The following is a 144,179-nucleotide window of genomic DNA, read 5'->3' as shown; positions in this document are numbered from 1 at the left end:
ACAAAATAGAAGTTTAGGAGTTAAATGAAAAATTCTCACTGGAGATATGGAATGTGACACCATCAATATATGGGGGATATTTGAAACAGAACAGCATAGATCACTCAAAGGAACATTTAAAGTGACATAAGAAAATTCAATAAAACACAGGGTAAAACACTGAGAAGTGGTAGAATAGAAAGGCAGAATAGTACAGGAGGAAGGAGAGGAACAGGGAGATAATTGTATAATAGCACCAAGGGAAGGTTGTATTTCCAAAATTAAAAAATAGTCATAGGCTTAAATATTCCCAAAAAATCCAGAGCCAAGATAAGAATAGGAAAAAATGGCCACAGAGTTTTGAAATTAGGAGGAGTCCTTGTCACTTGGGAAATTCGTGAAATAATTGCTTCACATTATTGATACTGTCTGTTAATAAATATTAAATAAATATGTTCTTACATAGTTGCTGAGAACTTAATAACAATTATATGTGACTTATGAGACTATTTCAAGCCTGACAGTTTTAAAAATCTTAGTCACCACAGTTGCAGAAATTTAGACTGCCAAAGCTCTGGAAAGTTTGGTTACATTGGGATATTACTGAAAGACATATTTACAGTTTTCTGTTTCTTGTTTTTTGGGTTTTTTTTTTTGTTTTTTTGTTTTTTTTGGAAAATTAAGCTGTTACCTCAAGTGAATACTACGTTGTACATTGTTGTTGAATTGGCAGTGTGAATAATTCTTTCCTTGTTAACTAGAGTCAATCTGATGTAATGTTAAAGTGTTCATAATTGTTATTTCACCATTTAAATTTTTTCTTAAAATATTACATGACTCAATGTAAAGAAGGCACATCTAAAACAACCTGAAACGTTGTAAACGTATGTAGAGTACAAGCTAATCATCTTAACAAACTATCCTGCATTCCGTTCTCTGTACCCCGTCACTGGCTAACAGCAGATATGACTGGTTGTTTGTTCCTACAGATCTTTAAGAACATATCTATTATCACTACCCAATAGAATTTTCTGAGGTGATAGAAATATTCTATCCAATACAATTGACAATACAAGAGACAATAGCCACATGTACCTCGTAAGCACTTGAAATGTGACTCACGTGACATTTTAAATTTTATTTAATTTGAATTAATTTGAATCTGAATGGCTGCATATGGCTAGTGGGTAGCAATGATTAATTTGCTAACACTTTGAGGTTTTATTATATATCAGGCACTAAGAAATGTAGGTTTATTAATCCATTTAGTTTTCACAACAAATATATCAGATAGATATTGTTATTATCTCCACTTTAGAGATGAGGAATGGATATAAAAGATTACGTAAGTGATTTAATAACAGCACCGGTAATAAATTCTGCAGTGTGCATCCCACACTCACTAGTACCAGTCACCAGGCTACGTGATTGGTGCTAGCCCACCAGTCTAGTGCTGGTACTAATGATTTATACTGGTTATAGTCAGCAGTCACAGCTGCCCAACAGGCACCAATACACCAATAGGGTGTATTGTTACCACCCCCAGTTTTCAGGTTAAAAAAATAGGCTTGGAGGAGATTAAGTAACTTGCTGAAAGTCATAGTACATTGTGGACACCAGACAGAATAGCCTGTCTGACCTCCATATTTGTTCTTTCACTTACCAAAAAATTGATGCTTTCCTGACAAGAAGCAAAAGGAGAGTCAGTTTCTGGCTGGGTCAGGATAATCACAAACACGTTTTCTTGGACGGCCTTTCATCATTTCCCTATCCCCAACAATGAGGAAAACACCTTGGCTTTCAAAAAACTTCCCTCTGCTCCCTTTTCCCCCTCCTACCAAACAAAGTGAGAAAATTTTGCCTTTTAATAAATTCCATAAATAGCCTTAATATTTTAAAGGGTGTATCCTTTTACACAACAAAGAACTCCTAGAAAAGTGAAAGAAAGGCTTTTGAGTTGGTTAAGTGACTGATCAGAGCTCAGTCCTTGTATCTATTAGAGCAGCTTTGCCTCACCTGCTTCTCCTTTGTTTATCACCACACCTGCCTTCAGCTGGTAGAGCAGATTAATTCTACTTTAGAAGAGATGTCTCCACTTTGCACTGAGAAGGGAAATGTTTCATAATCTATGTAAGAGATTTGGCCATATTACTCCACTGACATTCTCAGTCTTCCTGACTAAATATCGCTCTTATCATAACTTTTGGCAGAGCTGTGAGTTACAGACTTGGTATTTTAATGTGAAGTTTTCTTCAATGGCTTAATAGATGACATTTTATAAACTTAAAAAAAAAATTGCCTTCACGCGCTAATCTTGAATCACTAAAAATATGTAATCATTCCACTTAAAATCTAAATGTAGTGCCTTAAAAATTCCATATATTGTGATTTGTTGTCATAATTCTAAAATTCACTGAGATCAAGTCATGATTTATTACAGCTGAACTCATTTCTTCTCTTAGTTATCATTTTTTAAAAAAATATTTGATTGATTGACCATATTGTTATTTAGGCTCTGACTAAGCATGGGGGAATATTGTGTATGAGACATTAATCAGGAAATTATGCATTGCTTTCACAACTGGACTTTACTTTGTAATATTGTATTAGCTCTTCTCATGCAAATTATTTTAGGTAATTACCTCATTTTTCAGTGGCCATTTGATGGATAGAAGTTTCATCCAGATTCTTTTGTGTAATTTAAAATCTTGTGACGATTTGTTTTTCTCGTTCATAAAAAGTCCAGTTTCAATAGTTATACATCAGACTCATGAGGCCAGTTGGAGAAAGCCCTAGTTGTAGATCTCATTCTCCCAGATTCTTTCAACCCTCACTCAACCTAGCAATTTGAGCAAGTGTTACAAAAAAAAAAAAAATTAAAATGGTGTATCTCTCTATATCTAAAACTAAAACTGTGCCCATGATTTGTATTTTTGTATCAGTGAAGTAAAAGCTGAGATTAGGTTTTAGCCCATGGATAGAGCACATTGCATGATTAGGATTCTTTGTCTTTCTAACCAGTTCAATTAGCAAAGTTTCTGTTATTTTCTATAAAGAAAAATGTAGGCTTCAAGCATCTGAATTTTCCACTTTACAAATGCATGTCTCTTTTCAGTAGTCTTAATATTAAGTAGTTTAGCTGATACGAAGAAGAGTATAGCTTTAATTAATATTGTAATATGGCAAAAAATATGTGGATAGACTACTCTTATGCATGTCATAATTGTAGTTGTCAAGCACATACAATGTATTAGCAGACCTCTCACCCAGCATTTTATTATATATATTTATGTATATGAACTGCCTACTATATTCAGACCATTCTTTCCCCATATTTTTAATCTAGGATGTCATATAATCATGACTGTTTGTTGTGATCTTGTCTATTCAGAAACATGCTGCTGTAAAATAGCTTCTCCATAAATGTCAAGTAATGTAAAATTGAATGCCTATATTTAAATAGATTTTAACAGATAATAAAACTCTTGAGATTAAAATGGTTTCATTCAGGAAGGTAGAAAATTCTTTCCACAGTGTGCAATTTATGTGTCATGTTATGTAAAATACAATTTTAAAAATACTTTTTTAAAAAGCACAAATGAAAAGTATCTATTGAATAAAAAAAGGGAAGGCAGTGTTCTCATTGCAGGTCTAGTTGAAAATGTGAAATATAATGACAAGGTATAAACTTCTATTTTCTAAACATTGCTTTGACTAAATTTTCTTCTTGCTAATTCCTTTGGGGGTTATTCCAGAGATTCAAGCTATCAAAACAGATTTTTTACTCACAACCTAACCTTTCTTTATTTAAGACAAAACAAAGGAATTAGAGAATTTTGACACACTATTAGATGAAGCGTAAGAGAAAATTGCTTTTCCATTTACAGGTATGCATTTGGCACTTTATCTCTGAACACCCTGTATATCACAGCTTACAATTGGTTAACCAGCACAAAAGACGTATCTTGTCTCTTGAAAGACCTGTTACTGACAGCCTTTCACTCACTAAATATTAAAATGGACATGTAAAATTAGATGTCTGATAAATAGTGTATTCTTAGGAAGATGATTTTTTGGACTAATAAATATTCAGCAGTCTGTAGAATGGGTTGGAGGTAGAAAAGGGAGAGGTACAAATCCCAATTAGGTTGCCAAAATAGTTTATGCATGAAGGAAAACAGATCTCACAAGGAGAGGAGTGTCAGATGGATTCCAAACCAGGAGCCATATATGAGCAATGACAACCCTCAACCAAATCAAATCACAGCTAACCAAGGGCATATCTAAGTCAAAGATGGGTTTACTGAAATGTTGCAAAGAGGAATATTGTACACAGTGGGCTGTGGGATACCTGATAAAAGGGTGTTAGAAGGATTTTATGTGAAGATTTGAGCTTATTTTAGGTGATTTGGGGAAGGGTTCAAGGAGATGGAGATAATTCCTAGTAAATCTTATTTTAAAAGCAGGAGATACGAAGCAATCCTAAAAGTATAATTGGTACAGAAGCAGCACAATCACTAATATAAGCATGGGTAAGGAGATAGTAGGTTATTTTTGTTGAACACTGTTCTACTTTTATCTGTTTTAGACATGATTATGGAGGTTTTCTGTTTTGTTTTGTTTTTCTTGATTCATCATAGTAAGCCAGTGCCTGGTCTGAACTTCAGTGGAACACCCAGCCTCATTGACAGCACCAAAATAGCCTCTGAGCCATCAGGGCTGCCTTTCCTTTCTCAAACACGGTACAGGGACACAGTTGATGTTAGAAAAGTTCTGTTTGTATATGCGGGGCTGGGGGATTGTATTCAGAGAAAATAGGAGTCAACATTTTAAAAATATGTACAGTGGGATAAATTTTTATGTTTGTTATTTTCTGAATTCTAAGAGATTGTAGCATTTGTGTCCATTTACCAGATGCAGCAGCTAGTGGTGGGAATCAATTTGGAAATCTGCTTGAGGCACAGAGATTATAAAAGGAAAGGCTGGGTTTTGCACTATGATCCTTCAGCTGCTGAAATATATAGTTTTTCTGTTTCAACAATATAAGGAACATGTATTTCAAGTTAGAATTGGAAGTAAGTGGTGATGTCATGGGCAGAATTTGGCAGTGCAGTATGTAAATTGATTTGGAAGTAAAAGAAGCTGAGTTTCTTTTTAAATATGTTAAGTTTGAAGCCATGCTGGAATATCATGTAAGTATCCACTTATCCACGGTTAACTTTATTTTTATGTTTTTTTGTGTGTGTGAGAAAAAAGGAGCAAGTATCAAAAATATACAACTCAGTAACTTATGACAAAGTTGCCGCTTGGTAACCACCAAGGAAGTTAAAGAACTGAAGCATTGCCCACATCCCCAAATTTCCCTTCAAAGCCCCTCCTAATTGTGACCTGCTTTCTCGCAAACAACTGTAGCTGATATTTTGATACTAATGATGATAATTTCCTTGCTTTTCTTTGTATTTTACCACTTGAACTTGTGTCCATATATGTTAGTTTTTTCTTTGTGTTTTATATAAATGAAAGCAAAGAGACTTTAACTTTAGTCTTCTTGTCTATTTTGTTCAAAATTATGATTGTGAGAGTCACCATATTTGATTTGTGTAGCTGTGATTTGCTCAGTTTCATTGTTGTGTGGTAAATGATTTTATAATTTTTCCTTCTTTTTTAACATTCTTAATATTTGTTTTAACATTGTTCTGTTGATAGACTTTTGAGTTATTTACAGATTTGGGCTTTACACATGTTTGTTCGTATTTTTTTGACATATATATACTATCTGTTCAGTAGGAATGCAGTTGCTGAATCCAATGATGTATCTATCTTCAAACTTAGTAAATGATACCCATCTGTTTTCCAAAGTAGGTTGTACCAGTTTATACTCTCAATGTATGAGAGATTCCTTTCTTCAGATACTTGGCATCATTGACTTTTAAAATTTGGTATTTCTGGGGAGTTATATTAATAAAACTGTCATGGGTTTTAGCAATAGTAGTGTTTTTATACTTTACATGCCTTTGTTACGACAGTTTAATACCTTTTGAATGTTTATTGGCCATTTGAATACTGCCTTTTGTTAATTATCTTGACAATTTGTGGGTTGGTGGGGCTTCGTTTCCTTATGATATATAGGATTTATTTGTCTATTCTGGATATGAGCCTTTTGGGGGTAATATGTGTTGTAATTACCTTTTCCCACAGTGTAGCTTCTTTTTCACATCTTTAATGAGATCTTTTGATGAATGGAAAGTCATTATTTTAATATAGTCCTTTATAACTCTTTCTTGGATTAGAACTTTTTGGGTCCTATTTAAGAAATTTTACTAGTTTGAGTTCATGAAAATATTTTCCTAGATTATCATCCAAATGAACTTATTATTATTATTTTTTACATTTCAGTATTTAATTAATCTAGAATTGGCTGTTGTATACAGTAGGAAATAAGTGTTGTTTTTTCTCTTCTTCCATTGTGATATCCAGGTGTCCCTTCCTATCACTTGAAAACATCTTTGTTATCCACTGCTCTGCTGTGTTATTTTGGCATAAGCTAAGGATCTATATATGTGTGGATCTCTTTCAGGGTTCTCTGTTCTATATCTGTGGTTTAAAATTGGGTTATTTTTCTAGCTTTAGACAGCTATGAATAAAGCTTATAGGAACATTCTTGTTCCAGTCTTTGAGGATATATGTTTTCTTTTCCCTAGGTAAATAAATACCTTCCTTAATTTCTCTCAGCAATGATTTCTAGATTTCATTGGACAGGTTTTGAACATTTTTGTTAATGTATCTCTAATATTTCTTCTTTCTGGTACTATTGTAAATGGTATATTTTAATAGCAATTTTTATTTGTTATAATTATTGTAAAATAATTTTTGGCTTGTTATTTTCTTTTATTAAGTTGTATATTTATTTTCGTTAAAATTCACCCATTTAGGGGCACCTAGGTCGCTCATTGGCTGAGTCTGACTCTTGATCTTAGCTCAGGTCTTGATCCCAGGGTCATGAGTTCAGGCCCCATACTTAAAAAAAAAAAAAAAAAAAAAATCACCACTTTTAGAGTTTTATGATGTTAACAAGGGCATACAGCTGTGTAATCCACACCAAAATCAAATGAAACAGTCCCCCATCAGTCCAAAACTTCTCTTGTGCCCCTTTGTAATGAAACAATTTCTCCAAACTTAGTCCCTGGAACATACAACTTTGCCTTTTTTTCAGAATGCCATGTATATAGAATCATTTAGTGTGTGGTCTTTGACACTTAATGCCTTCATTTGGCATAATGTATTTGAGATTCATCCATGTTATTTCATGTATTAGTGATGCATTCTTTATTATTGCCATCTCGTGTTATTTTATAGATCCATTCACATGTTGAAAAACATTTGGTTTGTTTATAATTGCTATAAACATTATTTCAGGTAAATTCCTAGTGGTGGAACTGAGGAATAAATGGTACACATAGAACACATTTTATTTGTTTGTTTGTTTGTTTATTAAATGTCTATTTTTGAGAGAGAGTGCAGAGAACATGTGCGCAGGTGCGAGCAGGAGAGGGGCAGAGATTGGGGGACAGAGGATCTGAGGTGTGCTCTGTGCTGACGGTGGACAGCCAGACACAAGGCTCGAACTCATGAACCGCAAGATTATGACCTAAGCCAAAGTCAGATGCTTAACCGGCTGAGACACCCAGGCACCCCCTAGAACATGTTTTATAAGAAAACACCAAACTTTTCCCAAGTGCCTGTAACATTTTGTATTTTCACAAGTAGTGTATTAGAATTCTAGTTCCTCCATATCCTCAATGTGGTAAAGTCAGTGTACTTGTATATGTGCTTCATTTCTGTCTTAGTTTTACCCATTTCCAATATGTAGTGATCTCTCATCATGGTTTTAATTGACATTTCCCATATAACTCATAATGTTGAACGTGACTTTATGTGCTTATTTGCCATCCAACTATATTCCTTTTTAAAAAATTTTTTTTAATGTTTATTTATTTTTTAGAGACACAGATATAGAATGTGAGTTGGGGAGGGGCAGAGAGAGAAAGTGAGACACAGAATCTGAAGCAGGCTTCAGGCTCTGAGCTGTCTCCACAGGACCCAATGTGGGACTCAAACTCATAAACTGTGAGATTGTGACCAGAACCGAAGTCAGCCGCTTAACTGACTGAGCCATCCAGGTGCCTTTGCCATCCAAATATATTCCTTAGTGAAGTGTCTGTTCAAATTTTTCATTAAATTTTTAAATTTAATTTCTTTTTTAATGTTGAATTTGGACATTTCTTGACATATTTTGGATACAAGTCCTCTCTCAGATATGTGCTTGCAAATATTGTTTCCTAAACTACATTTATCTTTTACTGTCTATATAGTCTCTTTCAAAGAGCAGAAGTTCATAATTTTGATCAAGCCCAAATTATAAATTTTCATTTATGGATACTACTTTTTGAGTAGTGTCAAAACAATCTTTGCCTAACTCATGGTCACAAAAATTATATCATATATTGTCTTCTAGAAATTTTATAATTTTGAACTTTATATTAAGGTCTATGTTCATTTTGAGGTAATTTTTGCACTTAATATGAGGCATGAATTGATGTATTTTTTGTCATATTTCCAATTTTTTAAAAGCTCTTTTCTCCATTGCTTTGACTTGGCACCTTTGTTGAAAAATCAATTAATCACTTATGTGGGAGTATATTTTTGGTGAGTTTGATTAGAGGTATATCAATTTAATTGATATTTTTTAAAAAAATACTTTTTGAAATTACAGAAAAGTAAATAATGGGGTAGATATTTCATAATATCTAAATATTGTCAAGACTCAGTTGTCAAGATGTCAGTTTTTCTTAATCTATAGATTCAGTGCAATCCCAATTAAATTCTCAGCAAGTTATTTTATGAGAATTGATTTTAAAGATCATATGGAGAGGAAAAAGACCTACAATAGCCAAGAAAATATTGAAGGAGAAGAACAAAGTTGGAGGACTGACACTACCTAACCTTAAGACTTATTATAAAGCTGCAGGAATCAAGAAAGTGTGATGTTGGCAAAAGAATAGACAAATTGTTCAGTAGAGGACAATAGAGAACCCAGAAATTGGCCCACATAAATGTAATCAATTGATTTTTGACAAAGGAGAAAAGGAAACATGAAGGAGCAAAGAAAGTGTTTTCAACAAATGGTGCTGCAACACCTCCATATCCACATGCAAAAAATAAAGATAAAAAAGAATCTAGACATAGACTTTACACTCTTTACAAAACACAACACTGTAAAACTCCTAAAAGATAGCATAAGAGAAAATCTAAATGGTCTTGTGTGTGGTGATGCCTTTTTAGATACAACACGGAAAGGATGATCCATGAAAGATATATTGATAATTTGGACTTTGTTAAAATTAAAAACTTCTCAGTGAAAAACAGTATCAAGAGAATCAGAAGACAAGACTGGGAGAAAACATGTCCAAAAGACACACCTGATAAAAACTGTTTTGCAAAATATACAAAAACTCTTAAAACTCATCAATATGAAAACAATGAGCCAAAAATCATAAAACACTTCACCAAAGAAGATACTCAGATTGAAAATAAACATGTAAACATATGTCTCACATAATATGTCATCATGGAAGTGCAAATTAAAACAATGTGAAATCACTGAATACTCACTGTAATTCCCAAAATCCAGGCCACTGACAATAGTAAATGCTGGGGAGAATGTGGAGCATTAAGACCTCTCATACATTACTGGTGGTAATGCAAAACGGTATAGTCACTTTGGAAGAGAGTTTGGCAGTTTCTTAACAAAACTAAACATACTCTTACCGTATAATCCAGCACTTGCCCTCCTTGGAATTTACCCAAAGGATTTGAAAACTAATGTTTACACAGAAACCTACATACAGATGTTTGTAGCAACTTTATTTATGATTTCCAAAACTTAGAAGCAACCAACATGTTCTTCAGTAGGTGAATGGATAAATAAACTGTTGGTACATCTAGACAATGGAATATTCATTAATGTTAAAAAGAAATGAGCTATCAAGCCATGAAAAGACACGAGGAAACTTCAATATATATCACTCAGTGAAAGAAGATAATCTGAAAAGGCTATGTGTACTATATGATTCCAATCATATGACAATCTGGAAAGGTAAATCTGGAGACAATGAAAAGATCAGTGGTTGTTGAGGTTGGGCAGAAGAGAGGATGAATTGGAGCAGCGAAGGTTTTTAGGGCAGTGAAAATACTCTGTGTGCTGTCATAAGAATGGATATATGTCATTATAAATTTGTCCAAATTCATGGGACAACACCAAGAGTAAACCCTAAAGTAAACTGTGGGTGATTATGATGTATCAGGGTAGTTCATACTTGGAAAAAAAAATGTACCATTAATGAGTAATATTAATAATGGGTAGGCTCTGCCTGTTTTGGGGTAGAGATTATATTGGAAACTCTTTACCTTCCAGCCAATTTTGTTAAAATTGCTCTAAAATAATAAAGAAAAGAAAGAGATAGCTTCTGTTCACATTGAGTGTCCTGCACAGCTTTCTGGTTTTACTGACTTTTGCACATATCTTTATTGTTTCCTTTTGGTTATTTGCTTTGGTGTTGGTTTTCTATTTTTTTTCTTTCTAATTTCATAAAGTGGAAGCACAGGTAATTAATTTGAAACTTCTGTTATTCGCTGATATAATCATTTAATGTGACAGTTCCTCTAAGGAATGCTTTAGCTGCATGCCATAACTTTTGATATATTGTGGTTCTATTTTTAATTGAATTTAAAATATTTTCTGGTATTCTTTGTATTTACTTTTGTGACTCATGGACTTATTTTTTACAAGTATGTTATACTATAAATTGTGCAATAAGGATGCATTTATTTGATGTAGTATAAACAATAGGATGCTTGAACTACATAGAGGAGGACATTAACTATTATTAGTCTGTTGAGTTAATCACAGAACCAACACTAAAAGTTACTTGTGTTAGTCACCTGAATCCTGGTACAATAGATTAGGAAGTTGTCTAAGAATTATGTAAATGTTAAATTTATGATGCCTAGTACCATTCTTTATAAATTTTAAGTCCTTAAGTGCTTTTCTGTTTGGCCATCTCTTCCTCTCTTCTTCTTCTTCTCCTTCTCCTTTTTCTCCTTCTACTTCTTCTTCCTTCTTCCTTATTCCTTCCTCTTCCTTTTTCATCTTTCTACCTCTTCCTCCTCCTCCTCCTCCTCCCCCCTCCTCCTCCTCTTCTTCTTCTTCTTCTTCTTCTTCTTCTTCTTCTTCTTCTTCTTCTTCTTCTTCTTCCCCAATTGCCAGAATTATGTACCACACGTTGATGCAGGGAGATAGGTTTCAAATATTTCATAAAAAGTAATATGTTCTTAAATAAATGCTTAAAAATGAAATTGACCTGTTTGGGTTATTTAAATCACACAAACAGGGACCCCTGGGTGGCTCAGTTGGTTAAGCTTCCAACTTCGGGTCAGGTCATGATCTCACGGCTTGTGGGTTCTGTGCTGATAGCTCAGAGCCTGGAGCCTACTTCACATTCTGTGTTTCCCTCAGTCTCTGCCCCTCCCCTGCTCATGCTTGATCTCTCCTTCAAAAATAAATAAGCATTAAAATTCTTGAAAAAAAAATCACACAAACAAAATTTAGAGGGAAAAATAATACTACTAGGAAATATTTTTCTTGAAATAGTTTCTTAGTGTGTTATTTTACAAAGCCTTTAAACGTGGTGAGTTGCACAATAAGAGTGAGAATCACTTTTTTTTCTTTTTTTAATGATTAGATGGAATTACTTGTGAACCCCTTTGATCTTTCATACTTGATCAAGAGATTGACAAACTTCTTGGTTGCTGTATAATTTTACATCCTATATAAATTCCTGTAAATGTCCTTGAGCTTTGTTGAGGACATGGTTAAGTTAGTTGGAAACAACTTGATCCTTTGGGGTCTTATTTTTCAACTTTGTTAGATGGGATAAGAACTACATTTCTTTTAGGATTAATCTTCTTTTCTACTGAGGCAAGACCCTTCATAATATTCTAATCAACATCCTCAGATTGTGAGGTTTTCCACCGTAGCTGGATGGGAACAGCCACTATTCTTAATCCTAATGAATGTTGGGCATGGTTCCCTTTTTTTTTTTTTTTTCCTGGCTGTGGGTAATATCTTGACAGGCATACACTGATCACCTGATTACTCCTAGGGGACACTAAAAACATCTTCAGAGTTCTATCTCTGTATATCTCTCTCCTCTCTACTCTGCCCTGCAAACTCTAGCCACCTTGGCTTCCCTAAATTTGTGATTCTGTTTCCTCAACTCAGGGAGACTTGACCATGATCTCACTGGGTTTCCTTTTTGTGCATCCCAGCCTAGTAATTTTCTCCACTTGAGGCAATCTTATGGACTATCACATTTGTCTCTTCTCGGGAATCACTATCATTTTTTGTCAAATTGTTTTCCTAAGTGTCTGTGCCTCTCAATGTGTTTTTTAATAAAATTCATAAAATGTATGAAAATGCTCTACAAGGTACAAAGTTCTATGTAATCATTATATTTTGCTGTTATAGGAGATCAGTTAAAAGTTAGTAACTAAATGCTATACAGTATCTTAAATATTCCAACATTAGCATTGTAAATTATACATAAAAATTATATTTTAAAATAAAGAAATAATGGTGAATCCCAACTAATGAGATGGGTATACAGAAAATGAGGTTAATCTTGATGGTAAGAAAAATTACTTTGTGCTATGGATTATTGTATACCACCTATTTGAAAATCATCTTAGAAGCTCGGGTTAGTTTATGCTGCATAAACTATGTCATAACTACCCTATTTCTTTTCACCAACTTATTATTTTTCTGTTTATTTTATTGTTATATGGACAACTGTGATGGTATCTTTTCTGTTTTTTTTTTTTCCCATTAGAAATAGATACCTGCTGAGAAAAAAGTGCCATGTCTCAGTTTTTGCTTACTTGAAGAATACTGTTGTTTTTTTGTTTTGTTTTGTTTTGTTTTTAACATAATGTAAAGAGCTCTTGAATGTCTTTCTTCTTATCTTGCAGGTATATGAAGTCTGGCAGTAAGACCCACAGTGATTTTCCTTAAGGTAGGGACACGTTCATTCTTTGTATTTCCATTTGTTCAGCATTACCTATACAAAGCACAATGAAGAGCTTCTGAGAAAGTTGACCTTATCAAAATGTAAATTATAGGGAAAAAAACCCACTCACTTTGAGACAAGCTTTTCAAAGACAATTAGATGTATATCCTCTCCAACACTTTCTTTGGTGTCCTCTTAAATCATAAAGTACTAAGATTTTTGAATAAGTGAAAGTTCATTCTTTCATCTTTCCATATTTAGGTGCTTAATGAGTAGATGTTAATACAAAAAAATAAAAAATTGATTTTAATAGAAAAATAGTGCAAATTATATGGTATACTTGCTTAATGTTAGATGGTTCATAAAGATATTCTTAATAAAGCCCATGAAAACAATAATAGAAAGAATAGCATTCTAAGACAGTTTTGAACAGCCTCATATTATTCATCTTGGGGCATGTAATAAGTGAGAATGTGAGTAGGAAGTAGAGTAAATATAAGGAGTCCTAATTCAAAATATAGATAGATGAATTGAAATTGAAGAGGAAGGTGGTTTTAGGTAGACATGTTTTTATGTTTTATGCCAGAGCTGTGCGTCTCTCATTCAGATTTGGATAGGTAAGGGCTAATGGGTACAAATAATGAGACATGCTGAGTGCACAGAACTGGAAGTTGATATTGAATGAGCACATCCAAATCATGTGCGTTGTTTCTATTCAAGTCCAGAGCAATTGGTTATTCTGTTTATTCATGAAATTAAACTATATAGGGTGTGGGGCTGTTAGTTTTTTGACTATGTTGACTAGATTTTTTAAACTGATTAAGATAGTCCTGGTAGATGATACAACACACTAAGTTGCTATAGTATTTGCATAATGGTAAAATATTTCCTTTTTGTATTTTTTTATATGTAGCTAATTAAATTCCAAGTCAATCAAGTAAAATAATCACCCTTTAGAAAATTGAAAATAAAATTTGAAGAGCTCTCAAAGCATTAAACTAAATATCCAAGGGCTATGGTGAGAAGCTGCATGAAACAGCATATTTAAATAGGTACAGATTGTCCTATCAATGTCTCTTATAAACCATATACCTCAGTATAGTGGGTATTATACATCTGTGCAATAATAGGTAAATGGTAGAAATGGATTACAAAAATTGTAGCACCTCTTTATTTAAATTGGCAAACTTTTTTATTTCTTTATAATCCTCTTGGATAAGTTATTAAAATTTGTTCTTAAGATAGATGGATTAAAAATATGTGACTAGGAGATGAAGATTTCAATCTAAATTATAATTATTTCCTACATCTGTTCTGATACATTTAGAATGGTTTGTGCTTGTAAATTAGGTGTTAATGAAATAAAAATGTTGTAACCATGTGGAACATCAGAATTGCAATTGACTGAAGAAGATTCTGTAAATTCTCCAAGGATGTTCTCCTGCAATGAAAGCTCTCGTGAGCAACCCACTATACACAAATTATGCCTTTATACACTTAACTATTAAATTTAAAGTAGATACCTAAAAATTGCCAAAGGGAAGCATTAGTAAGAACTGTCTTTTAAAGACAGGCATTCTACTTTTATTTGTGTTTACTTTGTTTCTAAGCCAGTCAGCTGCACATTGTATAGAAGGCATAGGGTTTTACAACCTTCTAATCCAAGAGAAATGTGCTGAGCCACCCTTAGAAGATGAGCTAGTAGTGGTCATGGTCAGTCTTCCTTGCCTGTCATTCTTCTTACTTCCCTAACCACACTCTCTGGACTGTTTTCATGCAATAAATTCTAGTTATGCTGACTAGACGATATTGCAGTTACATTTTTGTTCATCCAGATACCTAATTCAATAAAATGTATATCTAAATGAGCTATATTTTCATCACATAGATGAAATTAATTAAACCCGTATTGACATCATCCCAGAGAAAGTCTTCCCACACAGTCATTTTGGTGTTAGTTTTATTAAATTAGTGGGAAATATTAGTAATCAGATTCTTTGTAAGTTTATTTATGTATTTTGAGAGAGAGAAAAACGTGCATGTGAATATACGAGTGGGGGAGGGCAGAGAGAGGGAGAGAGAGAATTCCAAGCAGGCTCCGTGCTGTTAGCATGGAGTCCAACAGGGGGCTTGATCTCACAAACCATGAGATCATGACCTGAGCGGAAATCAAGAGTTGGACACTTGACTGACTGAACCACCCAGTCACCCTTTGAAATCAGAATTTAAAGGAATATGCATTCATAATACTTGGAAAATTGTAATTAAATATTATAAAATTATTTTATAAATCCCTAAAGTTTAATTCCAATTTTGTTTTCATTATATTCAAAAACATCGAACAGTGTTATGTGGATTTTTTTAATGCTCTAATCTTTTTAACTGAAGGTTGCTTATTAAAATCAGAAGACTAAACTTGGGGAAAAAAAAGAAAAAACTTATAAAAGAGTTTACACTTACAAGATAATTTATTTTACCAAAGACAATTTATTTTCAAAATTATGCTTATAGTCAAAATTCCAAAATTATGTGTTTAGATTTATTTAGATGCAGCACCAATATAATTTGGGATTATTAGAAATTTTGAATAGTCTTTCTTGAACTTTACTCCAAGTTGTGATGTGTGCAGCTTTGCAAACAAAACATCCTGTATAACCGGTTTAAATGAAAATAAAATGTTTTCAGAGATGCATCCATTGAGACAGAATTGTAACTAATACTCATCGTGATTCATGAGTTATTTTATAAGCAGTTTTCTCCAGTGGAGTGAACATTTCCAAGTGCATCTGAGTTTACTGCTGGACTTGTCTTTGTTCTTATGTTCTTATTTTCTTATGTGCTTTATATATCATTTGTTTCTTTTTTTTTTCTTTAATTTTTCAACGTTTATTCATTTTTGAGAGACAGAGAGAGCATGAGCGGGGAGGGGCGGAGAGAGAAGGAGACACAGAATCTGAAGCAGGCTCCAGGCTCTGAGCTGTCAGCACAGAGCCCGACATGGGGATCCAACCCACTAACCTGAGTCCAAGTCAAACACTTAACAGACTGAGCCACTAAGGCACCCTTCATTTGTTTCTCTTTTTGAAGAGAGCAAACATGTATTAATATTTTCAAAAGTATGTCTCCAAATAACTCTTTGTTAGATGGACACATTTTTTTTTAAATGTTACATGTTTCAATTTATCTGTATTCTATTGAAAAAAAAAATGAAAAAAAAAAGTAAAAAAGAAAAAGAGTTCAAAAGTAATTATTGAATAATAAATTAAATATTGATGTGTGGAAAGTTATCCAAATGGGAAAAAGAAATAAAGACAACACTTATGGCAATGTTTGCTTAATTGATTGTTACTTTTTTTCTTCTGAAATATAGAAACTCATTTGGTGATTGGTGATCTTTGTCAAACCCTTAAAGTTAAATGGTAGGATTTCAAATTATATTTTCCAACCTTAAAGTAATTTTAAAAGTGTTAATTTACACGTTTTTTTGTTTTTCTTTAAGCTTATTCAAGGCATACTTTATATATCAAGTATATGTAAAAATCAATGATCACTTGGGACACCTGGGTGGCTCAGTGGGTGAAGCCTCCAACTTCGGCTCAGTTCATGATCTTGCAGTTTGCGAATTTGAGCCTTAAGTCTGGCTCTGTGCTGACAGTTTGAAGTCTGGAGCCTGCTTTGGATTCTGTGTCTCCCTTTCTGACTGCCCCTCTTCTGCTCCTTCTCTGTCTCTCTCAGTCTCTCAAAAATAAATAAACGTTTTAAAAAAAAAAAGTCTGTTAAGAAATTAATAATAGCTAGAATAAAGGATATTTATTTTGTCCCTTCTTTTTAAGAATTGTTAACAAAAAATTTACATTGCAAACTAAGAATTGGCACAAATATTTATTTTCTGACCACTTTGGGCCCTACCAAACAACAAAAATGCATTTATTGGCTTAGTTGAGGGTTCTACATATGTAGCTCAATATTCAAATTGCCTTTTACTGTAAGGATAAACCTTATTTCTCCCTTTCATATTTTATTGTTGTTGTTTTGTTTTGTTTTGTTTTTGTTTTAGAATATGAATCTAAAGTTGAGTAGCTATAGTAAGAACAATTCATCACTTTCGAGAAGTTCTTGCCCTAAATCTTGGAAACCATACTTCATGATCAATTTATCAAAGCCACTAAAAACAAATTTATTTCACCCTAAAGTATTTAGTCATTATATTTTATTAAATATATTAGAGCATGAGAGATAATAAAAGCTATAAGTTTTGAAGCATATAGACCAACTAATCCCCATTGGCTTTCTTTCTCATCAATAATTGCTAACCTGACATGTAATTCGGGTTTTGTTATTTGGTACACATTTCTTTTATCTGGCCAATTCTTCCAGGTATTACCGATGGCTAATAGATAGTTTTCAGAAATTTTTGCATGCAAATAAAATCAGTCATTTAATCCAAAAAATGACTAACATGCTTTTGCTTTTAAATTGTTTGGTTAAAATATATTTGAGCTTAGACTCAATCATTTGCCCTTAAAATTGAAAATGATTCCAATTGAACAGATAACTGGAAAATTCTGGGCACTATAGCCACATCATTCACATATATGCTTCTCCAAAAAATAACTCAGTAAAAGAAAAAGTAAAAGACCTTATCTTTGAAGATTTACTGTTTCAATTTATGCTTCTTTACCATATATGAAATTATCATATCCTTTCATTTTTCATTAAAATTCAGGATTCTTATTACTTAAGAGTTTTACTGTGTTTTCAAGGTTGATTTGAACAAAATGCAGTTTTTGTGGTTCATCTACATGTAGCATTTCCAAAGAGCCATCTGAGATTTACTTCTTCAAGAAAGTTTAACAATGGTAATATAAAAAGAAGGACACTCAAACAACAAAAAACGAACAAAAAATGCTTTAAACCAGTACAGAAATACCTTATCAAGTGTGCTATCAGTATCCCAAGTATTATTATGAAAATGGCTCTTAAAAATGTATTAGATTAACAATTCACTGTGAAAGGTTCTTGAAAGACTCTTTTAATTTAGTATGCCACAACGATGAAATTTATACTTAATCATTTTTATAAGTATATATTAAACAATGATTTAACTGGCTGATTCCAAGCAAATCATTTAGTATATCTTACATTATTATTATTTATTTTTGTCAGAGTAATGGGAGTTTTTGTATAAAATTAATCTTTGAAAAACTGTGTTCTGCAACATTTAAGAAACATTGTCTTCTCTATGTGTGTTTTAATTTTACAGAGAGTGAACAACAACTAATAGGCATTAGTCAAAACAAGTGAAAGTTATGAGTACTGAAGCAGAAATTACCAAAATCTCATGATGCAAATATAAGGGCATCTAGATTTGAAAGGGAAGTTAAATTAATAGTAGTAGTTGTAGTAATAGTAGTAACAAAAAGTAGAACTGAAAGAAAAGAATTTGTCTGGATCCAGCATTAACTTCCAATTTGAGATGACTGTCTATAATTTCTTAAAGTCTTCCAAAGAGATTTTGTACGTGCCCCTATATCTTGTTGTAATCTTTCATGATAAAAATTTCCTCAAAAATTTAATCTGAGTTTCTTTTTTTTTCTCAATGTAGATTCACCTTTTTTTTTTTTTGCTTGTTTTTTCTTCCATATGGCTGAGAAACTGTCTTTGATATAGTAGAGAAACATTCATGTTCTTGCAGATGGATTTCTGCTGTTCTTCCGAACTATTTAAATGGGCATTATAGTATTTTCCTCTTCTATCTTATTTTTTTTCAGTTAATTACCACTTTTTCTCTAGATAGTTACTTTTTAAAATAAATACATGTAAACATATATATAATTTTAGAAAATTCTAATAGCATCCAAATTACAAGCAATTTATATTTCCACTGTGTATTTATTAGATTGATATTTGGACCTTAGAATATATTGATTATAAAATCAGTGTTATGAATGGGTTATTTTTCCAGATTATATTGCAAAATGAAAGAGTTCATATTCATATTTTTAAAAATGTAGATAAAACGTTTTATTTTTCTTCCAAGCAGTAAATGGAATGTTTAGATTCAGTTATAAAAATATATCATTAATGTTAAATTGAGCTTAGAGTCAATCATTTACCCTTAAAATGGAAAATGATTCTAATTGAACAGATGACTGGAAAATTCTGAGCACTATAGCCACATCATTCACATATATGTTTCTCCAACAAACAATTCATTAAAAAAAAAATGAGTTAACAAAATTTCCTAAGATTTTAGTGAATGAAGTAAGAATGTAAACATGTACAATCCGGATACTTTTCACTTTGCACGGCTGCCCTGCCATTGACTACTCTGGGGGTTTTCCTACCTTGGGTCCTATTAAGACATTTGAAAACTTTGAAAAACAAAATCATGATTTCAGGCCTTTGATTTGTCTTCATGTTTATAATTTGTTATCTGAGAGAGAAACTTTGATGAATGTACTATAGATTCTCCAATGGTAGACCATTAAAAATTCTCAGTACTCATAATTTCATTCCACACATGTACAGAAGAAGGATCTCTTTGCAAAGACATTTAGTTTTGCTCTGTTGAAAGACTACGATGATTCTTTCATTTTGTTCATTTCCTTAAGGGAAGATGAGTGTCAGACATAGTATCCTATGGTGAAATCAGCATCTGTTGTTTTTTCTCTTTCTTTGTGAAGTACTTTGTCCAGGTTCCAAAACTCTTGTATCATTTATAAGATCCACACTGAGCCCATGTGAGAAGTTTTTTTAAAAAGGGATAGTAATTGGGGCGCCTGGGTGGCGTAGTCGGTTAAGCGTCCGACTTCAGCCAGGTCACGATCTTGCGGTCCGTGAGTTCGAGCCCCGCGTCGGGCTCTGGGCTGATGGCTCAGAGCCTGGAGCCTGTTTCCGATTCTGTGTCTCCCTCTCTCTCTGCCCCTCCCCCGTTCATGTTCTGTCTCTCTCTGTCCCAAAAATAAATAAATGTTGAAAAAAAAAAAAATTAAAAAAAAAAAAAAAAAGGGATAGTAATTTCATTCCTGTAATATAAATGTATTTGTCAAACAAAAGAAGTCATGGAATCAGGCCAGATAATTTTGCCATATATTATTATTGTTGTTATTGCTTTTGTTTCTATTATTTTAATTGTATAATCCACAATAAGTCTTTTGTATTCCTGATATTAGATTTGGGATATCATACATTGTGGATGAAAGTATTTTTCTTCAAACCACACTCATAATAATAGCTCATCCTTCAGTGAAACCTCTCTGAACATTTGGTATTCTGGGTTGTTGTTTGATCATTTGTAGTCACTTTTAGGTTATTTTTTCCTCTTATAATATTACTAATATTCCTAAAATGGTTTGGCTGACAGTTTTAGGTGATGAGAATTTCAGTACAGGCTACAGTCTTTTTTCTGCATGTTCTATAGCCATGAGCACTCTGTTTCTGTCTATTCTTATTTGGGCAATAGCTTTTCTTCCTGCTCCTTGACACTGTTTCACACTTCTTCATCATTTACAACTTTACCATGGAAATTCTCCCTTTCATAGGCAATGTTTATTACGTTTCTTCTTGTGGGATTGCATTTTTGTCTGATATAAAATTAAACAAATAAAAATAAATAAATAAAAATAAATAAGTACAAATTCAAGAAACTTAAAAATTAGTGACCAAATAAAGCTAAATATGCTATTTAATAGAAATTAATGTAATATAAAATTAAATGTATATTTAATATTTACATATTATAGAAAGAAAAATAAAACAAAGAAATATTTGAAATATTTTTTTATTCATGCATTGCTGTCAGAAAAATTCTAGTTTAGTCTTGTAAATGTATTACTCTTAAAGAAATCATTGCCAATATATGATTTATGAAGTAATATCTAAGCAACAAGGTATACAGCTATAATGTCATAAATGGCATATACAAACTGAAATGCAAACTATACAAACTAAAATGTACAAACACATATTTTAGGAGAAAAAACTTTACAAATATTTTAATGGTAAGACTCTATTACTTATTTCAAGTTTTGAAAATGATTAAATGATTATAAATTCTACTGTTTAACTAAAAAGAATCTATGTTATTATATAAATGGCCAAGAAAATAAAGTCCTTTTCTAGTTTCTCTTCTACTTTGCCTCAAACTTTTGGAGTAATTCAGTGCTTATTTCTGTGTTTCTGGTTATGGTTTTGTTTTAGCCAATCTCTTTTACTCAGTGCCTCATCATGACTTCTGAACAAGGCCTGTTTATTACATTGCCAGACTTGACCTGTCTCATGATTTTAAGATTGTGTCTTCAACTCACCACGTCTTCATGGGTGCCATCTTCATTCATGTGTCTTGGAAGTTCTATTTGAAGAATACAGCTGCCTATTTTGATCCATATCCATGGCTCTCATCCTGGTCCAAATGAGCGCCCTCTTTCTTCTGGCAAGAGCCCTTTGACCTGCTTGCTTCTACTGTTACCCCTTTACATCTTTGTACTTGTTCTTCTTTTTGCAAGAACGTTCTTACACTGCCTCTGCCCTTCAATCTCACCCTTAAGTGGGATGATGGTAGAAACTGATGAGGTTTTGGGGGTGATGGGGGTTTTTTGTGGAGTCCGGAGCTGACAGCCAAGAAAGAATTCTAGAAGACATCTTTGGTGCAAAAAGGTGATTTTATTAAAGTAAGAGTACAGGACTGGCAGGCACGAAGAGCTACCCAGGGCCATGAGGAGAGACTGGTTATATAGTATGGAGTTGGGGGAAGTAAAGTCCAGGGGAAGTTTCCAATGAGATTTTCATGTGTGAAGAAGACTCACAGGATCCTGGAGGCCTAGCTATTGTCAAGCTAAGGTTGTTTTTCTCTCTAGCAAAGCATTAGCATTAAGACAGAGGGAGTTCCTGGAGAAATGTTTTACTCTGCCTGCCTCAAGTCTTTGCCAATGGCCTGCAGGCTATACAGAAATTTAAATTTATCTGCCATTTCCTTCTGCCTTTGTTTCCCATATCAGAAACAAGTAAAATAATATGTGGGAAAACACTTTTTTGAACAGTAAAATCCTCTAAATATTAGGTATTAATTTTCTTAACATGACATTTTTTTACATGCCCAGTATGGTCTATAAGATCTGTTCCTTCTGCAGAATTCTCTGTCAGTGATGACAGTATCATTTGGTGGGGAAGAAACCTTTGGAGCCATCCGTAACTCCTCATTCAGCCTCATCCTTCATTGGCTGGCCAATCCCCAAGTCCTGAAATTAACTTCCTTAATACATTTCAAGCCAGTAATTTACACTAATAATCCTTTAGTCCACAGTAATATTATATTCCAAAAAACTGAACATTAATTGGCTTTTCTGAATACACTCTTTTTACCTACTCATTACCAAACCTGGAGTTCATATAGCCTTGATGTTACAATATCTAAATTAGTTGATGTTATTCCTGCTTACATCTTTATAGTATTCCTTAAACTTTAGAGTGCACTTAAATCACTGGAAGATTTGTAAAATGATTTTGATTAGTTACTCTGGGTGGAGTCAGAGAGTCTGTATTTCTAACAAGTTCTCATTGATACCAGGGCTTCATGGATGACACTTTGACTTGCAAGGGTTAGATGATTCCTAGCTATACTTGGAAGAAAAACTAAATGGTATTTTTATTCATACATGATCTATTTCCTTTTTGCCTGTTTTAACAGCCTTAATAATTATTTATTTTATTTATATATATATTACATTATATCTTTATAATTATAATTATATATATAATTATATAATATATATAATATATTATATATATAATATATATAATTATAATTATATAAATATATAATATAATTTATATATAATATATTATATATATTATATAATATATAATATATAAATGAATTATAAATATATAATTTTTAATTATATATTTATAATTCATTTATATATTATATAATATATAATATATATAATATATTATATATATAAATTATAAATATGTAATTATAAATTATATATTTATAATTATAATTATACATATTATATAATATATTATATAATATATATTATATTATATTATATATATAATATAATAATATATATATAAATATATTATTTAACAGCCTTAATAATTTGTTGCAACAGGAAGACTGTTCCTCAGTCTCTACATTCTGTGCTTTCTCTTCTTTGAAAGCATGATGTAAATATTTTGCCTGAACATATTTATATAAACTCTGGATTGCCACACCTCTTACCCAATATTCAGCTTTTTGTAGATAATTCTTATTTATTTTAGATGTCTTTGCTTAAATCCAATTCTTCAAGGAAATGTTACTGGACCCCTAAATAAGCTTCAGTCTTAAAAATGTTTTTTTTCTATTATATCCTATGTGTCCCCCTTACAGTAGCTGTGATTAAATAATTTGTATTATGATTTTATTAGTATTTGTAACCTTCCAAAGATGTAAATTCATGAGTGCATTTTCTCCCTCTGCTTCAGTGCTATATCTCTTGTAAGTAGCATAGTAGGACTGTATTTCCTGCATCTAGTTATATAGTTGATGATCTACAACTATCTATCCTTTTTCTTTATAGAAGGAGCATAGAATTTACCAAATTTAGAAATTGGAGCCTACTGAAGGTCTAAATACAGAGGCTAATGGTTTTGGGTGCTCTCTGTAAAGAAAACAAAGTACTCTGATAGTCACATCTGTCAGTGGAGACCACAAGGATAGATGGGAGAAATATCAGCTAATTCTTGTGAAAATGAGTTGGCCCTTGGTCTAGTGATAAACTAGTCACTAAAAGTAGTGTGATGATGTTGCAGGATTTACCAAGAGGACACAAAATGAGCAGCAGGCAAAAGTTAATTAGAATATGAGATTAGAAAGTAAGAATAGTATGAAAGCTATCTTTACAAAGAGGGGACATTCAAAAATGAATTCCCAAGGACAATGGGAATTAGCTTCTGGTCAGTCTTCTCCCTTCTCTTCCCCCTTTTTCCTTCTCAGGTTCTATCCTTATTGGCTTGATAGCTCTAGGTACTGGGTCGCCCATTCCAGATTGGCTCCTTTCCATTGTATGAGGGGTGGTCTAGGCCATACTTAGGTCTTTTGTCAAATTCCTGAGGGGAACCTTAGTGGGAGTAGGTGGGGTCTTTTATATTTTTAAGAGGAACCTTATGCCTGAGGGAGCTTGCTGTGGTCAGACACTCCCAGCATTGTTCCAAAATAGGTGTTTTTCCCCACCCAGAGACCTCAGGCCCTAGTCTTTCTCTGCCTACTGAATCCTGTCTTCTCCTGTCACACTGGGAATAGATAGGATTAGAAAGGTTGGGGAAGCTAGAGTTAAAAACTAAGTAGAGACATGGGGAGGGTGACATTTGGGCTGTGCTTGGTTGACTGCAATGGGGTCAAGTCAAGTTATTATAGTTCAGAAAAAGGAAATTATCATAGCTCAGAGGATCAAGGGGCAGAGTGAAAGCCTCAGTTATACATGAGCTAAAGGGAGAAGAAGAAGGAATACTTGAGTTTAAGTTCAGAGTCGAACCAGGAGAGAATTGCTGCTGAATGCCAAGTGAAGACACATTGAGGATAGAAGCATAATAGTCTTGAGGTAGAATAGTCGTTAAAATCTGAAGATGGGATGGCAGACCAGGGATTGAGGTACACAAGACCAGGCCTCTGATGCCCTAAGACACTGCAGGACCGTAGTTGGGTGCTATAATGACCACATCACATCTCTTTGGCAAGCTCACTGTACCTCACATGTGATTTTTCTTGTGGAGGGCAGTGTAATATGAACGAGACAAGCTGGAAGAGGCACAAAGCACCTACACTCAGTGTTCAGAAGCAGAGATGGTTAGGATATCAGAGCCCGTTATTTGCCTCAGTTAATCTTCTTTCCTCCTAGACTGATCTCAAAGGAGAACATTGCCTGGTATGCTGAGATATCCCAATGCCCAATAAATCCTTGGAAATTTTTTGAAATAAGGAAAGTTGTCCTGCTCTCTGTGTTTATTACCTACCTCCTAATGGTTTTCTTCTCAAGTCCCCTGGGTCTCTCCCATTGCCCTAAACTGGTGCTTTCCAGAAATAATCATGTGTTGATATCATCTGGAAGTCTTGTTAAACTCAGATCTCTGCTCCCCACCCCCTTAGAATTTCTGGTTCACCAGGAAATTTGCATTTCTAACAAGTTCCCAGTGGATGTTGATGTTATTGGCCCAGCGCCACACTTTGAAAACAATTGCCTTAAGACTTCCACCCTGCTGCTTTGCCCAAATTTGTCCTTCCCTGAGGCAAGAAGCCTATTTAACTAAAATCACATGATTCCTCAGATCTGAAACATGTAAACTAAAATCAAAGCTATTTTAGGGCATATAAACTTAGCAAAATTCAGTCATCTGATGAAATTTTGTATACAAGTATATGAATAACTAATAGTGACAACAATTTCTCCGGCTTCAATGGATTTTTTGTTAATTGAGATGTGTCTCTTATGAGAAGAACCTTAAGCAATGTGACCAAATGAAGAGGAAACCTTCTAAATTGTAAGGAAGGGTGTTCCTGGACAGAATGTTCATATATTTCATGTAGTCAAATTGCTTTTTCATTTCTAAATCCACATGCTACACAAATGTACAAGTTCTTTTATTTTTTTCTAGTTTTACCATTTAATTTTCAGCAAATTAGTATAGGTGGTAGAATGAAAATGGTGTGTCCAAAGTAAAGGAAGGTGGAGTTGATGAGCGACCATAAGGCAAGCTGAGGGCCACACACAAGGTAGCACTGCCACTCTCACCTGCCCCCACCCCCCATCTAAGGTGAGATGTGTAATATTCTTCAGGAGCCCTTGGCTGACCAAGAACAAAGGAAAGGACAGAAACCAAATGGTTAAACTGATAGAGTCTCCATCAGTTTACCAATATCTTAGTACAATAAAAAGAGAAGGACCATCTTATCTATAGGCTAATGTCCAGAAATTGCCTTAATGTTAATGCTTTGCTGGAAGGAGAAACATCCTTAGCTTGACAATATAGGCCTCCAGTAATCTGTGAGTCTTTAGCAATGGAAATCCCTTTAAGAAATTTCCTCTTGACTTTACCTCCCCCAAATCCATAGTATATAACCAGTCACTCTTCACAATCCCAGTGCAGCTCTTTCTGCTCACAGGTCCTGTCCCTGTGCTTTAATAAAGTCGCCTTTTTGCATCAAAGACATTTTGAAGAATCCTTTGTTAGCCTGAACTCCCATCATGCCCACATTTTATCAGGGTGACATGCAAGTGACTCCTTTATATGTTAAAAACCACCTGTCCCATATATTTTGGCCATCACCCAAAATATTTCAATGTCAAGATATATCTTTCTTTAAACATTTTCCACAAGTTTGAGTATATTGCCTTGTTTGAAAGTGTCTGTGAAAGAACCATTTATTTTTGTCAAGGAACATTGTTCAGCATGGCACTTGTTAAAAAAGTAAATTAGACTCTAGAGTACTGCAAAATTACTTTCTCTTATATCACATGGCATTTCAATGAAAACATAAGAAAATACTGTGATTTGCAGGGGTTATATTTTTAGTGGTGTCCTATTAAGTGATTTTTAACATAATAGTAGAAGTGCTAATTGCTGTAGTAACCTCAAAGGTGAAATCTTGCCTCAAATTCAATGGCTTGATTTTACATCTTTATCTTAGCCTTTAGTTAGGTCAAGTAATTTAAAGCTGAAAATGACAACAAACTATTATTTTGTGTTTTAGCTTAAATCAGGAAGACAAAATTGGGTCCATTGGGAGGAAAGCTAGAAAAACTCTCAAAAGCTGTCAGTCATATATGCTCTTTGACTTCCCAATATGCCTTGTAATTTTAAGAGAGTAAATACGTTTCTAGAATTCAGAGCTTCTGTTTTCTTACTCAAAAGGTGTTCCTAAATATTTAAAATACAGTAAACTACCATACTTCCTTACTTCCTCTCTCGTCTTTCCTCCCTCATTCCTTCCTTCCTTCCTTCTTTCCTTCCTTCCTTCCTTCCTTCCTTCCTTCCCTCCCTCCTTCCTTCCTTCCTTCCTTCCTTCCTTCCTTCCTTCCTTCTTTCCTTCTTTCCTTCCTATCTGCCAGATTTTTTTTTTTATGTTGTTCCTTCCTTTTAATCACAGATAGAAAAGAGATTCTGTGTGCCACTTAGTAATTCTTCAGCCAAGGTATCTTCAACTATATTAAAATGGACAAGGTAATTTCTTAGATTTCACCAGTTTAATAGCCTGACCAGTTAGTATTTGGAAAGTAGGAAGGATATTCAAATTGCTGCCACAAATTCAAACTATATCTCCTCTTATTTATCAGCTTTGAGAATATGTCCTGAAACATATTAGAACCAAGTGAGCTTTTGAAATTAAAGTTCATTGTTGTTTAGTATTATCTTGATCCATATGAACAAAAATTGGGAAACCAGGTCTTTTATTCTGTTTCAAATTTACAGCTTGATTACTGTGATAATGTAGTTTCTTAGCAGTTGGGTGTTGTTCATCATTAAAGTGGGTTCTGTTGCACAAGCCTTCTTTATATTGTTCTAATAGTTCATTCAATCACCTTTGAAAAAAAAATTAGTATCATTGCATTTAAAATACTTAATAGACACATAGAAAATATATAGTTAATAAATGTGAGTCTGTACACAAGGAGCTTACAGTCTTGGTAGGTTGAATTGCGATATTTTTCAGATGCCAGAGCTAAGTTCATTTAAAACCAAGCAAAGAGGGGCGCCTGGGTGGCTCAGTAGGTTAAGCTTGTGGCTCTTGATTCCGGCTCATTTCATGAGCTTGCAATTCTGAGATTCAGACCCATGTCAGGCTCCATGCTGATGCTCTCTCTTTCTCTCAAAAATAAACAAACATTAAGTAAGTAAGTAAGTAAATAAATAAATCCAAGCAAAGGAAGCTTTGGGTCCCTGCATTTAATTTTTTTTGATGTTTATTTATTTTTGAGAGAGAGAGAGAGAGAGAGAGAGAGAGAGAGAGAAAGCAGGGGAAGGGCAGAGAGAGAGAGGGAGGCAGACTCTGAAGCAGGATCCAGTCTCTGAGCTCCAAGCTGTCAGCACAGAGCCCAACACAGGGCTCGAACCCACAAACCATGAGGTCATGACTTGAGCTGAATTCGGATCCTTAACCGACTGAGCCACTCAGATGGGTATGTTTAAAAACAGGATCCCTGGAGGGGCACCTGCGTGGCTCAGTCGGTTGAGTGTCCAACTTCAGTTCAGGTCATGACTTCACAGTTCATGAGTTCGAGCCTCATGTCAGGCTCTGTGCTGACAACTTGGAGCCTGCTTCCGAATCTGTGTCTCCCTCTCTCTCTCTCTGCCCCTCCCCCACTCATGCTTTTTCCTCTCTCTCTCTCAAAAATAAATAAATATTTAAAAAAAAATTTTTTTTAATAAATAAAAACAGGATCCCTGGGGTGCCTGGGTGGCTCAGTCAGTTGAGTGTACAACTTTGGTCCACATCATGATCTCACAGTTCATGGGTTTGAGTCCTATGTTGGGCTCCCTGCTGTCAGTGTGGAGCCTGCTATGGATTTTCTGTCCCCGTCTCTCTGCCCTTCCCTTGCTCAATCTCTCTCTCTCTAAAAAATAACAAACATTTACAAGAAATAATTTTTTTAAAAAAGTATCCCTCACTCTACTTTTTGTCCCTCAAAATTCACTTTTCCAAGATGACTTTTATGCAACTACCACATCTGTTCCCAGAGCTACTCCACTTGACCCAGTTATGCGTTCTGCTGCTCTAGCCACTCTTCAAGGTAGGCTTGGCTTCTCTAACCTTAGCCATTTTGCCTGTCCAAGCTACCCTGACTATGCCAACGTCTTTCCATCTGGCCTAGCTATTTCAGTTAGAACAGATACTAGAAGTAACTAAGCTTATCCTTCAAGTAAGCTTCTTATTTGTGTTTCTGACTTCACCCTATTCAGATGCCTAGTTCTTTTTTTTTTCTTTCAGAACAGTAGTATTCAAAAATAATAATAATAAAAAGAAAAGAAAAAAATAGCACTGGAACCGTATTTCCACACATATCTACCAAATTAACCCAGCAAGCAAGTAAACAAAAAGAAGTTAAAAGCGATACTGTTCTCTTATGGAGTCTTACCTCCTCACTTCTGATTTATCTCACAAATTAGTGCATTGGGCAGAAGCACAACTGATTTGGATACCAGTGACCTAGAACAACGGGTGGTAAACTAGGGACCATGGTTCAAATGCAGTCCAATGACTGTTTTTGTACAGCCCTTGAGCTCTGGATGCTTTTAAACATTTTTAGTGCTTGGAAAAAAGTCAAAAGAAGAAGAATATTTCTTGACATATGAAAAGTATATTGAATTAAAAGTTAAGTGTCTGTAGACAGAAATGTATTAAAATATGTCCAGGTTCATTTGCTTATGTGTGATTTACAACATTGGAGCTGAATAATTACAACCAATACCCTATGATCCACAAACACTAAAACATTTACTGCCTGTACCTTTATAGAAAAATGTTGTCGATTACTAGCATAGAATATGATGGGCTCTCACAGTTGTTCACTCCCAGAAATCATTTTGTACTTTGAGATACGTGACATTCAACTATATTCAACCTCAAGTAACTAAAACAAATTGAAAGAGAAATTACGTATTCTAGTACATGTAGTAATTAGGGTACCAACGGCTTAAGGAATAGCTATGGTGAAACAAAATGCTTAAAGTTAAGGGAAAAAAATCATAGTTGAAAGTACCATGATTTAATTTTATCAATAGAATGTTGATCAGTAGAATATTTTAGCCATTTTGCTGAACATCCATATTTTGAAGGCATGTAATTTCAGAAATTGTGAACCTGAGGCTCCTGGTATTGACCTTCTGCTAGTCTATTTAGGGCAACTCTAGGGCAAAGGAAACATCCCAGTTCATTTCACTTGTCCATTGCCTCTTGCATATGGCTGAGGGAATAGTTATACTATGTGTTAATCCACACCCTCTTCTGGTCACTACATGGTTAGTTTTATGAAAGATATATGACCAAAGGAAATATGCATTAGAAATTAATTTATTTAACAAATCCAAAGAAATTCCACTGAGGCATTTTGACAGATAGAAATGGTAATTGTAGTACATATTTAAGATGGAAGGTAAAGTCTAAACAGAAACCCATTAATGTGAGGATATGGTATATATTTTGAAAATATATGTATTTCTAAGTGATTAGAATAGAGGGCACATATATAAAAATTAGGAGGGGCGCCTGGGTGGCTCAGTCGGTTAAGCGGCCGACTTCAGCTCAGGTCACGATCTCGCGGTCCGTGAGTTCGAGCCCCGCGTCGGGCTCTGGGCTGATGGCTCAGAGCCTGGAGCCTGTTTCTGATTCTGTGTCTCCCTCTCTCTCTGCCCCTCCCCCGTTCATGCTCTGTCTCTCTCTGTCTCAAAAATAAATAAAACGTTAAAAAAAAATTAAAAAAAAATTAGGAAACATAAGAATATATGAAATGTGAAAATAATTTGCTAAAGCAGTGGAGAATCCCTCCAATTTTTATTAAGTAGAGGGATATGATCAGATCTGTGCTTTAGAATTACATTGGACATCACAATCCATTGAGATCTTGAACACAATATTTGAACTCCTTATGTTTGTTTTTAATTTACAGTGTTACAGTAGTGAGCTTTGCAGTACTCTATGGGTTCATCTGGCACTGGCAATTTGGTCTGGGTGTCATACAGTTTCATATCATATATAGTCAGTAAAGTATCCTTAGGGGAGTGTGGGGATTTCAAACCAGTGGAAATGGTGGTCCATCTTTCATTTCTTCTAGCATTTGGTTCACTGTATCTATTGACATTCATGCCTACCTGATAGTGGATTCATGAATTCTATTATCCAGCTTTAAGCTTAACTTTACAAAATGGATGAATGCTTTACCAAATATTTGAAGTTCATTGTAATAAAGTAAGCATAAGCAATCAACAAAAATGACAGCAGTGCCACAGAATTAATCATAAACTGTCGGTTGCCAGTGTAATGAGGTCAGACAATTATGATCTGATCTGCCTATAAGTTGGCCAAAAACAAACTATTAAGAGGACAATTTGGTGTATACAAAAAATACCTACTATTATTAATGATACAAATTTGTAATCATGCTCAGGAGGCAATTTAAAATAGGATTTTATCGGGGCGCCTGGGTGGCGCAGTCGGTTAAGCGTCTGACTTCAGCCAGGTCACGATCTTGCGGTCTGTGAGTTCGAGCCCCGCGTCCGGCTCTGGGCTGATGGCTCAGAGCCTGGAGCCTGTTTCCGATTCTGTGTCTCCCTCTCTCTCTGCCCCTCGCCCGTTCATGCTCTGTCTCTCTCTGTCCCAAAAATAAATAAACGTTGAAAAAAAAAATTAAAAAAAAAATAGGATTTTATCTTCATCTCACCATTCAGGCATATCTATTATGTCATGTTTCATCATGGAAAAAATGTATTAGTACAACAATGCAATACTCAATGTTAGCAATAAATGCCACTATGAATATTAGAGGCCAGCTTGACTTCACAAACCTTTTACTGCTAGGTGTGAGTAATGAAACACTTTTGAACATAGTAAAGATGATAGATCCTCAAGAAGGGACCTAAAATGAAGAGACATTTGGAAAATAGTTTCCTTGGCCCTGGTGTAAATTGAGATGGTGGCAATTATGAAAGGAAAGGAGGTCACATTTGCCAGGAATCTAGGGGACGGCATGGATGAGTTGTGGTCAGCACAATGAAGCCTACAGTATGAATGTCGGATGCCTTGATATGTGTGCAGTGAAACCAAGTAGGGAAAAGAAGCTGAACTTAGGAGCAGTTCCTTTTTATCTTTATTTTTGACAGAATTATTTAACAATTGATTTCACTGTTTTCACTAATTCCTTCCTTGAATAGAATCTGGGAGTCTAAAGGAATCCCTGAAAAGTGAAAACCTAACAAAGAATTAATTGACCTATATTTTCAATAATGATCTCCTCATGAAATATAGAACAGATGTTTTCTGTTTTAAGTTATGTGTATGCATGTTATTTCTCACTTGCCATGCTGTAAGAAGGATTGTTTTAACAGATTTTTAATTTTGATAAATATAATACACACTTTTAGAGGTTGTCAGTTTATGTTACTTTGTATTACAAGATTCCCACTCAGAACTGTATTTAAAAGGTTGCAACTCCTAAGAGTGAAAATGGCTCTAAAAGTAATATCCAGATACTTATATCTTTGTTTAAAGTAGCATGTAGTTTAACTACACATATTAGGTAGCTGTAATAGTTTAAGCTTCAACACAAAACTTTCTATATAATTTGATTTCTTTATATCTGTTAGTTGTATGTACTTGGCATGTTTGGATTGTTGCTTTATATGCATACAAGTAGTATTGTTTTCATATAGGGCTGAGCTCTGTGTAGTACAACATTTTTGTGTAAAACTTCTATTTCAAAATTTTCTATACAAGGTAGAGAAGTGCTTTTATCAATAAGAAAGAAGTGATAATAATTGTTGTGATGATGATGTAGACCAACAGTGTTATTTTTATATGCTACTGTTTGAAATCATACTTAGGGACCTCTCAGTCCTTTCTGTAGGGAATCCAGTAATTAATGCTGTTTTCTCTTTGATCTACTTGCAAGGAAGTTCATGTGTGACCCCCTTCTATTAACTTAAAAGTGTTAGGTGCCATGTGTACTTCTGGACTCAGCTTTATATATTTTATCCTGATTTTTTTTCTCTGAATATATTTGCTATATTTATTATTGTAAGCCGTCTAAAACCAATTGTGCAAAAATTTTATATAAATACATAAATGGTATTATACCTTCACAGAGAAAAATATATTAATTATGCCTATAATGTTTTTATTTTGTATAATTTTGTCCATGACACTGTGGCTAATAGTGGCCTTTTACACAAAAAGTGCACAAACACTGGATGTAATCCAAATTTCAAATTTAAAAGAACTATAAAAGTGTCATTCCTTCAATTTTACAAACAGTAATAGGTGTTTTTCCCATATTGTAAAAGTAATGCATGAAATTATAGGAAATTTTCAGATAAGATAATAGAAAATAGACAGCTAAGCCTTCCCAGTGATATGTTGATATATTACTTTGTATTCATTTGGGCATGTGTAAGTGTGTGTATGTGAACTTAAAGATACTTGCAAATCTGAGTGCACATTTTTCTAGATGATGTTTAAAAAGTTCTTACAGAACAGTCACTGTTTTCTCATCCATACCTAACCTCTTAAGACTTTTTTTGAAGTTTTAAGTTTATTTATTTATTTAATTTGAGAGAGGGACAGAGAGAATCCCAGGCTGACAGCACAGAGACCAACACAGGGCTTGATCCCACAGACTGTGAGATCATTACCTGAGTCAAAATCAACGGTCTGACACTTCACCAACTGAGCCACCCAGGTGCCCCCCTTAGTACTTTTTTCATCAAGCTTCTGCCAAGTGCCAACTTGGTTTTGATTGTAACAACAATTTTATTTGTGCATTCATGTTTTGTTGTTTTAAATAGACTCTAATTAAAACTTATGGTTCTAATAAAAAGTACACCTTGCATAGATAATTTTGAGAATACAGAACTGAATCTTGGTAAGAAATTAATCCAACCAGTGGAAGTGAGTATGGGTGGGCTTCTTAGAGAAAAGCCCACAGGCTGTGAAGATTGAGCCACCACTGGACATCAGTAGGTGAGTTTTTAAGGTTATTCTTTATTGTATTTAGCTGGAAAGAGAAATTTTAAAATGAAATGCTAGGATCCACTGTATATTAAGATTCACCTTTATTCAGATATTTGCTCTATAATTTACTTAATTTTACCTTACAAACAAAACTTGAAAAATGTCATTCATTAGGTGTAAGATGTGAAAAGTAGGAGAACAAAAACAAGTTACTGGGTTAAAATACATTTAGGGGAAATAAGTGTACCCTCTTTTATCAACTTTTATATTTGACATCATTTACTTAATAATCACTTACAAGAAATTATGTAATTTTCCACAGAAAAGTTTTATTAAATCATTGTTTAATTTTAAGAGATGGGAAGTTAAATAATAAGCAGTATTTTAGATGTACAGTGGAAAGTTTTTTATTCTTTGCAAGATATACACAGGTTTTAAACTCTGTCTCATAGATTTCTAAAACTCCTAGTTTATTTATCTTAGTTTATTTATAAATCTTAGTTTCTTTATCTTTCAGATGAGCATTGTTCCTAACATAGTATATATTAAGGACATTTACATTTGAATTTCTGAATTCTTGTTCTGTATAATTTACAATCTAAATGTTGCATCAGTAGGTTATTTCTTTTTTTTTAAGTGTATTCATTTTAGAGAGAGAGAGAGAGAGAGAGGGAATGGGGAGGGGCAGAGAGAGAGGGAGACAGAGAGAATCCCAAGCAGGCCCCATGCTGTCAGCTCAGAGCCTAATGTGGGGCTAACACTCATAAACTGGGAGGTCATGGCCTGAGCTGAAATCAGGAGTCAGGTGCTTAACTAACTGAGCAACCCAGGTGCCCCTTGAAAATTTCAAACATACATATAACTGTAGTCTTAGAAGGAGAATAGAAAGAATGGGACAAATGCAATACTTGATATTTTACTGAATTTTTAAAGAGTTTTTCAAAAACTTGAGAGATAATGATCAGGATGATTAAACGAACTACCAGCAGAAAAACTTGGAGAAAGCTTAGAAATAACCATTCAAAACTGTTGTGGGAAGACATCCAGTTTCATGGTCAATATTTCTGAAAAGAATAAAAAGTGAACTCTTACATTATGCCTAATATATACTTAAGGTGTCTTTATGTATTGATAGAGCATTTCTCCTAGAAATTTTGAAATTGAATTGGAGAAAAGAATATTCAAAACTAAAGCAAAATAACCGTCAATTATTAACTCTAAGAAGAAATATATATATATGTATAAAGAAAGGAATGTCATCATCTGTGAAGCAGTGCTTTTTTTTTTTTTTTTTGTAAGTACAGGGAGAAAAGTGTGTTTTGAGTACATGTTATAAAAAAAGTTAAGTCCTCTTTTTTTTAGTAAATATTAAACAGTGAATGCCTACTAATAAAAATAATGACAATATAAGCATATTATTTTAAAATATGGAAGAAAGAAAATGTTGAAAAAGATTAAATAGTTGACATATTTTTATTCTAGTGAAAGGGAAGCAGGAGGGCAAAAATACAAAGTGGAGTATGCTGGGGGAACACAGTCTCTCTTCCTCTTATAAGTCTTTATCTTATCCTCTGTAAGTGAATAATAATAGTTCTTATCTTTTTTTTCTTTTTTTTAAGGCTCAAGTTATACAAAAATGTCAGTGCATTGTCACAAAGTAAATGCTTATTAAGTGCCAGTTATTATAATCAGATTAGTAGAGGTAAAATAGAAAGATTATAGTATTATTCAGAATTAAGACTTTATTCTTATGTTTAATGTTACTATGTGTATTTTGCAAGCAAGTTGGCAAATTAACATATAACGTGTAAAGAGTATACGTATGTTCATCATCCATGACTCTCTTTACCCTCCTCTTTATGTTTCGTTTCTCTGATATGTATGTCTGAGAGTTTGGCTAATGGATCATAATCTTGATTCTTTCTACATTTCAACCTTGAGCATTCTTTAAATTGGCAATACCACCTCCCAACTATCCCATGATATTCTGTCTTCCAGAAATCACAAGTGGGCTGATATCTTCAGTTCTAGGACTGGGGGAAACAAAATAAAGAGCCGTACCAGTCTGTATCTGTGACACCACTAATTTTCAACTCACATGTAACTGCATTCCACATGCATTTTCTCCCTAAGCTGCATTTCATTGGTTAATAGTGATTAACGTAATGTAATTTTAAATAAAAGTTTAAGCAAAAACACAGTATCATAGAAGCACTTGAAGTAATGAAATTGTTTCCTTTATTGCAAATTTTATTTTAAACCCTCCCAATTATCATCTTCATTGACAATATAATCAAGACTTAATGCTGAGTTGCTGTTAATTTTTAATGCTGCTTATGTTGTTTAATACAGTGTATAATTTGGCACTGAATCTTCTAGTAGAACTAAGCTTTGACATCCTCTACAATCCTCCACGCAAAACTAATATTTTTAATCAATTAACACCATTCCTGTCCCTACCCCCACCTGCATTTCATCTTAGGATGTATTACAACAGTGCAGATTGCTTAACATTTTAGAATATTTATAAATGGGATTTCACTTTTAGAAAGTCAAAATCATTAGAAACATAGTAAAATTTTCTCCCAAGATTAAAAAGAAATCATAGTTATAAAGTATTACAGCTGAAAGTAACTCGACTTCTCTGCAAATTTTCAACTATAGACTTCAGTTAATCAAGATGTGTCACTGCCTCTAACTGCTCTGCATGAAGCTGAATATTTAGAATAAGGGTCTATCTTTTTAGAAAAAAAAAAAGAATCATTGTGAAAGTATAGTTCATTTATATCCTCAGAGATATTTTACCAACATGGTGCTTGGGTATCAGTTTTCCTATGACTCTCACCTTGAGTTAAGGATGCTTTTCTTGAGGCTTAAGCTTATTAAGACCAGCTAATGTTTTCAAAGGGGTGCATAACTCCCATTCCCTTGGGAATATATGGGTGCCTGTCTAGTCTGAATTTCAAATACTGACAGAGAATCATAATTATAATATAGTTGCAGTTTCATGAATATTCATTTACTCCATAAAAAGAATTAACTTGAGCCATAGATCAGTTACATGAACATTGATAAACTCCTTTAGCAAGTATGATATTTTCAGGGAACAAATTCAGGTGCAAGAGAAATGTAATTTTCTTTTCTTTTTTCTATAATTGAAATTAACCATTCTGTGTGATAGCAGAGAATTTAATGTCCAGTTTCTCAGTTATTTTAGGTTTAAACTCCATCGTAGCTTGAGCTCATCTTTTCTGCTCTCACCTTTTCTTTCCTAGGTGGCATCTAAATCTCAGGGAATGGGATGAGGTGGTTTCTATGACTTGAATAATGCTGTTGCTTGAAAGAAGCTCCCAGCATTACGTTTTTCATCCTCCATGGTGTGACTCACCCACTGGGCCCTTACCTTACCTAATTACAAAAGGTTGATATTTGCCACCAAGAAGTCTATGTTCCCACTTGGTCACTAGCTCTACTGTCCATTCTAGCATTGGAGAATTACTTTCCTGGTCTGTACTTAAGATCTGTTTGAGATAAAGCTGCTCATAACATTCCATGCTGTTCATAACCACACAGGAAGAAAACCATGGCTGCTCACTGCAACATACTAGGTTTACATGTAGTTTATGAAAGGCCCCCTCACGTTCTTTAGATAGCAATCTGCTCTTTTCTTCCATATCCTGAATATGTGGGAGACTCTGTGGGTTGTGAACCAGACAAAAGGTGAGGCACAATTCATTTCTACCCTTAAATAAACATATATGGGAGTTTTGTTCCACTCCCCACCTTACTCTGGATGTCCTGCAGATGCAAAGCTTCTGATCAGACTTTAACTCTTTTATGTTCTATCCCAACTCCCTTCTTTCTCTAGTTTGTAGGAGTTTGTTTAGGGGGAAGATTGTAATGTCAACCAGGGTAAGGGGAAAACAAAGAAAGAGAACACCACAAGTGTACTAATGTCTTTCCATATCACAGAGCCATACTTCTTTGAAAGTTATGCTCAGGATTAAAATACTAAGAGTGTATTCATATACGAGATGTGATTGTCTTGTTTTGAAATTTCCCCATTGACTATCACTGATAGAAATTATTACTGGAAAATGAATACTGCATTCTAACAACGTCAGTAGTGGTACTCCCCTCAGTCACAACCTTTAGGTCATCAAATGTAAAAATTCAAAGTAAAAAAAAAAAAATTGAAAGTTCAGAAAGTGAGAAGAAAGAAAAGAAAGGTAAAGAAGAAAAGGAATGCTGGAGCCCTATGACTTGTTTATTTATGCCTGTGTCTCTTCAAGTTGTCTTTAACCAACATTCATGTGATTCATCAAGTCCTACTTGCCCCCCACCAATCCTATTGCCTCATACCTATTTGCTTGCACTGTCCCCTTTACTACTCATGTTGTTGGTGTTCCCTTTTTAAAGCTCAAGCATAGTGCTTTATAGAAACCTGTTAATATATTTCTGTATTGTTTTAGTATATATTGTATGTCTGGTGAATATAGTATGAGTATATATATATATAATATATATATATATATATATATATATATATTAGTATTTTATCATTTAAAATACAGGTAACAAAGTTTTAAAGACATTTAGCTTGCTGGAGTGTTTAGGTGAAGAACCTGGTCAGAGTTCTTTTGCCAGAAGTTCCGGGTGGTTTGGAGTTGGGAGGCAAGAACAGAAATACAAATTGAGATTAAGATGATTCGTAGGTCGGGGCACCTGGGTGGCTCAGTCAGTTAAACATTTGACTTTGGCTCAGGTCAGGATCTTCAGGTTTGTGAGCTCGAGCCCTACATCAGGCTCTGCACTGACAGCTCGGAGCCTGGAGCCTGTCTTCCCCTCCCCTGCTTGCACTCATTCTCTCTCTCTCAAAAATAAACATTAAAAATAATAATAATAATAATAATAATAATAATAAAGATGTTCATAGGTCAAGGTTAAGAGTAAAAGAGTAGGTTCAAGAGACTCAAAATTTAAGGTCAGAGTCAATAACTGGGGGCTCAGTTCCTGGTTAGACCTCTGGGCTTGAGAAGATCAAGGTTAGGTTCTGTTGAAGCAATGTAACATGGTGATTAAAGTATTCAGCTGGCCATCCTCAGGTCATCCAGTCATCCAGGTCATCCAAATCCTCATTTGTAAGTCCTTCTTTGGACATGTAGCGTGTCACAAAGGAAAGTGAAATGCACTTAGGATCTTAGTGCCTCAGATGAACTGAGCAGGATGCACTTTACCAACCACCTCATATGTACAAAACTTGAAGAATACCTAGAAAATAGTGAAAATTGGGGGGGAAATTACCTATTATCTGTTGACATGCCTTGTAGAACAGGCCCTGGGTCTGGAAATGACCCCTGAAATGATGTCTGCATCACTAAAACCAGTTTTATAGGAAATTAGAGAAAAAAGGTGGGAAGAATGAAAAGAGAACTGTCATAACTATGATTTTAATTTTTTAGAACATTAATGTTAATTTATCTTTGAAAAAATTAATATTGTAAGAAGAAATGGTTGTATTTCTAATTTTGGAATATACAATTTACAATTTTTTAGATTAAGCAATTTTATGTTTCTAAGTTGAGTCACAAGTTGGTTTTAAAATTATTTCTTAACACTTTCTGCTAAGGATCAGATTAACGTAATTTAATTGCATTTAACTATCATATTTGCATCTTCTCTCTAATAGGGCTTCAATAAAAAAATAAAGTGATATGGTGCATATGTACCAAATTTAATTTTCTATTGTTTCCATTTTAGGTAAAATGCAAAAGTATATTTCTTTGTAAAAGTAATTGAACAAAGTTAATTACATTTAAATTCACAGAAACATGATTTTTTTATAGCAAAAGAAATAGAGGCAGCCGGAATATAAGAGTAGATAAATTAGAGTACATAAGCATTAATAATGTTTATTTAGCCACCCACCCTTGTTCTTTAACACAATATTCTTTAACATAAAATAGAAGATGTGGGTGGATTGTTAACTTGTTTTCTATTTCATAGTCTAAGGAGAAATATATGCAAGTAATTACCATGCTCAGAAAAGAAAACCATTCACATGGAAAATGAAATTTGAAAAACAATGTGCGTATATTTCAGCTCTAATAGTGCAAAGAACTCGCAGTCATTTTACTTAAAGTGTGAAATGCAGGTTCTTGAGCATTTATATTCTCTATAAATTATGCTGTCTATTATGTATAGAATAAATGTTTGAAAAACACTATATTTTATTTTGCATGTTTAAATTATGGAATAATTTGTTTCCATATTGCATATATATATATATATATATATATACACACACACATATATATATACATATATGTATATATATATGTGTGTGTGTGTATATATATATACACACACACACACACACACACACACACACATATATATATATATGCCTCTCATCTTATGATATTTAAATAGGGGAGGGATAAGAGAACCAAGTAAAAGAAGTTTGTACTGTTTTAGTGGGCTGCCTGGGTGACTCAGTCAGGTAAGCGTCCAACTCAGTTTCAGTTCAGGTCATGATCTCATGGTTTGTGGGTTTGAGCCCTGTTTAGGCCTCTTTGCTGACAGCATGGAGCCTGCTTGGGATTCTTTTTGTTTCCCTCTTTCTCTGCCTCTCCCCCATGCTCTCTCTCAAAATAAATAAACTTAAAAAAAAAGAAGTTTGTACTAAGGTAAACATTATTAGAATCAATCTGTTTCTGAGGGTACACATTCCTAGGGAATGATGATAATCACTGTCATAATAAAAAATAATAATAACCCAACTTTCTTTCTTTTAAGATATCACAACTTTTTATAAAAATCTTGTTCTGTCCATGTGATTTGACTAGGTAAAAATCACACATCCTGCCCCAGAGGAAAAAATAACTCAGACCGTATCTTTTATGCCCTTCCAACTTAGTAGGTATGGGTTTGATTCAGGACACAGTCACAACAGGCCATGATTTCCTTGCTCTTTAGAGAAGTTTAAAAAAATGTTGTTTATCATCTGGAAATTTCCATCAATAAAGAGCAAATTAAACAAGCTGCTGGAGATCATTGTTCCTACCAAGTGAAGATAGCCCACTTGATGAAGCCCACATGGAAAAACAGACAAAGAGCTGAAGACAAAGAGGTACTCCAATGACAGTTTGAGATTTAGATTTAGCAGAGGCAGGGCTATTTCTGTTCTCTGGATTTTCAATGTACTTGAATAAATCACTTCATTTTTGCTTAATTCAATGTGAGTTGAATTTCTTAAACTAGCAACTAAAAAAGTGGTCCTGATTGGGGTATGATTAATTTGGGTATAGAATTGTGTTAAGTGTTCACACAAATTGTTGTGTTAAATTTCACGTCTTGAGTTGTTAAGTTAGGGAAATGTAAAGAAACAGAAATTTACTGAAAGATCCGTAACTGATCAAAGGAGGAATGAAATCAGACAAGTGAAAAGATACTTTTTTAGCAATCGGATGGAATTAATAAACTATTGATGAATGACATCCTCTGTAACTTTTTATCTCTCCATTTCTGTAATACTAAGATGATACAACTGCTTTCTCTTTCCTGCATCTTTTAACGTCCTTCTCATCATCATCTTTCTTTTCCATTTTAATTGATGGGCATTGTCACTATGCTCACTTCAAAATCCCTGAAACATTTCTATTGCTCTTATGTCTCTTCTGCCTTAATTAGTGGTGAGGAAGAAGCTTTAAAAAATAAATATTCAAAAATAGGTTATATTTGACCAAAATATTACATAATGCAATGCAGGCTATTTTCTCAAAAATCTGTTAGTGCCATTGTGATAATTTCCTATGAATATGAAAACTGCATCTTTTATTCTTTGTACTGTTCTTTATCCAAGTGATTCTGAGATGTTTAGTTAATGAATGTTCATAAGTAATGATTCACACAATATTTTTTTATTTTTTTTTCTTTTATTTCTTTTCTTTTTTTACTTCCCATTTTGAAATAATTTTAGACGTAGAGAAAGTTGATTTCTGGTGCACATATCACTTTGTTTTCTGTAATGTCAACATCTAACATCATTATGGGACATTTGGCAAAACTAATAATTTAATGTTGGTATTAATTAAACTATAGGCATAATTAACTAAACTACAGCATTATTCAGATTTCACAAGATTTTTTTTTCCTTTTTCACTAATGTCCTTTTTTTTCCTTCCAGAATTTCACATTGCATTTAGCTGTCGTGTCTCACCTTAGTCTCCTCTAATGTGTAATAGTTCTTTAGTCTCTCCTTGTATTTCATGATTTAACATTTTCAAGAATGCTGGCTACTTATTTTGTAGAATGTTTGCAATTTGGGTTGATCTCATGTTTTCTCATAATTAGATTGAGATTATGTATTTGGGGCAAGAGTAACAAAAAAGTGATGTAGCTTTTCCAGGCCATACATGTTCTTGTTATATCTCACTTGAAATTAACCTGATAACTTGGTTAAAGTGAAGTCCACATTAAAGCTATCATCTATCCCCTTGTATTGATGAATAACTTGAGAAAATACCAATTTCTTGATTCTTTTCAAACTTTTTTCTACTTTCTCAAATTCGTTTTGGATTTTATTATTTACTTACTTTTCTATACAAATGTTAGAATCAGCTTGTCCATATCTATGAAAACACTGCTGGGATTTTGATTGAGATGTAATTGAATCCCTAGATCTATTTGTGGAGAAATGACATTTTAACAATATCAAGTTTTCCAGTATGTGAACACAATATATTTCTCTATTTATTTAGATTTTCTTTTATTTATTTTATTAGTGCTTTTCAGTTTTTAGCACACAAATTATGCACATTTTTTAGGTTATACATAAATATTTCATTTTTTTGTGATGTTATTTTAGATGGTATTTTTGTATTTCAAATTTTAATTGAACATTGCTAATTTATATAAATGTAATTCATTTTTCTACATTGACCTTGTCATGTACCTTTGCTAAAATTCAACTATTAGTTCTAGAAGATTTTTCTGTAGATTATTTGGAATTTTCTATGTAGACAGTCGTGGTCAATAAATAGTACAATTTTAATTCTTTCTATTTTGTATGTCTTTTATTTAATTTTCTTGTTTTATTGCATTGCCTAGGACTTCTAGTACATGTTAAATAGAAATGATGAGAGAGTATCTTCCTGCTTTGTTTTTTGAACTTGGGGGAAAATGAGTCAGTAATTCATCATTTAGTGTCATATTATCTCTACATGTTTTTTTTTTCCCCATTTTTTTTATATGCCCATTACTGGGTTAAGTTAGTTCTTCTATATTTAAAAATTGCCCCAGTCTGAGAGTTTATATCATCAATACATGTTAAATATTTTCAAGTAATTTTTGCATCAATTGAGATAATCATATGTGTTTTTTTCTATAGAAATATGGCACCTGGCTGGCTCAGTTGGTAGACCATGCAACTCTTGATCTCTGGTTTGTGAGTTTGAGCCTCACATTGGATGTAGAGATTACTTGAAAAAATAAAATCTTAAAAAACTTATGTTAAATTACTTTAATTATGTTCATATGTTGAATCAGTTTCGCATTCATAGATTAAACCCCACCTAGTATAGCTGTATTGTTATTTTTATATATTGCTAAATTTGATTTGCTAGTATTTATTGAGGAGTTTTGTGTCTGTTTGTTTATTTCCTCCCTCCCCACCTTCCTTTGGGAAGGAGATCACACCAAACCTTGTGTTTGCCACAGTGTATAAAATAAACATCTTTATTAATCAGAGTGTGTCTTCACATAGCACTATACTGCTTCATATGTAATATAATAAAACAGATATTTCTAATTTCTCCTCAACATTTTTGTGCTATGGATGTAATATTTTATTTTTATATACACTGTAAGGATATATTACGTTGCTACTTTTTCACTGTATATACTTACTTTTATTTAATGAAAAATAAGAAATAAGTGAACTGTATTTTACTTTATTCCATTTGTAGCATTATTAATTTATTTATGTAGATTCAAACTTTTTTCTGACATTTCCTTCTGTTTGAAAAGTTTCTTTCACATTTCTTGTAATTTAGGTATTTTGACAGTAGACTTTACTATTTTTATCTGAAAAGTCTTTATTTTTCCTTCATTTTTTAAGTGCTTGCATATAACTGTGTTTTAATAAATTGTTTTAGATTTACAGAAAAAATTCAGAGATAAATAGAATTTTCGTGTACTCTCACACTTATCTACTCCTATTACCAACACCTTCATTAATATTGTACATTCTTCACAATTACTGAACCCATATTGAGACATTTTTAACTAAAGTCTGTAAATTATTCAGATTTTTTTTTGTTTCAATCCATTGTCCTTTTTCTGTTCCATGATCACCACATTACATTTAATTTTAATGTTTTCTTAGCTATCTCTTGGCTGTGACAGTTTCTCAGACTTTCCTTATTTTTGATATCTTGACATTTTTTGAAGAGTACTGGCCAGATATGTTGTAGAATGTGTATTAACTGGGATGTCTTTCTTATTATTAGACTGGTTATTGGGTTTGGGGTATAGGCTGCAGAAGTAAATTTCTATTCTCATCACATCACTTTAAAGAGTACATACTATCAACATGAATTATCACTCTTGATGTTAACCTTGATCACCAGACTGAAGATGAGATTGTCAGCTTTCTCCACTCTAAATATAATCTTTTTGTCCCTTCTCTGTGTCTGTGTGCAGGCATCACTTCGATATTTGGGGATTTATGCCATGCCTCCTTGAGGAGGAATGATATACATACGTATTTTCAATTCTGCATGAGATATTTGTCTAGTCTCCCTCATTTATCTTTTTATCTCATCATTATTTACAGCAGTATGGACTCAGGGATATTTCTTTTGTGCTTATCAAATTTTCCAACATTGCTCTTAGGAAGTCTTTCACTTAGCTCTTGTGTGTCCCTTTGATATATCCTTGTTATTGTAAGTTTTAAGTACTCTTTTATTTTGGTACTAAACTATACTTCAGGCTCATGTTGCCTCATGTCAGAAACAGCCATATCTGTAAAACATCTTGGTTCCTTTTATCAGAAAATTGTATTGGAACTCAAAATCTGAGTGTTAGGTGTACTCTGTGATCCTGGGTTATTATTGCTTCTGGGCTTTTCAGCTCATAGATTAAGGAAATATATGTGGGTATACTAATCTGTGTGTATATATATACATATCTATAAATCTTCCCATATTTAATAACATACATATATATTAAGACAAACATGTGATATCCCCAACTCTAACCCATTACCTCATGTACACTGTAACCTAAATGGGAAAGTCATTTTATCAACTAGAGTATAGTATCGTTCCTAGTAATACAGAGATTTTTCTATTTTCTTCTAGATGCAGTGGGTTTTCATAGGTACCCTAAGATAACCAGTATTTTAATCTCCCCACAACCACCACAAAGTTAAGATTTTTTGTTCCATAGAAGAGATAAGACAGGAGGATCCAAGTGGAATTTTGTGCCCTACTACAGTGGCTCTTGCCTCCTTTTCCCAGCATTCCCCTGAGTAATACTATCTCAGGACTCTCCCTAATAATTTTTTGTGATTAGAACCTTGAAGGAAAAAAAAAAATTGTGATATATTTTTGCCCACCTGGGCTTCACAATCTCTTGACATCCTATATTTTGCCTCCTGTACCTTTTAACTATTCAAGCTGAATTTTTCTGACCAGTTTTCTGCTGTGTCAGCTCTGGGAAAATGGGTTCTTATGTACAATTTCTCCCTATGGGTGCCTCTTTTTAGATTTTGGAGTAATTTGTTGCCCTGTGATGCCAGCTCTATGTTAAGTTGAAGAAAAATGTAATCTTTTAGTTTGTCTGGCTTTAAGTTTTGTTGTTGTTGTTGCTGTTGTTGTTGTTTAATATATGGATGGGAGGGGCTACACTCTTTCTAGCTCTCTGCGTTTCTTAGTGGTCACAACATACACCACGTTTAGGAAAGGAAACTCCAGGTACTCTTTGTTCCATCAGAGTGGTATAATTTGGTGGCAAATAATTATAGTCATTTCACAAATAGAACAAAAGACATAGTCTATGCCTCTGCTACCAAATTAAACAGATTATAACCTACTCTCCAAGTGAGTCCTAACTTATTACGGTAATAGAGCTACAGGGAATCTAAAGCTACTGTTTTTCATTGCACTACTTGTATGAAATAGACATGCTACCTTCAGAACTCTGAGTTTATTATGTGCCTGACACTGTTCATGTATTGTCTTACTTAACCCTTATAGCAAACATATAAAGTAGGCAACAGGAAAATAAGGCTTAGAATTAAAAAAAAAAAAAAAATCGCCCAGAGTTGCACTTCTAGCAAATAGTATGGATGAGATGTGAACCAAAGCAACTTCATATCCTACACACTTAAACATGGAATTCCTCTTCCTTTCCTGAAGTAACCTTAAATAGTCATACTACTTGACTTTTCATTTCATTCATACTGGTGAATGCAAATAAAATCTTTCGTCTATGTTCTGAGTCACCGGCCACACTTTTGGAAGATGAATGGAGGATAGTTTTGTCTATTTTGCAAACTCCAGAAAAGTTGTCTCTGTGAAGTTTTTGAAATTGCTTTTTGTGCTGGCCCTAATAAAACAACTGTTAGTGTTTCGGTGTGCTTATGTAGAATGTGTGTGCTGAAATATAGTCTTGGTTAGGTTTCTGTTCTTAGATACTAGTCAGCTAGTCAGCTTTTCCTTGTATGGTGGATGACTTTTTCGCGATTAATTACTAATTGATCCTCAATTGTGTAGAATAATACACTGGATAAAAATTAATGCTAATGAGTAAAAGTGACCAATATTTGACCTCTTTTCATAAAGTCTTAATTGAACAATAAGTAGTTATCCTGAAATAATCATGGACTCCAATGGGACCATGGTTGAGATGGTAATTGCTATATTAGGCTGATTGATTAAGGTTATGAAAAGTTATTAGTGTGAGGGTGAAGGGTCACAAATTTACATTGTCCTTAGTTTAATTTGAATTCTGTCAATAAAAGGAGAAATAATTGTAGTACTCATATTTTATAAAAAATCATTTTCTCTTCTAAGTAATGTCTTTTCATTCTATAAGCAATTAATCCAGAAATAAATTGCTGCCCACAACCATCACAGAGAGCTTTGTCTCATAATGTTTTCTACTTTTTGTTTTCCCCTAGTAAGTTAGTCTGTTGACATAAACTATCACCAATTATATGCAAAGAAATTCAAAGCTCAGGATTATTGAATAATTACTTATTCTAACTTCATTAAAAGTTGGTAAAGAGGGAACTAATACTTAGTCATCACTTCTATACACTGTAGAATGTTCTAGATATTTTACCTGGATTTTACTATAGTAAAATTTGAGAAGATAAATTCTATTATCTCTATTTTATAGAGAAGGAAACCAAATATCAAAAGAGGTTATGAAACTTGGATAAGTTAACACAGATTTTTTTAAGTGTCATTTAACAGTGTCTAATCTTCTCTAATTCATAGCCAAAATAAGTTCCAAAATCCCTTTTCAAAATTATTCGTGTGATGTTAAAAACTTATTAGTTTCTCCTAGTTTTTTTAATCAGTACATCATAGAATAGTTGTTGTATGGAGCAAAATACAGTACAAAATTTTTCAGTAAACACATAGGAGTAGTAATTTATCTGACATCTCAATATAAAAGAGTTATCCCTTAATGTCTTTTGGCAAAACTCTTAGCTTGTGGAAACATATGATATTCATGGCTGGAGGTGTTAATAAGGCATCTCTGGAGATTTCCACCATAATTAGCAGTAATCACCCATCAAAATAAAACCAGACAAAAGTAAAGAGCAAGAGAGAGAGAATGAAAGACAAAGAGGAGGGCAGGGAGGGAGGGAAGGAATAAAAATACAAATGGAAATGGAAAGGAGGACTTTAGAGCTAGGCAGACCTATTTTCAAGTTCTGGCCTTAACACTTACCAGCCATATGACCTTGAGCAACCAGCTCACCTTCTAAGCTCACTTTTCTAAGTTGTCAAGAGGGGATGATAATGTCTGCCTTATAAGATTATTGGAACATTTAATTAATTACACAAATATTTCTTGCATGGCTCTAGTATCAGATGAAAACTCAGTAGCTGGTAACTTTCTTTATTTTCCTTATTCTTTTCCTCCTCTTGTGTTCTTGTCTACTAAGCAGCCTCAGTTCTAAATTGCCCTTTGGAATGTGGTCCCAAGCACGGGTCAGTGTTTTAAACCGTATAACCAAAAATCACATGGACCCAGGGGAAAAGCTATTTGATGTGGTAATGGTTGAAGCTGCTGCTGGCATCTTAATTTATACTGAAGTAAAAATAAAGAAATCCCTTAGGATAATGACTCTTCAAAGCTTTCAGGAAGCATTATTCTCCATAGGAGAAGAGAATTGCTTTACATTCTTCCCTTTTAATGTGTCTCATTATACCTTTCAAACATATACATTTCATTACATGCTTCCATTAAAGCATCTCATTATAACTTTCAAATATGTGCATCTCATTACATCTCTTTTAAGCATCTTTACATATTCTCCATTTGTGGATTTCATTAAAGCCTTTCCCTTGTATATCTCATTACTAAATTACTTTCATGTATGTTATTATAACCTATATTTCTCATTACATTACTTAAACATGCACATCTCATTACACCTTTCTATTTATGCATCTCATTACACTCCTCAAAAATGTGTATCACATTACATCTTTCTCTGCATATCGTTACATTTGTCCAATTATGCATCTCATTATGCCATTTCATTTATACATTTTATTATACCCTTCCTTTTATCCATGTCATTACACTTCTTAAACCCAAGCATCTAAGTAAACCTCTATTCTGTGCCATTTTATACACCTCACAGATTCTATCTCCTTTTTTTTCATGTGCGTTTTTTTTCTGGTTCCCCCTAAAAATATGAATCTCAGTTGGAGGATGGATGGCATTAGTATTCTCAAATATGCCTATCTCCTACATATTTATCATATTTTAGAAGATGTCCCTTTTACACTTTAAACTCTTATTTTTCTTTGTCTATTGAAATGTTTTAAGAAAAAGGGACACAATGTGTCCTTGATAATGCCAAGTAATATATCTCACCAAACCCTTCAACTAGCAACATCTCCATTATTATAACTTCCTTGCATCCCTTGTTTTAAATCTAATAGTATTCTTTTCAAATATGTGCATCTTATTGCTGTCCCTTGGATGTGCACTGCTATTTACCCTTGACCAATTATATTTCATTTCCTTCTTTAAATTATCTCTATTTTACATGGTTGGGGTTATAGTATCTTCTGATCATTATCCTCAGCCATAAATGGAATTTCCCCTGTTGTTTGCTCTTCTGTAGATTATTACTTTTCCTCTATACAAATATCGTCTCTCCCTGAGGCAATAGATGCCTTTGGAATACATTAAGGAGTCACATATAACCAAATAGTCCATGTGTTACTTTACATAAATTCTATTTTATTATCATAGCATTTTTGTTGTAGTGCTATTTAAGAGCATAAAATTGCTGAAAGTGCAACATTCACTGTGCTTTAATTGTGAGGTTTGTTAGTAATAATGAAATAAGCTGTATTGGGGCATTTATTAAATGGACATTATAATAAAGATTCTACCAATAAGAAATGCATTTTAATCTAAATAATACAACCAGAATTCTGTAAATTTGAGTATATATTGGGACACTTACTAACTTGAGAATATTCATAGATATTGACCTGTCCAGTGCAGACATACCCCTGTCCCAAAAGAACACTGAATTGGGTTCAGTATATTAGGTTTAATGTCACAGTTCTTTCTCTTGTGTGAAAAAACTTTACTGTGTGAAAAAATAACTTTTTTTAGTCAGTTTACAAAGGCATCAAGATAACTTGTATATTACATGTATAACCCATAAACGTGTATGTATGTATAATCTCCTATAAAAACAGAGATAAATTTATGACCAAATCACTTTTTAAAGTTTATTTATTTATTTTGAGAGAGATAGAGACAGCACAAGTGAGAGACGGGCAGAGAGAGAGAGAAGGAGAGAAACAATATCAAGCAGGCTGTGTGCTGCCAGCACAGAGCCCGGTGTGCGGCTCAAACTCACGAAATCATGAGATGGTGACCTGAGCCGAAAACAATAGTCAGACACTTAACCGACTGAATCACCCAGGTGCCCCTGACCAAATCACTTTTTTTTTTAATTTTTAATTTTTTAATTTTTTAAAAATCTTTTTTAATGTTTTTATTTATTTTTGAGACAGAGAGAGGCAGAGCCTGAGCAGCGGAGGGGCAGAGAGAGAGGGAGACGCAGAATCCGAAGCAGGCTCCAGGCTCTGAGCTGTCAGCACAGAGCCTGACGCGGGGCTTGAACTCACGGACTGTGAGATCATGACCTGAGCCGAAGCCGGACGCTTAACCAACTGAGCCACCCAGGCACACCCCAGATCACTTTTTAAGATGGTTTGTGACACTTTGGATTTATTTTTTTATTTAGTCATCTTTTTTTCATCCAACAAGTATTTTGAGCTCCTATTACATACTGGGTATTGTTCCAGGTTCTGGGAATACAGCAATGATCAGACAAGATCGAGGTCTAATGGAAAATATATTCTTAGTGAGGTAAATAGATAATAAATGAATACATAAAAAGGATGAACAAAATAGTGAGAAATACAACAAATCAAAGCAAGGAGGAGATTTGGCATATTGAGGCATCTAGAGACAAACAACTAAAGGTAGCTCTTATCACCTTGGACCTAAAAGGGCGAAGGAAGGGATATGTCCTCATCAGAGCCAGTGAGAACTAGAATATGGAAGACAGGCTGCCAAAGAGGAGTTGTAGTTGTAGAAGGATGGAGTTATCGTGGGAACTATAGAGTAGAAGAAGGAAGAAAACAAGGGAAAAATACCCCAATTTCTTGCTGCTCATCCTCTCATCTCCTTCTGGTACCTCCCATTGTTTGAGCCCAAAAGGAATATAGAGAGAATCCTGGTGATACATGCTGCCAGTAGAATCTTGGCTGTATGGTCTGTAGGGCTATTGTAACAAAACACTATAAACTTGGTAGCTTGAAACAATATAAAGTTATTCTCTCGTAGCTCTGGAAGACAGATATCTGAAATCAAGGTGCCAGTGGGGCCACTCTCCTTCTGAAGGCTTTATGGGAAAACCCTTCCTTGCGTCTTTTTAGCTTCCGGTGGTTACCTGACATCTTTGGCTTGTAGCTCCAATCTCTGTTCTTTCCTGTGTGTCTCTGTGTGTGGTCTCCTCTTATTGTAAGGACAGTAGTCTCTGGATTTAGGGTCTACTCTAATCCAGTATGACATCATATGAACTTAACTAATTATATCTGTAAAGATCCCATTTCCAAACACAATTATATTTGGTGGTTCTGGTGGAATAGGAATTTTGGAGGAGGACATTACTCAACCAACTTCAGAGTCCATGCAATAAATATTCCAATACAGTTACTACCTCTAAAAAATGTTTTATAGAATATTATATTTATTTTTATAAATTTTTTTAAACGTTTATTTATTTTTGGGACAGAGAGAGACAGAGCATGAACGGGGGAGGGGCAGAGAGAGAGGGAGACACAGAATCGGAAACAGACTCCAGGCTCTGAGCCATCAGCCCAGAGCCTGACGCGGGGCTCGAACTCACGGACCGCGAGATCGTGACCTGGCTGAAGTCGGATGCTTAACCGACTGCGCCACCCAGGCGCCCCTATATTTATTTTTAAATACTAATTGAAGGAACTATTAAATATACTATGTCAATAATTTCCCAATGTCAAAAATTACTATGACCTTAATTGAAGTCTGTGCTGTCCTGTTCTCTCCAGATATGCAGCACTACTCCTCATTATACCAGTGAGAGAGTAAGAAATATTTTTTTCTGGTGAAAAAGATATCTTTTTATTTTTTTTTAATTTTAATTTATTTTTATATTTATTATCTGTCCCTAACTTGTTCTCCAGCACCTTCTCATACTTTTCCAGTTGTACGTTATGTCTTAGTCACAGTGGCCTGTTTTTGTCATTTCTTCAATAAATCCTCTTGTGAATCTTTGAACTCTGCTAATGCTTTTTCCATATTTTACTATGGCAGACTTATTCTCATCTCTCATGATTCAGCACAGTCATCACCATTTTATTTTATGTTAAGTTATGTTTTGTTATGGTATGGTATGTCATTGTGTGTGTGTGTGTGTGTGTGTGTGTGTGTATAATATTTATTTATTGGTTAGAGAGAGAGAGAGAGAGAGAGAGAGAGAATGCACGAGTGGGAGACAGGAAGAGGGAAAGGGAGGGGAAGAGAGTAAATGTCAAGCAGAATCCATTCTCAGTGTGGAGCCCAATGCAGGGCTTGATCCCATGACCCTGGGATCTGATGTGAGCTGAAATCAAGAGATAGATGCTCAACCAGCATGCTCAGCTCATGCTCATGCTCAACCAGCATGCTCAGATGACTGAGCCAGCCAGGCACCCCCAATCATCACCATTTTAAAGACATTTTCTATGAGCAACTATTTATCTATTAGATCTCCCAACCCTAAGCCTTTGGCACCCCCAATAAGAATAAGTTGTTATAATTGTTTTTAGTACTTATTGCTTTGTATTACTTATTTACTTAATACCAGTGTACTGTCTGCCTCCCTCACTGTCCTACACATTCTACAAGGGCTTGCCTCCCTTGCTGTCCTCCAAATTCTACAATTTTATTTCCCTGGTTTATCACTGAATTTCCATCATCAAGAATCTCATGCTACTTGGTAGGTCAGTATGAAATGAATGAATTAAATGGAGGAATGGTTTCCCTACATTTTATTATTTAATCAAACTGCATACAAAATTCTGTGATCATAATCTCTGTGATGAACAAGATATTTCTCTTTTTGAATTTTGAAATAGGTGAAAAATATATACCAAAAGAAATAGTGGCCACATTTCACATGCCTTGCTATTTCCAAGAAACATTAAATGCTACAAATACCCATTTGGGTAGATACATTAGAGATACCAGTTGGTGCTGTTTAATATTATTACAATTACATTGAAGCAGTTTAGTTAGGGATACGTTCATTGTTTTGTGCTGTGAAGAATGTTCTCAAGTTATTAAGCATGTTGTAGTAGTTACTACTTATATTTTAGGGAAAATGGCTTTATACAAGTTATAATTTTATTTAGTGGAAAAACAATGCATAAATTTGCTGACTTAATAATGTATTTGTCTTACTGTATACATAATTAAAATGTAGCATGTACTTTACTTCAGTAGCTAATATTTTGTTAATTGCCTGATTAGCAAAACAGAATAAATTGAAAGCAGAAATTATAAAGAAATAGAAAAAAGAAAGTTGGGATTATCATTTTGCCTTCATATTTATTTTTAAATTTATAATATAACTTATATAATATCAAAAAGTAAAAACTATTTCTGGAAAAAAAAAAGAACTCTTTCACTAATTACACAAAGACTTTATTTCCAAACTAAATTTGAAAAATTTTGGAAAAAGAAATTGAGTATTTCTCTATTTTGTTCGTTTCTATCCACAGATTTATAAAATGCTTTTTAAATTTTCTAAAATTCAGCTTGCTTTAGCAAGGCCAATGTAAATAACTAGATATCTCTTTCTCTCTCTCTCTCTCTCTCTCTCTCTCTCTCTCTCTCTCTGAGAGGAAAAAAAAAGCACATGAGTTGGGGAGAGGGACACAGAGAGAGAGAGAGAATCTTAAATAGACTCCCTGTTCAGTGTGGAGCCTGATGCAGGGCCTGATTGCACAACCCTGAGATCATGACCTGAGCCAAAATCAAGAGTCAGGTGCTTAACCGACTGAGCCACCCAGGTACCCCAGTAACTAGATATTTGTATTCTTTAAGAAGATAAAGAAAAATTTCTCACAATAAAAAATGAATGAGAGATCTGAATTAGTTCATACAGTTTGAAACTTAAAAACTGTGAGGTATAGAAATATACATTGACTCTTGGAAGATAGCCATATAGAAGAAATCTATTTGTATATGGTTTTATACACAGAGCACTGTCTGACATATGTTTGGAATATACTAACAGATTAAAGAGACACTTGTATACTCAAATCAGAGATATGTAACAACTGAAGGCACTTACCTAGAAAAATGCATGTTTTTAACATCCTTTATCACAAAGATTTTTATTTGGGTCCTGAGGACTTCCCCCTATTTTTACAGGTGCTATTGCCAGACTGAATCAGCCCTTCTTGTACACACACAAAAATAGATATGAGGGGCGCCTGGGTGGCGCAGTCGGTTAAGCGTCCGACATCAGCCAGGTCACGATCTCGCGGTCCGTGAGTTCGAGCCCCGCGTCGGGCTCTGGGCTGATGGCTCGGAGCCTGGAGCCTGTTTACGATTCTGTGTCTCCCTCTCTCTCTGCCCCTCCCCCGTTCATGCTCTGTCTCTCTCTGTGCCAAAAATAAATAAAAAACGTTGAAAAAAAATTAAAAAAAAATAGATATGAATGTATTCCCAAATCCAGGTATGCTTTACATCTGCATATCTTGGAATTTCTTCCTGGTTCTGAAATACAAGAATACACACAGACACACACAGACACACAAAATATCACAATTCAGGCAAAGGCATTCAGAAGATTTTAATAAGATGGGAATAATAAAATAATATAAAATTAGCACATTCATGTATTTATATAATGAGTAATATTTACTGAACAATTACTATGTGTTCAGCACTGTGCCACATACTATGAGTCAGAAAGAGCTATACAGTTATTGGCTCCATTTCACGGATGATGAAATAGAAGCTTAAAGAATTGTACAGATCTGAAATCGCAGAGCTAATAAATAGAGGAAGTAGGTATTAAACAAAGCAGTCTTCATGCCAGAGTGTGGGCTTCTAACCCATACTATGTCCTAGGTTTTGTTAGCTTACTCTTAATTTTAAGAATCCCTAAAATAAACTCCTAACCTACAAATCCCTACTAGAAATAACATCTCTTTAGGTTTAGAAACTGTTTTCTTAAAATTCAAATGATCCTTGAAAGATTTAATGCACTAAACTTCTATTTATTTATAAGCACACCTACTGATGACATCAGAGGCTATGCCATATTCATCTTTTAATCCCCAAGCTAACTCCGTGGTGAATGGATAGTGCATGTAGAGGTCTTACACAGCTATATGTGGATCCTAGGCAAATGTGAGTGTGAGTCTATATGTGTGTGTGTGTGTGTGTGTGTGAGAAACAAAATGAATTCTGACATAAAGAGTATATGATATAAAAAATGAAAGAAAGCATCATATTGTCTTCTTCATAGGGACATAAGAAATGCTCTTTTACTGATAATTTTTGAATCCAAAAATAAAGGGAGAGAATGTAAATAAAAAATAACCCCTGTTGTAAAATACTGTATCGCTATAAATGTACCGCTGAGTGTATGGATTTGTTAGCTATGATAAATAAGTTAATATATACTAAGCAAGTTAATAATATATAATCAATAAGTAAAATCTATGATATATGATTATTAGGCTATATATGATTTATAAGAAGGTGATTTATATGATGGAAAAAAGAAAACTTAGAGTAGGGTAGGAAGATTGGGAGCATAGGAGGGAGGAACACAATTTAAATAGGATGAAGAGTGTAGGCTTCATGAAGAAGGTGGGTGTTGAGCAAGAGTTTAAATAGGGGATTTTCAAGAGGGGATTATTAAAGTGTATATCTAGGTATCTTCTTTAAACTCTCATTCTGGAAAGACAGAGCAAATTCCTAGATCAAAGATCATTTTGCAGGGTGTCTGGACAATTCGATGAACTACAATAGGGTGACTTACTTTCCCCCTTTGCCTCTAATTATCTTGATTTAGCATTGAATGTCCTGTGTATTCAACCCCAGAAAAGGAGGACAGTTAGTCACCCTAAATCCAGCACAGATGCCAGTGTGGCTGGAACAGAGGAGTGAGAAAGAACAATGTGATGATGTCAGAATGTTATAGGGTGGCTAATAATATCACTGCTTTCAGAACATTGTAATAATGCTTGCTTTGGAGTTTTGAATGGAGGAAAATAAAATCTGACTTAAGTTTTAAAAGATCATTCTGGGGTGCCTGGGTGGCTCTCAGTCGGTTAAGCATCTGGATCTTGGTTTTGGCTCTGGTCATGATCTCATGGTTTGTGAGTTCAAACCCTGCATCAGGCCCCAAGCTGACGGTGCAGACCCTGCTTGGGATTCTCTGTCTCTCTGTCTCTGTTTCTGTCTCTGTCTCTGTCTCTCTCTCTCTCTCTCTGCCCCTCCCCTGCTCACTCTCTCTGTCTCTCTCTCAAAAATAAATAGATAAACTTAAAAAAATGAAGATCATGCTGTAGTAGTACAAGAGTGGAAGCAGAGAGAGAGACTAGTTAGGAGGTTAGAATAATGATTCAAATGAGAGATTGTGGTGAATGCTGTTAACAGTTTGCTAGGTCTGCCATAATAAGGTACCATAAACTGTTTGGCTCTTTAAAACAGAAATTTATTGTCTGTTCTGGAGGTCTCACAAGTGTGAAATCAAGGTATTGGTAGGACAGTGCTCTCTCTGAAAACTATAGGGGAAAGATTTCTCCTTGCCTTTTTAGTTTCTGATGGATTTCCTGCAGTCTTTGGTGTTCCTTGGCTTATAGATGTAACACCTGATACTCCATCTTCATTCATATGACTATCTTCTATATGCATTTGACTCTGTCTCCCAATTTCCCCTTTTTTTAAAAAAATTTTTTTTTCAACGTTTATTTATTTTTGGGACAGAGAGAGACAGAGCATGAATGGGGGAGGGGCAGAGAGAGAGGGAGACACAGAATCGGAAACAGGCTCCAGGCTCCGAGCCATCAGCCCAGAGCCTGACGCGGGGCTCAAACTCACAGACCGCGAGATCGTGACCTGGCTGAAGTCGGACGCTTAACCGACTGCGCCACCCAGGCGCCCCCCAATTTCCCCTTTTTATAAGAACACCAGTCATATTGTTTAGAGTCCACCTAAATGACCCTATTTTAACTTGATTATCTCTACAAAAATCCTATTTCCATTTAAGGTAGTATTTTGAGACGCGGGGGGTTAAGACTTGAGTATACTTTTCTGGGGAGGGGATACAATTCAAGCCATAACAATTATAGATATCAAATACTGTATGTATTTTGAAGGTAAAACAAGCAATATTTCCTGACAGATTAGATTTAGGAGGTGAGCAAGAAAGAAATGTGCCGAAGTCCCGCTCCAGCAGGTCCAGGGGTTCCCAAAGGATGAACGGTGTCGGCAAAAAAGTAAAACAAAACTAAAATAAAAAACTAAAATAAAAACAAAAAATAAAAATGGACACAGACAACGGCAGTGTGTGGAACTGGCCAATTTATTGTAGCAAACGTGCCTTATATTTGCTAGTGATTTCCTTGTAGCATACGTCATCTATGTTTTCTGGCATTACCCAATTCTAAAATTGTTCCTTCATGTAATCACCCAATAAGGAATAACATGATTGGTTTTTTGTAATGTTCCCTCCTGCCCTTTGCTTATTGATTAATTTCTTGCATTGTTTTTATTATGTACCTATGCTTATCTATAATCTATAAAGTATTTGCTTTGTTGTTTCCATGAAAGGTCATTTATCTTTCAACACCTCGAGAGGAACAGTTACAGGGACATGACCTCTTAGTTGTTTCCCTGAACCATTCATGGTTTTGAAGAACAAAAGTGTTCTCCTGGGTTCGAGGTGCCAGGAGGGGGCCAAGAGGGCCTTAGAAACCCACGCCTTATACATTCTCAGAGAGACAATGCACCTAGGAACTAGTGAACCATTCTGTACTTTAGTTGACTAGGTTCAGTCATCATGTGGAATGCCTCCTGGGGGCCAGCTGGGCCCAGGGATTAGAGTGACCTGTGTCCATAGATACACTCCTTAGTTACCGGAGTGGGGCCTTCAAATCCATATGTCTCTCCTTTGTTGGCCACCTTTGCTGGCAAATGCATGAGGCTATCCTTCCTGTAAGTAGAGGATTCTCTATAGGGGATGGCAAGGGCTAAAGGTAAGGCCGCACAATTTCTTGTGGAACCTTATTTTCTTTCCTAATGGTTCTTTTCCCAGGGGGCCTGTCGAGGGCAATTCCCCAACAGACAATACGCCAGGTAGTTTTAAGGCCAGATTACCTAAAGGCAGGAGTACAAGAAGCTTCAGTGTCGGTGGGCCGCCTTGCAGTCACCAATCCGTCCACAGCCCAGGCCTTGCCACTCAGGCTGGGATAGCTCGGCTTCCAGCAGAAATGAATTGTATTCCCAAGATTTTAGCCTGACAAAACTAAAATTGTTGTGATGGTCGAGTAAGATTAGAAATGCTATGGGTAGAATAAATTCAGAGGAAATATCAGAAGTTCAATTTCAAACATGTTTAGTGTAGAATATCTGTTACCTTCCAATTGAAGATGTAAAGTGGACAGATACATAAATTGTCAAGTGAGGAAAAGTGAGAATGGGGAAGGAGATGCTGGAATTTGAGGAAAATATTTGATATCTGTTTTGAATCTAAAACTAACTTTGAGTTATTTAGTTATTATTAATATCTTCACTGTATAAAGTGGATCTAAGAAGAAATCAGTAACTCATGTGTGCTCCCCAAATTTGAATACGAGTATTTTTTTATTGTTGTACTTCTTCTGTGATAAAGTCCTGTTTACTATAGAAGGATAAATAGTGGGACTGGGAAGGAGTGATGAGAACAGCAAGGCACCAGTGCCCTTGCCAGGGCCAACTCCAGGCCTGCCTCAGCATCACTAATCAGCCTGTTTTATGAGGAGAGGGTGTGAGGACCAGCTGGGGTGGAGGTGAATCATCCATTAGAGTATGAGTGAGGCAGATTATTTCTCAAGTCCTCTGGACCAGGTGAAAAAGTTAAGAGGCCTGCAACACCCTTGGCCAAGAGTACCCCAATCTAGCTCTGTACCTGGACAAAGCCATTTTCTGGAAGAGGAACATAGTATATTCTAGTTGCCAAGAAGACCCAAGGTGATTAAGAACAACCTTGTTTGTTTGGTTTGGTTTTCTGAGGCAAGTGGTATCTGTTTTCCACTCTATCACATAACTATTAGAAGAAAAATGCTAAAAATATAATTAAAGTAGTAATAAATATTAATTATGTAGATAATGTAACAATACAGAAATTAAATGGAAAGTTTTCCCCAGAATATTCACTTGTTATATTCTCAGGTATGATGATATGTTAATATAGTGGTTCAAAAGTATGATCTTTCATCACCTAAGTTATTCCCATTTATCTCATTTGGTGCCATGAAATGCCTAGGAACACTATTTACACAGATAGATATATAGATATAGATATAGATATAGATATAGATATAGATATAGGACTTCTACTACCTTTAGTAAAGGAGATACTGTTATTAGAGAATGAATGATAGATTGAGATAATCACCAAACATTTTGGAAAACACTAATTCAGAAATGAAAATGCCTATTTTAGTTGAAAGATAAAAACTTTGGGATAAAGTGCACTATTGCTTTCAAAATTTGAGAGCATATCTATTGAAACTCACTATGTCGAAGACTGTCATAGGAGCCAGCACTGTTAACGTTTCAAATGGCTAGATCATTACAGTTCTGGAACACTATCTTTGGTATAGACTGGCATCATAGTGGATTAGCTTTTCAGTTTCTTTCCAGCACTTTTTCCCTTCTACATATAAAACCTGTCTGTGTCTACTTTATTTGGATTAAGCCGGAGAAAATGAGCTGAGGTAGAGGAAGAGGGAAAATTGACGGGAGATACATTCCTGACCAGCATTTGTTATATATTCTCTAACAGATTATATATGTCAAAGGATGAACAGAATTTGTAATCTCTCAAAACTCCCATCTTGATTTGGATGAAGTTAAAAGGAATTTAACGTCTAGAATCTAACTTTTTGGATCTAACTTTTGAATATCTGCCAGTCATGCTAGAGTATCTTTCCAACAAAGATCTAGAATTAATGAATTAATTATGAATTTGGAAAAATTAGAGAGAGATAAAAATATATATACCATTAAATTTATTCTTAAACATATTGAATGTCCTAGTTTAGACTTTCTCAACCTCAGAACCATTAATATTTAGGCCACATAATTCTTTGTTGTGAGATGCTGCCCTTTAGCACTCTCAAGTTGGGTCAATGAAAATGTTTCCAAACATCACCTCAAGTACTCCACCCCCCCAAGGCAAAATCACCCCGAGCTTAGAATCATTCCTCTAATAGAAAGGCAAACTTACTGTTTTTCTTCTTTTGTTTGCTTTATCATTCACTTGCATTTAAACCAAGGTAGGAATTGACATTTTACACTATTACCCTCTTCCATATCTCTATGCGTTGTATTCATTAACTTTTGGAAGTCTTTCTTTTCAAAATTATGTAAAATTAAAGATCTAGTTAGAATTAGTCTTTCTGGCTTCCTATTAACCATAATTCCCTATTAGCTCTTTCATACTTATCAGTGCAATGATAATTGATGTCTATAATAAATCCAAAGCCCTGTGAAATTCTCAAGTGCCTTTGAACATCCCAAAGAAAATTAAGTTTCATTAAGTATGGTTTTAAGGTTAAGTGTATTTTATTCTAGTCAAATTCTTTAAACATTGGGGTTGTGTACATATGATAACTTCTCCCTTTCTTTGACCAGGGCTTAAGGCAGAGGCAATACCGTTAAATTCCTTTCATCTGACCAAATTATTTAATAACATTAAGTTATCAGCTTAAGTTTGATGGTAATTGGTACTTGTTGTTTGTTTCTTAATTTCACATACCACACTATAGAAGACATTTTCAAAGCCCAGACCACGTACATTCCTGCATCGTCTTCTTCAGGAACTAATTTCAAGTTAGGAAACACGGGGCCTTTGACTTTAAAAAGATTATAAAGAAGAATTATATCTGGCAGCACAAAGCTAAACTGTATAGATACCTCTAAATGCTACTGCAGGCTTCATGTAGGCTGTTTCCATTCCATGATGGAGCTCTCAGAAATCCCTAAGAAACATAAGCAATTTGGCTGGTACTTGTCAGATAATGAGTTATCATCATCTCAAATGCCTGCTACATCCTAAATTATACACTTTATCCATTGAACATAGAATGTACCAGGAAGAGAAAAGCAAACTCATTATAGTGATTAAACAATAAGGTATCCATTTATCCAGGAGAAATAAAAAGCAAGTATTGCAGTATGTAAATTATGGATACTTATATTTTCTTAGTAATTAAGGAATCAAAATAAATTCAAATAATTACTATTAGAAAGGTAAGTTCTGGGGCACCTGGGTGACTCTGTCAGTTAAGCATCTGACTCTTGATACCTGCTTAAGGAGTAATCTCATGGTGGTGAAATAGAGCCCTGCGTTGGGCTCTGTACTGAGCACGGAGCTTGCTTAGTTAGGATTCTCTTTCTCCTTCTGTCTCTCACTTCCCCTGCTCATGTGTGCATGCCCTCTGTCTCTCAAAATAAATTAAAAAAAAATAAACTTTAAATATAAGAAAAAAAGAAAGATAAGTTCTGCATGTGGTTTTTATGACTTTCCTGATAGAAATTATGAGAGCTGATTTGCTGAGTATTTCTAAAATATGTATCTAAGGAATAAAAAAATGATGGAAAGAAGGTTTGAAATAATATTTTAGATAGACTATAAAGGGAAGCATTAACATGCAATTAAAAAAAACATTTATTTATTTATTTTTAGAGAGAGATCAGGTGCTACCATGAGTAGGGAATGAACAGAGAGAGGAGAACTCCAAGCAGGCTTCACGCTGTCAGCGTGGGGAGCCCTTTGTGGGGGGAGGGTGCAATTGTATGAACTGCAAGATCATGACCTGAGCTGAAGTCAAGAGTCAAAGGCTTAACTGACTGAGCCACCCAGGGCCCCCTAACATGTAATTTTTTTTAATGAAATGAGTTCGCCATCCATGAGAAGTTCTTAAAATCTGAAGATCTTCTGCTCCCTCAGTCAGTGATATCAGGAAGTAAAAGCCATTAGGCAAGATGGAGCTTGCCTTGTGTCAGGACATAATAAACTGGCTAATACAGACAGGGCAAGAGAGTGAATGAATAAGGAGACCAATTAAAAAATTGGCAAAAAATTTGAATAAATATTTTTCTTCTGTATATTTGAATTAACAGCTGGTAAATATAACTTCTTGCCCTCCTTGCTCAAATATAACTTCATGCTCTCCTCATTCCTTTGTGCTGTTAATACCATATAAGTTACATCTTTATATCTATTAAATTTAATAGTACAATTTTTTTCAATAGTACAATTTTACAGATACTGTTTTTTGCAATTAAAAAACCTGTTAGAAAAATGGAGAACAAAATATATAATTATAATGGATTTTCCAATTCCTTTTATAATTTTATTTACTGGAAAATCTCTCTTTTTTTTTTTCATCATATGGACTTGAGTTACTGTCTGGTGTTACTCTTATGCAACCTGAAGAACTTCCTTTAGTATCTATTGTAAAGTAGGTCTACTAGCAACAAATTCTCTCAGTCTTTATGTGGTTATGTAATTATTTTGGCTTCATTTTTTAAAAGATATGAACTTTTGGGACACCTGGGGGGTGCAATGGGTTAAGTGTCTGTTGAATTCAGCTCAGGTCATGATCTCACCATTCATGAGTTTGGGCCCACTCCAAGCTCTATACTGACAGTGCAGATCCTGCTTGGGATTCTCTCTCTCTGTCTTTCTCTGCCTGTCCCATGCACTCTCTCTCAAAATGATAAATAAATACATAAAAACCTAAAAAATATATGTGAACTTTTAAAGTTTATTTATGCCTTAATTTTTGCTGGGGTTTTGTTTGACAGCTGTTTTTTGTTTTGTTTTGTTTTCTTTCATTTCAGTGTCATCCTGACCACTGCCTCCTGGCCTCTATTGTTTTTGATTGAGAATTCAACTGTTAATAGGGTTCTCTTGTGCATGAGTCCTTCTCTTCATGTTTCAAAATATTCTCCTTGTCTTTATTTTCAACTGTTTTTGATGTGTCTCTAGGAGTAAAACTTCTTGTTTTAATCTTACTGGAGTTTGTTAAGCTTCTTAGGTGTGTAAAGTTGTTGTTTTGTTTTGTTTTGTTGTTTTGTTTTGTTTGGAATCTAATTCAGAAAGTTTTTAGTCATTATTTTCTTGAGTATTTTTTCTGCCTCCTTTTTGTCTCTCATTTTAGAACAAGCATTATACATATATCAGTTTGATTTTGTCCCACAGATCTCTGGGGCTCTGCTCATTTTATTTCTTTTTGCCTTTGTGTGTTAGATTGGAATACCTCTATTGACCTATCTTCAAGTTCACTGATAGTTGTCAGTAAATCTACTATTAAATACCTCCCATAAACTTTCCACTTATTTATTTTCAATCAAGCATTTCTATTTGCTTCTTTTTTTTCATGATTTTTCTCTCTGTATTGATCTTTGTTGCTTGGTTGTTATTATACTGTCTTCACTTTTTGAAAATAATAGTGTCTTTTAGTGTTTTGAACATATTTATAACTGATTTGAAGTATCTGTCCAGTAGGTCCAACATCTAGACACCTTCAAAGGCAATCCTTATTGCCTATATTTTTCTAGTAGATGGGTTTTATATACTTTTTAATATGCATATTTCATAATTTTGAGATATTTTATGTAATATATTGCAACAACTCTGGATTATGATCCTTTTCCCCTAAAGTTGATTGTCTTTGCTACCTTGTCTTTGTTTATTTAGTTACTTAATTTTATAAATTCTGTGAAGTCTGTTTTCTCCGTAGTGTAGCAGACTCTGATATCTTTGCTGAGATTTGTATTAAAACAAACACAACAAACAAACAATAACAACAACAAAATACACTTAAATCTGGTTTCCTAAGTCACCACAGCTTAGTGGTCAGCCAGTATTTGGTCAGAAGTTGTACCAATGAGGCTTCCATGCATTGCCAGTGGATCTGTGTGTGTCTTGGTGGTACTTTTAAAATTCAAAGTGTTGGGGCTCCTGGGTGGTCCATTCAGTTAAGTGTCCTACTTTGGCTCAGGTCCTGATCTTGCGGTTCATGAGTTCGAGCCCCGCATCAGGCTCTATGCAGACAGCTCAGAGCCTGAAGCCTACTTTGGATTCTGTGTCTCCCTCTCTCTCTGCCCCTCCCCTACTCATACTCTGTCTCTTTCTCTGTCTCTGTCTCTCACAAAAATATGAATAAATATTAAAAAAAATAAGTTCAAAGTGTTTACAAGTCTGTTATGCATTCAGCCAGTGTCTAGGGGCTCTTCCATTGCTCTTGCATGGGCATATTTTTCATAGGTACACAGCCTTCCATACCAGCTGGCATGAGTATCATCTTAGCAGGATCCTTCTGTCTGTTTTAAGGTCCCCCTATTAAATTTCTGTTCAGATAGCTATTTTGTTTGTTTTTCTTCCTATTATGGAGATGTATGCCCTCCCTGGTTAGTGGCTACTGTGATCTATATATTTTTTGACACCACTACTGGGAATGATATTTCCCATTGTACACTACACACAAAGTCAAGCACCTCAGGCAAGGACACTTAGCTGACTCTTTTCATAGCCTGCCTTGTCAGAGAAAGGAGTCACTGGTCCTCACAAGTTGCCCTGGCAATCTGGAGTGGAACTCCCACACCCTGCAGCTGAGGGGAGAGTATGGTAGCTGTAGGTTTGCATAAGCCTTCCTACCTGTCTAGTATGGAACTTTTGCATCATGGAGCTGAGGTGTGGGGATCGTCATAGCCTCTTTTGTAGATACCACAGACCCCCACTGTTCTTACTGAAGTGCAGTGGATTTTCTTGAATAAATGCTTATAATTTTTAATATATCTTTCGTTCAAATTTCAGAAATTAAAACTGGTTTTTTTTAAATATTTTTTTCTAGTTTTGTCTCTTTTTCTATAAAGAGAATCTATGAAGTTCCTAACACAGCCATTCTGAATTTTTGACTTATTTTACTATAAGTCCATTTAAGGTATGTAAAAAGCAAATGGTAGAATGGATTTGGTGACCTTTCTGGTTCCTTTAAATTCTTACCTGTGTATGATTCACTGAAGCATAATACATTTAGAAAGATTCTTTCACTCCTTACCTCTGTGGTTTATAACTTCTTTTGCTGACCTTCAGTATTTTTTCCATCAAAGAAATAGACCACATAAATGGATTAAATTTTCTTTGCGTTAATGATTTACTAAAACTGACCAAAAACTTAGTTTTATCTTGAAATCTACATAAATATGAACATGTCAAAATGTTTCTTCCCCTCCTGTGCCTTTACCTAAACTTCCCTCTACCAAAACATTTTACAATATTTCATTATGGAATGCATTGTTTGTTTGTTTTTTTTCATTTTTCCTGTGAAATTCAGGAGATGTCCTCTTATGCAAATAACCAAATTCGAAGAGTTAAGAGAAGACTATCAAAAGGTACCCAATGGCACCTTTAAGATATACACATAAAACAGGTTCAGTTAAAATGGTAGCCATCAAGAAGAAAGGGGAATGGCAGAACTTAGCCAGTTTGCAGTAGTTTCCGTTTATTCTAGTTTTTGTCTTTTTAAAAATCATTTCCACTCTGTTCTCTCAATCCTGAACCTCTTCTAAAATCTCAGTATTCTTCTGTTACATTTGTTGAATATCTGAAATATGTATTTCAGGTTCTTGTTACTTTTCAGCCATTACATATTGATTAGTATGGCATAATGCACAAGAAGTTCTGTAATAGCACTAATTAACAATTTTAAAAAATTAAAGTGGCTAGCAAACACTGGTGCTTTTAAAAAGAATTTTAAAAAGCAATATAAAACAGTATATCATACTAGAAATTTTCCATATTAGAAAATTAATAAGCAAATACTTTCTGACGTTCAATTTATGCGCAGTTAAAACAGAAATTAGTTGAAAATAGCTTGGAGACGTATGCTGTTTATTATAGAACTCAGTGCTTGGAGTATTCTGATAATATGGTTAACCTTAGGGGGAAAAACAACAACAACAACAACAACAACAACAACAACACCCAGCAGCTCATTATTTGGCAGACAGCCAAAGGAATATTGGCATATATAAGTAGTCCCTGAAAAGTATACAAGATGTAGGAATTAATTATCCTAAACTAGTTAATTGTTTCTTTCTACTCAGGGCATGAACCTATTTTTGATAACTGTTATTAATTAATTTCAGGGGAAAAATCCATATTTAAGATCTCAAGAAATCTTTCCTGAATACCCTGTGGGGGGGGGGCGGGGAAGAAAGAAAGAAAAAAAAAAAGAAAAAGGAAACACTTCTATTATTATAAAACATTCTGAAAGGAAGGGGTAGTGCTAACCTGGCTTGTTACGTAAGAATCAGAATTTAAAGTAGTGACAGTGTACAGTTAAACCTAACATACAATTATTTAGAAATAAGGCTCATCAGGATTCCCCAGAGCCTGTTCCTCAGGGTCCTGGAAGACTCTTCGTTTAATGTTGCTAAAAAATAACCTTTATAATATTGAAACAGGGGTTTTCTTTTTATTGGTCTGTTTCTGAGTCCTCCTCTTGCTCTACAGTAACTCAAGCCCAGATGCATATTTCTTTATAGTACTGTCTTTATTCCACACTGTTATCACACTTGTACTCTTCAGCATCTCAAATCTCAACCTAGGCTTTTATTCAAGTGCAGTTAAAGATAGTTGCTAGCCTTTAGGGGGTCTCCACAAGCACCCAGTTTTAATTCCTTATTGTCTGTCTGCTGGACTGAAGTTCTGTTCTGTCTTTAATGGTGCCATATTTGGTTACCACACCATATTCTCTATGACCTGTAGATTCAGTGTTATGTTAGGATCTTCTCTGCATTGTCAAGCTGAGGAATTTTCTTCTTGTTTTCCTTTACATCTTCATGAAATTTGGTTGAGCTAATAAACTCTAATCGTTTTTTAACTGCATGTAAAACATTCACTGGAAGACTTATAGATCCCTGTGCTTTTTTTAATTGAGACTTTGTGCAGTGGAGTATTTTTATTTCCTGTCAGTCCATGCCTTGATGTGTGGGCAATACTTTCCAGAACTCAAATGTATATCTTCTTTACAATTTATTATGAAAAGAAGGCCCAAAATTAATTAGACAGCGTAGTTTGGGGGGCCAATAGCCATAAGTATTTCTATTGTTGGTAAGGAATCTGTGATTTATTGTATTTTGGATTTGGATTTCTTCTTGAAATATGTTACTAATAAGACAGATAACTGGCTTGATCTAAATATCACCTTCACTCCTTTTGCTTATTAAAACAGCATGTTAACATTATCTCTGTTATCTAGCATGGAATTTAATTTAGAGTAATATTTCCAAATATTTATGTAAATGAATATATCCTTAAGCAACATTAATACCTTCAAAGACATTTTTTTTTTACAAAGAGAAAGCTATGAATGACAAATAATATACAAGCTTCCCCCCTCCCCCGGAAATTTATATCACCCATCACCTATCCTCCTCCTCTCTGGCAACCACCAGTTTGTTCTCTGTGTTTATGAGTCCATGTCTGTTTGTTTATTTATTTATTTATTTTTCATGTGTTTTCTTCTTTAGATTCCACATATAAATGATATCATATGGTATTGTCATTCTCTGTCTGACCTATTTCACTTAGTGTAATACCTTCTAAGTCCATCAATGCTGTCATGAATGACAAGACTTCATTATTTTTTATGAATGAGTAATATTCTGTATGTGTATGTGTGTGTGTGTATACCACATCTCACATCCTTTTTATCCATTCATCTATCTATGGGCATTCTATACCTTGGGTATTATAAATAATACTGCAATAAACACAGGGTGCAGGTATGTTTTAGAATTTGTGTTTTCATTTTTCTTTAGGTAAACACCCAGCAGTGGAATTACTGGAGGGTATGGTATTTTAATTTTTAATGTGTTTTGAGGACCCTGAATACCATTTCCATACTGGCTACATCTATTTACATTCCTACCAACACTGTACAAAGGTTTATTTATTTACTTATTTTTCTCCACATCCATGTCAATACTTGTTTCTTTTCTTTATGATACTGGCCATTCTGACTACTGTGAGATATATCTTATTGTGGTTTTTATTTGCATTTCCTTAGGGTTAGTAATGTTTGGCATATTTTCACGTGTCTGTTGGCCATATATGTGTCTTCTTTGGAAAAATATTCAGATCCCCTACCCATTTTTAATTGGACTATTAGATTTGGTATTAAATTGTATGAATTCTTTATATACTTTGGATATTAATCCTTTATTGGGCATGTGATTTGCAAACATCTTCCCCCATTCAGAAGGTTGCCTTTTAATTTTGCTGCTGGTTTTCTTTGTTGTGTAAATATAATAAACTTGAAAGTAGATTTGGGAATATTGGTGGCCTCAGAACACTGGAACTTAAGTGAAGCTGATAGAACATTTCTGACCATTGAAGCAGGAGTTTGATTTAAAGCTAGGGAATAACCATAAGACATATTATCCTACTGGTTTATCAAGAGGATATTCAAAACTACTTTTGCATTATATTAAATATGCTATTTTTCCATTGAGATTATATTCTCCTTATCACTCAAATTTTCGATTTGAAATATTAACCAATTCTTTTTATTCATTGTATATACTTAGTAGGACATCAAATTCTGGATTTGGGACTGATTTTTTTATTCTTATTGCTACGAAACTGAACAAAACAGGAATTCTTCAGAAGCCTCTTTAAATACTTTTCCTGACTCAAGCTTCATTTCTACATTTCATGCAGATATTCTTTAAATGCATTTTTCCTTCTAAAAACACCCACTAATGTAATCTTTCCAAAACCATGAATTATTATTTGGTTACAAACTTAAGTCTGAAATTCTCTACCTAGCTCCAATGGGTGAAATAATCGGATCCCACATTACCTTTTCAGCCATGTCTGCCTAACAGACATTTGTACCTTCGTCAGATTATTTTTCTTTCTCTGTCATAAAAAGCACTTTTCACTTCTATGAATATAATGTTCATTTTTATCCTTGTATAAATAAAATTTTACCAATTCAAATGTTAAACATTCAAGTTAAAATACAAAGTTCTGTTTTCCATGAAAGATTTATTGACTGGCCAATTATTAATAATTCTCAAATCTATAGTATTTTTGGTACTATCATACAGTTTAGTCCTTGACTATGTATGCTATTTTTCATTAATTCTTTATCATTGTGTTATATTAATTTTACCACTCAGTTTGGAGAGCCAGTGAAAGGGAATTTTTAATTATTAGTAGCTAGTTAGTTGTCTTAAAGTTTATGGTGTCATTAGTATAGATTTGATTTATTGAATAGTTATCAATTCTTTTATTTAGAGTGTGAATTTTTTAAAGTTCTTCCAGTCACTTGACTGTCATGAGAGATCTCAACAATTCAATATTTTGAAGTTTTATGTTACATTTGAATGTTCATTTCTTATTAAAATAATGCATCTAATTATTAAATCTAACAAATAAAACAGAGGGTTGTTACCTTTATTCTGTTGTTTCCAAGAATCTTTTGCAGGCAAGTAGGAAAGCTTGAATGAAGAATTATTAAACAGTGATGCTCCCATTCACACAATACCATTTGATGGAGGAGTTTGAAAGGAAAAGTAGGTCTTCATATGCAGGGTCATATTGTGAAAATGTGTTAATGGTATCACATTCTCTCTGCCATGTGAACATGCTTGACTGACATTTATCTGCTCTTCTCCAATGATGCATGGCTTGTTCATTGTGTTGGGCAGGGTTAGCTGCCAGACATTGTGACTGGGGAATCAATCTGAGGCTCTTTATCTCTTATTTGCATTTCCCCTTTCAATATCTTTTATTTATTTTTGTAGAATTAACACAATTATTCATAATATGTTTGGAGCTATGCTAAATGTAATTTTAAACCACATATTTCCAGATTTTCTATTCTAATGCCATCATTCCTCCCAAGAAACAAATAGAAAAGTGGAAGTGAATCCAACTTTTTAATTTATCATTTTTATTATATCTTTAAAAAGAAAAAAAATTGGCAGTGTGAGCTTAATTAAAGTAAATGGAAAGTTTAAAAGGTGGGAGAATCATGTTGCTTCTTAACTATGCTGTTGACTTAACATATAATGATTCTCTCCAATTCATCCTCTATAATACCACTGGCATTGGTTGCACCTATTTTAATACAGGTTCATTAAGGAAAAAAAATCTTCTTTGCTGTTTATTTCATAATTAAACCCACAATACCTGGGTGCAAATCACCTGTTTGTTACTCTTAATGATTTTATTGGTCTCTGGTTTGAGCCATGTGAGATGTAAGTTGATAAAACCATACTTTTTCATTGAATTTGAGGTCATTCTTAGGATACTTCAGTCTTGCATCAAAAGGTAATTTAGAAAAAAATTATTTCATAATCAGGCATTTGATTTATATTCTTTTCCTAATAGTAAACTTTGTATGTTTAGTGTTTGAAATGTAAGAATAAAAAACAGAATGGGTATTGCATGGGAAAACTGACTTGACCTTAAGAAGCTGTGGAAAAGGAACATAGAATGCAACAGAAAAAAAAATCCTCAGTATTGTTAAGATCAAAATTGCAAAATGGGTAAAGGCGAGTCAAGAAGTCAGGTAAAATTTAATAAGGTGGAACAAATATTCCAAGTAAGGTTAAATTCTTCTTCTTCTAAGTACTGTAGTTTCAGCATTCACTAGCATTCCTATACCTTGAACTAAAGATATTTTAATGAACAAAAACTACACCCAAATGATATGCTCAGAAATTATGATTAGAGTGAAATCCATTCTTTAGCTGTACCTAAAGGAAAGAATCATCATGAAGTTTGAATGCAGTTTGAGGTGGGGGTGTGGGGAGAAGTGTCTTCATGTGGGGGAAGGGCTTAGATGAGGAATTAAGGGACGGTCTGAGTCTACGTGCTCTAGAGTATATTGGGAAGTACTTGCCTGTCCTTTCTCCCCATACATCCATATTGGGAAAGCAAAAATAAACTCATGACAGGGATTGTAGTAGCCACATCTACATTACTAACAAAGCCTTAGAAATAGTACCAACTATTACAAAAGCAGGTATTTAGTCAACAAATATTATTGTCTGTCTTCCTATATCAGGCACTGTGATAACTGGTGAATGGTGAGACTGGTAAGTAACAAACCAATGATTATAGTAGACAGTTTGATTTTGTATCAAGATTACTGAGAGGAGCAGAGTAGAGGATTTAGTCAAGAGTCTAAGAGGAAGAGATTCCTTCATGAGTTGATTCCTAGCATTAATTAAGCATACGCCTCATCATTCCATCATTTTTACTAAAGGAATTCCGACTCCAAATTCAAATTCTGTCTTAAGTCTGCCTTTGATTTTGGTTAGATTACTACCTTTATGCTAATAGACACGTTATTGTATTTCCATATCAGTTATAATCTACCTGAAGGAAATTTTAGTGAAAATATAGTAGTGGGTGTCTTGGTCTGGTTTTCAGAGGTTATATTGAATTCTTTAAATGTTTATGAAGATTCATAAAGACATTATGAATAGCAGGTAAGGTATATAACATTTTTCTACTCTCTACTGTTTAGTGGAAATTTATCTGAAGAACCAAATACTGTAGATTTAAGATCATTCTGGGTTATAACTTGCTATTCTCAAAATAGCAGTTCTTTTTAAATAATCTGAATTAAAATTTTCCATAATCAAAACAAATGTCCCACTGAACCAATGTTATAATCAGGGTCAATTTATAATTATTTTTGGGAAACACTAATTTTGAGTAGAATTGTTTTTTGTAATATTTAAAATGCAGTCAATTTTTAGAATACAAAAGGCCCATCCACATGAGGATGAAGTACTTTAGCATAGGTTCTAAAACTGTCCACCCCCTCCCCCAATATAATAATGGTTTAAAATAAACTAAACTCTTCATCTAAGGCAAAACATTTTGCACAAAAAACATTATTGCTTCAAGAGATAGGAAGCCTTAAACCTATTTCCCAAGATGTGCTTCCAAAGTACAGCAGGAGGCCTGCTGTTTTGGAATATGACAGGAAGATATAACTGATGGTTCTGATTAAATATTATTTTGAATTCTCTCTTTTTTAATGGAGATGAAGAAAGCACATTTTGTATGGAGTTTTGTTTTGACTCAGCCTGCCATGAAGCTGTTTAAATCAAGTCTTATACCCACATTATTTCAATTGCCAAAAACATCAAAACGGCAACAAAGGAAAAGCTAACCTTGAATTTTCAGCTTGTATTTCAGCCCTTGTAAACAAGTTACCATGGAGATGATACCCAAGTGAGCTACAGGCTTGACTCAAAACAGCCACTGTGTGTGGACCCTCCGCACAATATAATGTGGCATCGGTGCTATTCATGATAAAACCTGCATACATCCTGTGGTATTTAAAACTTCGTCTGCAGAATGCCAAATGAAAGATTAAAATTTGTCCAAACTGTCATGGGTTTGCTTAAAAGGCAACAAAATCAGGAAGGAGACCAAGAATTATATGCTTGAATATCATAAATTTGGTAATAAATTTTAAAAAGTTTAAAGACAGTAATTTGAAGTTGTGTTCTTTGAGCCTTTTATGGACGTTGTGGTCTAGAAGAAATGTTGACTGTCGCTTTATATTATCTTCTTGGAACAAATCATTTCTAAAGAGACTAAATTATATCTGACAAACAAAGCAAAATAAGCCCTGTCATTATGGAGCACAATTTCTGTCTTCCTCTCTGCATAGGCTGCAGTTGTAGGGAAACCCCTAACAAAGTAAAGAACAAACACCGATTTTAATAGCTTGGCTTCCTTTTTCAAACAATTTTCAAAACCATAGAAAATAGAAAACCAGTAAAATCATATACATATCCTTTTCTTCTCTAGATTTGTTTTCTAGTCTAGTTCCCATGTGAAAATATACATATATTTTGGATTACTAGTTTATAAAATTTTTAACAATTGTATAATAGTTGGACTCATATGTTTAAAGATGCATAGAAAAAATATGGGATACTATAAACCAAACTGATAAAATTAGTGTCTATTTCTGGGTGGGGTGGAGGAAGAAGAGATACTGGTAGAGCTGAAGAAGAAAGGACTGGGTGGTGGGATAATTAAATTATGAAAGGGTATTTGGTCTTATTAATACTCTTTTTTTTAAAAACAATTAGGATTTACTCAGGTATTACTTAAGCAAACAAGTTTTAAATTAAAATGAATCTATGGAAACTATTTGAAAGAACTCTAATTTTTCCCATGAAATTATTGCATCATTAATATGTATGTGTGTGTGTGTGTGTGTGTGTGTGTGTGTGTGTGTGTGATTTCCCTTTAGAATGCTGTTGTTTTATTCTATAATAGTAAAAAAAGAGAGAGAGCAATTCTAGTGCCTGACCAAAGTTTCAATCAGCATCATTAATATGTATGTGTGTGTGTGTGTGTGTGTGTGTGTGTGATTTGCCTTTAGAATGCTGTTGTTTTATTCTATAATAGTAAAAAAAAAAGAGAGAGCAATTCTAGTGCCTGACCAAAATATCAATCAGCATCATCCAGCAATTTATTAGAAATGTAAAATATGTGTCCCCAACTTTAGACTGGCTGATTCAAAATCTATTGTTTAAAAATATCCCAGATGATTTGTAGGCATATAAAAATTAAAAGGCACCATTCTCAGGGGTTCTCTGGCCTAAGATTGGCCTGCCATGTAATAAAAATAATCATCTTCTATCTCATGTCATGTTATTTACTCCTGAAAATGAAGTTAAATATTTTGTTGGTCATCTTGGCACATCCAGATCAGGGGCATTTTGAAATACCATTTGTCTGTCTGTTTGCAATCTTTCCACTTCAAAAGATAGATACTCTGTCATCTATACTTGTTTATTCTGTGATGCAGTTGATTAAACTAACTTGAATTTGGTGTTAAAGGCACAGAGAACTCTGAGCGTATCTCTGTTAACCAGTAATCAGTGAATGCTTATTGAGTTGAAGTGCCCTTCAGAGTAATTCATGTAGGATATGGTTTACATCAGTGCAAGGCCATTGATGGGTTTGTCTAACTTGAGATTTAAATGGGCATTTGGGCATGGTAAAGTGCTTTCAAATCACACATCAATTAGAAACTTGGTTCACTTAACCATTCTTAAAGGAATCATTAATAGTATAGATCATGGTTTCTCATTGTTACACTATTGATATTTTGGGTCAGATATTTATTTGTTGTGGAAATTGTCCTATGCGTGTGTAACATCCCTGGCCTCTACCCACTAGATGCCTTTGCAGTTGTGAAACCAGAAAGTCCTCTGGGAGAGTACAGTACCCCCAGTTGAAAACAACTACTATAGATAAATATTAATTCATCTTTTGTCATTATATAGATATCACCAGGTCTTATAACTACAACTTGAAACTGATATTTTCATTTCAAACATTAGGAACCACCCCCCACGAAGGGCATGTCAAGTAATATGTATACATAACAAAAGCAGTGCCTTCTAAGTTCCACTCACTAGTGGATTTCATAGGATTCATGTTGCCTCCAAAATTCTTCTGTCATTCCACATTCATTTTTCATCTGTTTCTTTCCTTTCCTGTGTACTCTTCCCTCCATTTTAATTTCTCATCTACTTTTATCCCATTATTACATTTCCTGCTCTCCTTTCCTTTCTCTTCTTGTACATACCCATTTACCTTTTTTAATGCAGTCATGTTTAATGGATTTTTTTTCACCAATATTATTGTAGGTCTTATGTTTTTACTGTTTAAATTGGCATTTTTAGAATGTCTAACTGACTAACAGTAGAAAGAATGTCAGCCCACTAACATGGAGATGACAGGAGAAGCTGGTGCAAAGGAAACTCCCCTAGAATACAATGAAATCAGCATATCTGAAAAGGATTAAAAATAATAAGTTTCAGGACAATTTCAAACACTGTTTCACACTTTTGAATTAAAGATAATGGAGTGAGAAATGGAATATCTGCTGAAGAAGGTACCAAATTCTTCTGTTAGAACTTGCCACATTTTCTTTTGCAAAATAAAGTGTATCAAGCAAGCATTTTTATAGGTTATCAGCAGCATTAATGTGAAAAGCATAAGCTTTATTGCTAACCATTTGAGATGCAAGGAATCTCTTCTTTTCTCTTTCTCACAGAAATTGGATGACCATGTGGGCTGACAGCTCTCTTGTGTTATAAAATAATGCACACAATATTTTTTCACCCCAAAGAAAATTGGTTAAAATTACATTTTCCCAAGTCATATGGAAATGCACTAATTTGTAACTTTCTAAAGCCAACACATTTATGCTTCAGAGATACATAATTCAGTAATAAACAACAGACTGAATTTTGATCAGGTTTTAAAAATGGGTACAATAGCCTTCTCAGACTTTAAATGAACTTAGAAAGCTCTCTTGGTATTCTTTCCCTCATGAAATGTGAGGATAGAATTCCCTTGTTTGTTTGTTTGTTTGTTTGCTTAGCAATATGCAGTGAGACAAAAAAAAAGTGAAAAAGTCTTGCATATTTGTATAACCTGTAAAGACTCCAATAATTAAAACAGCCTTCAATAGCAAGCATTTCACTTTAAAGGCAATAATTCTTCAAGAACCTGGAGGGAAACTGCATTATTGTGCTTTTCTTTTTTGGAATTGATGCTTATATTATGTAAGGTAGGTGAAGTAAAGCATGATAACATGCAGTTTTGATAGGAAAAAGGTTAATGGAAATTTATTTTATTTTTCTACTTTTGTTAAGAAGAAAATATCATTTGGGTTCTCAGCATTAAAAAACAAGAAGACCACCACATAATGCATTAGTTAGTCCTCCAACTAACAGCAAAATGTACACAGATTTTTATAGTTAAGTTCACCTTGATAGATAATTTTGTCTCTTCTTTCTAAATGATTTCATAGGATATAAACAGGTTGACAAAGTAGGTATCAACAATGCCATAAGATATCATTAACATGATTCAACAATCAACACAAATAAAACAACTATTTGAGAATATTCTTATGACTTCTGGGCATGTGTTTTCCTTCTCCTTAAAATGTTTATATCTCAATACACTTGTATTGAATGAAGCACTGCAGAATGAAGAAATATTTGGCATAATTCACAATTTTTTCTTTGCCAGTTAATTGTTTCAAAGTTATAGTGACTATTCTAGTTACTGGGGAAAAAACAGACAGTTGTTAAAAAGAGTAAATTCATACTCTGTGCAACCATATATTTTATTTTTAGCATAAGTCTTGGAGTTTTATTTCCTTAAGTAGGATGAAAAAATACCAAATTGAGCAAAATCTATGAAATCATTTTTATGTTCATTATTGTTCAAAGGACTTTAGCAGGATTTGTACTGTTTTATTTAGTTATTAATGAGTGAGGAGCAATTGTGGGTTCCCATGTGAATCGTCTTCCATGTTTTTTTTTCCTGATCCTCATTTTAAATGTGTAAACCTGTTTAATGTCAGGATTGCAATAATGGTTAACTGTGATTTTGATTCAATACTTGTGCAGAAAATCTTATTTGCATATCTTTTTAAAAGCCAATTTAAAGTTATGAGATGCTGACTGAGTTTTATCTGACCCTACATGGAAAGTAAAAAAAAATTGTACATAAGGCATGTTAGCCTTCAGATGATCTATTTCCCATTTTTGTAACCAGTACACCTAAAGCAGCATATTTATTGAGAATAACCATACTTGGCAGTGATTAGAAAGGAAAAGTTGAAAACTCCTTATCATTTGACTTCAATCATCAGTTATAAACATTATAAAAATAATGTACATGGTTTTTCTGTACATAGTATGGATGCAGAACTACGTATTTGAAGCACTCAATGTATATTGCACTTATTGTCAGCAATTTAGAAAGCTTTGTAAATGAGATAGTTGATTTTAATAATAAATCTGTTAATCAGGTGAGTGAGAGAAACCGCTTCAAACATGACATAAATTTGGGGAGAAAAGTTTTGGGTTCATCCAAAAAACTCAAGGATAGTTCTGGCTTTAGTTTTAGGTGTATATACATCTACAAATATCATCATAAATCTACCCATCTCCACCATTCAGTAGCTTATTTTGCTTTGTTTTGTTTTGTTTTTCTTACCATTTTGGTTACATTCTAAGATTTTCTCCAAATTCATCAGTAATCAACTCAAAACTTAAATCCTGTACGTTTAAGAACTCTACTTTCCTGGAAGTTTTGATATTGTGCTGATTGGTTCTGAAAAATCCCACCTGCTAAGCCATGGACTCTAAGTTAATTCTCAAAGTGTGAGGCAGTGGGTAGTATAACTTTTTTTTTTTATCTCTAACGACATTTTTGTTGCTACTACTAAGAGGAAGGTTGCCACTGGTCTAGTTGGTAGAGGCCAAGGATGTTGCTAAATGTCTCACAATTTACAGAACAGGCCACACCTCAAAACACAGAACTGTCCAGTCCAAAATGTCAGTAATGCCAAGGTTGAAAAACCTTGCACTTGGAATTGTATTAGTTCCTGCTGACCCACAATGGGTTATAGAGAGATAGGAGTAAGGGGGACTTACTCAAGAAAACTGTGCTGTAATGAAAAGAAAAGGCACTAAATGTTGATTCAGCATCAACTCATAGAAACACGAGGGAGTATTTTTTGCCTCTAGGCCATGAACAGGAAAGTAATAATAATTTAAAAAAGTAAAAATCACAATTTTTAACAATGAATGTTTACGTAAAATGTTTTGGCAAAGTTCACTTCTGGTCTTTTGACTCATAATTTGTCTTTGTTCTCAGTTGAGTTTCTTGGTGTTAGATAAATAATCTGCATTTTTCTAAGTTGATTGGAGTCAGAAATTCTGCACTATTAACACATTATCTGGTACTTTCATATTTTGAGCAAATATAGTTTTTTAAAATTATTTTATGTGTAACTTTTATTGTTAGGCCAAACATTTTAGCTGAAAAGAATTTTATAACTGGTAGGAGAAAGGTTTGCTCAAGTGGCAAATTCTTTTTGTCTTCTTCCTCTTTTTTTTTTTTTTTTTTGTAACTTGACGGTGGCATTTATTTTGCTCATATTAATTAAGTTGAAAATGTTTATATGTTCATGAAATAGACTTTTAGAGTTAGTAAGAGGTGAGAAATCTTACAGCACTTTAACTTCATTTATATAAAGGAGTTTAGGTAGCTTATTTTATTATTGTTCTTTGATTTGAAATATTCAGATCCAGGTATTTCAGAAGTAATTTCTTACCTTTCTTAGAGCCAATAGTAATTAAAGTATTTTTTAATTTTTATTTATTTTTATTTTAAATATTTTTTTTTATTTTTTGAGAGAGAGACAGAGAGAGAGAGAGAGAGAGAGAGAGAGAAAGAGACAAAGTGCGAGTGGGTAAGGGGCAGAGGGAGAGGGAGACACAGAATCTGAATGACATAGGCTCCAGGCTCTGAGATTTCAGCACAGAAATGCAGGGCTTTTCTCAACCCAATGCAGGGCTTGAACTCACAGACTGTGAGATCATGACCTGAGCCAAAGTCAGATGCTCAACTAACTGAGCCACCCAGATGCCCCTAAATTTTTTTTTTTTAAGGAAAGAGAATAGCACTAATGCTAAAGGTTGTTTGAATTATTTCCTCCGTATGTGTGTTTAAGAGAGAGAGGGAGAAAGAGACAGAGAGAGACAGACACAGTGACAGAGACAGAGAAAGAATGTATATTCAAGAAAATCATTAAGTAGTTCTATGTAGCATGAAAGGTTTGATCCCAAGAATCAGGAACAAAACAGCAGAGAGAACACGCCAACCAAAAGTAAATGATAAATTACTATATGTTTTATAGTCAGATGTGTGTGTACACATATGTGTGCTCACATCTGACCATCAATCAGACCCTCAAGCTCGCCTCCAGGAAAGTTGAAAGAGTGCATCTCACAGGAGAGGATAACGCATTTAAAATTACTGCAGCCATAAAATAAACTGACATAACCCAAAGCAACAAATAATGGAGGGGAAAAATCCTTCTGGGGCTCTGTCTCTTTCAGCAAAGATTTTGACTTTCTGTTTTTATTTCTTGTCAGCGATCCTGGGTGTGTTTAAAATGACATAAAATGCATTCATTATGCCCCCAGATTCCAACTGCTTCAGCCTGTCTTGTACATTCCTCAAGAAAATGCAGACTTCTGGAATAGAGAGCAGATGTAGAAGCAAAATGACAGCCCTTGTGGGATGTTTGGTGGCTTAAAAAAAATCTCCAAGCAATTTTCTCTATTGCATCATGCCTGAAAAGCAGCTTAATTCCTCTGTTATGATTAAAGTTGATTGATTGAATTGATCTGTGCTGTATCCTGTTTCCCTAGTTTACAGAGATGCTCAGGAAGAGTGAGGAAGCTGTCTGAATAGGATCCAAGTGCTTAATATATGCTGAGGTCCCACTTAACATTTATTATCTGTTATCGAAGGTAGGAGAAAAGCATGTAAATTATATGGATGTCTCTGATTCAAGGAAAGGAAAAGATAAATACTTATGCACTCAGTGATTTTCATCAACCATTTTCTAAAACATATCCCATCTTTTTTTAGACTTATCAGTAACTTTGCAAAAAGCTTTTCCACTGCTGGAAAGGTAACCTGTTTTTACCTCACTGTTGCTTACATTAGTAAAGAAATTCGAAAAACTTGAAATCTGGCTCTTAAGTTTGTTCAATAAATGCAACTTATAGTAAAATGTAGGACTCTTGGAAACCTAGGATACTTTAAAATTATCATCTTCATGAGTTCCCCCGCCAAAGGGATATAAAAAATGAAGAAAAGAATCATTAGCAGATATTCCATCTGATTTTGGATGGGTGGGTGGGTGGATATGAAAATGAGGTGAGGCAATAATTTCCAGCACTACTGAATATCTGTGCTTGTGAGGTACAGAATTTACCTAGAATCTGCCAACTAAATACACCAAGATTTTGATAGCCCCTTGATATTTAGTATGCAGAGAAAATGTGTAAGATTAAAGCCTTAACTATGAATTGGCAAATCACAGGTCACTCTACTTTAAGGAGATACCTTCCCCTTCACCAGTTTAGAGATCCACTGCCAATTTTTTGATGAATTCGTTTGCAGTTATGAGATTTTTATTTATAGGGACGTATAAAATAAAACAAATATGTATAATTAGCAGTAAACTTGTAAGGGCTGGAAAGTTTTCAAATTTCCTTTACTGCTAGGAAGCTTTTTGAGGAAATGGCTTTGTAGAGTCATATATCTGAATATTTGCTTTTTCTTGTTCTCACAGGATGAGTACTTTTGTCAAAGAAACACCCAAACTCCCGGTTTTAGTCTCAGTCACAGGCATTACCCCCATAAGTCAGTTACAATAATAAGAATAATGTAGTAATGTAATGATAACATTGGTTAAATAATTATAACAACTACAGAAGGAATATCAATACCGTAGCTGACAGTTGTGAGTTTTTATGTTTTGGTCACTGTCTTAAGCCCATTCTACTTGTTATCTTACTTAATCTCCCAACAAATTATAAGGCTGAAGCCATCAACATCTCATTTTATAGATGAGGAAAGTAAGACACACAGAGGTTAACTGATGTTTTGATTCTTAGAGAGCTTACTTTTCTCTTCTGTGGCCCGATCTGTCAGGTTTGAATTGGAGCACTGCTTGGCTTCCATAGTGTGTGGGATATTATGTGGCCACCACCCAAAAATAATTCCAAAGATTTCAGTGTGTTTTATTTTATGTTGCCTCAGGGACACAATTACAGAGAGGAATGAATAACAAGTATATGAACCTTTTTTTGTTCAAGTTAAGCCCTTTCTAACAACTCCCCTTCCCATTTTGTCCTTTCTAACTCAAATTCAAATGTTTCTGGTTTGGAATTGAATTAATCTTTGAACATAAGTGGCCACAAGTTTTCTGAAACCTGACACTGTTAGTGGAAATAAAAGCAATAAAAATGCATGTGGGGTCACCAGATATAATACGGGACATCTCATTAAATTTGAATTTCAGAGAAACAATGGAAAACTTTTAATATGAATATGACCCATGCAATACTTTGGACATACTTATACTATACTACATTTAAAAAATTATTTGAATTCAAATTTACCATTTATTCTGTATATTTAATTGCTGTTCAGTTGATTAAAAAAATGTTAACACCAGCAACACAGTTTTTAATAGCATTGCATGTTCTCACATCAGGGACCTATGTTTTCATTGTCACGGATATACCCTGATACTAAACATGCATTTCTTTACATTAAACTTCTAGCATTGTGCTATTTAAATATGATGACAATACCATAACCCATCTAATGCATGAAACTTCTTCACCATCCTTGATAATCCTTTCTTCCTGCCTGTCTGCCTTATTCTTTATTTCTAAATTCTCTCCCAAATTTAACGTCCTAAAATTTTACATTCTGTTTAAGATGTTCATAAGGGTTAAGCATTCCCAATTTTCATCCCCCCAAAAATGTTTAGTGTTTTTTTTATGGCACCTCCCTTAAAATTCTGAGGAAATTTATACTTTTCCAAGTATAACATAGTATTAAAAGTCTTAGTAATTTCTTTCTTATTTTTTAAAGTGAGATTAAGTAAGACTTGGCTTAATTCAACAGCTGAACTGTATCGTCAATTTTTTTTTTAATTTTGTTGTCCTGTATACAAAATTTCACCTTTAAAGTAGGAATATGTGTCTCAGAGGTGTCTCAGCAGACACCCTTTATCTGTTAAAGGTCAGAAATGCTCATTGTCCTTGCTTAAATCAAATATTTAAAGGGAATAGATTAAGTTACCCTTAGAATACAAAAGGAAAACTCCCTCTGTCTTAACAGTAAACTAAATAGGATTCCTGTCTGTCTATCTATCTATCTATCTATCTATCTATCTATCAATCATCTATGTATCTATCTATTTATTCATCCACCTATTTATTTTGAAATGTAGAAGTGGCAGCAGCTCTTTGACTTTTGCTTTTGACAGAGTTGACTATCACATGCTTAGTGAGTGTCCCGTTATTAAGCAATGTGAAGTGTTCTCTGTCTCCAGAAGGTGAATTCATTGCCTAGCCGGCTTAAGGGCTTTGGACTAAATTCCAGCAGTGTTCTTTTGCAGAAACTTAAGCCCTTACTTGGCCACTATTCTAAGTCAAGATTTTTTTTTCTCCTTCCTAAATCAGTGACAGATTTATTAACATTAAGTAAAAGCTATTGTGAGTTCTTAAAATATGCAGTGCTGAAGACATTAGATACTGTTACACTGTCCCAAGCATTTTGCAAACGGTCATTTAAAATTATTTTTGATGAAAGAATTAGAACTATCTTATTATTGATTGTTGTACTGGGCTATTCTTTCCTGATCTCAGTGTTCCAAGGGTATGTAGAGATGAAATTATATCTGTCCTCTTATTTTCATTCTTTTAATGTGATTCTTTAATATACACTTTTTTTAATGTTTATTTATTTTTGACTAAGAGAGAGAGAGACAGAATGTGAATGGGGGAGGGACAGAGAACATGGGAGACAGAAGCTGAAGCAGGCCCCAAGCTCTGAGCTGTCAGTACAGAGCCGGAGGGGGGGCTCCTACTCACAAAACTGCAAGATCATGACCTGAGTAGGAGTTGGATGCTTAAGTGACTGATTCACGCAGGAGCCCCTAATATGAACTGTCTTTAGTAAAATGTGGAGAGTTCTTTGCCTGAATCCCTGTTTTACTGTCATTACTTTCATATCTTACTGGGATGGGAAGGTTTTTAATGTGACTTGCAATGCCATAAATTTGAAACTCCTATGTAATCCATATTGTAATTTAATTTAATGAGTTTGTTTAATTCTATAGCATCCTTTCCTTTTATGTTACAATATTTAAGATTCAGCATATTTATTTAAAAAATATTTAGTGTTTACTTATATTTGAGAGAGACAGAGACAGAGCACAAGTTGGGGGAGGAGCAGAGAAAGAGGGAGACACAGAATCCAAACCAGGCTCCAGGCTCTGAGCTGTTGGCATAGAGACCAACACAGGGCTGTTCCTGAACTCACGAACAGCGAGATCATGACCTGAGAGTAGTCGACCATTTAATCGACTGAGCCACCCAGGCGCTCCTAAGATTCAGCATATTTAAACACATAAATTTGGCTATTTATTTTTGGTCAACCTTATTAATATATGATTCACAGACCATACAATTCACCTATTAAAAGTGTAAAAATAAATTATCTTTAATATATTCACAGAGCAGTGCAACCATAAACATATAAACCAATACATAAACCATAAACCATAAAACCAATACATTTTAGAACATTTTTATCACCCACAAAGAAAACTCTATGGCACACATTAATGGTACATTTCATTTGTTCCCAACAGCGTAAGTCCTAGGCAACCACTATTCTACTTTCTGTCTGTATAGATTATCTTATTCTAGACACTTTATATAATGGAATTATACAAACTATGATCTTTTGTGATTGGCTTCTTTCACATGACATAATGTTTTCAAGATTCTTTCATGATATAGCAGGTATAAATACTTCATTCTTTTTTATTGTCTAATATGCAATTGTATAGACATGATTTGGCTTTTAAAAAAAAAAAATTAATACATGTCTATTCCAGGATGCCTGGGTGGCTCAGTTGGTTGAGTGTCTGACTGTATCTCAGGTCATGATCTCATGACCTGTGAATTTGAGCCCCACATCAGGCTGTGCGCTGACAGAGTGGAGTCTGCTTCAGATCCTGTGCCCCCCTCTCTCTCTGACCCTCCCCTTCTCATGCTTTATCTCTCTCATAAAATGAATACAACATTAAAAAAATAAACTAAACATGTCTATTCAAAGCAATTTACTTATACTCGAATGTCAAGATAACAAAATAAAATGTAATTTTTAAAATTTTATTTATTTTTGAAGGAGAGAGAGAGAGAGACAGAGCATGAGTGGGGGAGGGGCAAGGAAAGAGGGAGACGCAGAATCCAAAATGGGCTCCAGGTTCTGAGCTGTCAGCACAAATCTCGACTTGGAGCTCGAACTTACGAACCCCGAGAACATATCTGAGCTGAAGTGGGTCGCCTAACTGACTGAGCCACCCAGGTGCCCCCAAAATAAAATTTAAAATAAAGATTGGAAATTTTAAAATAATTTGTACAGTCTAGATTGACTTCTGCATACCCTACGCATCCCACCTCGTTGAATAAAATGGGGCTGGAAAAAGGCTGGAAACATGGCATATAGATACAAAGTAATGGTATTACATTTCATGTTACTGAAATTATTAATATCAGCCATTTTATATTTTATTAATTGCTATCTACTGCCCATAAGTGAAACGTATCACAAGTTGTTTGTTTGTTTGTTTGTTTGTTTGTTTTAATGGAAGGTATTTTACTTCGCAATATCGTAAATTCCCGTTCTCCTAGAAAACCGTTTATCAGTCATTTTGTCTCTTCTAGTTATCCAGACTATCCATAGGGCCATGACAAATACACTTATTAAAGTTATACTGTTGGGAAGTGACATCTCTGTTGTTGAGAATTCTGCAGATAATCAAGTAGCTAATCTTTATTTCCCCATAATATATATGTGTGGATTATGTGTATCCATCTGTTATCTTCCCTCTCTCTTAATATAGATATGTGTGTCTTATGTGTAATTTTAATCTATTTAAATATTCTAAACATTCAGAGAAAAAATATATACTTCTGTATGTGTTTTTATGCACATATGTATATGACTATACCTGTAATTGTGTCAGAGCCTGTGGTTGACTTGGAAAGTATTTCAGCACTTATTTGTTCTTTAAATGAACACTAATAACTCAGTCAACATATCAACTTATTCAAAAATGTTGCGAGAGCATCCTGACCCTCTCTACACCCTTTTTGGGCCATGATAGAAAACAGAAGTTAAAAGACATATTTAATCTCTGGCAAAATTATAGATTTTACTCTTTGAGATTTTCTTTTAAATCTCTAATAGAAGAGAAGAAAGATGCAAAAGTGTAAAAAGTCCAAATGTTGAACCATAAAGTAATTCTGACTTTACGTAAGAGAGAGACAAGGAGAGAGAGAGAGAGACAGACAGACAGACATAGAATAGATGCATTGCATACATAGATCTAGAGATCATAGCAGATAATTGCCCAGAATTGAGATATATGAATCCTCAGATAAAATACACTTTAGGAATGAAGCAGGAAAAATATAAATAAGTGCCAAAAACTAGAAAGTTCATAGTAAAAACTGTTATAATGTAGTCTACACTACATTATAACATATATGGTACATATATGGTACGTATATGGTAAAGGATAATGCAGAGATAATAAACTAAAAATATACATAAAAACATTTAAATACAGAACAATGTTTTGAAGGAAAAAAAGTTGCTTATTGCTACTCTAGTAGAGTATAACAAGAATTACATCAAGGTTTTGAACAGGAAAAAAATGACATACATTTCATGTTGAAGTATAAAAGTATGGCATCAGGAATATATGCGATAAATAATTAAGAGTGGTTGCTATTTTTTTAAATAAAAAAACAAAAGGATTAAGGGGGTTCACAGAGGACTTTGACTTCATCTGTAATAGTCTTATTTTTTAAACAGTATTAAAGAAATTATATGAAGTTATAAAAATATATGAAATCATTTAGCCACCTTGTAAGAGTTTATCAGTCTTGTCTGCTGCCGTACAACCCTGAACATGCTGGGTCTCATCTGATCTCAGGAGCTAAGCTGGGTTGGGCCTGATTAGTACTTGGGTGGGAATGCATCATTCTTTATTGTGTTTTATGTTTGAAAGTGTTATTAGGAACAAAACTCTAGAAAAAAATTATATAGAGTTGGAGTCGTCCCTCCAATTGTGGCATTTTAGACCAGTTACTTAACCTTTCAGTGTCCCCAGTTTCTTCCTGATAAAATGGCCTTGCTAATTACAAATATATGACAAGAGTACTGTCAGGGTTATTGTGCTGGAACACTTGTAATAAGCGCTTAATCAATATTAGTCAAAATTATCCTTCACATGTGATAGAATTAAATTAATTACTATGGATGTAGCACCATGAGAAGCACAACCAATTAACCAACAAGTAGGAAGCAAGGCCTTACCTGAAAATGATAGGAGTCAGTTGAATGGGCAAAGATATATGCATTACAGGATTAAATAAAAGCAACAAGAAAATAAACAATCATTTGCCAAATAATACATGACTTTGGAAATGTTGTATGCTGTAGAACAGATGTTTGTGTCTGCCTCAGAATTCATATGTCAAATCTCGGTCTCTAAAATGGGGGTATTAGAAGGTGGGGCCTTTGGGAGGTGCTTAGGTCATCAGGGTGGAGGTGTCATGAATGTGATTAGTGCCCTGATTAAGAGACCCAGAGAGTTCCCTTTCCCGTTTCACCATGTGAGGACACAGTAAGAACACTCTCTACAAACCAGGAAGCCAAGCCTAACCAGTCATCAAATCTCCTGGTTCCTTTACTTTGGACTTCCCAGCCTCCAGAATTGTGAGAGAGAATGTTCTGTTTGTAAGCCACCCAGTCTATGGTATTCTGTTATAGTAGATTGAACAGATTAGTATACTATATGAACAAAATAGATATTTTTCCATCCTATGTAAAATAAAACAAAACAAAACTTAAGCATTCTTTTATGGATTGAGTTTATGTATTTTTTTCTGATTGACATATAAAATGTGAAGAGGAAAGATACAGCGTGACTATCACATCTATTATATTTGTTGCATATGTCATTTAATCTTAGTTTGCTGAATAATTCTTCTCCCTCCTTGGGACTAATATTCCACAAATGGAGCTTATAACATGAAATTCTACAGCATTTGTTCATCATGAACAAATGCCTACTTATGAATTCTTGTCTCAGAAGCTAATTTAATTGGTGAATTCCAACTACTATTGCTTATTTCACACTTCAGTAGGTAAAGATGCATTAATAATCGAAGTTTCAAACTGTAATTAACATTAGCTTTAGGCTCCTGACAATGAAATGATTACATTTTAATGTATGGGTTGATAAACAAAGTAATCTAACATATGAATAAACAGCAAAAATAACTTACATTTAGCCTTTCTCTGCCAATTGATACATGCATTTGCGTGTTATAAAACATGGGGAATAAATGAGTGTTAAAGAAAAAATGTATAGACTTCCCATTCAACACCTAGACCTAATGCATTCAGTGCACCAAACTGAACTTGAGACGTATTAACAAAACGTCATTTTTCTGGTAAAATGTTTTTCTCCTCCCTTCATTTCCTTTCACATTTTTCTGTATTATTTCATTATGCTTTTATATTCATTTTACTCTCTTCCTAACTGAATTGATTGTTTTATACAGATCCCTGAGTGATGAATTCGTATGCTAAATACAAATGCATGTTCTTAATCATGGCACACCATATTATCCAAATGCATTTGCCTGGTATTATTTTCCCTTTATGTTGGGAAAGATTGTGTTTATGATATAATATTAACTGAATGAGGAAAAATGTAATCCTATGATATTTTCTGGACTTTTCCAGTATATTTAAAAATGAAAATATTTAGAATGGTGCAAAAATATAAATAACTGAGGTTGCTAATTGTGGTACTTTAGCATTTTCAAACACTTTACATCTTCAAGTGCCCAAGGATAGTAGATTGTTACTTCTCTTTTCAGGGGGACTTTGATTGCTCAGAACTCTGCAATGCCTCTATTGTTGGGATATGTTCAAATGTACATAATTTAAGGTTATTAAAGATTAGAGTGGACTTTGAAACAAAATCATGGAAATAGAATGAGGTAACCAAAAATATGAATTAAATATGTAGTCTGATCTCAGATGTCAGAATACTGAGCTAGGAAAAGAAGCTTCATATTCCTCAAATCAGATCTTAGTCATTATGAGAACAAGTTCAAAGTCACCTACAGTTTTCTATATTTGTGTTCTTTGCCCTCTAGAGATAACTAGAATTCTATATAGAATTAGGACTTAAAGAAGAAACTAATCAGGTACCTAATATTTGTCAGATTTGATGGATACTTTAGCAGAGGTAACTTTATGTAATCCTAATAATAAGCTTGCAACATAAATAATATCTTATATTCCAACCAAAAAAAAAAACAAAAAACCTTTGAGTTTCAGAGAGGTGATTTGTCCCATATAATAAGGAGGATCTGAATTTTCATATTGCAAATCAGACGTTGACTGTGTAATACCACATGGATTTTCACTTGCTGAGAGAAATACAAAGATACAAAGAGGGACTATACATCCATCACTCTTTTAAATCCTTTATGTGGGTAATCCTATCTTTAAAATGAAGAGTCTGAGGTCCAGAGAGATTAAACAACTCACCAAGGACTCACAGCTAGAAAAGATATTGAGACCTTGAGTATTTGGCTCCAGGTATGTGTTATTAACATACACTTTCCTACCTGGTATCTGTAAAGCATTTTGAGTGGGTATTCATCTCACTTTTCTTGAAATACATCATTATTGTTATGTATAAAGTCATGAATGAGAGTATGATAGTCTCTCCATCCCTTGAAGATGGTACTAAAAGGGTAATGGAGTGACTGAGATGTTTTTTTTCCTATTCTTTTGTTTTTCTTTTTTGCATTTTTCTAGTTATGATGATGGCATAATACCAGTGTTTCATTAGTTTACTCTTTCAGATTTATTATTAGTTAAGTGTCAGATTGATCTCTTTTGTTAACTTTTAAGATAATCTGACCAGATGGCATTAAGAATACATTAATTAAATTAGGAGTTATAATAAAGATATACAATATTTTTTATCCTCAGAAAGGCTTAACATTTCATTCCCTTTATTCTATTTGTATTCAATAATCCCAAATGTCATGAATAATTACATGCAGTTATTAAAAAAAATCTCTGTTGAGATGGAAATTCTACCAGATGCTGTTATAATCACTGTTTCTTACAGTTTAAATTTTAGGCAATTGTTTGGAGACAAGTTAAAAGAAAATGGACTTTAAAAAAAAATTCAAGCTACTTGTTACATGTTATATTTGTGTTCAGATATCTAGTGCTTTCTGCCAATTGTTTTTCTTTAATCTTCATACATGGTAGATAGGGATAACCAAATTTTTTTTTCTTACATTTATTTATTTCTGAGAGACAGAGTGAGACAGAACACAATTGGGGGAGGGGCAGAGAGAGAAGGAGACACAGAATCTGAAGCAGGCTCTAGGCTCCGAGCAAGTGTTCAGCACAGAGCCCGACTTGGGGCGCGAACCCACAACAGTGAGATCATGACCTGAGCCAAAGTTGGTCACTTAACCAACTAAGCCACCCAGGTGCCTCAGGAGATAGGGATAACATTAAACAAAATCCATCTTGGTTGTTAGTCTTAATGACTAACCAGAAACATTTGAATGAGATATATGATTAGACTGTGGCATGGAAATGCTGTTCTATCGCAATAAAAATACTCTTTAACAACTGAAATAATATGCTAATTTCATGAGCAAAACAACCAAAATAAGTCATCACATGGTGTTCCTACCTTAATCTTTCTTACCTAGGCCTTGAGATTGTTGTAATGATTGAATTGCTAAATGCTAATTCTTCAACCTTGTTCTGGAGATTTATGCTTTATAATACTTTATAAAGTATTATAGTATCTCAGACTCACAGATGGTGTTAAAAAAACAAAAGTTCTCAGGCCTCACTAGTAGAAATTCTGAATTAGTAGGACTAGGGTAGGATCCAGGATATTCATTTTTCAACCAGCATTCTCTTCTGCTCTCGGTGATTTTCTAAAGCAGGTAGTCCACAACCCTTGTGTTGAGAAATAGTATTTGGGATCATGGGGACAGCTGTGCATCAGAAGTTCTCACAGAGTAATTTGAACATTTGCATGCCAAAGCACATAGATACCTTCATAGAATTTCACATCAGATTTCTGCGGCCCAATCTCTGAATGAAAGCCATTTGACCCATGCAATTGAAGTCACACATGACCATCATCAGAAACAAAGTCGTTTTCTCCCCTTCCTTTACATTCTTTTCCCTTCACTTGCCTCCCCATTTTCTTTTGTTTAGGTCCGTTATTTAACTGTGCCTCACTGCTGCTCCGTGTGTGTCTAAATGTGAGGTTCTAGAAGGCAAACTAACATTCCCATATTTATATAAACAGCGATTGATGGTAGAATTGACAGGACCTTGAATGCTTCTTTTTCTTCAGATTTGGCACAATACTTATCGAAGACAAGTGGCCTTTTGTCTGTCATTAATTCAGAGAATAGTCAGTACGGTATTAATATTCAGGATAGTCGACTCATGGAATGAATTGTTCAGGCAGCAAAGATTATAACAAAATTATGAATCTAATCTCTAACTCCTACCCTCCCCACCAGTGAATCTGCAATATGAATGGAAAAGGGCACCTATTCTCATTATGATCTTTAGACTGTCATCATCAGGGCTAATTCTAATGTCACACTATGGATGATGAGTAGTTGAAATCCAATTTGAATGCATAATACCATACTTAATTTACACTACCACCTGTCAATAAGAAATAGACCAAGACATATCTTCTGAGCTATCCATAGGGAATATTCAATTATAATTAACCTTCCTATTTTTGTTAAATCTTTGTCCTGAAATGGATTGTTTGTGCCATTTCTTATTCTTGTAACAATCTGTCACTAGAAGGAATTTGAATTTTAATCTATTATTCTGTGAGAAATACAATAGAGGATGTTTCTTTTAATCTCCTCAATACTACTATTGCTTGTCTATTTCATTTCTTTTCCATAGGTTAACTATGACTAAGGTTGTAGTCTTTGTGCAGGTGTGCAATACTTTGGCAGTCTGTGGAAAATGATCTTCCACAAACCATATTGGATACAATATATGGCAAATGGGAAATTTCATTTTTTGTAACTTAATATTAATGAGAGGAAAAATAATTTTAGTTCAAGTGATGTACTTTAGAGCATATGAATTCATGCCATCATGTGGATAACTTTATCAAACTACTTTTGAGCAATGGTTAACTGCTATTTATAACCTAAAAACCATAAAAATAGTTCAGATGTTACCACTAAAAATATAAAATTGAGAAAATAGCTTTTGCAGAAAATTAGACACTCTGGCAATATATTATCAATTGAGTAGGTTTATTGACAGTTGAAAGTGTACTTATTTTTCTTTACCCTTTCCCATCACAGTTTGTAAGATTAATGAGCCAACAGCACTTTCCCACTCTCCATATTTTAGATGTATGCACAACTTTATCATGACTCTCCGGTCATGAGGGAACAAGGTCTGAGAAAGAGAAGGCCATGCTTACATCTTGAGAAGAACTCTCTTCATAGGTACAGTGGAGGTCAGTGTGGTCAACTGTTTTACAGGCAGTAGCCTGGGTTTTACGAGCAACCAGGGTTTACAGACAAAGCCATGATTGCATCCTTGCTCTGACGCTGTGCACATTTGAGCATTCGACTGCACTTTTCCCCCTCCCCTCCCCTCCCCTCCCCTCTCCTCCCTTTCCTTTCCTTTCCTTTCCTTTCCTTTCCTTTCCTTTCCTTTCCTTTCCCTTTCCCTTTCCCTTCCCCTTTCCCTTTCCCTTTCCTTTCCCTTTCCTTCCTTTCCTCTTCCCCTTCCTTCCTTCTTTCTTTCCTTTCTTTTTCTTTCTTTCTTTCTTTCTTTCTTTCTTTCTTTTCTTTCTTTCTTTTTCTTTTTCTTTCTTTCTTTCATTCTTTCTTTCTTCTCTCTCTCTCCCCTTCCTTCCTTCCTTCCTTCCTTCCTTCCTTCCTTCCCTCCCTCCCTCCCTCCCTCCCTCCCTCCATCCTATTAAATCTATACAATCCAAGGGGAGAAAGTCCAACATAAAACTGAGTAAAAAGGAAGGATCCAGTTGCTGCATTGACCCAAAATTCATTTGGGACGTACAGAACCAAACACCAAAAAATAATTGGTACTACTTATGCATTAAAAATAAAATGAGTTATTAAAAAATTACGAAAACAACACCTAGAACATAATATTTAATAATAAATGTTAGCTCAGTATGATTATTTTAAAAATACTTTTGAAAGGTGAGTTTTTAAATTGAAAATTTAACTCTGTTTAGGGTAAAATATGCCCCACTATAAATAATAAGACAACTGATGACCTCTGTTTTCTTCTCAAAAGAAAACAGAATATTTTCATGTTTCTTTAAATATTTGCTTCAAATGTATACTTATTCAAAGACAAACTTGACTGGTGCAGTACTTTTATAGATGTAAATAAGTAAAAAACGACATAAATAAGTGAAATATAATACTCCAATGACAAATTTTGTCAAGTAAAAATTGAAACTTTGCAGTACCTAAAAAGATACCGAGTAGAAGTGCATATGCTCTCTCCATGTGCTGGGAGCCAGCCAATTTGTTTTTCTTTCTTTTTTTTTTTTTTTAATATTTATTTATTTTTGAGAGAGACAGAGACAGAATGCGAGTGGGTTAGGGGCAGAGAGAGAGGGAGACACAGAATCCAAAGCAGGCTCCAGGCTCTGAGATGTCAGCACAGAGGCTGACGCGGGGCTTGAACTCATGAGCTGTGAGATCATGACCTGAGCCGAAGTCAGTTGCTCAACTGACTGAACCACCCAGGCGCCCCCCAACTTGTGTTTCCATACTGGCTTTGCTTCTTAGAGATTACTGCCTGTATTTCAGTTTCTGATCTGTAAAATGTGAGCAAATATATACTTCTTTTTTCTTCGGTGTGTCATGAGGATTTAATGATTCTGATTTGTAAAATATTTAAAGCAGCAACTGGTAAATAATGAATGCTATGTTGGTAACTTAATGAAAGAAATACAGTTATCTTTATATTTTATTTTCCTTCAAATGAAACAAAAATAATCTTTTTTTCTCTATAACAAAAACCTGTCTCTTCATACTTAAAGAGCAAAAATCATTTGACTCTATTTCAAGAAACAAAAAATGACCGCTTAGAACTCTATATGTAATATGTCTTTTAATCTTCATAGAAATTCTATAAAACATGTACTCATATCCCCATTTTACAGATAAGGAATGAGTGACTGATTGGTAAAACATTTTGTTTTAGACATTGCCTAGTCAGTCAAGCATGGTATCACCTTTGTCTTGAGGCCACATTATAGTGATTACAGCTGAATTTCTCCCCCCAGATTTAGCAATTCTGAGGATTCTGTCCAGGAAGGGAGCTTCAGTTTCCTAGGAGAAGTTCATTCCCCTAATACATCTCCTAAAATGACAGGTGTGACTGTACCCATTACCTACAGTTGCTGTAGTGGCATCCATTATTTGTTTCAATGTTTTATTCCCTGGGAAGCTCAAACTACAGTTCCCACATTATATTCACATAAAGGGTGTAAAATATAAGGCAGTGTAGATGTTAGATATGTATATTAAATCAGTAAAAGGCATACATATATTAATTTTCTACCAATAACAACCAAAGGAGATAAAAATGAAAGATGCTTTTAGTTTCCTAGGATCTTTTTCAACTACTTGTGAAATTTTCAGTATTTTTTTTTCTTTTTATAATTTTGAGGAAAGCTTTCAATTTTTACCTTTATATCATTGTAAACTGATTTTTTTTTTATTTTTCTTAACGTTTATTTATTTTTGAGACAGAGAGAGACAGAGCATGAACGGGGGAGGGTCAGAGAGAAGGAGACACAGAATCTGAAACAGGCTCCAGGCTCTGAGCTGTCAGCACAGAGCCCGACGCGGGGCTCAAACTCACGGACCGCGAGATCATGACCTGAGCCGAAGTCGGCTGCTTAACCACTGAGCCACCCAGGCGCCCCGTAAACTGATTTTTTTTATCACATAGCTTAACCTTCTTTCTTCAAACAAAGCACTTCTTTAAAGCAGCATGTGTTTTCATTTTGAGTAGCTACCTTATTTATCAGTATTACCTGTAGTAACTTGTAACCGAGACAAGATGCATATAGAAGGAAGCAGACCCTGCTGTTGCCAAGGTGGCTCATATTTATTGAAGCTAACCTGTTTCTATCCGTATTCACTTTTCTTAAACCTGCCACACAGCAAAAGACATACCACTAATTTTCTTTTGTTTTTTTCCTTTTTTTTTAATGACTAGTAGGAACATTTCAGCTTCTTAATCGCAAACAAATAACACATATAAAATGCTACCAATATGTATTTCTTGATGAACTTAGCAATACAGGAAAATCAAACACATGTTCTACACATAGAATGCAGGTTGCAGGATAAGTTAATTCAGTTATTCTGAGGCTAATAAGTCAAAATATATTTTAATATTTACTACATAGCTTGCAACACACATTTAAAGAATTAATGATTTATAGGGGTGCCTGGGTGGCTCAGTTGATTAAGCATCTAATTTCAACTCAGGTCATGAACTTGCAGTTTGTGAGTTTGAGCCCCGAGTGGGACTCTGTGCTGACACCTCAGAGCCTGGAGCCTGCTTCGAATTCTGTGTCTCCCTCTTTATCCGCCCCTCCCCAGTTCGCACTCTGTCTCTTTCTCTCAAAAATAAATACTAAAACATTTTTAAAAATTTAAAGAATTAATGATTTGTAATAAATGACATAATAACAACTGTGAATTTAAGCTTCGTAAAATATACTAAAAGTATTAACTTCATGTTCAGGGATGAGACATACCTATATATGGTAATGTTGGGTAAATGAAATTTTTATGAAAAATAAAATTTGAAAATAGAGTATATTATTTTAAACAAATTTATACATTTTATAAAATGAAAAGCTCATCTTTTAATTAATTTTTAAATATTCAGTAATTTTAAACAAATATGTCTACATCAGATAAATTTTAGTAGAACCTCTTTTTTATTTTTACTTTTTAAGCTTATGTGTTTATTTTGAGAGAATGAGAATAATCCCTGGAACACAGGAGAGATTCTATAATTGTTCATGAGCAAATGAATAAATAAATGAGTTAAGTCTATGTGCTATCCTCTTTGCCCCCTAAGAGAGCTGGAGCTGGGAACTCATGCCTTTGAATTCTTCATGGCATTGTCTACTTTTTGCCCTCTATAAGTGAGGGATCATCTGGAGAAAAGACATCCTATGTTTTCATGGAGTAGAGGAGGAAATAAAGTTCTAATCCTATACCTAGACCTTAAATAAACTCATGTGAAAGCTCTTTATTACACGGATAAAATCGCTGTAACTTTGAGCATTTTATTTTTGCATATGCCTAAAAGACTGCTAAGATGTCTCAGTGTTTAGACTTCTATGATCTAACCCAAATTTCATTACTTGAACTCAACCAATAGTTCATACTTGCTCAATTAAATCCAGTGACAGTTAATTTATTATGTCCATAATTATCCTCTTTGTAATAGGTACATAGAATTTCCTTAACAAAATAAAGGCCATTTTGAAATCATTTTCTGCAAAGTCAACCCCAGTTTGACAATAGATTTGATTGCTTTTGAATACCTTCTACCGTAATAAAGCCAAATGGATTTTCCATTAATGTGAACTACTCACATAATACCAGCAGGATAAAATGATGTTTCTAAAGAGAGAGTAAATAATTACTGACTCAATGTCCCCATTTAAGTTAAGAAGTAAAGTAATTATGTTTTCCTGCCTCCCACCTGAGGCCAGTGAATGATCTTTTTGATATATTTGGAATTACTTGTTGGTAAGGGGAAAAAAAAATCCTATGAGTATATGAGATATCCAGCCTTGTTTCATTAAACACCTCCTGTTTAAAAGAGTGTTTTTGGCGATTTACTCTGCCTTCATGAATTGCCAACCTTGAGACCTGGAGAAAACTGTTCTGAAGTGTGCTCTTTAGTGACATAAAAACATCCAGCTGTATGATATGTGCTCATCCTGCCTCAAGATGATGACCTTTTAGGGGTATTTGAAACTTGGCCAGTTCTTTGCCTTGTTGGACATTTTGAAATTGGCAAGGATATTAAACTGCTACCCAGATTTTTTTTCTCTTCAATGCCCATAAACAATAAAATTGGCACAAAATTTTAATGTCAAGAAAATGATCCAACAGTGTTTCTTTAGTCCCAATATGCTGTTACCTTAATGACATTATCATCAAAATAAATTTCTACTTGTTCTATAAATACAGAGTATAAATCCTCTTTTCAACATCGAAATTCAGGACAGTTTAGAAGCACTTTATGCCATTGAGTGTTTTTTTTAATGAAAATTAAATGATTCATGTCTCAACTTGCACATTTTAGAAATGAGCATGTCCACTTTCTACCCCAAATATACTTTGACATGTTAATAGTCACATTTTGGTGCCTATAATGATTCTCAGGAAAAAAAAAAAAAAGAAAGATAAGTCTCTCCATATTTATATCTGCCAAGAAAAGAATTTTGTTTATAAAATCTCATCATGGAAACTCAGGGTAAATCCAGCCTCAAACAGAGGATAAGGTTTCCTTCACTACAGGGATTCAGAAGCTGCTACTTCCACATTTACACAAAATAAACTACAGGCAAGTCAGAATTGCAATCCAAGCAGTGACCTCTATCTGAGCCCCCATAAACCAGATAATTCACCTCTGCCCCAAGCCGGCTAGAGACTATGGAGATGCGTGATGCTGACGGCATGCAGATCTTCTCAGTAAATCTACTCATAGCTATGACTCTCCTTTCTAGAAAGAGAAATGCTCAGTGGAAATGTAAACAAACACGTCTTGAATTTCCTGAAAGATCAGTTTGCTTTATAGAACTATATGCTCACATGACAGCTTTTAAATGTTGGTACTCAAATTAAGGTTTCCTGGCTAGAGGTTGAATTTGATATTCATATCTAGTCTTAAGGTATTATGGTAGTTTTATTTTTTCTCCTAACAAATTGAAAACATATTTGCTGTGTCAAAATATTTTTAATCAATAGATACTATCTTAATTTTATAATGTACTAGCAGAGATAATTACTTCTAAGCAGCATTTGGATAAGTCAGTAGTGGAATTATGAACAGGATGACAGTTTATTGAATCCGTATATGAAATATGCATACTCATTCACCAAATGCATGTTCTAGCCATAGAAGTAGTGATATTTCAGCATTGTATCTATACTTCTCATTAGTAAAAGGTTTTCTTATTTACTAAGCAGTCTGCCAGATTCTTTGTGCTTCTTTTGTTCATAAATTTAGAAATAGTTGGCATTTTCTTAAAGGGAAAGCTATAACATAATTTTGATTTATAATCTGTAGACAGAAGGAATGTCAATCAGTTTACATATAAAAGGGATTCACTAGGCTATGACTTCTTTGGGAAGAATAACCCTTTCTTTTTCATAACACTTATGAAATGTTTTCCCCACTGTTTTTCTATCTATGGGGGACAGTACATAAGCAAAGAACTGTATAATCAATAATTTTCTGAAGTGCAAATGGAGGGTTATGGTTTATTGTGACTTGTGTCTGAAATTTGATCAGCCTTGCAAATTTGGATTCCATGTGATGGTGTTAGAGAGGTCCTGCCAATTTGGAAGTCAAGTAAAATGAATAAATATCAGTTGATAAAGTGGACAAATCCTTCACAAATTAAAGTGGGACTGTAACTAAAGCCAGATGAATGAATATTGGATCCACATGTGTATAGCAAAAGCCAGTTGGAACTTAAAGTTGAATGTCTTACAACCAGCTTGGCCAGTATGGTCAAAACAGACCATCAATTCAAAACAACCAATGCCAGATCCTGTTAGTTTTAAAAAGATCATGCTTCCCAATAATTTGAAAATGATCTCACTGGTAAATTCAGCTCTTCTTGAATTTTGTTGATTGTTTCCTCAGCTTTGAACATTGGTTTATATAATATAAATGTAATTGTGCAAATACAATATTCATTATATTTTTCCAATGAGAACATTCATTGGTACTTGTTAAACTGTAGTGCTAAGCTGAAATACCACAGAGCTGAATAATTTTTAATTCACTATAGGAAAATTTGCAGCATGATCTATGGGCCCCAAATTAGAGATGTTTTGAGTGAAATTATTATTTATGTAAATTCTACCAGTTTAGATACCTAAGGAAACAAGAACAAGGCTTTCTATGAACCCTTAAAACTAATGGCAAAATTTGTGGTTATATTTGTCACATTTGGAATTGAGAGATTAATATGCTCATTTATAAAACCAAGTAAAGCTGAAAAATAGGAATAGTTATATAGATAAGGGATTGGGGGGAAAGACAAAACTGGAGAAGGGAGCAATATATCAGTATTAGAATCACCTGTGGAACTTTTCCAAAGGATTATTTATCTCCCTGGGTTTTTCTCCTTTAAGTTTGACTCAGAAATTTTGGTGTGGGCCTAAAGAGAGATATTTTGAGAAAGTGATCCTGTTATTCCTTTCCTCCTTCAACTTAAGTAACAATTCTTATCTAGAGGAGGATGATGATGATGATAGTAATAATTACAGTAATAAAATACTGACAACTGATTGATGTAAATAGTGCTTCTGATTTTATTTATTCAGGTAATTTTTCTATAATAACATTTTCCAAAGTAGCATATCACAAAATAATGTTGCAAGGTGTATTAGTAGGACTGTCTCTCAAAATTAAAGAGAGATATTGTGATAAAGTACCATATTCAAATCCGCTTTGGTAATACCTGCTAAACAAATTAACCAGTTTCTTCTTTGTACTGCTTTTTGGAGACTTTTATATGCAAATGTGTATTGTGATCTTAAGCAAAGACATAGTAAACAACATATACCAAAATTATTTGACCAGAATATATCTTTTTCTACCCCTTACTTTCATTATTATTTTATTTCAGAGTAATGTGAATTAAGATAGTGTAGACATATGTTCATTTACCTTCTATTATTTCAACAGATACACTTCAGTCCAAGAATACAGTCTCTTGCCATCTGAAGTGTGAAAATATGGTTAATGTTTTATTTCTGTACAGTGTGTACTGTTCTGTACGACTTCAAAGATGGTTGTCTTGTGTTTGAGGATAAAGTTTAAATAATTGAATGTAACAGACAGGTGTACTTTTAGAGATCTTTGTTGTTTTTTTCTTTTTTTCATAGTCTGGAAAAAAAGAAGAAGCTAGAGGCAAGAAGCAAAGCATTTGATAATTGGAGCAAAAACAGCAGTTAGTAAATTATTGCAAATTACTGGTCATTCTTTGAGTGGGCTACCCCGATGCTTGTAGTTTTATCTCAGTAACTTTGCATTTAAAACTTAGATAGAGGTGCAAAATCAGAAGACACTGAGAAGGAGGTGAATTACGTGGAAAACGAGCATGGGGGTATCTGAGAAGTTCAGAGAGGAGAAAGAAGAAAAAAGTAACCAGTGTCTGTGAGAACACAGAGATAGAGATTGCCAGTTACCTTGACTAGAGCATCTCAGTGTATTGGGAGGGACACAAACTAGATTGGAACAAGAGTGGAAATAGCTAAATGACAACTTGACAGCCTTTTTTTTTTTTTTTGTATTCTCCTTAAATACCTCTGTAAATATACACAGTTCAGTAAGAGTATTCGGGGATTGTAGAGGCAGATAGGAAGGAGCCACCAAAATGTTGAGGACAAGACATTCACTATTACAGTTTACTCTGAGAAATATTTTAAAAGTGCAAAATGGACTGTATCTTGATCAGTATCTCCTAACTACTACTTTATTCATTATATATATGTATATATATTTATATTTTAACATATATTACTAAATACATATTTACATATTTGAAGATTATACTTTTAACACTTTTGTCGAAACACCTATTTCACTTTTATAAAGAAGGTGATTCTCATAGAAATTAGCAGTGAACCATGAATAAAGCAAGCAACAGTGAAAAGGAAAGAGGAAGAATATTGAAGAAGCAACAAGAGAGCACTGTTTGAATTGGACTGTGGATGAGCCAGGAAACCTCTCTGTGACTCAGTTTCTTCATCTACCAGATAGAGATAATAATAGTACCAAGTTCAGAGGTTTCTAATGAGGATTCAATGTGTTAATTCCTGTGAAGTCCCTGGAATAGTCTCTATCTTATAATAATTACTCACTAAATGTAAGTTACTATTAAGTGCTATTAAATGTTGTTTTTGTTGCTATTCTTATAACTCTTCTGGAATGGGTGACAGATGAACTCAAAAAAATATGTAAATAACATAATTTCAAAAAGGGATAAGAACCACAAAAATAGTAATGGGACAGAAAATAGAAAACTGGAGTTTATGTTAATGAAGGTGAAGTGGTCACATGATTTGAAACAGGATTATTTTCATAAATATGATATAAAGATTTGAGTAATGTTACATAACAACTCTCAGTATAGATTTATAAATTAGTCTGGAGCAAAATTTAAACAAAATTTAAAAAAAAAACATAGCTATTATACCTAATGTGTTTGCTATTTATATATTTAAATAATATTCTAATATGCCTTTACATATATAGTTCAGATATTGAATATTAAACAGGAATTAAAATGTTGAAGAGGTTTTTTCTTTGTTTGGTTTTTGGTTTTTGGCTTTGTTTTGTTTTTTGTATTTGTTTGTTTTTTAAATTTAAATTTTTTTTAATTTATCCTGAGAGGGAGACAAAGAGAGAGTGGGAGGGGCAGAGAGACAGGGAGAGAAAGAGAATTCAAGGTAGATTCTGAATGAGTAGTGCAGACCCCAGCATGGGGCTCAAACTCATGATCATGACCTGAGCTAAAATCCAGAGTCCAATGCTTAATCGACTGAGCCACTCAAACACCCACTGGTTGTTTGTTTGTTTGTTTTATAAAATGCTGAAGAGTTTTAAATGAACATGTTAGTTATCCATAAAAGTGTGGAGAGATAATTGTTTCAACTTTATTATAGTAATGAAAATGGATCTGTGAAGTTAGCCAAGCTATATATGCTGTATGGAAATAAGCATTCATTGTGCTAGCCATAAACTCATGTAAGGAGCTCACCTTTTTATGTATCAGTAGGTACAAATGTACAAGATATTCATTATTTCACACTCTAATGTGTTCCAGATAGACTCAGACTACATTTGTGTTAATGCAAATGTGAAAGTTCAATTGAATTCCTCATATTTAGATGTTTGGTGACCAAATACAAAACAACAACAACAACAAAAACCCCTCCTTTTTAACAGTGTTGAGACGTGAATTCACTGGTTTTGTTTTCTATGTTCATCTAGTTGATTACTTTAATAAAAAATGAATATAGATAACTTAGATTCATTCTGAATAGTCAGTAAATAATATATAAACCACAGCACTTTATTTTTAATATTTAGGAAATGTGAGCATGGCAATAATGAACATACCTATCTGTAGGAAAGATTAAGAAATCTATCCTGCGAGAAGCAGGCCCATAAGTACTTAGAAATACAAATGTTAAATCAGAATAAAAGTGTCTCAGCAGTTTAACCTGGAAATGTGTATGTGGAGGTTCTTTCTTCTTTTTTATAAATAACTGTTTTGATGGTTTTAAGACACAGTTGTGTAATAATTGCATGTCTATGATGACTGAAAATATGAATAAAACAAAATCTATGCAAGCAGGGGCACTCCCCCAACCCCATAGTAAATTGCACATTCTGTCATGTCTGATTGCTTTAAGAGTACAAAAGGTAAAAGCAAAAATAGACTCCACAAATCACTTATACTCAGAAAAGTTTGAAATGAAATCATAGTAAGTAAATATTACTAGAATAGTCTCATATTTTTCATGAATTAGGAAGAATAAACAATGCATATATTCCTGCTTTACTTATTAGCTAGTATTGATTGACACCTTACTAAAATGTAGAAGAGTTATCAATCGATAGAATTTAACACTGCCTTAGAACTTTTTGCTACAAAGAATTTTAAGAAATAATGTCTGACTTCAAGGAGTTTATAGTTAAGTTCAAATAAAATTTTAGTCCTCACTATTACATGAAAGCAATTTACACATTCAGTGCAATTCTTACCAAAATTCCAATCACCTTTTTCACAAAAATGCAATCCACAATTCTAAAATGTATATAGGACTAGAAAAGATAGCCAAAGCAATCTTGATAAAGAACAAAACTTGAGGTATCATGGTACCTAATTTCAAATTAAATTACAAAGCTACAGCAATTATAATAGTATGGCTTTGGTATAAAAACAGGCACATAGTTCAGTGGAGCAGAATAGAGAGTCCAGAAATAAACTCATGCATGCATGGTTAAGTAATTAATGACAAAAGGACCAAAATGTAAATGGTGAAAGGACAGTCCTTTCAATAAATGGTGGTGTGAAACCTGGACAGCCACATGCAAAAGAATTAAACTCAATCACCATCTTTCACCATACACAAATATTAACTCAAAGGATTAAAGACTTGAACATAAGACTTGAAACCATAAAACTGCTAGAAGAAAACATAGGTGGTAAGCTTTTTGACACAGGACATAGTGATGATTTTTTTGAATCTGACACCAAAAGCAAAAGCAATTGAAAGCAAAAATAAACAAGTGGAGTACAGCAAACTAAAAAGCTTCTGCACAGCAAAGGAAACTATCAAACAAAATGGCAGCCTACTGAATGGGGGAAAAAATTTGCATATCATACAACTGGTAAAAAGCTAGTGTCCAGGGGTGTCTGGGTGGCTCAGTTGGTTAAGTATCTGACTCTTGATTTTGGCTCAGGTCATGATCTCACAGTTTTGTGGGTTGGAGTTCCATGTCGAGCTCTACACTGATAGCAGGGAGACTTCCTGGGATTGTCCCTCTCCTCTCTCTCTGACGCTCCTCTTCTCTTTCTGTCTCTCTCAAAATAAATAATAAAATTTTAAAAAAGAAGCTAGTATCCAAGATGTATAAAGAACTCATACAACTCAATAGCAAAAAACCAAACAATGTATGAAAAAAATAAGCAGAAGATATGAATACACATTTTTCCAAATGAAAAATGAAGACTTATAAATGGCCGTAGGCACATGAAAAGATGCTCAACATCACTAATCATCAGGGGAGTGCAAATCAAAATCACAATGAGAGAGCACCTCACACCTGTTAGAATGTCTGTTATCAGAAAGACAAGAAAAAAACAAGCGTTGCCAAGGATGTGGAGAAAAGGAAATCCTAATACGCTGTTGGTTGGAATGTAAATTGGTGCTGCCACTATGGTTATTCAAAAAATTTAAAATAGAACTACCATATGATCCAAGAATTTCGCTTCTGGATATTTATCTGAAGAGAATGAAAACACTAACTCGAAAAGATATATGCACACCTATATTCATTGCAGGATTATTTACAATAGCCTAGATATGGAAACAGTCTAAATGTCCACCAAGAAATGAATGGACAAAGAAACTGTAATATATATGTATGTATGTATATATATATGCATATATATATATGCATATATGTATATATATGTGTGTGTGTATATGTATGTGTATATATATATATATATATATATATATATATATTCAGCCCTTATAAAGAATGAATTCTTACAATTTACAACAACATGGATGGACCTTGAGGGCATTGTTCTAAGTGAAATGTGTCAAAGAAAGATAACCATATGATTTCTCATATATGTGGAATGTTAAAAAAAATCATATACACAGGGAACAGAGGCAGGGAGGATAGTGTTGGGAGTGGGAGAAATGGGTGAAGGGATTCAAAAGGTAAAAAAATTCAAATGAAAGAATGAATATTATGTCTAGATTGCCTAAAATAAATTACAATTTTAATCTTCAATATTACATTAATGCTTTTTAAGGGAACAGACATTAGTCTAATTAAAAAAAATATCATGATTGAGTGCTTTAGAAACTATAGCAACAGTGTTTTAGAAATGGAAGGGACAATGTCCATACACATATGTATATGGACATAAACTTGTGTTCTCATAACATTACTGTTAGTTAGAGTTGAAGTCCAAAGACATAGAATGTGGTATTTTCGAGTCTGTTAAAAACATCTCCCTTATATTTTGATGATTAAAGGAATGCAGGCATAGAATATAATCGTGTTTAGTTTTTCCAAAGGAAGAAAACATCTCTAATAATGTGACCCAAATAAGTTCAATTTTATGAAAAACATTGTTTTCTAATATGGAAAATATCACCCATTGTGTTTTCAGAAGCAGAAAAAAAATATTTATTTGGCTAAGTTTATTTTCTTATATAAACTTGCTATGAGTGAACATATTCTAACATTATATCCCAGTAATGGAAGCTGCATGACAGCATGTTACAAAAAGACACGTGCATTATTAAGTGAATGAAAACAAAATGAAAACTTCCCCGGCACTTGTCTTGATTCTCTGCTAACGTGTAGTCTATTATCTATCAGTAGATTCCTCTTGTCACTTTTATGTTGGTATGGAGCTATTTTTTTAAGTTTATTTATTTATTTTGAGAGAGAGCAAGGAGGGAGGTGCAGAGAGAGAAGGGGAGAGAAGAATCCCATGGAGACTCTATGCTGTCAGTACAGAGCCTGACTCAGCTCGAACTCACGAACAATGAAATCATGACCTGAGCTGAAACCAAGAGTCAGGCACTTAACCAACGGAGCCACCCAGGTGCCCCTGTAGTCAATTCTTAGTGTATAACTTGACAAGATAAAGTAATGGGTCCAAAACTTAATAGAAGACCCAATTCATGTTCTAAAATAATCTATAAAATATAAGTAGGAAGAAAGATTATTCATTTATAATTGAAACATCCAAATATGGAGTCAGTAAGAAGTGTGTGCGCTAAATACACTCAAGCCAAGAGAGAGCAGGAGACACAAGAGTGGAGCTGAGTAGAAGTTTAAAAAAAAAAAAAGCCTTCTGGAAATTGCTGGATTTAAGCTACTCTTGAAAACAGGAAACCATCAGAGTTCACATGAGATTGACGTACACTAAATACCATGCCAAGGAGAAAAAAATATATTTAAAACTTTGAAGATAGCAGTAAGGCTAGCTTTTTGCACAAAGGATAGCATGCTGATTACAGTTGCTGCTAAGGAGCATTGTAGAGAAGAGAAATATGAATCAATTCGAAGAACTCAAATAATGTAAATAATAGTGAAAATAAAGGAATAACACTTTGGTGATATTAAGGCACTTATTTAACTATCAGACTTTAGTTGAAAAACTATTATGACATTTTTGTAACATTTATGCCCTAAAATTGATCGGTGTTGTTGTTGTTGTTGTTGTTGTTGTTATTGTTTTATCTATGGTTTTTGTAAAGGGAGAATTAGACTTTTTATGTATAGCATAAGGGTTAGAAATAGAATCTCTGGTTGAAAGTAATTCAATAGTTGCAGAAAAGCAACTATATTAATTAAAACAATAGTATTCACAGATAAAGCTGGATGACCTATTTGGTCTCCAGAGTTCCCTTTTTCTGGAAGAGTTCATTCAATAACAGCATTTTTTCAGAGATACTCTCCAAAAGGCTCTCATATTGCACAATATATGTAAATAAATCAAAGAATACCCAGAAATATATAATGCTTGGGTATGAAAAAGCTATTTGGTTGTAGTTTTCTATTAAAAGTAAAGAGATTTATTCATTTTTCTTTCTATATCATTGGAATAGTGCTCAAGAATTCTGAATCACTGTGACATTGAAATAGAATATGATTTCAATTTATTAATTAACTGTGGAATTAGTTCAGGTTATTTTAGTTGCAACAACTCAAATAGCATACAAAATAAAATAAGATAAAAAAAAAAGTTGGTTCATGGAGTTGCAAGTTCCAAGGTTAGAGATGACTCAGGAAATTTGTGAACTTTAATGAATTGGTCTCTTTTTTTTCTTCTCCTTTTCCCTCCCAAATCCTATCAAAATCCATCGTTTTCTTGTTTTGTTTTGGTGTGTGTGGTTTTTTTTGTTGTTTGTTTGTTTTCCTCTTGACTAATTTTGTTTGTTTGTTTGTTTTAGTCATATTTTACTTTGACCACACACTGGTCAAAGGAAGGAGTTCCACATCTTTAGAGTTGGTAATCTAAGAGGAAAGGGAAAACTTCTCTTTCCCTTTATTCAAATATAGTATCCTAAGGGGAGACGTACTTGTCCTGGATTGGATTATTTCCAACCCAGAAATAATCACTGCGGCCAGAAAAATGAAGTACTATGATTGATCTAGTCTGTGTCACATGTTAACCACATGAAGGGGAGACTGGGACTCAGGAGGACAAGGTGGGATGGTGATTGGTAGTTGCTGTGGGACCACAAATATTTTGGGGGGAAGACAGTTCCCCAAGAAAGTAAAGTAAACACTATCAGAGTAATTGAGCAAGGGATGCTATCTGGGTCAGAACAGTATATGTTTTTTGCCATATCTATCTGTCTATCTGTCAATCAATCAATCTATCCACCTATCTGTAGGTCTATCCCTATAGAGAAATTTACTAGAAAATTTACTAGGAAATTAACTAAAAAAAAATATTAAGTAGTAACAAGGAATTATTTTCTAAGAGGTCTAAAGTCCCAAGAATGCAGGAATAGTAGATGTAATGGATAACTGTTACCTCTAATGTTGAGGCAGGAGTATCCAAGGAAGGAATCAAGTTGGAGGAGCTCCATATCCTCCCCAAAACTGAGATTTAAACTTTGTTGCAAGGGGTGTGTCTCTCCTCCTTTCAGTGGTGGAAATGGTTGCTGAGGTGTTCTTGACCAGGAATGACAACAAGAAACCCCACACTAGGTTGCTTGAGGTACTTTTCGACCAGTGGTGACACTAATATTGAAGACTCACCAAGATACTGGTGAAACTTACATGGAAGTATCCCTTTCAACTATGATTAAAACTTACTGGGAGACTTCTAGTAGGATGCTGGAAAAAGTCACTGGAATTTGAACACCTCTGAATCTCCTGCATACTTTTGTTTTGTTTTGTTTTGTGTTTTTTTTTTTTTGCAAGAAAGCAGCATCTTAGGTGTAAGAAAACAAGTACCACACCAGGAAGAGAAGCCCCTTCATTTTGCCCTACTCTGTTGGTCTAACATTGTGTCAGCTGGTAAAGGGGGAATGTGTATAATATCTAGCTTCAGGTGCACAGAGTTGTGTAAGAAAGGATAGAGTTGGAGCTAAGAGGCAGTAAGTTGATAACTGGTACATGTCGTTTTTCCCTGATCAGTCTATTTCCCTTGTATGATCAAACAGCATGGAGGGCTGAATCATACCTGAAAAACAGTTTACTAATTTTCCTTAAAACCTCGCTGTCATAGAACAAAAAAAATACTCAATTCCCATGAAATATTACCACTATTACTACTACTACTTCTAATAATAGTAACAGTTCCTGTTTTTAATATATGCCAATTTTTGGAGCAAATGCTTTATATGCATTATTTTATTTAATATTCAAAACAGCTTTATGAACAGCTATAGTTATTAATCCCATATGAATAATTAGTAAACTTAGATATAAAGGGCTTGAGGTCAAGGAGTCAAAGAACCAAGATTAAAATGTAGGATTGTCCATGTACTACAAATGCATACACCATAAATAGCTTCTCATGAGAACCCCTAGATTATTTAGTAAGCATGGAATCAGAAATATGGGACATAATGACCTAAATGTTAAGTAGAATCTGATGCAGAAAGCTCAGGCATTTATTTTATCCCATGTGTAATGAATGCTTTTGTAGGCATAGTATGGAGCAAACCACATCAGTTGTCACAAAATAAATGCCTACCAGAGCCAGGCTGACAATGCTGAACGTTGAAATTATACTGTAATAAACTGTTAGCCCTTCCTGGAGACTGCAGAGCGTGTGCCACTATCTAAAGGAGCAGCTGCCCCTCAGTGTACTTGAATGACGACACTGGAAAATAAAACCAAATCATCTTGATTTTTTAGGAGAGGTTAAAAAAATGTTTATGTGAAAAGTAAAACAGGTTTAAAAAGACAATATGTGGGGGAACCTGGGTAGCTGAGTCAGTTGAGCATCCGACTTCCCTCGGGTCATGATCTCACATGCTTTGTGGGTTCTAATCCCACATTGGCTTGCTGCTGTCAGCACAGAGCCCGCTTTAGATCCTCTGTTCCCCTCTCTCCGCCCCTCCCCTGCTTGCACTCTCTCAAAAATAAATAAAAACATTTAAAAAAAAAAACACACTATGAGGACCAAATAAGACCTGCCAGCAATCTTGTAGTCAACCAGTTTGATGCCTCTGTTCTTTAGTCATCTCAGGATAGAAAACATATTGTCACTGAGAAAAGAAATACTGAGGATCTGATGTCGAAGACTTCCTGATATCTTGATAATGCCTGGATAGGCACTGTCAGTGTCTGTCTCTCTGAATCCTCTTAACTTTACAGCCTTGCTCATGAGTGCCATATTCTTTGGTTTGATAATCCAGTCCATCAGGATATAGAGGACTCTGGCTGGGTTGGAAATGATTCTGTCTTCTAATGGCTTTGCAAAGCTTTGGACTGATTCACTTGATATTGTTCTTTGAGCTTGGCTTCCTCATTTTTTCATCATGAAAAACTTTAAATATAAAATGTCTGAAAACTAGAACAGCCCCTATATATTCATTATCCAGATTCAGAATCATCAAGGGTTGGTCACATTAGCTTCGTGTGTATCTTTGCTTACTTTTACTGCATCGTTTTAACATAAAATCCTGGGGCGCCTGGGTGGCGCAGTCGGTTAAGCGTCCGACTTCAGCCAGGTCACGATCTCGCGGTCCGGGAGTTCGAGCCTTGCGTCAGGCTCTGGGCTGATGGCTCAGAGCCTGGAGCCTGTTTCCCTCTGTGTCTCCCTCTCTCTCTCTGCCCCTCCCCCGTTCATGCTCTGTCTCTCTCTGCCCCCAAAATAAATAAATGTTGAAAAAAAAAGTTTAACATAAAATCCAGACATTATGATACTTAAGCCTTAAATATTCCAGTGTATCTCTTTAAAAAGTCATATTTTCTTACAGAAATCATTGTCTCAGTGCCATTAGCCCAATTATCAAAATTAATATTTCATTCATTCCAGAATGCCCCGTGTTCTGCTTTTGTCTCTTTGCTTCCTTGTAGCGTAATTTACTATGTTCTTTTCCCCTCCTAGTTCTTGGTAATGGTTGTTATTGCTAGAAAGTTTGATGGTTTAAGTTTAGTAAGAATACTTCAAGGATTCCTGGGTGCGGGTGGGCTTTTTGAAAGCACTCCTATTGCTCTCCTCTCCAGTTTGTGGCACAGCAGTTCAGGGTATCCCTAAAGTGTCGATAACCACTTTACTTTCTTACAATGCTAAGAATGTCTTATTTGAAATCACAAGCAAACAAAGCAAATTTGCAGTGTCCAGTTTGCTTTTGATCTTTCCTTCCTTCTTGTCTGTGACCATCAGTCATCCCGTGCTTTTTCAGAGTCTTCTTCTAGGACATATTCCATGCTCCCTTCTGAAATGTCTTGAAAATTGCCTTTCTCCATTCCCAAATAACAGATGCCTCTGGAATACATGTATTACAGGAATGCATCTAGCAGGGTATATAATTACAAATGACTACCCATCTCAAAACAGGTCAGCATATATTCATCCCCTTCATCTATAGTCACTTTTACTTTTATATTTGCTAGTATACAGGAAAACAGTATGATAGGATCCTTTTATCTTCACTGAAATGTCCTTTGCTATAGAGAAAAGTCTTGGGAGATTAAACTGCATGTTTTAACAGCTCGGTTGATGTTGGTATGTAGATACCAACTGACCTCACTACTTTTCAATGAGGGTGTTTACTGTTACCCATTAATTACAGTGGAGGAGGCTTATCCTAACTATTCCTTTTGGAGCCTATCTTATTTTTGTGACTTTGTTAGGTTAAAAGAAAATTGCTCTTTCCTTTGTTAATTATAATGCAACTGCTTTGGGTAATTATTTTAGACCATTTTCTCAAATAGATAAACATCACCATTTTTCCCTTAATTGTTCCCAACTATCCATCTTTTGATTCCTGAATTACCAATTTGAATACCATTCTAAACCCTGTATTTAATAAAAGACTTCATTGTTTCTCTGGCATCTTCTCGGTATTATCTGTTCTTTATGTTAATCTGTGTGTACAGTGTGAGAAAGGTACAGAATGTGCCTAAGGAATTTTGAGAAAAGAGATGACATCCTGTATTAGCTAGCTCATGCTGCGATAACAAAATACCACACACTGGGAGGCTTAAACAACAGAAATTTATTTTCTCGCAGTTCTAGAGGCTAGAAATCCAAGATCAAGGTGTTGGCAGATTTTTTTTTTCCTGAGGCCCCTTTTCTTGGCTTGCAGATGATCACCTTCTCACTGGGCCCTCACATGGCCTTGCCACTGTGCACACATATCCCTGATGTCTCTTCTTCTTCCTTTAAGGACCCTGGGATTGGATTAGGGCCCTACTCTTATGACTTCATTTAATAAGTATGTCTTTAAAGGCTCTATTTCCAAAGGTAGTCACAGTGAGGATTAAGTCTTCAACATATGAATTTGGAGGAACACAATTTAGTTCATAACCCATTTTAAGAGTATTTTTTCTGGTCTATAAATGTTTGTATAAAATAAACCATCTAAACCATACTGTATTAACTTCAAATTCTGAATATGTATGCAAAAGTCTGAATATAATAAATATGCATTTATTAGCAGACGTGTATCACAGTCTGTCTAATTGTTTGCAACTGAATCATTTAATTTGATCATAGTTGATTGGGGAAACAATTCAGGTGTTATCCTGGTGTGTGTGTGTGTGTGTGTGTGTGTGTGTGTGTGTGTGTATTCACGCAGGTGTGTGTACACGATCATTCACTTATGTATATAGACATTGATTTAACTATTTCTGGTTTTGATGATTCAATAAAATAATCCCCTCTACACTATTACTCTTACCCCCTCGCAAAGAATGTGCAAAACAGATATTTGGATCTGTCTTTATGTCTGAAAATCTACTCTCATATTTTTTTAATGGCACTACTCCTCTAAAGGGTAGCACTTTTTTAGCCATTTGCCTCTGTGTTTACGTTTTAAATCCTTTCTTAGTGCATGTACAATGAGTTAGAAAAGTGATTGGTAGTTTCCATAGTTCCTCGAAATACAAAGGAAAAGGAGGCTCAGATATGAGCAAGAAATTAAATCAAAGAAAGTCACACTGATAATGAAGACATAAAATAGGACAGTGACTTGCATATAAAAATCTGAATGAAAAATGAGTGAATTGATGATTGAATTTTACTAAAATTATGTCCATTCCACATGTAAGTAATATTCCTAATTGAAAAATGGTCTGGAAGACTCTTAAAATAAAAGTTTTGGGGAATCAATTCATGTTATGATTCAGATTGTATATAATATTCATTTTTCAATGTTAACTATGTAAAAAAGCTATGTGGGTTGTTTAGGGCCCAAACTGTATTTTTTTTTGAAAAAAGTTTTTGGGGCGCCTGGGTGGCGCAGTCGGTTAAGCGTCCGACTTCAGCCAGGTCATGATCTCGCGGTCCGTGGGTTCGAGCCCCGCGTCAGGCTCTGGGCTGATGGCTCGGAGCCTGGAGCCTGTTTCCGATTCTGTGTCTCCCTCTCTCTCTGCCCCTCCCCCGTTCATGCTCTGTCTCTCTGTGTCCCAAAAATAAATAAACGTTGAAAAAAGTTTTTATTCCTACTGAAGACTCTTGCTAAACATAGCTCACATTCATAAATTCTGATGATTATTCCAAGTTTGAAACTTAGGACAAAACTAAATCCCAAACTGTCTCCTGTCTACCATGGGTTAAGACAATTAGTAACAATTTAGAGTAATGAAATGAGACACTACTCAGGATAAATGGATGTCTTTGGTTTGCATGATAAGCTGTGACTCTGTGATTGAGTGTGAAAGTTTATGTGCCAGGCAGAGGATATTGTCACCTTGCGTTTTTTTTTTTTTTTTTTCCTGTTTTGAAGTCTTTCCTAGACCAGTTCAACTGTTAAATTTCAATTAAACTAAATTTGGTCAAAAAAACAACACACAAAAAAGGTTGGAAATGTAAGTCTATTTCTTTTATCTAGCCTGAGCTGTTGGCAAAGCAAACTGGCTTTTCCATACTTGGCATTTATTAATAATATTTTGAATACCATTGCGCTTTTTAAGCTGAGTGTGGTGGAATTCTCTTGTGGGATTATTAAATGAGTCGATTTGCATTCTAATGAGAACAAATGTTTGGGATTGCATTGTTAAAATGCTAAAACGGTGTGTGTATAATTATTTTGCAGCTTAGATTCGCAGAACTCATTTCCCCAAACTCCTTTTTTTAAATAACTAAAGAGTCAGAGCCTACTGACGGCTGGAGGGGAGGTGATTAGGGTAATTTAAACTGTTCACAAATGACTTTGCTACGGAATGAAAGCATTTCTTTGGCTTTGCCGGGGCTCCTTTCATTATCTTTAAGCGGCCGCAGTGTTGAGTCCCATAAGAAGTCTCACCAAGCTCTCTTTCCTTGTACAGTTTCTCATTTGTATTGATTAATCATTTTGTAATTCCATTCTAGGTTGACTTGCTCATCTTTAAGGCATTCGCTGCTTTTTCTTTGCTTGTCTATCCTGTAACGGTTATGTTGTCTGTTCTAATACCTTAGCTTTATCACTGCAAGTCAAGCTTTAAAACATTAATCCCTTCATGCTTTAATTTCATATTCTATTACCAGAATGAATGCAAATACTGCTTCCTTTTTCTCGTTTTTAATCATCTTTACTACAGCTTTTGCATATGGGGCAATAGTGAAGCAAGCTTTTATTATTTAGAGTGTATCTCGTTTTTTAGTAGTTTTTCAACTCCCTTTCTTTCATTAGTTTTAAATTCTGTTGACAAAATACACATTTACTGCGTATGTTTGTAGCCTCAGAACTTAATTTGTTTTTGCCAATTTTTAATAAAATATACATGTTAAAAATGAACAGTCTTAAGCTACTAATAGTAACAATTGAAATGTTTTATTGTCACATTTCCAAGTATTTTCATTATTAGGCTTGACCTGAGGAGTTCATTCTTATGGCAAAGCATTGGAGAAGTGATAATTTTAGATTCCTTACATCAACAACTTGAAATTGGGGAAGAAACTAGTGGGGATATAGTTCACCCTTCTCTTCCTGTAGATAATGCTTATGAATCCAGAAAATGTAAGTGATTTTACTACAGACACAAATAATTATTTTATACATGTTTATTTAAAAAAAGAATAGAGCTGAGTCTTGTTTGTAAGTTTATATTGTGATGATCAATGCTTTATTAGGCTAAATGATACTCTCTCTATATATATATTGCATAAATATGTATTTTATAAATGCATACATAAGACAAATAGAGTTATATTGATAAGAATATTACTTTGAAAAACACAAATGTTTGAAAATCATTCAGTAAAACTTTATTTTATGACTGTTACTAATGAATTCAATGGAAGCAGGTGGCTTTATTTAAAGCAAATGTTAAAATTTGATAATATTCAAATATGAAGAAAATGCCAATTAAGTAATGTGCTGATGGCTATTCCCTGCTTGAGACATTAATTAAAAGCTCGTGATAATTGATGTCAAGACAGTTTGTAATCTAAAAATTGGTACTTTTGTTCAAAGTCAATCTTTGATGGTTTCAATTCAAGAACTTAAAAAATTTCAGAATATAGCATAATATATTTTAAAATAGTAATATAGTTACAAAAATGGAGAAGTTTAAATAACACTAATTTAGCTATTCCTAAAGGTTTACACTGAGAGATCAGTTAGGATTCATTTGTTTGCAGCAGGTAGCCAGAAACATGACACAGACAAATTTAAACAAAAAAAATGGAAGTTTTTTAGCCCAAATAAATGAAAAGACCAGAGATGGAATTAGTTCAAGCTTATTGGTTTATATAGGTTATATGAATAACAGATAAATAAATATTATATAATTGATATTGGGTCAATCTAGGTTAGTTATCTCAGCCTAAGACAGCCTGCTTGGATCATGTGGTTTTCTAAAAAATATCAGTAGTTATTGAGAAGGACAGGGAATGGATGCTAGCAAGGAAGCCCCAAAATATCTACTATATAGAATTATCGGCCAAAGTTTCTAGATTATAATATATTCTCCAAATTATTATGCAGAACATAGCTGTAAAAACAATGGGCTCCACTTCCCCACTTTCTCTTGTTTCTTCAATTCTTTTACTGTTTTTTTCCCATGTGCTTTCATGTTGGGATTCATAGGGTATGTGAAGGAAAGGGGACCTGAAAAAATGATTCAAGGGAATGCAATTATTCCATACTAATTTCGTTGTGTTTTCAGATTTAAGGTACATGGTAGGTATATGCATCACAAACAAACCTTCTCTTGTATACAGAAAAATTACAAACTTTGTTCTCTACAACTTTGAATCCTTTAATCTTTCTGTGGATGAATAGCTCCCTCCTCCTGCCCCCCGAAGCCTTAGTCTGTCATGACCTTTCATACCTGTTTTGTCTTTAGAAACAGCTTTGTAAATGTCACAAGCTTAGGATTCTTTTCAGGGGCTTTGGGTTTCAGCTCTATAACCACTGAGTAATCAAATTCAAGTTGGCTGTGGTTCATGATATTTATTGACTGCTAGTTTGGCTTTAGGACCCTAATGCCATGGGTTGAAGTGCCATATTGTCCTATTATCAAAGAAAAGTCAAAGGCTGTAGATCTTGTTAGATTCTTTTGTTTTTGTCATTTTCTATATATATTTTTTAAACTTCCTAACTTACTGCAATCTTAATAGTTTTAACTTTATGATTTTTCTTCTATTGGTATGTAAGAAAACGAAAAGAAACATAGGCTTTCACCAGTTTGCACCAGGATAGTATAATCCAAAGATTGAACTAAAGAATGATGACCAAAACTAGGCCCTCAAATGAAATTGGCAGGAGGGAAGAGCCACTAGGTATTTATACAGTCATAGGGAAAGCTCTTAACTTAGATCATAAGCAAAGACACAACTGAAAATTAAAGGACCACTGACTGCAAAACTGCACTACTGTGGGTGATGTTAATATTTCAGAATGGCTTAGAAAAATTATTATTCTTACAAGCACTAATCTAATTTTTGAAATATAATAAATTAAGATGAAATCTTTAAAAGTAGTGATAATCCAGGTAATTGTATAAAATATACTAAAAGCTTCATGGTGAGAAATTTTACTCAAAAGCCAGAGCCTATTCATATTTGGCAAAAATCTTGATTAGACTGGAGCAAACAGTATTGGAGTTGATTAAGCAGCTCACCCATTCTATGATTGTAGTGAAATCTGTTGCCCTGAACTTGTTTTGTTGGTGGTTTCTGAGCAGGTGTGCTGTTCAAAGGTTGTTCATTAAGTGTATTTCATATTGTGTGTGTGTGTGTGTGTGTGTGTGTGTGTGTGTGTGTTTGAATCCATATTTCAGGTTTGCCAAATGGCTCCTGATATTTTTTGCATTTAAAAATAAACATAAATTTCCTGGAAAACATGTAAATCGTGTAATATTTAGAGGAAATTTTGTTTCTGTTCCTTTTACACCTAAAAAAATAGAGAAGCTTGTCTTAAGAGCATTCATATCTTTATTTTTCCTGGCTTTGGGGCCTTTAAAAGTTATAATTTTGCCAAAACAGGGCTAATAAATTTACTAAAATATTTAAGTGAATTCAGAACTCTGACGATGCTGATTTGCAATGGGTATTTATCTTGGCAAAGCATATTTTTCTAGTTGTAATAAATCCAATTACTCGAAAGTACATTTATTATGCTTTTCTCTTTTTAAAAATTTCTCTTTGCTTCTTTCTATCCAGGATTAAAATGCTTAGTAACACTATAAAGGTATTTAGCTAGCTTTAGGAATCCCCTACTAGTCTGTAAGACATGGAAAAATAAAGCTTCAGTGTAGACAAGCAAATTAATATACTTAGGAAAAATTAATCCCAAGTGGTTTTCTAAGTTACTGGACTCAAAACTATAAATTATGAGCTATGAGGGGATTTTAAAAGCTATTGTGAACCATTGGCACAATGTTCTACTTTAGTCAAAGGCAAAAAAATTAGGCAGCTTATCGAAAGCAAAACAAATAACATAACCACATTTTTTTTTTTGCTTTACAACTTAGAAAATGCTTTGACATACATTTTTATATTGTGCTTGCAAAATCCTTTTGTGGCAGGAAATTTATGAATACTTGTCTTTGTTTACGGATTAAGAATCACAGTTACAATGAGATTAAGTTACTACCTGAAGCCATACAGATTGCCGCAGGTAGATCCAAGACTATAGCACATGTGTATCTGTGTTGTTTCTATTATACTGAACTGCTTTCCAGATCATTACAATCATGGCTGATCAGATAAAAGCTCAGTAGATCTAAAGAAAGAGTACAATGAAAAGATCAGGGAATTAACAGAGGGTATAGTTAAAGTCTAACATATGTCTTACTCAAATGATACATACTAAACACTAAATTAGGTGTGTAGTATAGATAAAAAAAACCGATAAGTAAATAAGGATATCAGCTTATCTTTACATAATTCATATGTAATAGTGAGGAAAATGCACATGCAAGAGAAGAAAACACTCAAGAGGTTTGGGTGTAAAATTTTGGGGGTAGGGCCTTGAGGAAGATAAGTTGATTGCATAACAGAGTCAGGCTATTGAATATAGTAGTCACACGTGATTATTGAATACTTGAAATGTGGCTAGTGTAAATTGAGATGTACTGTGTGAAATACATAAAGATTTTGAAGACTTAGTGTGAAATATAAAATATTTTATTAATTTGATATTGTAAATGTTGAAATATTAATATTTTGGATATGTTGGGTTAAATGAAATATTCATTAAAGTCAATTGCATCCCCTTTATAAAAGTCTTTAAAATATGGCTCCTAGAAGATTTAAAATTTCGCCTATTGCTCACATTATAATCTTACTGGGCAGGAACTGATATAGAGAGAGTAGAGAGCTCCCCACAGCTGGTGGGAAGCATGAGAGGAGGAACAGATGTGGGAGGAGGAGAAAAGCAAGGAATCAATAGACGACTCTTTGACGACACCTTCCATAGCTCTAAATCTTCAATCCAGACTACTAATCACAAACCTTTCTTGTGAACATTTTTGTGAAAAAGCTCAGTTTTGCATTTAAGACAAAGGGGGTTAACTATTCAGTATCACATGAAAACATAGGAAGCTATGGTTGAGGGGGCTAGAAGAGTATAACCTAATCTCTGTCCACATCTTGAATTAAATTAATAGGAAGAGGTTTGGGATGTCATCCCATTATAAAATAAAAATTTAGTTGATTGAAGAATTACACGACCACTTTCTAGCCTCTGGGCTAAAAACACATTCTTAAGAAATATAAATATCAATTTAAATACTAGGTTAAGGAATGCATTCAATAACATATATTATATACTTACCAAGCATTTTATGTAGTTAAAACAGAAATGAACTCCACATCAGTGATGTCATGGCAGCTGATTTAATATCTACACTACATAGATGAGCAGTGAATGAACACAAATCTAAAGGAAGTGATAGTGAAATAGAGAAAATAAGACTCATGAATCTATTACTGTAACATAAAGAGAAAGTGGCTACTGTTATGAGGGCTTAATGGAAAAAGAATTTCCTTCTGGAGTTATGATGCAACTTCATAAAGAAGACAGCATTTAAATGATTCTTTAGGAAGGGCTTGGCTATAAATATGTATACATTTTTTGAAGAGTGTATTGTATATATGATTAACAAAGATAACATAGAAGAGAAACCTTAATAGGAATGAATAGTTTAAGTTGATCAAAAGAAGAGATTTTAAATTAGTGTTCAATATAGAAAAATAAATTTGGGGCATATCTTAGAACGCATGTAGTAGTAAGGCAGTGAATTTCATTGAGGGGGGATAGGATCATATAGCAGAGATAGAATCATACAGTGGCAATGTTAAAAACATAGTAAATAATAATGACAATAATAATAATGGTTTATTTACATGTATGTAGAAAAATAAGTAAACGGTGTGAACTTGTTTTGTGACTCCTGGATTAATTTAATGGAAGTTACAGTAATAGTCCAACAATAATGAAACAATTAATCAGCTAATATTTCACCTAATTTTAGATAATTCCAAAAGAACTACATTGAGAATGCAGCATTTGCTAGTAGTTTCTCAGATTTTTTTGTTCTTCTTAATTGGTCTAATACATATGGAATCATTCCTTCACTCTTAGACATGGGTGAGATATTGTACCACAAACCCTAGGGTCTGGCTTCTTGTGTAGCCCCTAGGGAAAAAGATGGAACAACCTAGAAATGGAAAGGCCACTGAGAAACAGGAGACCAAATGTATCCATGCAGATCTATTTTTCTTCTGTTGTTCCCTTTGTGTACAGTATCCAAGTGTGGTTCTCTACAATGAACATTCCATTGAAATCCCACACGATGGCAAACATACTTATTTGCCGTGTGACATTTTGCATCTCTTTGCAGCTCATTGGAAAGCAGTAGACATCACGGTAACATATTTCATACTTTTCCTTGCCTCACTGTCCTCACTCAGGGCTTATATTTTTTCAAATTAATTATCAGCATTTTAATTTTTGTGTCAGTGTGTTAATTTTTTTTAAGAAGATGCAGGCTAAGGAGGGCAGGCATATTGACAAATGTGATTAATCAAAAAGGAGAACAGCAACACTAACTTTTTTTAAGTGCTTTCTGTGTTCCAGAAATTTGTTTTTAGTACTTTTCACAAATTGTCTTTGGTAATATTCACAGTGAGTCCATTATTTCCATGAGAAAATAGGAGTTCAAAAATGGTAAATATATTACTCAAGGTTAAATAGATAGTAAGGGAGAGAACAAACGCTCAAAGAGTTTAGACAAGTTCTTTAAGGTCGTCGAGGTGGCAGAAGAAATAAAAGCTCAGAGAGATGAAATAACCAGTTTCATCCAAACCCAAGTTAATGGGGGCAGAAAAGAGTTTCACAGTCAGACATGACTAACTCCACAGACTGAGATCTCAGCTGCTGTCTTACTCCCTCTTCCAGAGAAAAAAAGGAAGATAAAGAAGTCTTAAAAAAAAAAAAAAAGAAAAAGAAAAAAGAAAACAAAAGACTAAAATGGTTAAGATGTCTACAAAGAATAAAATATAACTTCAGGGGACAAAGGAGCTTTAAAATATATGAAGTGTTTTCTTATGAAAAAGGCATATCAGACTTAGTCTATATAACTCCTATAGCAAAAGAAAAGAACCCATTTTGACTCATTATATGGAAAAACCTTTCTGAAAATTGGAACTACTTGAAAATGCCAAAGGCTTGTGATTTTTTCCCATCATTGATAGGGAGTTGGAGGGATCAAATTAGGTCTGAAAAATTTTAGTAAACCATACTCTGGAGACGTAGTTGGCCTAACTTATCCTTATAGTAGTCCTTCCTAATGCAGAGATTGCATGATCTTGTGATTTTTGAGTTTGACTAATGTTTGAATGCACTAAAACTTTAAAAGCAAGGCATTATAAATTGTTACTATGAATAGATACTATGACCATTTGCCCCCAAATTTCGGCTACGCAAAGATTTCCTTTTAATCATGCAAATGAATACTGGAAAATAGGCATCTCATTTACAGTGTCATGAGTTTTTAACCTTAAACTAATACAGAGCCCACATCATTTTGTGACTATTTTGGAAAGCATTAATTCTTCATTTTATAAAAATAATTGTATTAAGGTCAAGGTAAGGTTTTCATGCTTGATAAAGAATGTGTTGGCGTCAACTTTAACCCAATAATTGCCCTCTGTTACTAAGAGTATTACACATAAAACTTCAGTGACAAGTGAAACATATATTAGCTTTGAGTAGGTAGTAAAAATACCCAGGGAGCAAATGTAGCTTTTCAGATCTAGATTATATTAAAAGATCTCATTATTTAAACTATGATTGTCAAAACTAGATTTTCAATCAGATTTTATTATGGAATGACATAATAAGAAGAGTTTATAATTATCATTAGTATCAATAATTTGTTTATACCTCCAAATAAATTAAGGGCTCTTTCATCATAATTATTTCACATGTCACATAAAACATGAAGAAACATGAAGTTTTATAAAGTTGGCTATTCTGAGAGAAGCAGAATCTTTACAAAGAGATATCCCAAGAAGGTTATCCAGTAGGAGAAAAGAAGTCTGAATTGGAAAGAGCTTCTTACTATAAAAAGGGAAATTGATTTGGTTGAACACTTTTCTTAAACTTTGAGGGAAAAAAAACACATTTATATAACTTGTGTCTTTTCCTAGGTTTATTAGGATATCTTAGAAAGTATGGCCTTACAAATTCACAAACAATGTCTTACACACTGCCCACTGCATATGATTTAAACTTTCAATTTAATCACCATCCTCTGATATTTTTGAAGGAGCAGTAAAAACAACCATAGCCTCATCTAAAAAGTTGCAGACATATCTGCTTTTTAAACCAAATGTCTCATGCACATAATGAGAGGGTCATAGTCTCTCCCACCCCCACCAAGGGTATTACTTGTCTTTACCAAAAGAATCTTTTAATGTTTTCTTTCAGTCCTTCCCCTACAAACATTTACTGTTGAAAATTATTTGCTCAAACTAGGATGCTTTTCCTCAAATCTTCACTTTCAGTTGATCGTGCATCATAGTCTTTCACCTTCACCCCCGCCTTTTCATGCATCTGATAACCAGAGCGAAAGAAATAGAATCCTGTCTCAGGGGTTTCCCCTTGAGTTCCTCAAAGTGTGTGGAGTATAGCTGTTTTATTATCTACCTCTCATGCCAACCTAATTCCAGTTGGTGGGTCTTCTGGAATGTGGCTGGCTTGTTGTGCAAGGCAGGTTACTGTTTGCCGGAAGTATATGAGTAGTTTGTATTCTCTTGGAGATCTGTATGCTCAGAGATGGTATGCCTATGAAATATAATAGGAACAGCCAGAAGCTGATGAAATAGATATCTACATTGGGTTATCTTGTTTTACAGCCCAACATTATAAAACATAGACACCTTCAAGGTTTCAAGTAACAAATGTTTCTTTTGTTTATGGCTCTGTTTTCACCAGGGTCTGGATCACAGAGTTCTTTCATCCTGATTTTGTCTCTAGAAATTAATAAGTAAGACATGACCCTTCTCACAGTGATGTTACAGTCTATTTGAAATAGATTTAAGATTTTACTATTCAAAGACTGAGAATAGCTACTCCTGTTTGGTTCCAGAGCACAAATTTAATATTGTAGGAGAGAATAGAAAATTTGAACAAAAATGGGTTTGTTAAGACTAAGTGACTTGAGAGTAATGTAATCCTGATCAAACTAATTTTTTTGGAAACCTACTCAAAAAATAAAATTATTTGACTTAGCTTACTACAGTTAGAACTTTTCCTTTTGAGTAACTGACAGTATTTTGACAAAAGTGATAACTTAAAGAATACAATACTCTCTATGGTAGGTAGGGTTTTAGGTTTTATGTTCTCTCCCCTTCCATTACTCCTGCATATGTTATCTTCCATTGCAAAAGGAACTTTGCAGATGGAACAAATGTTATGCACCTTAACATGGGGAGATTATCCCGAATTGTCCAGATGGGCCAATGTAATCACATTGGCCTGTAAAAAGCTTGAGAAGAAGACAGAAGTGTCAGAAAGAGAAATGAGTCTGTTAAAGAAATGTGGAATGCAAAGTACCCAGCCTGCTATTACTGGCTTTGGAGATGGAGAAAGAAGGCCATGAACCAGGGAATATGGGAGGCCTTGAAAACTGGGAAAGGCCCTCAGCTGACGGTCAGCAAAGAAGTGGGGACTTCAGTGATACAACTGCATGAAATTGAATTCTGCTAATCGACCCAAATGAATGTGGAAATGAATTCTTCTCTGGAGCTTCCAGAAAGGAACACAGCCCTTCAGACACCTGATTTCTGCTTGGGAGACTCCAAACAGAGACCCCTTTGAGCCTGCTAGACTTCTGATATACAGCAACTGTGAGATAATAAATGGATATTGTTTTCAACTGCTAAATTTGTGGAAATTTGTTAAGGCAACAGTCATATACGAATACACTATCCTACAGTTTTAGGCGGTCATATCACTGCCCCTATACTTAAACTGTGTGTGTGTGTGTGTGTATGTGCATACATGTTTTGGAGTAAATGCACTCAGATTGGAATAAATGTGTGTGTATTGGGATAAATACACTCAGATGTTATGGTTTCATTTCTTGAGTGTGCACCTGGGATTGGAAAATAGTTTCTGTGACTTCTTTTGCAATTTGGATTGAAAGTATAAACTTATGCTCCTATTTATGCTCGTTTTTAGACTATTTTGTGTATGGGGAAGAAGAAGAATATAATCTATTTCATTGTGGCCTGACTTCACAGTTCAAGATCCTTCAAAAAAAAGCAGATGCACCTAAATTTGCATATTGTTTCATATTAGAAGGATAATAGCAAGGCAAATACGCCAAAATAATGTCCTTATTTCCTTTTATGTAGACATACTGCTAACAATTTATTGAGACATTATTTTGAGGGTTGGATATGTTCTCATGAAACTATTAGCCACACATGAAAAGTTATAGATCTTGTTAGAATTCACTAATATTCTCACTCACTATAAGCCAACCACTCCAGGAAAAATTACCATAACAATATTAGTATTGTTAATGCAAAGTACTGTGCCTCTCTTGCCAAAATTCATATGTATGTCTTTTACATATATCTCCCACTGGAAGTCTGTGGATTTAAAAAGAAAGAAGGAAGCCATTCATGTCATTAAGCTACACTTGTGTTTGTTTCGCTCCGGTGCTATGAGCCAGGAATCTTGTGATATCCTTTTCTACCTATCTGCAGCATGTTTCCTAAGAGTTTCTCATGACCCTTAAGAGAACAAGGTATTTCTTCCTCATCTATTGGGAGATTCTGGGAGTTTGATTTGAGAATGTCTCATTTCACATGGTGCAGTACTTCTGCTCACACTGGTAACTCACCAAGGGCCCAAGATTTTATTTCAGTCTGATCAAGCTGTAATCTACCACATGGTTCCATAAACCAGTGTTACAATGGTACACATTCAAGTAAAGCACCAAAACCATTAAGGCTAAAGAACTACTTAAATTAAAAAAATGGGGGAAAATCTTTCTTCTTCCCCTGTTCTGTAAACAGCAGATTGATTCAGACATCTTCCTCATTAGTAAACCACCTAAAAACAATAGGCTATAATGAGGTAAGTTGGCAGCTTCACATTGCAATATAGCTTGGGGGTGTGTGTACTTTTGGTAAAGGAGTGTATTATTACAGAAAAAAATTTAACTGTATCAAGTTAAAATCTCGGTGACAAACTAGTGCTAACTAGCACATGTCTCCATGTCACCATAGGTGGCTGTGCCTGACATTTCCTAAAGGACAGCCTATAGTTAAGTAGTATTGAAAGGCACCACAGGCATTATAGCAAATGTATAGGGGACAATGAACAACAATGGGGCATAATCAAGCTATTTGAGCTAATGGCTGATGCTGTGTTCAGTGTATTATACTTTTGCCATTCATATCACTATGGCTAAGGTTGTGTCAGTGTTTTCATAATAGAGCTACTATTTTAGAGGTTTATAACCTGGCAATAAAAATTGGCTTCCGGCAAAAACTTGACATACAGGACAAGACCTCAGCAAGAAAGTGATTTTTGAGAAATCATATTTTCTTGAGGGGAGATGGTATGGAATAAGTTTCGTTGTTTCAGATTCCCAGAAACTCAGAATACAGCTCAGAATTCAAAAATGGCATTTGTAAGTTATTAAACTACAAGGAGGAATCAAATTGGTCACACAATACTAATGGGCTTAGTGCAGAACAGTTTTATCTTTGAAAATGTTCTTTCTAGACTTTTCAGTGGGAGTATATGTAATGATTCACAGCCCTTTATTTTGATATATAGAAAGGCATGGTTGCGTGAAGATCGAGGAGTTAAAATGTATTTTCAGAAGATAATATATTATGATATGGTGCTTATTTTTTTTGAAGTTAAACTCCTTAATAACATCTAATTCATTAATCCTATTATTAAATGTCATAGATTTATTGCATCTAAACATTGGAAGGAATCCAGCTTCTGCACAGAGCTGGAAGATATATCACTGTTATCATCACCATCATCATCAGCTGTTCACTGCATCTTCAGTCTGTAACCTCTAGTGTGTGGGAGACTTGGATGCACTAACCTGACATCCAGTATTTGGCCTCATGGATCTTAGGTTCATATGTTGTCTTAGAGAGATATATACACAAAGAAGAGATAAGGTAAAACGGAATAAAATTTACAAATATATATGCTGTTGTACACTGAAACCTAAAGATAGTTTTCAGGCTAGACATTTTGAAGCATTTATTTTAAATGTTTACAGTAGGCATGGGGGTCAGTCATTAGCTTGTGTGAATTGAGTTACAAAACAAGAGAGAAGAGAAAACGTTGACAGATTTGGAAAAAGAGAATAATCTTCAAAGGGTAGAGAGGATATTAGTAGAATACCTATTCTTGACATTGATGTTGGTATTTTAATAGCTATTATTAATATGTTATTAATAATAAATGGTATTAATTTTATCAGCCATTTTTACTGATGATCAATATGTGTTAGGCATTGAGCTGCTCTACAACTTTGATAGGGAACTATTGATAAACGATTGTAGTTTTCTCACAAACACTGTCATTTCACATTTCTCCTTAGACCATGTCTGTCAAGCTTCAGAGTATAGAACAGCAACAGGTATATCAGGCTGAACTTGAATCCCCATTCTATTTATATATCAGTGCACTTTCCAAAGGGAGTGAAGGAACTGGAGGGGCCTTAAGAAAGCCAGACCCCTGACTTTAGTCTAACTGACTAAAGAAGTTTTCTGAAAGGCCTCATAAAACATATTCTCTGTCGTATGATATGGTGTCATTATTGACACGTTAGCTCAATTGGTTTAAATAACGGGCATTTATTATTCCAGCTTATGTTAATATGAAATGGAAAAAATATTAGCAATCTTTCAAAAGTAGGATTGAAGAATTGAGATAGAACTGAAAATAAATTGATTTGACCCCCTTTCATATTTGTTGAGAGTTGTAACAAAGACTTGACTAGATTAGAGAAAGCCCATTTGTAAATTATTTTCATGAAAGAGACAGAATCATCTCTGAGGTTATAGAATTTTTTTCCCTTCATTAATGAGAGCTATATCTTACCTTACTTTAAACTTTTCCACTTGTGTAAGTCTTTCAATGTGACTCTTTGTTTAACACTGAATCTCACATCAGAGACTTGACAAGTTGAGAGGTGAGTTATCTGGAGCAAAAAAATTAAGCTTGTCAGAAGCAGTCCTCCCACACAGAATTAAGACAAGATCTCAAATTGTTAAGTTCTCATGATAATAGTTCTAAGGAGATATTTTTATCTGTACCACCAATACTGAGTAGATTGTGGAAAAAACAGGTTTTCTCTCTTCTGTTTGAGAGTCACTGTTTTTACAGAGACTCAGATTTTTTTGTTGTTGTTAAATTTGCCCTAAAGATATCTATCTATAGATGATATAGATATAGATATAGATATAGATACACATACTTCTGGGATTCACAGTTATTAGAAACTAGGAGGCAGTGGGAAACACACACACACACACACATACATGTACATATATGTATATACATATATCTATGTATTTCTTTTTTAACCACTACTTAGTGGTTCCCAAGAAGTGAATATATATATTTATTATAACACGGATTGAAAGGAGAATGGAAAATTCATTTAAAATGAATTGATCTGCACATGGAAATGTGCAGTTCAAAAGGTAAAAAAGCAATACCAGGTAATCTCCAAGTTCCAGAAGGAAACTCAAACCTATAGTAGTGAGCTAGAGTTGAAGCTGAAAAGACTCACAATCAGGCATTGATTTATTTTTTTAACGCTTATTTATTTTCTTGAGACAGAGAGAGAGAGAGAGAGACAGAGCATGAATGGGGGAAGCTCAGAGAGACAGGGAGACACAGAATCTGAAACAGGCTCTAGGCTCTGAGCTGTCAGCACAGAGCCTGATGCGGGGCTGGAACTCGAACTCCCGGACTGCGAGATCATGACCTGAGCTGAAGTTGGACTTGAGCTTAACCGACTGAACCACCCAGGCACCCCAATCAGGCATTGATTTAAAAGCTGGAGGGGCGCCTGGGTGGCGCAGTCGGTTAAGTGTCCGACTTCAGCCAGGTCACGATCTCACGGTCTGTGAGTTCGAGCCCCGCGTCAGGCTCTGGGCTGATGGCTCAGAGCCTGGAGCCTGTTTCCGATTCTGTGTCTCCCTCTCTCTCTGCCCCTCCCCCGTTCATGCTCTGTCTCTCTGTGTCCCAAAAATAAATAAACGTTGAAAAAAAAAATTAAAAAAAAAAAAGCTGGATTCTCAAGACCCACACAGAAACCTAAACAGGGAAAATAGACCGTGTGCATAGCAGAAAATGGGAACTGGCCTCCCTCCATAACGGCTGACACCATATAGGAATTATCCTTTCTGTGAAACAAGAAAAATACATACATACATACATACATAGAAACAAACAAACAAACAAACAAACAACCAGCCATGGGACTAGGCACAAAAGCAACTCATTCATCCTGCGTTTTGGATAATGCTGGGTTACATGTGTGACTAAATTCAAGCCTGCCAGTGTGAACATTGCAAATAAAAACTGGCCATGATGTAGTAAAACCCTTCATGTTCCAGCAATGGCAAATATGAAACCACTGTAATAAAGAAGCCTCTGCTATCCTTGACAGAGAAGGGAAAATGGTAGACAGAATACACAGAAACCCAGGAACCATATTGTAGACTTAAAAGTATTTAGAAGATTCCCAGGTGAACAATTAATCTGCATCGTATGTCTTCATTTGCCCCTTCCAGAATCCAGTGACAAAGATCAAGAGTGTAAGTAAGGAAAAGGCTAGCATCAATTCTAGATAAGAGGAAAAGCTTCCATGCATGTCTTAGAGATAGTAAAAACAGTGTAAGATTGAATAAAATGCTCACTTTTTAAAAAGTCACAAACTACCAAATCTCACTCAAGAAGAAATAGATAACCCAAATCATTCTGTAAACATACTGAATTTTTAGTTAAAAACTGTAAGCCTGTATACATACAATGAATAGATAAACAAACAAACAAAAATAAATTTACAGTGCTAGATGGATTCACTGGAGAATTTTCCAAAACATTTAAAGAAGCAAAGATCATACTCTATCCAAACTCTTTAAAAAATAAAATAAATAAAGGAATAAGATGTGTTCCCCAAATTATTCTGTAAGGTCTCAATTACCCTGACACTAAAACCAGACCAGAGTATTACAGGAAAACTACAGAGAAGTGTCCCTATGAGTATAGGTACAAAAATCTAAACAAAATTTTACAAAATAAAATCTTAAAAAAGACAAAGGATAACACATCATGACTAAGTAAAATGTAGGAAAGGAATGCAAAGTTGATTTAACATTAGAAAAATCACTCAATGTAATTCTGGATGAAGTAAAATCTATGTCATCATCTGGATGGATAGAGAAAAAGCTCTTGAAAAAAACATTTCTTGATTAAAAAAAACGATTAAAAATTCTCGACAAAGAAGAAAGAGATGGAAAATTGTTTGACTACAAAACACATCTATGAAAAGCCTACAGCTCAAATCATAAGTAATGCAGAAAGCTAAATATTTTTCCTCTAAAATCAGTAGTAAGGCAGAGAGGTCTGTTCTAGTCACTTCTATTCAACTTTACTCTGTATATTCTATCCAATGAAATAAAACAGTAAGGACTAATAAAGATAGTAAGGCAGTAGAGATCTCTTAAAAAGCAAGCAGATTAGGAAGAATAAACTTTTATTAAAGTTGACTTGATCATCTATACAAGAAAACCCCATAGAACGTAATTAAAAAATAAATAGCCATCACTATTGAATTGTAGAATATAAGATCAGTATACAAAGATCAATTTAATTTCTACATACTGAACACAAATAATTGGAAATTAAAATTTAAAATAGCCTTTAAATTAGATTTAAAATAGAATCAAATACATGGAACATTTATGGATGACATGAAAGAGATCTGCAAACATGTACTTTGAAAACTATAAAACCAATGAAGAAATTAAAGAAAAGCTAAATAAAAAGAGATATGCATCATAATCATAGATTTAATTATTAAATGCCAATTCTTTCTATATTCATAGATTTACTATGTATCAAAATCCCAAAAGTTTTATTTTCTTTTGCATAAATTGACAGTCTGATTCTAACTTTTTTATGGAAATACAAATAACCTTCTCAGAACTTTGAAAAGAAAAAAATAGTATAGGACTTAATCTCATTTTAAGTCTTATTATAGACCTACAGTAATCAAGGTCCTGTGCTATTGACACAAAGGTAAATAAATAGGTGTTTTGAACAGAACAGATTCATAAATATATGGTCAGTTGAATTTCAACAGAAATGACAAAGTAATTGAATAATTAAAAGTAAAATAATGACACATTCAACAAATTATGCTGAAGGAATTTAGTATCTATATGCAAAAACAAAAACAAAAATAAATGAAAACCTCCATCTTTATCTCATCCATATTCATGGCTTCAAGTGTAAAACCCAAAAGTAATATAGACCTAGATGTAGTACATACATACAATAAAAATATAAATCTCCTATCTTACCAGAAATAATTTAAATAATCAGGAAAATTATAAAGTCTCAGATATAGATATTACATATATTACAAACTTTTGATAATATAAAATGTTTATCTTTTAACTTTAGGATAAAACACAGTACTAACAATAGTCTAATGGCCAAAATAAATTGCAAACAGATAGTAAACCAATGAAGCCATGTTCACTCTCTTTTTGCCAGTAGTTCACCTCTAGGTATTCATTCTTTAAGAGTAGTCATGCATGTGCGTTCATGTGAATGAAATTATCATAGCATAATAGCAAAAAGCTGTATACAAATTAAACGTCTGATCTTGTAAGATTGGTTAAATTGTGGGCCATCCTTGCAATAGAATAAATAATGTCATTTCGTATATCTAAAGAGATAGGGAAATTATGGTACCATATTTATTCTCACGTTGTTCCCAAATATAACTTTAAATACACATAGAAACAGGCTGGAGACTTGTAAAAAAATATGTTAATGATAGTTTTTTCTGACATTGTAATTATGGCTTATTCACTTTCTTTTACTTTTTTCCCACACACTTCTACAATGACCTTGGGTTACTTCCTTAGTAATAAGTAAAAGAAAAGTGAATATGGGGAGTAGAAATAAAAGAAGGTTAGAGGTTAACAAGTGCCAGGTTATGACATTTTTAAAAATTTTATAAGCAATGGAAAACAATTGAAAGGACCAAAGAAGACTGTTTTCTCATGATTCATTGTTGAATTCTGTATGCGACCTTATATGTCACATATATATGACTTTCTTGGGATAACAATGAGATCTTTAAGCATTGGGGCTCTTACGGTCATCTTTCTACCCACAGAAACTTATACATAGTTAATGGTCAATACATACGGCAATTTTCTTTTTTTTTCTTTTGTTAAAAAATTTTTTTCAATGTTTATATATTTTTGAGAGAGAGACAGAGCATCAGCAGAGGAGAGGCAGAGAGAGAGGGAGACAGAATCCGAAACAAGCTCCAGGCTCTGGACTGTTAGCACAGAGCCCGACGCAAGCTCAAACCCACCAACTGTGAGATCATGACCTGAGCTGAAGTTGGACCCTTAACCAACTGAGCCACCCAGGCACCTTTTTTTTTTTTTTTGAACAATTTTCATATTAAAAAAACACACAAGAAATCTGAGGAAAATGACCATATACATGCATTTTGCAAGTACTGCCAAACCCAATACTTGAAACCATGTTGAAATTGACTTACCAGAGGGTAAACTTGAAACGATATTATGAAACTAATGAGGCTAATAATTTCCGGTTATATTACATTGGAATCGTTATAATAAACCTTCTAATTAGTTAAAACATTTTCCTGATATTGGCAATTCTAAGTGGATATATGATCATAAAGCATGTGGCAAGAGACATGTGTAATATTGGGGTTAATAGGGTGGAAAGTTCAATGAGAAAATAAAATTAAATAAAACCTGTAAGTGCATGAGACCAAACTAAAAAATGTATACTAGATTATATCTAAGAAAATTATGAAATTTTTTATGGCAATGAGTTAAAATCGTTGGGATGAATGGAGAGGACAGGAAGGGGAGGGGACGGATATACAATATAATGGAAATGAATCAGTCTCTCTGACTTGAGGATAGAACTTCCCAATGAGTATTTTTTCCAAAGAAGTCAAATATTATAATCATGGACTGCCAACTAAGTATAGAGTATTCTTGTGATTTATTTCACCAAATCATGAGCATTAGGTTTAAAACACTTCAGCTCAGCAAATAAGCAAAATCTTTATTAGCATCCCTAGGTAGTCAGGTGAGTAACCTTAAATGCCATGGGAGACAGTAAGCAGTTTATTATGTTCATCATTAATCTAATAAGGGCCTTACGAGGAGGTAGAAAGTATTTAATTTGCAAAATTTCACATTTGTATTATAGACAAAAAAAGGGCAAATATATATAGTTCTCTTAAACATAGAAAGGATGGCTCATTATAATTTTTATGGGTAAATAATTTACCTATAAGATAGAGATAAAGTATTTATGTACACATTTATAGTCTTATTTTGTCAGTTTTACTCAAATTATTTAAATTAGAAATAAGTACCCAGAATGCTAAGATATTACGTAGTATTTCATACCAGTAGACAGTGTTCTCTACTCTTTTATAAAACCTGATGTCTGTTCTTTAATTCGGTGAATATTTATTATGTACTAATGGAATACTCAGAATTTTATTAGATACTATGGAAAATGAAAATGGCAGAAAATACAAGCCTTGTTTTAAGTCAGGTTTCTGAGAAGCAAATCTTAAAAGTGACTGACTGAGGGAGTGATCTTTAGGAAAATCCTCTAGAAGCAAGGGAGTGATACCAAATGTGATAGGAAAAGGGAACTGGGCAAGGATGTGGTCTCAGGCAAAATGTAGCCTTGGTCTGATCTACATATCAGAGCCTTACAAGTCTGTACTGCAGAGTTGTTCCCTCATGGGGGCAAAAGGGCTGACTCTTTATTCCCCACTACAGTCAATCATCAGCCTTGAGGAGGCTTTCAAAGGTGAGAAGCTCAGTATCATTTAGTCCAGGGATAGTCTCCAGAGGAAGGGCAGGTGTGAGCCACAAACAGGAGAGTACACAACCTGCTAGAAGGAATAGGCACCAGATCTACTACAAGTCTTTCCTTTTCTCTTTCTTTCACTTGGCTATTTACTTCTTAGTCTCCTATCTTTCCAACAGTCCCAACACACACTTTCTATAAAACATGCCACCATTTTCATGTTTCTCACCCACATATTAATATATCTTAGTGAGATGAACTGGTACCTAGTCCTTCATTACTCCATTAATGACACTTATGCCAATGAGATTGCTGATTGGAGTCCGTGCAACTCAGATATAGTTTGACTTTCTAATCCAAACCCTTGAATGACTTCTCAAATCATTAAGCATGGTCTATAAAACTCTACAGACGTATATCTCCCACATTTTTCTCGTGCTTTTTCTTGTCACCCAAAACCCAACACACCCATTCCACTCCAATCACAAAGCCTCTTTGTTCAAACATGCTCAGCATGCTCCTGCCCAAGGTCATTGCAATTGCTGGGCATTCTATCTAGAACATTCTCCTTGTCCAGTAAGTTTACTCACTTTCTTTAGGTCTCTGATCAAATGTCATTTTGTCATTTGGGTTTTTCTAATTACATAATCCAAAATAACGCCCAACTTAAACATGTTTATCACCACCTGGAATATGATATATTTTTTATTGATTGATTGAGTGCGTGGCTGTCTAACCAAATTAGAATGTAAGTATACCCATAAGAACAAGGACATTGTTCTGATCACCACTAGTTCCCCTATACTTGGAACAATGTAAAGGCCATAGCATGTTCTCAGTGAATATTTGGTTAATGAATAAACAGGTACTGAAGGAGCAAAAAAGATAAAATACTCTATAATTGTCAGAGAAAGTTTTGCTGGAATAACTTTGGTGCTTAACACTTAACAGGTAAGGAGCATATTTATAGGTAGGAAAGTAGACAAGGAATTTTCAGGCAGAAAAGTGATCTGGTGCCTCTGAGTCAAGAAAACACAAATGTCTCTGCAATAATTTGCCCATATTCTCTACTTTAGAGGGTTCATCAAATAATCATAGGAGTTTTCTCTATGAAGATATTTCTTGGAGCTATATTCTACTTTCTATTACACAGAAGGTGGCTGGGTATTTCCGCTTATATGGTCTGTTGTCACCTTAGGAAGACTACTCTTTTTGTATTTATTGCTGTCTTTGTGGCTGTGGTATTAAAATTACAAAATACACCTCATTATCCCTCATTTTCCTATTTCATTATTCATAACTTTCGTTGATTCTTTTCTTATCCTTTATTCTCCCCAAACCCACTGCCACAGCCATATCCTAATCTGTCATGCTGTCTTTGTCTATTGACTGTTTTCTGTGATTCTAAACTCTCCCTATTTAATTCATTCTGTGCAATAGCACCCCCTGCACAACTATGCCACTCAATAAACTCCTGGAGAGATCTACAATGTTTACTTCTATAGTCGAAACCTGTAGTCAAGACCAACTTCCCACTTTGTTCTCTTTCTTCTTTCTATGAAGTCTCAATTTTTCTCACATTTGTTTTCACTTAAACTTGTCTACTGTTATACTTTTACCCACTGTTTCCCATCATCTTGGAATGCTGTTCTATCCCTCTAAGTTTAACCTATCTTTTGAAACCTGGTTTGGATCCTCCTGCTACACAAACATAACTGCCCTGACCAACCCATTCTAAATTCTTTGAATGTCTCAAATTTCATTTTTTATTATTCACTTAGGAAGTAATCATTTATTTCCATGGAATGTATTTCCATTATTTTATAGTGAAACATTATTTGAATTTATTATTTTATTTTACCATTTCACTTTACTTATGTATTTTTTTTTCCTCCAAGAGGATTTTAAGTTGTCTTTGGGTCAGGGATAAAATCATGGTATAGTAACATGCTGCCTAGTCTTCCCTGCCCCAAGAACTCTTGTACAATATTGTCAAATTAACCTCACTAAATACAGCTTCTACCACCCACAACAACACCAGGACCACTTATAAGATAGAACTACAGTCAGTATTTATGTATGTTACCTTTTCAGATTGAAAGTTTACTTACTACTTTTACATGTCATTTTCCCACTTAGCCTTTAAGATTCACTCAGGAACATCATTTAAGATTTAGCTAACCTTTCCAGGTAGCTTCTGTTTCTACCTCGTTTTTGTTGGCTCTGCACCATGAGATTCCTTCCATTATAGCTATGGATTATATGTCATTAAAGATTTGGATTTGCAGGAATTAAGAACATAGGCTGATTCAGAGTCAAACTTAGAGTCAAACTTGACTTTGCCCCTTTATTGTTGCTATAACTCAGACCGGCTACATTGTACTCACTCCAATAACTTTGGGCGGAAACCAAAATGTCTTGTTGTTATTCTATAGGCTCATTACAGTAAATGGATCCTGTAGCATTTTTTTTCTTTTGTTTAAATTTAAAGGGTATATATAACCATGCACAAACTGGAAGGAAATGGATAGAGAGAGTGTTGTAGATTGGGATAGCTACTCTAATTAATTCTTCAGGGAAAACACTCTCAACTTTGTTTTACATAATTTTATTCTGATTAATTTTCATTGTCATTCTCTTGTCTGACACTTATCTGATAGCAATGTGTGGTCGTTTTCTATTGCCTTTGAGAGCTCTGGATGATATCTGGTTTCATTACAAAACTTTCTTACAAAAATAGCATCAAAATACATATTTATATTTAATGTTAGGAGAAGCAAATCTGGAATATTGTTACTCACCTTGCAGTTATCTTGCAATTAAACCTTTATTTTCCTAGAATATGCCAGCATAGGTAATGTTATTGCATTTTATTTTATGTCATATGATCTCTTTATCTTTTGAGAAGTAAGCTGACAACTTCTGTTATCCTAGGTAATATTCATTTCTTCCAAGCATGCACAGCTCTAAAAGCATTTAACAATGCAACAAATATTATTCACTGAAAAAGGGATACTTCTTTCAGCAAATTAGGTTGAAAGAGTATTATTTTTGTCAGTTGGAATGTTTCTGCCTTCTAATAATAAGACCTCTGGCTCAAATGACAAATAATAAGGAAAATGTATTATTGGTGTAACAGGAAGTCTTGATTCATGATGGCTGTCTGAGTGGTTTGATTTATTGGCACAAGAAAGTGATCACCTATACCACTTCTTTTTATTTCTTGTCTTTGCCATCATAAAAATTTGCTTCACTCAAGATGGATATAATATTTTGAGTCATCAAATCCGGAAAGAATAATAAGAGGAAGTAAAGTTATCATTTCTTTCTTCATCCTCTCTTAAGAAATAAGAAAATTTCCAGAAGCCAGTGAACAAACTTCCCCCTGTCCCCATGTCTTATTGATGAAATTTTGGCCTTATAACCATTCCTAGTATAATCAGGATAACTATTTAAGCTACCACAGGCCAAATTCCCAGGGCTAACCTCATGGTCATGAAGTCTGTACAGTAACATGGGACCTCTGGCTTAGTTTAATATGCTGCTAGTGCCATCTTGAAATTCTTAACAATTTTTAACAAAGGTTGTGCATTTTCATTTTGCATTGAACCTTACAATATATGTAGCTGATTCTATGTCTTCTCCTGAGATAATTAGCTGTATGGAACAGGGGTGAATACCTATATAGAACTTGTAAGTCTCTAGGAAGGGAAGATGTGATATTGGGTAGGCAGCCAGCAGATTCTGCTTCATTTATTATTTGATTTTAGAACTGGTTTGACTCCATTTTAAATCACCAAGAACAGCCACCATTGGTGAAACAACCAGTTTCATTCCTACTAGGGAATGAATTCCTTAGTTTAAAAAAGCTGCTGAGTACAAACTGGAAATTGTGGGGATTGAAAGGCAAGGGATTGAGTTAAAGCGTTCCTTTCTACATTGTTTAACGCTCTGAATAGCACCTAAAAATCATATGTTTACCCTACCAAACTAATTGTCTTTCATTGATACCTCTTTCCCCTACTTGATGTATTATCCACATGTAAACACACACACACACACACACACACACAAAAATTTTTCAATGCTTCTCACTAATATAAAAGAAAAGCAGAAAATCCTTAGCCCATATTGCAGGGTCCAGCATTATTTTGTCATTCATTTCTCCTCTATTGTGTAGCACTTTTTGCTCCTGGGGTCTCTGAGTTCTGGCCACCTGGCCCTTTCAATTTCTTTAGAGCTTCATGTTGCCTGTAACTTAGGAACTTTTGTCATGGCTATTCTTTCTGCTTCCTTTCCCTTCCCTTCTCTTTATCATAGTGAACTTTTACTCATTATTAAAATCAAATTTGGAATAATTTCCTCAGAAAACCTTTCCTGCACCCAATTCCAGACCCAATTATTTTGTTATCAGAACCTATAAAATTACATTGCTTTTTTTCTAAACCGGTGTCTCAGTTTGTATGTATACTTTTATCAGTGTTTGCAATGTGTAGATAAATACCAAGAAAGCTTAAGCCTACGAGATCAAGGATGGCAATCAAAAATCAGCTTTATAAAGCTTTTTCAAAATTTGGCTCAAGTCCATTAGAACCACTAATGAATAATATGCAAAGATGGAATTTGGGTCACATCCATAACTAGAGATTTTTTTGTGTAGAGGATGTGAGTTAGATTAACTAAGCTTCATAATTACAGTTAAATGACATTCCTGTTTTTTCACTCAAACATACAACTTTGAGTCACTTATTTTGTGATTTGGACCTAAACAATCACCTATTTTAATTTAAGTAGGAAACTAACAAAGTATATCAGAGTATCATGATTCAGTGACAGACCCATCTATGTTCTTTTGGTTAAATAATTTCTAAGGTACTTTGAGGATTCTTTTAGACTGTGCCCTTTAACCTTACTACTTCACTGAGTGCCTTCCAGTCATTTTATTATCTTTTGAAGATTCTTCCATTGCTTACAAAACTCAAACGTTGAAGTGCTTATGGATCTGATGGGCTTGAGATACTTTCTAATGAAGGCTGGGGGATATATTTTTCTCTCTTGGCTCGTTGTCCTTCATTACTGACATTAGACACAACGTTGAATTCATGTTTTCATTAAGGCCTCTTTTCAAGTGCTAACAATATAGTTGGTGATCTGATTGCTAATTAAAGGTCTGGAGTTAAAACCACAAAATTTTAGTTTTTAAAATGCACTAAGTGTGTATGTTTGTTTTTTGTGTCTGTGTGTGTCTCTGTGTCTATGTCCACTCGTATAAACATTCTTAAATACACATTAGTGACTACCTTGTATTTTAGAACTCAGAAATTGTACTGAACTCATTTATTTATTCACTAGAAATTTTTTGAGTATCTACTATGAGTGCAGGTACTCATCTAAACATTAGAGATAGAGTAGCAAGCCAAACAGATAAGGTAACACTGTCAAGTAACTGATATTCTAGTGAGGGAGAAAAGATGATAAGTGAATCAATAAGTTAACATAATGGTAAGCATTATGGAGATGATATATTGGGTTAGTGTGGTACTTATATAGTGGAATGATTGAGATAGGGAAGAGTTACTATTTAATATAAGAAGTCAGGGAAGATCTATCAGTAATGTGATGTTAGCAAAATGATTAGAAGGAATGAACAGTTTGAAAATTTCAAAAAAAAATTAGCTGGAAGTAAACTTAGCCCAACAATGAGGTTGAAATAAAAATACCTTTGGCATTTTCTGTTTTTAATTGCATGGAAGGGCAACACCTGGCTGTTACTCACAAAAGTCAAAGACACTTCATTCTTCCTGGCTGAAATCCCTGACCTGGTTGCCTCCGACTGACTATGCCATCTTGTGCAAATTACTCATCTTCTTGGATGCTATTATTAAAAAAATACTCAAAAGTTTAAAACAACAACAAAAAAATAACAATGATACCTGTCCTGTTAACTTGTCAGAAGGTAAGTTGGTAAGAGAAACTACAGGGTCATGCTTAAGAAGATTTGGGAATAGGATAATAACTCAGTATCTGTGAAAGCTTGGACAAATTACTTAGCATTTCTGAACTCAGTTTTTGATCTGTAAATTATTGAAAAATAATAAAATCCACATAGGAGCTACTATGAGAGTTAAAGTAGACTATTTTTGGAAAGCAACCTAACATATAGTAAGCACTATCAATAAATCGCAGATATTATTACTATCATTTTAATCAGAAAAGGTAGTGACCGTGAAAGTTTTTGTAACTGAAAGAAATTATAAACAGAGGATATAATCATGTATTTGGTAATTAGTCATGCAACAAATGATTAGGTAGTCGCCTTAAGCATCTTGCTGAATAATTATATTTTTATCTTAATTTGCGATTATTTTGAATAGAGAATTGGGCTCTTTCAGAATCATTATATTCCACCATAATTCATCCCTGTTTTTCAGAATTGCCTCTCCATAAATATCCTTTTCACTTGGGGTACTAGACATATAATAAATCAACATATTTATTACCTCCAGGGAGTTAAGTATTTCTTGTCTTCTTATGGAGGAATGAATATTTTCATCTGACACTCCAGTCTCAAAAAGACAAAGAAGTATTCCATTCCTTATGCACTAGGTACAAGGTGAATGAAGATAAATGGAGACATTTTTAGCTACTCAGAGGAATAAGTACAGTCAGAATAAAAGGGTCACTTCCATTTTTAAGCTTAAGAAAGCTAGCGAGGCCACAGTGAATAATTATATATTAAATGAAATGTGCAATTATTAATGGTACTGTCTCACTTCTAGCAATTTAATTGTCTACCAAAAGACTATCCAAAGATACTACATTATATTCTCTAGTATTTTACTTCTTTGCCTACTGAAGCTTTTATAATGATTTACATTAGTAATAGGCTCTCTCCAGTTCACTTAATTTAATCATTCTCAATTTATTCTTCCTTTGATGGAAAGTAACTAAGAGAGTGTAGAGTTCCCCCAAATCAGAGCCTTCACCTCTGTAGACACAGGTACATGATAGCATACACTTCTCAGCCGTGCCATTTCTCTAGAAGTTCTGTCTATAAGGCAAGAACCATTGATTACACTCCTACTTTAAAGGCAGGAAAATGATCTTGTTTTGTAACATTAAAAAAAGTTGGCAGACTAATGATAATAGTTAGCATTCCTCAGACACTCATTATATGTCACACACTGTGGTAATGTCTCTGGGTAGATTTCCTTATTTAATCCTCATTTCTAAAATATGAAAAAGGGATAACTATGATCCTTATACTAAATGGGCAAACTGAGGCCCTAGAAGTAAGGTAACTCGCCATGGCTTCATAGCCAGGATAGTTGCCATGCCATTCAAATGCAGGCACTTAGTCTGTCTATAGAAATTGTGTGTGTGTGTGTGTGTGTGTGTGTGTGTGTGTTTTACATTTATTTATTTATTTATTTAGATAAAGGGTTAGTGGGGAAGGGACAGAGAGAGAGGGAAAGAGAGAATCTCAAGTAGTCTCCATGTTCAGTGTGGAGCCTGATGCGGGGTTCATACTCAGGATGGCAAGATCATGACCTGAGCTGATATCGTGTCAGATGCTTAACCAACTGAGTCACCAGGAGCCCCAGAAACTGTGCTTTTAACCACCATTGATCAATGTAAGTCAAATTATGTTATTCTCCCATACACGACTTTCCAAAAGTTTCCATTCAGACTTTGTACTTTTTGGCCTCAATGCCTAAAAACCATTTTTCAGGTGTTCATATATTTTACTTCCTCATTTCATTCAGGTCTCTGCTGAAATAGTAATTTCCTGGAGAAATCTTCCCTGACCATGCTGTCCAGAATAATAGCCCCTGCCTCTCTATCTCTTAGCTTGCATTGTTTTTTTTCCTTCATGGGTCTTCTTATTACTTGAAAGTATAATTATCTATTTGTTTAGTTAACATTCCCTCTACTACACCACAAGGAACTTGAAGACAATTTTTTCGGTGCTGAAAGCACTATACAAACCCAATAAATATTGATTGGAGAAAGGTATGAACAAATAGTAAATAATAAATAAATGAGTGACAATATTAAGCACAGTGCCTGGCACAAAGAAGACACTTAATAAAGGCTCGTTCATTTATTTTATAGTAAAAAACAGTAATAATAATTATCATGATCAAAAGTAATGAAAGAACACATATTAGAGGGTAAAGAATAAAATGCTACTTTCACATCCCCTGAAGGGATTTAGAAAGTTGAGACAGAGCCAATAATAGAGACAATTTTTGTTAAAGAACAAAAACACCATATTATTTTCCTGGAAAAGAAAACAATATTTTAAGTCAAATCTTTTCCTTTTAAAATTATCAATAATTAACACTCACTTCCAAATTTACACTGTAGACTCTAGGCACAGACAAAATTTTAACACATATATGACAATAACATTCTTCCTGGGATTGGAATTTTAAAACTTGAAGTATATCAGCCCTAGTTAAAGATATGTTCTGTAATTTAGTTTGAAATATGTATACATTCAAGTCATATGGTTAGATAAGATAGAACAATATAAACTAGAAGATAGAATGATTTATATGTATTTGTGATATACTTTCTTCAACAGAGTGTGTAATTGTTCCTTATATTCCTATATTCTTAAAGAATTAGTTTAGTCAAATTATAATAAACACAGGGAAGACAACTCAGTGAATTACTAAAATGATGTTCACATCTTTTATGACACATCACATCATTTATTACTTTTATGACAACCACACTGATTTTACTCCATACATTACTTTTTAAAGATGTTTTGCTAACCACATTGCCACTTGGTTGCCCACCACTATTTTCCATAGTATGCTAAAGTGAACTATAGATATTAAGTTATCACAATTTTCTGAAGAAGCAATAAAACACTAGTAAATTTCCTGAATCACAGAAATGTCACGTTCTATTTCCTCAATTCAGAAATACAGATGTATTATCTAGGGAAAGATGACTAGACTGTCTCTGACAACACTCTGAATTGTGAGAAAACATTATATGATTAACTTCTAGACTCCAGAGATGCAGTGATAAACAATGCCAACAAAATCCTTTCCATTGTGTAGTAAATTTCTAGTAGATATGAATGGCTATTGCTGCCTGGTACACCTACTTCTTTTATGGGAACAGAGGAAGTCTATAGTTGCCAGAGTCCTGCTCTATTATCCTTGATTCTCCCATAGCTGATGTTTCTAGAGATGGATTCTGAGAGTCATTCCCTGTAACTTTAAATACATATTTTTTAATATGTATTTAAAATATACATTTTTTAATCTAAAACTAAGTTAAAATTCTCCCTTTCTTCTTTGATGGTACTAGCTAAGGGATATGAAGCTTCTTAACTGCCCACAGCTAAATCTCCATTTAATATGGATAGAGTGGTTAAAGCATTAAAGTGGTTAAAAAGTTAGAGATTTAAGCCACTGTGCATAGAAAATGGTTAATTGAAGCATCCCAGAAGCATAGAGATCCTGTGTCCAGTTAAACTTGAAATCCAGATGTACCTCTGACCTTGTAATGTTTTGATTATATGAGAGAGTACTTTTGATTTGTTTATTCTTAATATTTATCTATCTATCTATCTATCTATCTATCTATTTATTTATTTTAGTACTTTTAAAACCAGTATTCTTTGTCTGGCCTGAACTAGTTTGAGTTAGGTTTCTATCACTTATAACCAAATAAGTTGTAACTAACATCATTAGATCTACCGTGTACCTACTCACATCCACGTGTACAAATGAAGTTATAAGCATAATCAAGAAAGTAATTTTAAATGAAAAAAAGAAAAATATTTTTTTTAAATACAGAAATCATGTGTAATCTTGGTCAGTAGGCATAATGGAAGTTGAAACAATTAACTACCAAAATAAGTGGCAAAATAAAGAAAAAAAAAAAAAAACTGAAGAAACCAGTATACAGAAACTGAAGGAAAAGCCTATGACCTTTCAGTAAGAAAACATAAAGATTGAAATGGGGAATAATGAGCATTTTTAAATTAAAAAAAAACAAACTTTTATTTATCTTCAAGAGACACAGAGAGACAGAGCATGAATGGGGGAGGAGAAGAGAGAGAGGGAGACACAGAATCCGAAGCAGGCTCCAAGCTGTCAACACAGAGCCCGACGTGGGGCTCAAACCCACGAACTGTGAGATCATGACCTGAGCCGAAGTCAGACACTTAACCATTTGAGCCATCCAGGCGCCCCAACATTTTTAAATTTTTGAAGGAGAGGGGCGCCTGGGTGGCGCAGTCGGTTAAGCGTCCGACTTCAGCCAGGTCACGATCTCGCGGTCCGTGAGTTCGAGCCCTGCGTCAGGCTCTGGGCTGATGGCTCAGAGCCTGGAGCCTGTTTCCGATTCTGTGTCTCCCTCTCTCTCTGCCCCTCCCCTGTTCATGCTCTGTCTCTCTCTGTCCCAAAAATAAAAAAAAATAAATAAATAAATAAAAAATAAAAAAAAATTTTTGAAGGAGAGTGTAGATTTCTACTAGTCCACTCAGTGCATGGATGGTAAAAACTTAAGCACATAGAAAATAATTCAGAACTGAATTCATTGTGTACTATACTAACAAGATGAGTATAGTGGATAATGTATGTTGTCAAAAAAAATGTATTCATGGCTATGTAAGATATGGTGACAGAGGTCTGATGGGGTACAACTGAAGCAATGGAAAGGTAACAAATTAGATTTAACTGTCAGAGTAGCACAGAACTAGTATAAAGAATTAAATTTGTATGGACCAACTAAAGTAGTCTGGTGGGACTTGAATAGAGAAAGATGAACTTGAACCCTACATAACATGTGGGGAGGTAGAAGGCAAACAGTTCAGGATGAGTAACAAGTCTTAAGTGCTCCTAGCTCATAGCACTAACATGGTGTACTTGGAGGATATCTGAGGAATTGAATGTCTGGCAAGGATGTTATTGGTAACAAGTAAAAATTAAATCCCTCTCTTCCTCCAGTCAGGTCATTCATTTCTCTCTTTTCTCTTATCTGGGTAAGGTAGTCACTATTCACTATTCCCACTCCCTTTTTTATTTTGCTTTCTTCCCCCCAACTTCCTACAAGCCACTCTACTCATTTTCTTATTCAGAGGTCACTTGTGACTTTCTACCTGTGAAACCCAGAGATCTTTCATATACCACCCTCCTTGACTATCATGTTTGTCTATGAGAATGGGCAAAAACACACCCTCAAAGGTAGACCTCTGGGATTTGGAAAGTGCAACAAAATCTCCTCCAAGGAAATTATTAAGAATCTCCACGTCTGAAGTCTAGCATTTATGCCTCCTATCTGTTTTGATTCTGTCTAGTATAAATCCAAACTAACACACTGTTTGCATTTTGTGTTGCCCCTAACGTACTCACAAAGCACTTTAAAACAACTGGTTCTATTTGAAGGGAAAGATGGGTTAAGGGAAGCTGCACAGAGGAGATAAAACTTACCTTAACTGACCTTTTCTCTTGAAACAGATTGAGTCAGTCCCTTTAATGGCCACATCTGTCTCAGCTTTTACTCCTTGCACTGTAATTATCTGTTTGTTTTCTGTATTCTCCATCAGACTATGAGGAAGTGGAGAGCATTGACCAAGTTTCATTCATCTTTAAAATTTTTTTCCGATTTTTTTTTATTGAGAGAGAGAGAGAGAGAGAGAGAGAGAGAGAGAAAGCAAGGGAGGAGCACAGAGTGAGAGAGAGAGAGAGAGAGAGAGAGAGAGTAGGAGAGATAGAATCCCAAGCAGGCTCCGCACTGTCAGCACAGAGCCCAATGCAGGACTTGATCTTACAAACCATGAGATCATGACCTGAGCTGATATCAAGAGTCAGAGGCTTAACTGACTGAGCCTCCCAGGTGATCCTCATCCATCTTTAAATTCTTATTAATTAGCAGGCAACTTGCCACATTGTAGGTACATAGTGAATTTTGGCAAAACTGAGCAGAATTGTGTCATTAGTCCTACAACATTCTTTACAACTTTCTATTATATATCTAATACCCTGTATTATAATTTATTTTCTGTGAATTTATCAAGAGAAAGCTTCCCAATTTATTCACGTTTTTTTCTTTATTTCCTAGTACATAATAGGTATTTAAAATATTATTGCATGCCTGAATTAAATAAATGAATGGGCAAACAAATTAGTGAATAATAAATAAGAAGTCAAAATGATTATTGAATTTTGTGGCATGAGAATTAAGAGAATGACTGGGAATTGGCAGATAATATATATCTTGCTGGAAAATATTCAGTTTGAGATACAAGGGAAATCCAAATGGACAGAAACTCTAGCTCAGAATCATCTGTACTCTTTCCACTGTAGTTCAGTTGCACATAAAACTGTTTCTGTAACTCTACTTGCATTATTCATCCACCTGGAATAACCCTAATTTTTCATTTTTTTTTCTTTTTTTCCTTAAAGTCTTATTTGTCCTTCAAGATCCTATTCAGATCCCACATACTTTCCTGGCTTTGTCCAATGGCATGCATTTTTCCCTCATCTGGACTATTCATATGTCAGATTGGTCTTTATAGAAACATTTAATACAGCTACCCTGCATGTGTTTATTTGTTCATGTGCTATCATTTGCAGTAAATACTGAGGCCTTGAAAAGCAGAAATCAGGTTTTAATTTTTATTTACAATTCCTAGACAGTTTTGCATAAAGAAGATATACCACATATGTAAATATATATCTTGCAATATATTATCTTTACATTTTTTTAATGTTTATTTATTTTTGAGAAAGACAGAGACAGAATGCAAGTGGGCTAGGGGCAGAGAGAGAGGAAGACACAGAATCGGAAGCAGGCTCCAGGCTCTGAGCTGTCAGCACAGAGCCTGACCCAGACCTTGAACTCACGAGCCGTGAGATCATGACCTGAGCCGAAGTCAGACGCTCAACTAACTGAGCCACCCAGGTGCCCCACAATATATTAATAGTGGTTACAAATATAAGACTGGAGATTATGTAAAAGCTCAGCAGTGTAGACACATTAAACACTGTATACACATTTTAGATATATTAGAATAATAGATGTAGTAGATAAGTATGTGTGGGAGCATTCAGCTTTGGCTGGTGACCTGATTATTGCAACAA

The sequence above is a fragment of the Lynx rufus genome, unplaced genomic scaffold, assembly GCF_022079265.1.
Source record: "Lynx rufus isolate CCGP_SWC_20201006 ecotype Redwood Valley unplaced genomic scaffold, mLynRuf1.p SCAF_1, whole genome shotgun sequence".
Classification (NCBI taxonomy): domain Eukaryota; kingdom Metazoa; phylum Chordata; class Mammalia; order Carnivora; family Felidae; genus Lynx; species Lynx rufus.
Note: the sequence above shows the minus strand (reverse complement) of the source record.